Source organism: Mustela erminea, chromosome 11, assembly GCF_009829155.1.
Source record: "Mustela erminea isolate mMusErm1 chromosome 11, mMusErm1.Pri, whole genome shotgun sequence".
Taxonomy (NCBI): domain Eukaryota; kingdom Metazoa; phylum Chordata; class Mammalia; order Carnivora; family Mustelidae; genus Mustela; species Mustela erminea.
In genome coordinates this window covers 54,501,336-54,645,514 of record NC_045624.1, presented here as the reverse complement: position 1 = coordinate 54,645,514, position 144,179 = coordinate 54,501,336, and the positions used below count along the sequence as shown (strand labels likewise).

The 144,179-nt window shown below is 37.3% G+C and overlaps 2 protein-coding genes across 7 annotated transcripts; both read right to left on the bottom strand.

Moving 5' to 3' along the window:
- Positions 1–36,122: 36,122 nt before the first annotated feature.
- On the bottom strand, positions 36,123–129,265 carry MACC1 (MET transcriptional regulator MACC1). Of its 6 annotated transcripts, XM_032304032.1 has the most exons (6): positions 81,041–81,727; positions 63,654–63,776; positions 60,141–62,182; positions 56,263–56,451; positions 43,209–43,430; positions 36,123–37,286 (listed from the first exon to the last, which is right to left on the bottom strand). In XM_032304032.1, the coding sequence occupies exons 1-5, from the start codon at positions 81,060–81,062 to the stop codon at positions 43,218–43,220; spliced, it is 2,589 nt and encodes an 862-aa protein (XP_032159923.1). In that variant the 5' UTR covers positions 81,063–81,727; the 3' UTR covers positions 36,123–37,286; positions 43,209–43,217. The 6 variants fall into 6 exon arrangements, with proteins under 6 accessions (XP_032159923.1, XP_032159925.1, XP_032159927.1 ...); XM_032304034.1 differs by lacking the exons at positions 36,123–37,286; positions 81,041–81,727 and adding an exon at positions 129,063–129,265 and having other exon boundaries at positions 43,150–43,430; XM_032304036.1 differs by lacking the exons at positions 36,123–37,286; positions 81,041–81,727 and adding an exon at positions 128,951–129,053 and having other exon boundaries at positions 43,150–43,430.
- LOC116568568 (heterogeneous nuclear ribonucleoprotein A1-like) lies at positions 84,891–85,940 on the bottom strand. The gene has a single exon (XM_032304041.1). It carries the CDS (start codon positions 85,864–85,866, stop codon positions 84,904–84,906), a length of 963 nt encoding a protein of 320 aa, XP_032159932.1. The 5' UTR covers positions 85,867–85,940; the 3' UTR covers positions 84,891–84,903.
- Positions 129,266–144,179: the final 14,914 nt, after the last annotated feature.

Here is a 144,179-nt window from a genome sequence, read left to right as displayed (position 1 = left end):
TGACCTGAGCCAAAGCCAGATACTTAAAGACTGAGCCACCCCAGCGCCCCTTAAATGTACATTTTAAATGTATTTTATAAGTATTTGTCAAATAAATCTGCATCCATACCTAGTTTCTTATCATCTCATTTCATCTACTGCATGAATGAATACTTTGTATTGTTCAGACATTTTGGCTGTACAGATGGCTCTTAATTCATAATGGAAAAGGGGGAAAAAAAAGATTTGTCAGTTTTCTTTTCAACTTATCTTTTTATATATCTTTTGGATATATAACATTCCCAAATGGTTCAGACCAAAAAAAAAGAAAAAAAAAGTTACTTTTTGTTCTTTTTCCCTGTCAGCTGCTCATTTTATTTTTAATGTTTGAGCCAAAGTCATCTCAGTCTTACTCAATGGAATGTAAGTAACTCTCTTGCCTTCACTATTTGAGTCAATCCAAAATTGCTTCTTGAGGTAAAGTTTATGTTTGTCATAACCCCAGAGCTTAACTTTATTTGGAAGGGTGGTGATCTTTCTTCTATATGAAAACTGAAAGCTCATTATTTCACAAGGCACCTCATTTGAATTTTGAGCCACTCTTATTTTAGAAGTTTGCCTTTATGAAGCCCAAATCCAGGAAACAAACCATTAGTCTTGGTTTGTTGCCTGAAGTTGAACAGAATCCTCCTAATGCCCTTTTCCATACAAATATTTAATCCTTTAGGGGATCTAAGTGATATGCTTGCTTTGTTAACAATGTCATTATTGTTGTTACTTAGTTTTGCTTTGATAATGAAAATGTCCAGGCAAAACAGTGTTTCCTTGAAAGACAGAAGTACTGTTTCTCTTTTGGTTTTCCATTGAATTATCTTTTTTGACTCAAATTTCCCATTTGAGAAAAGAGAACACCTACTTCCTCCCAATTCTAGTCTTCACAAATAAATAGAAACAAGATTACATTTTTAGAAAGTTAATTTAGTTCATTAATTTTCTAGTGATAGAACTAGTTCACATACTAGCATACTGGAAGTAACTGATCAGTCAGGAAGGAAAGGTCTGTGATTCTATAGGATTGTCGAGCCTTCTGTCAAAATGAAGGAAAAAATCACTTTTCCTTAAATATCTAATTTCAATTTCACTTCCTCTGTAAAGCTTTCCCCTCCCACAGCTTCCTTCAACCTTTGGTCATTATCTGTTTCCCTTTAATGTTTTGCTTGTGTGAGAGTCATAGCCCAGACTTCTGTTTTGGTGCAACGTGTGCAAATCTGTCTCCTAGTTAGTTGGTGGGCTACTGGAGAACAAGAAAAGCAACCACCATTATATCCCTAGTGCCAGAAATATTGTGAGAGATCCATAGATATTAACTGACTTGAATTAGAAGGTGAATTAACTTCAATTCTCTAAGTCAAGCTGCAGAGATTCTATTGATTGGTTCCAAGGTCACAGATGTTGGTGCTTTAGAATGAAGCTGATTCAGCTTTCCTGGTCTCATCAAAACAGTCTGATTTGATACATACCATTCACGCATTTCATGAAACCATGTTCCTAAGAAAATCTATTAAGCTTTCGTTGTCATAATATGCCTAAAATTTGTATTTTAGTCAACTACATATTGGATAAGGGAGCATTTTTTATCAAAATAGCTCTCAGATGCACCCATAGATGGCCACGTATTTTCTCTAGAAGTCATTGTTTAGCAAAATCCTAGATATACCTAACCACCATGAACTTTTTAGATCATAAGTTATATTTTTAATTGCCTAGGTATTTTCTCGGGATTTTTCCTTGCTAGGTAAAGAAACCACTATAAGCTTACTGAAATACAGCAACTAATACTATTATACTAGAATAGTTTAATAATAAATCAAAAGGAAATCTCCCATCCTGGGTTGAAAATGAGCAGCCTAATAAAAAAATTCAGGCAAAGGACAAAATTAGATATTCTGTAGCAGATTACGACACTAATATTGCAAAATCTAAGACTAAGACATTACCACAAGATACTGGACCATTGATCAAACCTACATGGCTACATGGTGTTTAAATGGATTTAATGAGACTCAGCTAAATTCTTGAAGTCCTCTAAAGAAACACATAAGCAAGAAAATATTGAGGCACAAACCTGTAAATCCTGGGTGGTTTAACTATGCCTCCTCATCCCTCTCGGGAGTTGATTAGCAGAAGCCTACTCTCCCTGCCCTCCTAAACAGAAGTGATTATGCCTACCCTGAAATAATATCTGCTGAATAAAGTAAAGAAAGCAATCAACCTAGGAATAGATGTCAGTGGTGTTAAGCCAGTTCTGTCATACTTCCCCTTACCTTCCTTATGAATTTAGGGATAATACCACAATACCAGTTCTTCTGAGGGACACTCAATATATAAGAAATACGTACGTACTAAATATGTACTAAATTGTGAAGTGTATGAAGCAGGACACTTTGAAATTCGATGTCCAACTAAGTGGACTTCTACGTCTTCTGAGCTTTAGTTTTCTAATGAATGAAAGGAAAGGATGCAATTTAATGATTTCATCTAGCTCCTTAAAGAAGAAGCAGATTGAAATCAACTTCATATATTTAGCTCCTTCTACACTTTATTTATTAGAATTTGTCCATAAGAGGAAACAAAAGCACACAGCTACCTTTGAGGAAAGCTAAATAACCATCATCTTCATCACCACTACCATAATGATTATTGCTTTGTTATTGTTATTATTATCATGTGTTCATGACAGCACAGCAGAGTATTTCTCAGAGTTCCATTCTCAGTTTCTTAGGGCAGGCAATTTGGTATACTTGGGGTTAGAGCCCTGGACCCATACAAAAGAAAAAAACTCACCTCTAATGACCAGATTCTTATGTTACTGTAAATGAAGACCTATTTGTATATTTATCTTTACTATACTTCTTAAGCAAGTCACCTATTCTTCCTGACATCTCTTTCATCACTTGAAAGACAATGGTTACTATGTATGTAATGTAATAATGATAGCAATGTTAAAAATATTAATAATTTGGTGACTGACATTTCATAATATTTTTACTCAACTCAATTTTCTACATATCTTTTGCATTCTTTCTCAATTAGAATGTGTTACATAAGGAAGGACATTCTAGGGATCCCTGGGTGGCTCAGTCAGTTAAGTGTCTGCATTTGGCTCAGGTCATGATCTCAAGGTCCTGGGATCAAGCCCCATATTGGGCTCCCTGCTCAGTGGGGAGTCTGCTTCTCCCTCTCCCCTAACTTGTGCTCTCTCACTCTCTCTCTCAAATAAATAAATAAAATCTTAAAAAAAAAAAAAAAAAAAAGGAAGGACATTCTAGATCTGTCTCCAGGCTTTGCTGCTATATACGAGATGATAAAAATATATACACTGGAACTCTGGAACTCTCTGAAAAAGCAATACAGAATATTAGTGATTCTTTTCTCTGTGTCCCTCGTAGGAAGTAGTTGATCTATTGCTGTCACATTTGAGTCATAGTTCAAGTCCGGAATGTTGTTTCTTTTTTTTTTTTTAAATTTTAGATATGAAAATGAGTCATTATAAACAAGAGTTAAACACAACCCACTTCCACTATCCTGGCTGTTGAATCAAATGCTGCCAGCTAATGTAAAAATATATCATTAATATGATTTCCTTAGTCATTTAGAACAACATTTTCTCAATGACAGAGCAATTTTTCTAACACACAAATTGGACTATGTCGTTGCCTTCCCTAAAACACTTCACTATCATTTCACATCTCATTGTTGAAGTTAAACTTCCTTAGCGTGAAATATAAGAGCTACTGTTGTTAACTGTTTGCAGTTTTCAAAACACACCATATCTCTAGCTCCCATTCTTGCCTCTGTTCATGTTCCTTGGACTGCCTAGAGACTCCACCTGTACCTCTTCATTTCCCTAACTCAATATGAGGTCACTTATCTGGAAATGTTAACCCTCTAGAATATTGACTAGAATCGGAGATAAAATTAAACAGGTCCCCAAATAAGCTAAAATCAATGTTACAAACACCTAAAAGAGACCTAACTTAGAGCCTGTTAACTCTAACTTCCTATAAGAACTATTATCTGGTTTCTGTGTTTACAACAGATTAGAAAGAGCAACTTTGAAAAAATAAGTGGGCGACCAAGAGAAGCCCTGGTTATCAGCAAGAGTTGTAATATGAAAAACTGGACAACAGCAAAGGAAGAGACCAGAAAAAATTTAAAATTTTTATAGAGTTTTATGGAATGCAATACAGAGTAACTTATATCATTTAGAAATAAATTACTTTTAGTGTATATTTAGTATACATTGATAGGAAATTTTGTAAGACATTTTAGAAAGACTGTGATCAAATGTTTAAAAACCATGAGAGGGATGTACATAAAGAATAGGACTTTTTTATCTGAATGGATTAAACTTATATGAAATACTGCATAATCTAGATAAGTACAGTATTATTTTATTTGGAAATCTTGACATACAAGAATAATGTTGTTCTATACTAGTGGAAGTTTCCAAATTGCCAATAACCATATATTTCTTTCTTAACTATACTGAATTTTGACAATAACTTTTCAAAGGAAAAAAAAATTATATGTCACTCATTGGTTTTTACCCTCAGTGATACCAATTCATGGTATCTGCATTTAAAAGAGATCTTGGCAGGGCTGCTGGAGTGGGCTGGCTCAGTTAGCACAGCATGTGACTCTTGATCTCAGGGTCATGAGTTTGAGCCTCACATTGGGCATAAAGATTACTCTATTTTTTAAAAAGATTTATTTATTTATTTATTTATTTGAGAGAGAAAATGGGGGTGGGGTGGAGCAGAACGAGAGGAGAGAGAGAATCCCAAGGGGACACCATAAGATGCATGGAGCCTGAGGTAAAGTTCAATCCACAACCCTGAGATCATGACCTGAGCTGAAATCAGGAATGAGATGTTCCACCAACTGAGGCACCCAGAAGCCCCTAGAGTTACTTTTAAGACAGAAAGTTAAAAAATAAATAAAAAAAAGATATCTTCAGAAGAGGTCTCCATATATAATAGCAGTTTCAGTTTGTCTAAGGTATACATTTTAAACTCTTAGCAGAGACGTTTCATGGTATAAACACCTATAAAGCTATAGAGGCAAGAAAAACAGTATATATGGACTTCCCAGGTATCCTGTTAGATATTGGAGCCCGTATGTTTGTAAGAGTGAATGATAATTAACTTGGTTGAAAGAAATGGTAGCTCAGAAGAACATTCTATGCCCCTGCACAGTTCCCACACAAAATTTGGGAGAAGAAACATTTGTTTTCATTAATGCATATTTCTGTTTAAAAAATCCACAGGGGGTCTTATATTCTGTCACAAGAAAAGGAAAAAATGTTTTCAATGACAAAGGGTCACTTTCTCTCTTAGCATTAACTAGATATTTCCTTCTGGGATGAATGATATCACTACTCAATTATTTCCTTCTGAGCTATAACTAGAAAAACCCTTTCATTTCACTGCCTATTACCAAGTAGGGGTGAAAAGTGAGTCTCCACTAAATATTTCTGATTCACACTCTCCTTTTTCATTTCTCCATTGTGATCTGCCCACACATAACACATTTCTGTTATTTAAGGTTCTTCTTATATTTCTTTTTTTAGCATTCCCCCAATACCATTTTATCTTTTTACATACCAGATGAAATATATGCACTGAAAAAGAGTGAAAATATATATTCTCTGTAGCAACCTATTTCTCCTCCTAAAACACTAAAATTTAAAAAAAAATAATTAAGAATGAAAATAGCAGGGACTGAAGCCAGATGGCGGAGGAGTAGCAGACTGAAATGACATCAGGTCCCAGGAGTTCAGCTAGATAGTTATCAAACCATTCCAAACACCTACAAACTCAACAGGAGATGGAAGAGAAAACAGCAGCAATTCTAGGAACAGAAAATCGATCACATTCTGAAAGGTAGGACATGTGGAGAAGTGAATCCGAAACCACAGGAAGATAGACCGTGAGGGGAAGGGCCAGTTCCCGGCAAGCAGTGCAGCAGTGGAGCACAAAATGAACTTTTAGAAGTCTGCTCCACTGAGGGACTTTGCTCAGAGGCTAAGCAGGGTGGAGCCCTTGCAGGGACAGTGTGGTCGCAGGTCCTACAGGGTCACAGAAAGATTGGGTATGTCTGAGTGTAGCTGAGCTTCCAGGTATCAGAGTAGGGAAGCCAACTACAGAGACAGAGTCGAGGAGTGAGCTTTCAGATGGGGGGTTACCTTAAACCATGATCCAAGGCACAGTAGGACCACTGCTCTTTGAGCAGGGACTCCACAAGTGGCAGATCTGGAGAGACCCCCTCCTTCCTCCTTCAGGAGAAGTGGCACAGGAACAAGTGGCAGGAATCTGCTGGGTTTGGAGACTCCAAATGGGGCTGTGCACCAGAGACAGAAATGCTCGGTCATAGGTTGGATGAGCATGGATTGTGGCCAGAGACCAGGGAGACAGGAGGGACCGACTGTTTTTCTCTGAGGGCACACTGAAAAGTGGGGCCCCAAGCTCCCGGTATCTCTGGGCTAGAGATTGGGAGGCCGCCATTTTTATTCTCGTCCTCCAAAGCTCTATGGAAAGCACTCAGTGAACCCAAGCAGATTACTTAGCCTGGCCTGGCAAGGGTGGTGCAATTCTGCCTCAGGCAGACATTTAAGAATCACTGCAATAGGCCCCTCCCCCAGAAGATCAGCAAGAACATCCAGCCAAGACCAAGCTCACCAATCAAGGAGAACAGCGGAACTCTAGAGCTAGGGGAAAGCAACACATAGAATTCATGGTGTTTTCCCCCACAATCCTCTAGTCTTGCAAAGTTAATTTTTTTTTTTTTTAAGATTTTGTTTATTTATTTGACAGACAGAGATCACAAGTAGGCAGAGAGGCTGGCAGAGAGAGGAGGAAGCAGACTCCCCACGGAGCAGAGAGCCCGATGCGGGGCTCGATCCCAGGACCCTGGGATCATGACCTGAGCTGAAGGCAGAGGCTTTAACCCACTGAGCCACCCAGGCGCCCCTATGAACAGACATTTCTGCAAAGAAGACATCCAGACAGCCAACAGACACATGAAAAAGTGCTCAACATCACTCAGCATCAGGGAAATATAAATCAAAACCACAATGAGACACCACCTCATACCAGTCAGAATGGCTAAAACTAACAAGTCAGGAAATGACAGATGTTGGTGAGGATGTGGAGAAAAGGGAAACCTTCTACACTCCTTGTGGGAATGCAAGCTGGTGCAGCCACTCTGGAAAAAAGCATGGAGGCTTCCTCAAAAAGTTGAAAATAGAGCTATCCTATGGCCCAGCAATCATACTACTGGGTGTTTACTCCAAAGATACAAATGTGATCTGAAGGGGCACGTGCACCCAGATATTTATAGCAGCAATGTCCACAATAGCCAAACTATGGAAAGAACTTAGATGTTCATCAACAGATGAATAGATAAATAAGATAAATAAGATGTGGTATACTATGGAATACTATGCAGCCATCAAAAGAAATGAAATCTTACCATTTGCAATGACGTGAATGGAACTAGAGGGTATTATGCTGAGCAAAATAAGTCAATCAGAGAAAGACAATCATTATATGATCTCTCTGATATGAGAAATTGGAGAGGCAGGGGTGAAGGGTTTGGGAAGTAGGGAAGGAAAGAATGAAACAAGATGGGATCAGGAGGGAGACATTCCATAAGAGACTATATCTCACAAAACAAACTGAGGGTTGCTGGGGGATGGGGAAGTAGGTGTAGGGTTGTTGGGTTGTGGTCATTGGGGAGGGTATGTGATATGGTGAATGCTGTGAAATGTGTATGTCTGACAATTCACAGACCTGTACCCCTGGGGCAAATTATACATTATATGTTAGTAAAAATAATTAATAAAAAAAAGAATGAAAGTAGCAAACATATGTAGTATGTGCCTGGGCAATTTATAATCAATTCAGAAAATAATATTCTTATAATAGGTCCTTAATCAATAGCCTAATATCATCTGTGCATTTTCCAATATCCCTATGACCTTCTCCATTGGAAGATAATTGGGAGCCTCACTGCATATAAGAAACACTGAAGTAACTAGCTGAGACAAGGCTGTTCCAAATGGACCCCGAATCTGGGTGGGAAGTCTTCCTTTTCAAAACTATCTTATTCACAAAATCCAAATGGAATACGGGAGCAATAGCATCCTTGGATAAATTGCAGCCTTTTATGAGAACACTCTCCAAATGTGGTTCTGCTGGAATCCAAAGACTCAATTTTTATTCCAGGGCTGATCACTTAGCTTATAAGCTATGTGACCCCGAGTTATTTACATCTTTGAGTTTCAGCATCATCACTGGTAAAACATATATGATAATAGTACCTATAACTCCCATGTAGGTACCATGCACATGTTAAAGTATTTATTAGCAATGCCTGTCATGTAGTCAATGCTTGATAAACTTTAGTTATTCTCTATCATTCAGGTGAACAGTTACATAGAAAAGAGTCACCGGTAAAATTAAAGATCATTGTGGAATCCATTTTCATTACCTTTAGGTGATAACATTAGAGAGTACACAATTATATCCTTATTCTCCTTAGCCACATATGGTTTCATCATGGTCATTTCAGGAAAAGGTCTGGTTATTCTGTGTTTTTGTAAGCCAAAAGGATAACGCAAGAAAACACTTGGATTCCAGAAAGCCATCACTAGTGGAAGGCTTTCAGAAGCTTGGGGCCATTCTCAGAAGAGCTGCTTTCTAGCCATTACTGTTCTGAGACGAAAGCCACACTAAGCACACAGAGAGGACCATAATGCAAAACCAGAAGTCATTTATCAGTTCTGTGTAGCTTCCATTCTGTCAGAAATAGTACTGCTTGCCTGTTCTTCATTGTGAAAGGCAGCACAAAAGAGGAGATGGAAGAGTGTCAAAGATTTGGTTAGTTTTGTAGACTAGGGAGCCATCTAAGGTGAATAAAAGGATTAGTATGGGACAAAAGGAACACAAAGACTCAGTTTGGATTCTAAATCAGATTTCTGAGATCACCTGACTCAGCTCAATGAAAAGCCTCTTCCTTCAAAATCCTTTTACACCCACTAACAGTAGAAAAACAAGTAACCATAAACCAAAGTGAAACAAAAACTTTGATGGACATGTTCAAAGGGATTAGCAAAGTAAAGTTGTGATCCTCACCGAAACAAAACCTTAATAAATGTGGACATCGGAGTGTGGACAGGGGAAACCAACACTATACCATAAATGTCTTGGGCATTGAAAAAGAGCAATGTGCCACTCTATTCTGCTCAGAATAGTCTTCTCTCTCTTGCCTAAAGTCTTGGGTTTTCACATGAATTATTTGAAATGTGAATTTCTTCTTTACATTTTCGAAAGAATAAAAGTAAAATATTAAATATCACAATTTTGAAAGGAGTCAAGATGGCGGAGAAGTAGCAGGCTGAGACTGCTTCAGCTAGCCGGAGATCAGCTAGATAGCTCATCTAAAGATTGCAAACACCTGAAAATCCATCAGCAGATCGAAGAGAAGAAGAACAGCAATTCTGGAAACAGAAAAACAACCACTTTCTGAAAGGTAGGACCGGCGGAGAAGTGAATCCAAAGCGACGGGAAGATAGACCCCGGGGGGAGGGGCCGGCTCCCGGCAAGCGGCGGAGCAACGGTGCACAAAATCAGGACTTTTAAAAGTCTGTTCCGCTGAGGGACATCGCTCCAGAGGCTAAACCGGGGCGAAGCCCACGCGGGTTCAGCGTGGCCTCAGGTCCCGCAGGGTCACAGAAGGATCGGGGTGTCTGAGTGTCGCAGACCTTGCGGGTATTGGAACGGGAAAGCCGGCTACAGAGACAGAGCCGACAGTAAGCTCACAGCTCGGTGTTACCTTGAACGGGTCGCAGGCTCGGAGAGCTCGGAGCACGGCCGGAGGTCAGGCAGACGGGAGTAACTGGGCGCTGTTCTCTGAGGGCGCACTGAGGAGTGCGGCCCTGGGCTCTCGGCTCCTCCGGGCCGGAGACCAGGAGGCCGCCATTTGTATTCCCGTCCTCCGGAACTCTATGGAAAGCGCTCAGGGAACAAAAGCTCCTGAAAGCAAACCCGAGCGGATTACTCACCCCGGCCCCGGGTAAGGGCGGTGTAATTCCGCCTGGGGCAAAGACACTTGAGAATCACTACAACAGGCCCCTCCCCCAGAAGATCAACAAGAAATCCAGCCAAGACCAAGTTCACCTACCAAGGAGTGCGGTTTCAATACCAAGGAGAGCAGCAGAATTCCAGAGGAGGAGAAAGCCAAGCACGGAACTCAAGGCTTTTTCCCTGTGATTTTTTTTTAGTCTTGCAGTTAATTTAATTTTTTTCTTTTTCATTTTTTGTTTTTTTTTTTCCTCGCCTTCGGGTAAAAATTTTTTTTTTTAACTGTTACCTTTTTCTTTTTTAACGATTTTTTACTAGTTTATCTAATATATATATTTTTTCTTTTTTACATTTTTCTTAGGTGTTTTCCTTTTTTTTTTAATTTTTTTCTTTTCTTTTTTTTTTTTTTATTTTTTCTTTTTTTTTCTTTCTTCCTTTTTGAACCTCTTTTTATCCCCTTTCTCCCCCCTCACGATTTGGGATCTCTTCTAATTTGGTTAAAGCATTTTTTCCTGGGGTTGTTGCCACCTTTTTAGTATTTTACTTGCCCCTTCATATACTCTTATCTGGACAAAATGACAAGACGGAAAAATTCAACACAAAAAAAAGAACAAGAGGCAGTACCGAAGGCTAGGGACCTAATCAATACAGACATTGGTAATATGTCAGATCTAGAGTTCAGAATGACAATTCTCAAGGTTCTAGCCGGGCTCGAAAAAGGCATGGAAGATATTAGAGAAACCCTCTCGAGAGATATAAAAGCCCTTTCTGGAGAAATAAAAGAACTAAAATCTAACCAAGTTGAAATCAAAAAAGCTATTAATGAAGTGCAATCAAAAATGGAGGCTCTCACTGCTAGGATAAATGAGGCAGAAGAAAGAATTAGTGATATAGAAGACCAAATGACAGAGAATAAAGAAGCTGAGCAAAAGAGGGACAAACAGCTACTGGACCACGAGGGGAGAATTCGAGAGATAAGTGACACCATAAGACGAAACAACATTAGAATAATTGGGATTCCAGAAGAAGAAGAAAGAGAGAGGGGAGCAGAAGGTATACTGGAGAGAATTATTGGGGAGAATTTCCCCAATATGGCAAAGGGAACGAGCATCAAAATTCAGGAGGTTCAGAGAATGCCCCTCAAAATCAATAAGAATAGGCCCACACCCCGTCACCTAATAGTAAAATTTACAAGTCTCAGTGACAAAGAGAAAATCCTGAAAGCAGCCCGGGAAAAGAAGTCTGTAACATACAATGGTAAAAATAGTAGATTGGCAGCTGACTTATCCACAGAGACCTGGCAGGCCAGAAAGAGCTGGCATGATATTTTCAGAGCACTAAACGAGAAAAACATGCAGCCAAGAATACTATATCCAGCTAGGCTATCATTGAAAATAGAAGGAGAGATTAAAAGCTTCCAGGACAAACAAAAACTGAAAGAATTTGCAAATACCAAACCAGCTCTACAGGAAATCTTGAAAGGGGTCCTCTAAGCAAAGAGAGAGCCTACAAGTGGTAGATCAGAAAGGAACAGAGACCATATACAGTAACAGTCACCTTACAGGCAATACAATGGCACTAAATTCATATCTCTCAATAGTTACCCTGAATGTTAATGGGCTAAATGCCCCTGTCAAAAGACACAGGGTATCAGAATGGATAAAAAAACAAAACCCATCTATATGTTGCCTCCAAGAAACTCATTTTAAGCCCGAAGACACCTCCAGATTTAAAGTGAGGGGGTGGAAAAGAATTTACCATGCTAATGGACATCAGAAGAAAGCAGGAGTGGCAATCCTTATATCAGATCAATTAGATTTTAAGCCAAAGACTAAAATAAGAGATGAGGAAGGACACTATATCATACTCAAAGGGTCTGTCCAACAAGAAGATTTAACAATTTTAAATATCTATGCCCCTACGTGGGAGCAGCCAACTATATAAACCAATTAATAACAAAATCAAAGAAACACATCAACAATAATACAATAATAGTAGGGGACTTTAACACTCCCCTCACTGAAATGGACAGATCATCCAAGCAAAAGATCAGCAAGGAAATAAAGGCCTTAAACGACACACTGGACCAGATGGACATCACAGATATATTCAGAATATTTCATCCCAAAGCAACATAATACACATTCTTCTCTAGTGCACATGGAACATTCTCCAGAATAGATCACATCCTCGGTCCTAAATCAGGACTCAACCGGTATCAAAAGATTGGGATCATTCCCTGCATATTTTCAGACCACAATGCTCTAAAGCTAGAACTCAACCACAAAAGGAAGTTTGGAAAGAACCCAAATACATGGAGACTAAACAGCATCCTTCTAAAGAATGAATGGGTCAACCGGGAAATTAAAGAAGAATTGAAAAAAATCATGGAAACAAATGATAATGAAAATACAACGGTTCAAAAACTGTGGGACACAACAAAGGCAGTCCTGAGAGGAAAATATATAGCGGTACAAGCCTTTCTCAAGAAACAAGAAAAGTCTCAGGTACACAACCTAACCCTACACCTAAAGGAGCTGGAGAAAGAACAAGAAAGAAACCCTAAGCCCAGCAGGAGAAGAGAAATCATAAAGATCAGAGCAGAAATCAATGAAATAGAAACCAAAAAAACAATAGAACAAATCAACGAAACTAGGAGCTGGTTCTTTGAAAGAATTAATAAAATTGATAAACCCCTGGCCCGACTTATCAAAAAGAAAAGAGAAAGGACCCAAATAAATAAAATCATGAATGAAAGAGGAGAGATCACAACTAACACCAAAGAAATACAAACTATTATAAGAACATACTATGAGCAACTCTACGCCAATAAATTTGACAATCTGGAAGAAATGGATGCATTCCTAGAAACATATAAACTACCACAACTGAACCAGGAAGAAATAGAAAGCCTGAACAGACCCATAACCAGTAAGGAGATTGAAACAGTCATTAAAAATCTCCAAACAAACAAAAGCCCAGGGCCAGACGGCTTCCCGGGGGAATTCTACCAAACATTTAAAGAAGAACTAATTCCTATGCTCCTGAAACTGTTCCAAAAAATAGAAATGGAAGGAAAACTTCCAAACTCATTTTATGAGGCCAGCATCACCTTGATCCCCAAACCAGACAAGGATCCCATCAAAAAAGAGAGCTATAGACCAATATCCTTGATGAACACAGATGCGAAAATACTCAACAAAATACTAGCCAATAGGATTCAACAGTACATTAAAAGGATTATTCACCACGACCAAGTGGGATTTATTCCAGGGCTGCAAGGTTGGTTCAACATCCGCAAATCAGTCAATGTGATACAACACATCAATAAAAGAAAGAACAAGAACCATATGATACTCTCCATAGATGCTGAAAAAGCATTTGACAAAGTACAGCATCCCTTCCTGATCAAAACTCTTCAAAGTGTAGGGATAGAGGGCACATACCTCAATATCATCAAAGCCATCTATGAAAAACCCACCGCAAATATCATTCTCAATGGAGAAAAACTGAAAGCTTTTCCGCTAAGGACAGGAACACGGCAGGGATGTCCATTATCACCACTGCTATTCAACATAGTACTAGAGGTCCTAGCCTCAGCAATCAGACAACAAAAGGAAATTAAAGGCATCCAAATCGGCAAAGAAGAAGTCAAATTATCACTCTTCGCAGATGATATGATACTATATGTGGAAAACCCAAAAGACTCCACTCCAAAACTGCTAGAACTTATACAGGAATTCAGTAAAGTGTCAGGATATAAAATCAATGCACAGAAATCAGTTGCATTTCTCTACACCAACAGCAAGACAGAAGAAAGAGAAATTAAGGAGTCAATCCCATTTACAATTGCACCCAAAACCATAAGATACCTAGGAATAAACCTAACCAAAGAGACACAGAATCTATGCTCAGAAAACTATAAAGTACTCATGAAAGAAATTGAGGAAGACACAAAGAAATGGAAAAATGTTCCATGCTCCTGGATTGGAAGAATAAATATTGTGAAAATGTCTATGCTACCTAAAGCAATCTACACATTTAATGCAATTCCTATCAAAGTACCATCCATCTTTTTCAAAGAAATGGAACAAATAATGCTAAAATTTATATGGAACCAGAAAAGACCTCGAATAGCCAAAGGGATATTGAAAAAGAAAGCCAACGTTGGTGGCATCACAATTCCGGACTTCAAGCTCTATTACAAAGCTGTCGTCATCAAGACAGCATGGTACTGGCACAAAAACAGACACATAGATCAATGGAACAGAATAGAGAGCCCAGAAATAGACCCTCAACTCTATGGTCAACTAATCTTCGACAAAGCAGGAAAGAATGTCCAATGGAAAAATGACAGCCTCTTCAATAAATGGTGCTGGGAAAATTGGACAGCCACATGCAGAAAAATGAAATTGGACCATTTCCTTACACCACACACAAAAATAGACTCAAAATGGATGAAGGACCTCAATGTGCGAAAGGAATCCATCAAAATCCTTGAGGAGAACACAGGCAGCAACCTCTTTGACCTCTGCCGCAGCAACATCTTCCTAGGAACAACGCAAAAGGCAAGGGAAGCAAGGGCAAAAATGAACTATTGGGATTTCATCAAGATCAAAAGCTTTTGCACAGCAAAGGAAACAGTTAACAAAATCAAAAGACAACTGACAGAATGGGAGAAGATATTTGCAAACGACATATCAGATAAAGGACTAGTGTCCAGAATCTATAAAGAACTTAGCAAACTCAACACCCAAAGAACAAATAATCCAATCAAGAAATGGGCAGAGGACATGAACAGACATTTCTGCAAAGAAGACATCCAGATGGCCAACAGACACATGAAAAAGTGCTCCATATCACTCGGCATCAGGGAAATACAAATCAAAACCACAATGAGATATCACCTCACACCAGTCAGAATGGCTAAAATAAACAAGTCAGGAAATGACAGATGCTGGCGAGGATGCGGAGAAAGGGGAACCCTCCTACACTGTTGGTGGGAATGCAAGTTGGTGCAGCCACTCTGGAAAACAGCATGGAGGTTCCTCAAAATGTTGAAAATAGAACTGCCCTATGACCCAGCAATTGCACTATTGGGTATTTACCCTAAGGATACAAACGTAGTGATCCAAAGGGGCACATGCACCCGAATGTTTATAGCAGCAATGTCCACAATAGCCAAACTATGGAAAGAACCTAGATGTCCATCAACAGATGAATGGATCAAGAAGATGTGGTATATATACACAATGGAATACTATGCAGCCATCAAAAGAAATGAAATCTTGCCATTTGCGACAACATGGATGGAACTAGAGCGTATCATGATTAGCGAAATAAGTCAAGCAGAGAAAGACAACTATCATATGATCTCCCTGATATGAGGAAGTGGTGATGCAACATGGGGGCTTAAGTGGGTAGGAGAAGAATCAATGAAACAAGATGGGATTGGGAGGGAGACAAACCATAAGTGACTTTTAATCTCACAAAACAAACTGAGGGTTGCTGGGGGGAGGGGGTTTGGGAGAAGGGGGTGGGATTATGGACATTGGGAAGGGTATGTGCTTTGGTGAGTGCTGTGAAGTGTGTAAACCTGGTGATTCACAGACCTGTACCCCTGGGGATAGAGTATTATGCCTCCATCAGAAAGGATGAATACCCAACTTTTGTAGCAACATGGATGGGACTGGAAGAGATTATGCTGAGTGAAATAAGTCAAGCAGAGAGAGTCAATTATCATATGGTTTCACTTATTTGTGGAGCATAACAAATAGCATGGAGGACATGGGGACTTAGAGTGGAGAAGGGAGTTGGGGGAAATTGGAAGGGGAGGTGAACCATGAGAGACTATGGACTCTGAAAAACAATCTGAGGGTTTTGAAGGGACGGGGGGTGGGAGGTTGGGGTACCAGGTGGTGGGTATTATAGAGGGCACGGATTGCATGGAGCACGGGGTGTGGTGCAAAAATAATGAATACTGTTATGCTGGAAATAAAAAAAAAAATCACAATTTTGAAATGTGGTTTTTTACTTCAGGAAAGAACAAGGTTATAGGAACTAATATGCATATTTTTAATTCTATGTATCACACACATATTTAACACTTTTTGGTTGGTTACTTTTCTAAGTATTTGCATGAATTATCTTGTCAATCTTCCCAATAATCCAATAAGGTAGAGCTATTTTTTTCCTATTTTACTAATAAGGAAATAGTCTTAGAGGAGTTAAATAATTTGCTAAAAGAAGCTCAGTAGCTTGTAGGAGGGAAAGTCCACCCAGATCCACCTGCCTGCGAATCCTGTGTGACTACAGCTCACCACACTCCTAGAGAGACTCAGGATAAACTGCCAGAGCCTGATTTCTACAAGGACTTAATAGCTAGCTTTCCAAGGGTGGCTGCCTTCCTACTAGGTGGTAAGGTATTGACCATTCTAGACCACAATGGTGGGCAGTAAGTCTCTGTTCAAGGCTTACTTCTTCCTTTTGTGAGGGTTAAATTCTCCTCCTGGTTCAAACTAACAAGCATAAGACCAAATACATTGCTATGTTGAGCAGGCGATCAGTAATGTGAATGCACAAGGATTCCTGGCAGAAAGGATTAAAAAGTACATAGTTTATTTGCAAAGAGTGTTTATTTGAGACTTGGAACAAATGAAATTCTTTCTTTTAAGTGAGGAAATGTAGATTCTGGCACATAAACTTCTTTGCTAAAGAAAGAAGTTATTAATCCATGCCCCAAGTTGTAAATAATTAAGTCAGATTCTTTCAGAACCCAGAGCCCCCCCTGTTAATGATGAAACCAATCAGGACTTTGTTACTCCATTGTAATTAGCATTGACTATGGCTAGGAAGAGACTAAGACAACAAAAGACCCTGAGATTTAGCTAGGTTCCCATGTTAGTTACCGAATCATTTTTCACCTCACCTCCAACACCGTTGTGTCTTATCCCCAATCTCACTGCCTAGCTCTTCACCATGTAAAGACTTATATGAATTTGTAATGATCTCAGGTAATTTACTTGTTATATCTCAACAACACTGTTAAGTCTTCAAGGTCCAGGACCAAAGCATATATGTCTTCTCAATCCTGGGATATAATGCAATAGTGTGAAAGTACTCTACATGTGATAAACCAAAACAAAATACTTGGTATCCTACGTTTTCACAAGCCTAGCATGGTTCCAAGCATACAGAATTACAGCATTTTATCACAGCAATAAAAACAGCTAAGCCCTTTTATATTTGTGAGGCACTTCAAATATGAAATGGTTATAAAAAATAGCAACTATAATCCAATTCTAAGACCTATGTATTCAGTTCTCACAAACACCCTGTAAGGAAGGGATGATAGTCCGCTCCAATCTCATTCCAGAACCTACTTCTTTAACACTCTGCTACTTTGCCACATACTAAGAGTACCCGGAGCTAGGAAGAATTTCAAGTCTTCAATTTAAAGATGGAGAGGTAAAGACACAGAGAGGGTAACCAGCTTCCATATGGTTAACTACTAGTAAATGGCAAAATAGAGCCAGAACCTAGTCTGCTAGTCATTAACTCAGAGATCTTCACTACAACATGCCTTCCTCTATGGGAGGCAATCCATATATATAATTTGTGTGCAATTTTAATGTTTTAGAGGAGAACTGAGTAATCTCAAAGCTTGTTGGTTCCTCACGTACTCAGTTATCTTTGCATATGAGTTATCTTTTATAAAACAGGAATACATAACTAATTGTTTTAAAGGTAGCATTCTTGCCACTTAACATTGGATGAAAGCCTATCTCTCAGCTAAGCAGAGAGGTCAGTGAAGAGAGTTGAATGATTTGAGATTCAGCTTGGTGAGGAATTTCAAGTAAGATTCTGCTTGATGAGGCATTACGCTAATTTTTTTTTTTCTAGCAGAAAAATAGGGGTTTAGGCTTTTTTTGTTAATTTGTTTTAATTTTTTTTTTAGATCTATTTTTGCTTACCAGGTATTTAAAATATAAGAAAAAGTACAGAATGTCTGTTCTGTTTGTTCATGTTCATGCAAGCAACTACATCCAAAAATAACTAGATTAAACACATCTTGGTATTTTACTGTTATGTGGTTCAAAGCCCACTTAGAAAAAAAAATGTAATAGAAACAGCCAATGCCCCATTACTCATCTGTTTCTTCTTCTCTCTAAATGTGACTGATCTGAAATTGCCATGCATTTCCCCTATGCATGTCTTTAACACATTTACTACATAGTAAGAATATACTCGTAGATAATAGAATAATTTTGCATATTCAGAAATGTATATGAAGGGCTACATATTGTATAAATTCTTTTTAACTCTACTTTCTTCACTCATCATGTTTTTGTTTTAGCTTTTAGTTAGAAAGTGTTGTCTTTAGGTACATAAATTATATCTTTGGGTGTGAAGGCATATGACAAGTGTGAGCATAAGATATGATTATGAAGGAAAACATATATTTAAATAGCAGATTCCCATAAGGCAAAGGCTATTGTGTATCTTAAATTATGTATGCATAATTCCAATGCAGGTGGTGTACTTCTTAAAGAAAATGAGAAACTAACATAATAAAATAGGAATGGAGACATAACAGTGTCAAGTATTATGCATAGGGAACCAAGCTGTAAAACACAAGAGAATCTAAAACAAAGGAGACCCACCAAAGAAGGGTGGAGAATTCCAAATGGTCTGGGATCCTAGTCCTACTCAGCACTTACTTGGGCTTCTTATCCTGTCATTGCCTCTCCACTACTCCTGTCCCCACATGCCTCCATCTCCTGTGCTTACAATGACTCTTTATCCTCTCTCTGTCCAGTTTTGTGTTATAGTCCTGGCAAGAAATACCAGTGGACCCTCCTTCTCTTCCTTTCCTTTGAAACTTTACCACCCACTAAAATCTTCTAAAAGCCCCCCACATGCCCTAGGAGCACCCTTGCAAATGTCTTCCCTTTGACAAATTATTTTACACTTCTCACTTACTGCATTATTCATGCATTTAGTTTGAGTAAACTCCTCAAGGCATTTTATTCCTTTTTGACACAAATTTCTCATTTCCCATACTGTTGTTGTGTGACTAAAGTATAAGCAATTGTAAGTAATTTTAATAACTCAATGGTTTCTTGAGTGATATTTCTCCAGGACACTACTGTCAACCATATAAAATGTATGCACTGGTTTTATAACAGGTAAAAAGATTAATAAGAAACCCTGAAAGTCAGACCAATAAGAGTGCTGGTCTCTCACCCAAATACTAGATAAATGCCAGAAGTACCACCACAGGGGCCAAGCTACCTACAAAGGAAGGATGTGCTCATCACTGTTGTTTACAATAACTTATCTGATGTGACAACAGTAAGAGGTTAAAGACTGAGATTTAAAGTCACAGACTGTTCTTCCCCCTAATTTGGCACTATGTTCAATATGTATCATTATAGCTTACAGAGGCAAAAAGCTAGATAGAGGCTTGCCTTTCAATGCAAATCAAGGAGGAATGCCAAATCAAGGATGTAAACACAGAATGCACTGAGAAAAAGAAGCAGTATGAGGACAGTGCTCCCTAGAGGGGCCTGCTTACCCTGATAAGGTCCACCTGGCTGTCAACATTTTAATGAAATAAATAAATTCAACCTAGGTATCTGTAAAAATATCTAGAAAGATTTACAATTCCAAACTGCATTAAGATCACAAAAGATTAGGCGAGACTACAATGATCTGTAATTGGGACTGGCGATTCTGTTTTGCTATTGTAACCCTAGCCTCAGATCTCTGACAGAAGATGTGGAGTATAGTGTGGCCCATAAGAAAACTTCTCTTCATCCCATACATACACTGGCATCTAAAGAATGTTCTCTCAGTCTACATGAAGTCTAGATAGTGTCCAAGACTTAGACATGTCTTCTCTAGTCTGTTTATATTTGCCTCTTGCGTGCCATACATGGCAATGTTATGGGTTAAATTATGACCTCCCCAAAATTCATATGTTGAAGTCCCAAGGCCCCATACCTCAGAATGTAGCTATATTTGGAGATAAGATTTTAAAAGAAATAATTAAGTTAAAATAGGCTGTTAGAGTAGGGCCCAAATTCAATATGACTATGTCCTTATAAGAAGAGGAAGGGACAACAGGGCTATCAGAGAGATGACTATGTGAAGAGGCAGCAAGAAGGAGGCCAGCTAAATCCAAGAAGAAAGACCTCGGGAGAAACCCTGACGCCAACCCTGCTGACACCTCAATCTTGGGACTCGTGATTTCCAGGACTGTAAGAAAATAAATTCCTGTTGCTTAAGACACACAGTCTGTGCTATTTTGTTATGGCAACCCCAGCTAACAAATATAATGGCAAAGAACATAAGTCTTGGAAACTCTGAATGTACCAAATGGCCTACTCCACAATCAAAAGAAAGCATCACTTGGGGTCTTGAGTTCTTTTTTTTTTTTTTTTTTTTTTGGGGGGGGGTCTTGAGTTCTTAAACGCCCTCATGGTCAGACCCAAATCTTTGTGTTTTATCCTACACCAAGAACTGTCTCTTCTTTTGTCTGGCTTTGTGCATGGCTTGTTAGTCATCCTTTATGTCATGGATTCTTTTTATTGATAGAAACATAGCAGCTTTAGATCCTGAGCATTGAGAAGAAACAAATTCTACATGGCCTGGTTTCAGGCACACTATCTAAAAGATAATCAGAACTCTTCCATGAAGAGTAACCTCTTGTCATCAGAAGTATGTATCTTGTACAGAATACATCTATCAACTTCTTCACTGTGATTTTCACTGATAAAACAACCTCCCTTTTATTAAACATTGATACAAAATGCATTCTAAGCATTTTCTTAAATTGGTTTTAGGCAGGTTTAGAAAATTCATCCTACCACACTCACAGTACTGTACAGCTAAATTTGGCATAAAAAATAAAACCTTGTGACTGCTTATGTCTGGTTTCTGAAATTACTTTGCAGCTTGCAGTTCCTTCTTATCAAGGTACCAGTGATGACCAGTAACCGAGGTAAGTTTCTGTTTTCATTCTGCCTGAATTCCTTTTCATCTAGTTTCTGTTTTCCATGTTGTTCTTTTCCCTTTGGGGATTGATCCCTTCTCACTGTTTTGATCCTTACTTCTGAATCTCTATTTATGTAGTTCCCCCAAATGTACACAAGAGCAACATTTAAAAATAAATGTCTACAAGCATTTTCATATTTTAAAACCTGGGCTACCTATATATTTATCGCCTTGGAACTGACACCCACATTTTTTCAGCTCAGCAATACCACCCACCAACCCACACACCTGTGGCTTTATCTCCATCATGTTTGGAGGACTGAAGGATTACTGTAACCCCCTCATGGGAAGAGCCATTTCCAAATGATGTCTGAGCTGAAAGTTGATCTCATAGTGCTGCCATATACACAGGCGTGATATGTACAATATTTACAACCATGTCAGGCATAGATACAGACTGATAACTAATGTCATGCAGCAATAATAAGGGATCTTTAAAATGATCATAAGAAAGGCTCAAAGGAACATTAAAATTCATGAAATATATTCTTGTAGGCCCTGGCTTTGTTAGGTGCATAACACCATAACACTTGCTAGTCACTTGAGAACCACAGGATCAAGTTATAATTGTAGGCACCCGTTCCCCATTGGGCTGGTACTCTTTTCAGTATCTCTGACACTGTTGGCAGCATTTCCCAGCAAGAAACCCAAGTCTTTTTCCTGCCTATTAAATAGATGCATCTTAATCTACTGAGGGTTTGTCACCTAGGTCCTCATCCATTCATTCACTCACTCCACAAAAACTGAGCTCCATATATAAACTAAGTACTAAATTTATTTTTAACATTTAATGAATAAGTGAAATATGAATAGGTGTATGAGTGAACACATGACTTTAGCCACCTTGCTCACTAACTTTCTTTGTAGCAACAGTATAAAATCTCAAAATAAAAAGCCTTAACACAGAAAACATGATGGGAAGGAAACCTCCTCTCATTCACAGACTAAGAGAACCAGTAAGTGACATTTGTATCCAAGAGGCCATTGGTAGACTGTGTTCACAGACTCAGAAGCTGTCATTACATGAAAGGAAGACGAGGTAACGAAAACAAAATGTAAACTAATAATGATGGCAATATGTAAGGCTATTTGACTTGTATCATAAATATGTACATAGCCTTCTATTTTCAAATTAATGCTGACTAGAGATATATTGGTTTTCCACAACTTTCTATAATCCCAAAGAGGCTGATGTTCCATTTTACATATAAAGAAAGTGATTACTTTGTAGCTTGCATTATTTCTCAGGTCTTCAGTTGCAGATTAGTGGCTTAGCTCAGTGAATTCTGCTATATTGGGGCCTGGATCTGGAGCCACAATTCCTTAATCTAACACAAGAAGAGTTAGGTCATAAGCCTCAGAACGCCCATTTCCTTATCTGCAGAGAACAGTCAGAATTAACATGACTGCATTAGAGGAGCAGTTGTTCGTGCATTCTGGAATTTCTCTTAGAACAGGAACTTCTTCTTCTTCTTCTTTTTCTTCCTCTTCTTTTTTAAGATTTTATTTTTTTATGTGACAGACAGAGATCACAAGTAGACAGAGAGGCAGGCAGAAGAGAAGGGGAGAAGCAGGCTCCCTGCTGAGCAGAGAGCCTGATGCAGGGCTCGATTCCAGGGCCTTGAAATCATGACCTGAGCCAAAGGGCAGAGGTTTAACCCACTGAGCCACCAGGTGCTCCTGAACATGAACTTCTTGAAGACAGAAATTAAGGTCATATTCACATTTTCTTGACACATGACAGGTGTTAAATAATGTTCTAAACAAATGACTAGATAGTTAGTATACTCTGGACAGACCTCCCCAAGAATGGTTTACTACTGGGCAAATATTTGAAGAAGAGCATGGCCAAACCACAGTAAAAATGACAAGTGCAGGGAAGAATCTGGAACTTCTTTATTTAAAATGAGGTAGCCTAATGGGCACATAAGCCTAATGAGGAAATATGTTAAAGTTGAGGACATATTCGTTATCTCAAATGTCTGAGAGAAATAAATAAATGATGCTGATGGAAGACTTTCCCCACTGACTCTAAAATCCATGAGAGCAGGAAATATGTCTCATTTATCATTTCATCCCCTGCACTCAATCAGTATTTATTAAATGATGAATGAATGAATGAATTCAGTTATGAGGTTCAAAAGGTAGCTTTGTGTTTAAGCATACACGAACTTTATTCATAAAAGGAGAAATGATCAAAAGTAGAATGACCTGCCTTTGAGTTGTGAGTTTTTCAGTATTCAGGCTGTTGAAACAGAATCAGGATGATCATACAGTGGGTTTCTTTTAATGGTAAGATCTTCCGATCTATCAATGCATTTCTAATTAGTTATCATATATCCCCTGGATCAATTGATTCTGATAATTATACCCAAAATGAATGTTATAGTCACTCAAATTGCTTCACTAGTATTTTTATCCAACCATTTTAGAAGTCATGATATTAATCCAGGAACATGATATGATTATGTAGATTGTATGTAGATGTAGATTATGTAGATATATAACTTCAGATAATCCTTTCAACAGATAGGTTTTATAGTCTACAATTTCATTTGGTAGAGTGTTTTAGAGATGTATCAAGCCCCTGTTCCAGGGATTCTTTCCAGTTACTTTATCCAATACCCAGAGAGTATTTATTATTAAAATGTTTACTCTTTTTCCTAAACAGAGGAACAACTCTCAAACTCACATCTTCACAGTTAAATTATAACTAGGCTTCTCTCAAAGTCTACTTCCTGTACAAAGTACTTTGTCACAGAATTATTTCTACTTAAGCACTGTTTAGTCAGGATTGCAGCTTTTCTAAGACTTTTTTAAACAATGGAATGTTTTGGAAAAATGATCTTCTTTATTAATGTAAGAGCTCTGCCCGTAACTTGAGTTAATTCTGTTGAGTCAGGACTTACTGATACATTCCTGAATTTACCCAGAGCTTTAAACGTTGTGTTCCAAGTGTCCTTTGCCCCTAAGGAATCAAGGAGTGCATTAATGTAGTTGTCACTGTAATATTTAATAAGGAACTTTGGGTAATATTTTAGAAATTTTCCATTTGAAGGTGTTTTTTACTCCTAAATAATACAGACACTATCAATATACAAATAGGGCTGGGAAGGCAGAAGAGCTTGTCAATTGCACTTACCCTGCATTCCCAGGATGTAGAAAAATGGAATTTAAGAAGTAGGTAGTCCAGACATTAGAAAAGTCTTCAAATTCATTGTTTTTACTATGTATAACGGTTGAAATTAACTGTCAACTGAGCTTTGAATCTAGCTAAATGTAAATATACAAAATAACAACTTATGGTTAACACAAGCATGTCTATTGTTTACCACAAAAACCACAGGAGAAGCAACAGGACTGAACTGCAGTACTAATGACAACAGATATCTCTACTTTCTGTGTTCCCTATGTTCTATAAGTCATTTAAGATAATAAGGATTCATTCAAGGACCTTCTACATGTGAATTCAACCAATGATCAATTATTTTTTTCTGCCATGTTTATAATTATTTGTTTACATGCTTAGCTCTGCCACTAGATAGAAGATGATGTAATAATGGATAGACTTTATGTCTCATGCATGCTGTGTGTAGTGCTTTAGATATGGCAGACAAACAATGAATACTGTTCTCTCAGAAGCAGTTACTTCATGTATTAAGAATAATAAAAAAAGAATAGGCCTACTTCCATTCATTTTGCCAGTGAGAAGAGGGAAAGAGAAGAGGGAAAGTGAGGAGGAAGAAGAAGAAAAAGAAAAAAAAAATAGAGGAGACTGGCATTGACTAGAATCCCATAATTAAAGTAATCAACTGTCATTTAAATTTATTTGGATCATTGTTCATGCATATGATGCCAGACTTGGCACAAATCGGTGATTCTTTTCTTTTTTTTTAAAGATTTTATTCATTTATTTATCACCAGAGAGAGAGAGTTCACAAGTAGGCAGAGAGGCAGGCAGAGAGAGAGGGGAAGCAGGCTCCCTGCTGAAAAGAAAGCCCAATGTGGGGCTCAATCCCAGAACCCTGAGATCATGACCTGAGCCGAAGCCAGAGGCTTAACACTCTGAGCCACCCAGGTGCCCCCAAATCGGTGATTCTTAAATGCTAATTGACAGGTTGGTTGATAACTACATCCATGCTTCCAGGTTAAGTTGCTGCCATGTTCTAGGTCGCCCTGGGAAAGATTTCCAAAGATTCTGCAAAAATTGCATTTAGACTTTTTTTTTTCATTTACTTATTTTCAGCATAACAGTATCATCATTTTTTCACATTTAAAAGCTTTTCACATCTTCTCCATGTTTTTTTTTTAAAGATTTAATTTATTTATTTGACACAAAGAGAGACATCACAAGTAGGCAGAGCAGCAGGCAGAGAGAGAGGGGGAAGCAGGCTCCCTGCTGAGCAGAGAGCCCGATGCAGGGCTTGATCCCAGAACCCTGAGATCATGACCTGAGCCGAAGGCAGAGGCTTAACCCACTGAGCCACCCAGGCGCCCCCTTCTCCATGTTTTAAATGTAATGTACAGATGAACACACCTAACACTGGTCTTCTTAAATCAGAATAACCACTTTAGCAAATACTCTTTCCATAAAGCTGCCAATAAAGTCACAAATGGTTTGACATATTCTTCTGACTGAATTAAGTTAATAATTTAGTGTTTTATAGTCAGTAAAACTGGCAACAGAGCAATAAACTTACAGATAAACATACTCACAAGGATTCTTCACATCAGCGTGGCATGAGGTTTATCAGGCCTGGTCCTCAGGCAAAATTTTTAATTAACAAGATTTGCTCTCAATATCTTTCCCTTTTACCTTTCAACCTTGTATTTACTTCAAATTTTGCCTTTTTCACAAAACAGCCTGTCTCCAAGTGAGGGACACCTTCTTGCTACTTCACATGACTCCCTTCACCTATAAAAATAGCCCAAGTTCCTTCATTAACATGGGTTTAACTACTCTAATTACTTGAATTATAGTACAAAATGCCAGACAATGATTTGAAAATGTTATCCTTCCCAGCTGCCACTTTTATTTTTCACCAGTGACTTCCAATGTTTTGCACCTGGGGTGACCAACTGTCTCAGTTTGTCTGGGCCTTTCCTGGTTTCAACAACGAAAATCCCAACTCTCAGGAAACCTCTCTGTCCTTGACAAACTGAGAAGGTTGTTTACTCTAACTGCACTGGAAGGACTTTAAAAAAACAATAATTGGGGAACACTTTTTTTAACCCTTCTCTCTCCAACTGCATTTCCCAGTTGGAGATTTTTCTACTTCCTCTCAAGTCCCTGTTCAGAATGATCTTTTTGGCCCCCTCAGGAGCCCAGCGTATCCTGTCTTTTTTCCCCACCCACCACACTCTTCAAGAAAAATTTCCCAGATTTGCTCAGTGTGCTTTCTGGGTGATCTAAGCCTTCTATTATTTCTGTTTGCGCAATAAGAAACATTTGCCTTCCCAGGCATCTCCGTGTTCACATAAAAAAATAAACAAATAAATAAAGGAGTCCAGATTTATATTACAGTCCCCACCCATGACACTCAGTCTGTTCTTAGACTGTCTTCATGTTCCCCACCTGCCAAAAGAAAATACTTTATCTGCAGCACTCAGAACCTTTAGTAACAACAAAGAAAACTCAAGGGAAATTCTCTTCAAGTATGTATTATCCAGACCAATATTTTTCATTAGTTCCAATAAGCAGAGTTAGACACCATATCTTGCCTGTGGTAAAAGGACAATGCAGTGAAAGTGTTCCACCTTTCTAGTGTTTGTTTGTTTGTTTGTTGTTTTGTTTTGTTTTTGTCAAGAGTCTACCATCTCTTTACAATTCTGTTCATTCTGTGACTCTAAAGTATCAAGCAGTTCTCAAACATCTATGACTTGTCTGTGATAGAAAAACAAGGAAGCATAATTTTTAAAATGCTCTTTACAGGATTGTTAAAATTCATTTGAGAAGGTTCTGGGGGAAGATGGCATAGTAGGAGGACCCTAGGCTCACCCTGTCTCACAGACACAACAAGATAACACTCACATCAGTGTAAATAACCTAGAAAATGATCCAAAGACATGCAGAATAAATTTCACAACTAAATGTAGAGAAGAGGCCACATGGAAGAGGGCAGGAAGGGCAGAGACATGGTGGGGAACTAAACTTTTGGGGCTGTCCATAGGAGGAAGGAATAGTAGGGGCAACAAGGGAGAGAAACAGACATCTACACCAGAGACCCCCTCTGGGGAGGACAAACCCCCATAACATTTGGCTTTAAAACCAGAGAGGCTGAATTTTATGAGTTCTTATAACTAGTGAAACCTAAAACTTGGAATTTTAAAAAATCAGTAGGCTCAGCTTGGAGAGTGGGAGGGTGAGAGAAAACAGTCCCCACCCTTAAAAAGAAAGCACAACAAACAATCTGTGGAGATACAGCATAGAAGCAGCAGGTTGAAAGGCACCTGGGATATATGGGAAGGAGAGTTATTTATTAATTTCAGAGCTTGCCCAGAGGGACAGAAATCTCTGGGGAACTCCCCCAGGAACAAAGGAACCAACAGGCACCATTTCCCCTCCCTACTATACTCCCACTAGCATAAACTCATGACCATATGCTGGACTTGTTACCTAACCTGCTAGCACTGCCACCACATGCCGCTTTACCATGCTGTGCTTCCACTAATCTACCCCTCTGGACAGTCTGTCTCAGTCTCAGTGTTTCAAGACCCCTCACACAGAGGACTTGGGGCACACAAATCTCCCCTGTTGTGATACAGTGGATTTCTCCTCTACAATATGCTCTTGACCAGAGCCAGATATCACAGGTCTGTCAGTGTGCAATCATCCCCATACAGTGGGCAGCACCACTCGAAAGAGATTCCTCCACAGAGGAATAAAGAGGTAAAGATAACCACAGGCACAAGTCAGATGGAGTTCCCAGGAGTGAGCTGGAGGTAGACAACTGGTCTGACTGCAGCCCAACCCACCAACAAAAGCTTCTCAGGGTGCAATACAGGGAAAAAACCTTGCAGTTTGGTACTACTGCATCTCTGGCAAATTCCCGGTGTGGCTCAATTTAAGCTCAAGGACTCTCCAGACTAGCCGACTAACACTATGGGGACCAAACACAGCCCATGATAAGACAAAAAGAGCCATGGCAGATGACTGGACTGAAGGAAAAAGTGGCTCAGCCATAACAGCAGAATGCATACAACACACATAGGAGACACTCTCCAAACACCAGGTTCTGGTGAATGGGGACACTGCATGGCAGAGCATAAAGCACTTCTTTTTCATAAGGCCATTACTTTCAAGAGCAGGAGACATAGCTGTCTTTCCTAACACAAAGAAACAGACATAGAGAAATAGACAAATGAGGAAACAGAGGAATATGCCCCAAATGAAAGAAGAGGACAAAATCACAGCAAAAGACCTGAGCAAAATGGAGATAAATAATAAGTTTGATAGAGAATTTAAGGCAATGATCATAAAGATACTCACTGGACTTGAGAAAAGAATGAGGACATTAATGAGACACTTTATAATGAAATAAGAAAGAACCAATCAGAGATGAAGAACACAATAAATGAAAATAAAAATACACAAGATGGAATATAAAGAAGACTAGACACAGTAGAAAAACAAAGCAGTGAGCTGGAGGACTAAGTAATGGAAAGTAATCAAGCTGAGCATGTGAGAAAAAAAAAATAAGGCAAAATAAGAATGCACCTGGGGAACTCGGCAAACCAAGTATAATAACATTCACCAATAAAGGAATCCCCGAAGGAGAAGAAAAATAAAAGGGGCAGAAATTTTATTTCAAGAAATAACAGCTGAAAACTTCTCAAATCTGGGGAAGGACAGAGAAATCCAGGTCCAGGAGTCACAGAGAGCCCCCAATAATATCAACAAAGGAAGTACACACCAAGACTCATAGTACTTAAGATGATAAAAAAAAAACAGTGATAAAGAGAATTTTTTTTAAAAAGATTTTATTTATTTATTTGTCAGGGATAGAGGGAGACAGAGCGATTGAGCACAGGCAGACAGAGAGGCAGGCAGAGGCAGAGGGAGAAGCAGGATTCCTGCCAAGCAAGGAGCCTGATGTGGGACTTGATCCCAGAATGCTAGGATCATGACCTGAGCCGAAGGCAGCTGCTTAACCAACTGAGCCACCCAAGCGTCCCAATAAAGAGAATTTTTTAAGTAGTTACATAAAAAGGAGACCCCACAAGGCTTTCTGTTGATTTCTGTTAAGAAACTTAACAGGCCAGAAGACAGTGGCATGATATATTCGAAGTGCTGAAAGGATAGTATTTGTAAGCAAGAATACTCTATCCAGCAAGGCTTTCATTCAGTAGAGAAAAAGAGGTAAAATCTTCCAAATCTTCCAAAGAAACAAGTTAAAGGAATTCATGACCACTAAACCAGCCCTACAAGAAATGTTAAAGGGAACTCTGTTAGTAGAAAGGAGAGACCATAAGCAATATTGAGGAAAGTGGGAAGCCCAAAAGCAGTAAAAATAAGTATATATGTAAAAATCAGGCAAGGGACTCATAAAATAAATGGATGAGAAGTATGACACCATATACCTAAAATGTGGGGAGGAAAGGAGTAAAGAATGGATTCAAACATGTGACCACTATCAATTTAATATAGATTGCTACATGCAGAAGATGTTATACACAAACTGAATGGTGCCCACAAATCGAAAACCAGTAATAGATACGCAAAAAATAAAGAGAAAGAATCCAAGTAGATCACTAAAGAAAGCTAACTAGTCACAAGAGAAGAAAGGAATGGAGAAAAACTACAAAAACAACCTATAACGAGTAACAAAATGGCAAAAAATACAGTTACTTTACATGTAAATGTACTAAATGCCGCAATTAAAAGACTTAGGGTAAAAGAATGGATAACAAACAAACAAACAAACAAACACAAGACCTACATATATACTGACTAAAAGAGAGGCTCATTCCAAAACTAAGAACATGTGCAAATTGAAAGTGAAGGGAAGGAGAAGCAATTTATCATGCAAAGGGATGTGAAAAGAAATCTGTAGTAACAATACTTATATTGGACAAAATAGACTTTAAGCAAAGATGGTAGCAAGAGACAAAGAAGAACACCTATCATCATGAAGGGGTTAATCCAACATGAAGATCTAACAATTATAAAAATATACACACTCAACATGGGAGCATCCAAATACTTAAATGAGTTAACAACAAATATAGAGGAAATTGTTGATTAACAACTGATAAAAAACTGTTGATAAAAGACTGTTGATTAACAGTAGTAAAATAACAGCAGGGGACTTTAATACCCCACTTACCTCAATGGACAGATCATCCAAACAGAAAAACAACAAGGATATAATGGTTTTGTATGACACATTGGAGCAGATGGATTTAACAGATATATTCAGAATGTTCAATCGAAAACACATATTCTTCTTAAGTGCACATGTAACATTCTCTAGAATAGATCATATATTAGTCCACAAAACAAGTTTCAACAAACTCAAAAAGATCAAAGTCATTCCATGCATCTTTTCAGACCACAATGCTACAAAGCTACAGATCAACCACAAGAAAAAAATCTGGAAGGAGCACAAATACATGGAGATTAAATAACATGCTCCTAAGCCATGAATGTTTAAAACAAATAATCAATGAGGAAATTAAAAAATACATGGAAACAAATGAAAATGAAAACACAATAATCCAAAATTTTGGGGATCACCAAAAGCTGTTCTAAGAGGGAAGTTTATAGCAATACAGGCCCTTGAGTCTCATTTGAGACTTTCCTTGAGAAGCAAGAAAAGTCTCAAACGAACAACTTAATTGTACACGTAAAGGAGCTAGAAAAAGAAGAACAGACAAAATCTAAAACCAGTATTAAAAAGGAAATAATAAAGATTACAGCACAAATAAGTGAAACAGAAATTAAAAAAACAATAGATCAGTGAAAGAAGGAGCTGCTTCTTTGAAAAGATCAACAAAACTGATAGCCACACTTACTAAAAAAAGAGAGAGAGAGAGAGAAAGAGAGAGGACTCAAACAAAATCAGAATTAATACCACAGAAATACAATGGATTATAAGAGAATATTATGAAAAATTATATGCCAACAAATTGGACAACCTAGAAGTTACTGGACAACCTATGAAAACCTAGATGTTACTAGAAACATAACCTCCCAAAAGTTAATCAGGAAGAAACAGAAAATCAAACAGACTGGTTACCAGCAATGAAATTAATCATTAATCAAAAAACTCCCATCAAGCAAAAGTCCAGGATCACATGGCTTCAAGGCCAATTCTACCAAATATTTAAAGAAGTAATGTCAATAAGTGAATGAATGAATGAATGAATACATTGATTGATTGATTAATCAATACCTATTCTTCTCAAACTATTCCAAAAAATAGAAGGAAGAAAACATCCAAATTCATTCCATGAGACCAGCATAACCCTGATACCAAAACAAAATAAAGATACTACAAGAGAGCCACAATATCTCTGATGAACACAGATGCAAAAATCCTTAACATAATATTAGCACTCTGAATCCAACAATATATTAAAAAAAATTATTAACCATGATCAAGTGGGATTTATTCCTGGGATGCAGGGTGGTTCAATATTTGCAAATCAGTCAATGCGATATATCCCATCAATAAGGGAAAAAACATACAATCATTTTAATAGATTCAGAAAAAGCATTTGACAAAGTATAATAACCATTCATGAAAACACCCTCAACAAAGCAGGTTTAGAGGGAACATACCTCAACATAATAAGGTCTCATATGAAAAACCCATGTGAACACTATGCTCAATGGGGAAAAGCTGAGAACGTTTCCCTTAGGGACAAGAACAACATGTCTACTCTCACCACTTTTATTCAATATAGTACTAGAAGTGCTAGTCATGGAAATCAAAGAAGAAAAAGAAATAAAAGGCATCCAACTTGGTAAGGAAGAAGTAAAACCCACTATTTGCCAATGACATGATACTATATAGAAAACCATGAAGATTCCACCAAAAAACTATTAGAACTGATAGATGAATTCAGTAAAGTCACAGGATATAAAATCAATGTACAGAAATCCATTGCCTTTCTATACACTAATAATGAGGCAACAGAAAGAGAAATTAAGAAAACAATCCCATTTACAATTTCACCAAAAATAATAAAATGCCTAGGAATAAATTTAACCAAAGAAGTGAAAGACCTGTACTCTGAAAAGTATAAAACACTGATGAAGAAAATGAAGATGACACGAACAAATGGAAAGGTAATCCATGCTCATAGAGTGTTTCAAAATGTCCACATTATCCAAAGTAATTTAGAGATTAATGCAATCCCTATCAAAATACCAAGCATTTTTCAAAGAACTAGAACAAATCATCCTAAAACTTGTATGGAACAGTAAAAGACCCGAAATGGACAAAACAATCTTGAAAAAGAAAACCAAAACTGGACGTATCCAATTCCAGACTTCAAGTTATATTACAAAGCTGTAGCAATCATAACAGTATAAACATAAGATCAACAAAAGAGGTAAGAATATGCAATGGGGAAACAGAGCATCTTCAATAAATGGTGTTATTTTCCAGGAAAACTGGACAGCTATATGCAAAAGAATGAAACTGGACCACTTTCTCACACCAAAACAAAAACAAAAACAAAAAACTCAAAACGGATTAAAGATCTGAATATGAGACCTGAATATAAGCAAAAATCAACTTTTGGGACTACATCAAAATAAAAACTTCTGCACAGTGAAGGAAACAATCAATAAAGCTAAAAGGCAACCTACTGACTGCAAATGACATCTCTGATAAAGAAGTAGTATTCAAAATATGTAAAGAACTTATACAACTGGATACCCAAAAAACAAATAATATAATTAAAAAATGGGCAGAAGACATAAACAGATATTTCTCCAAAGAAGACAACCAGACGGCCAACTGACATGAAAAAGCACTCAACATCCCTCATCATCAGGGAAATGCAAATCCAAACTACAATGAAATAGTACATCACACCTGTCAGAATGGCTAAAATCAAAAACACAAGAAACAACAAATGCTGGTGAGGAATTGGAGAAAAAGGAATTCTCTTGCACTGTTGCTGGGAATGCAAACTGGTGCAGTCAGTTTAGTAAACAGTATGGAGGTTCTGAAAAAATTAAAAATAGACCTACCATACATTCTAGTAATTGTACTCTTAGATATTTACTCGAAGAATAAAAAACCAATAAATCAAAAGGAAATATGTACCCCTAGGTTTATAGCAGCATTATTTACAATAAAGCCAAGTTATGGAACCAGCCCAAGTGTCCAACAATGGACGGATGGATAAAGAAGATGTGATATATATATCCCATGTGATAAATACCCCAACATTATTCAGCCATTGAAAAGAATGAAATCCTGGTATTTGCAACAACACAGATGGAACTGGAAAGTATAGTGTTAAGCAAAATAAGTCAATCAAAGAAAGACAAATACCATATAATTTCACTCATATGTGGAATTTAAGAAACCAAACAAATGGAACAAAGTAAAAAAAGAGACAGACCAAGAAAGAGACTCTTAACTCTAGAGAACAAATTGATGGTTACCAGAGGGGAGGTAGGTGGGAGGATGGGTGAAATAGGTGAAGGGCATTAAGATTATCCTATGTATACTTAATCATGTACATTTAATCATGATGTTTACTGAGTAATGTATACAACAGTCAAATCACTATATCATACACTATAACATACACTAATATTACACTGTATGTTACCTATATTGGAATTAAAATAAAAAATAAATTTAAAAACTATTTAAAGAAAAAATGCATTTGAACAAAATAGTTGATTTTAGCAAATAAAAAACAAAATGTTTTTTTATTTTAGCAAATAAAAAACAAAAACTGACCAAATCCTTTTTGTTATGAGCTAACTGCGCCCCCTAATTCATATGTTGAAGTCTTAACCCTCAGTATCTAGCCATGTGACTGTATTTGGTGATAAGGTCTTTCATAGGTAATTAAATTAAAATCAGGTCACCAAGGTGGGCCTTGATCTAATATGATTTGCATTCTTAAGAGATTGGGACACAGACAAATGCACCCGGGTAAAACCCTATGAAGACATAAGGAGAAGATGACCATCTCTAAGCTAGGACAGAAGCCTGGAACAGATCCTTCCATCATGGTCCTAGAAGAAACCAAAGCTGCCAAAACTTTGATCTGACCTCCAGAATTGAGAGAAAATAAGTTTCTGTTGTTTAAGCCACCCAGTCAGTGGTACTTTGTCATGGCAGTGCTAGGAAATTAATACAGTTTTCTAGTAGATAAACACAGAATATGCCATGTGATCAAAATAGAGCTCTCATTAAGGATACACTTAGAACCTTTCTGGAGGCAGGAACCCAGAGCGGGTGGATTAATTACTTGCAGCGTATTTGCAGCTCTCACATGGAAACTTGGATTCATCCTTAAGCACGCAGTAATCTTCTCGGCAATGAAAATGGAAAGAAATACAAAGGTTCTCTAGGAGTGTTCAAGGGAGGTTTTAGGTTTTTTTTCTTCCAGACTATCAGTGAAACCTCGTAAAAATGGCTTTAGAAATGTAACGTCAAGTCCTCTCTCCTAGTCTTCTCACAAACAACCTTGACTGCTAATCTCTTATTTTGCCACAACCCACAGTATTCCTCTCCACCCTGAAAAACAGAAAAATACATTCCCTCCTGAAGAGAATTTCTCCACACAGAGCAAACTGAATATAACTGAACACGTTTTAAACAGAAACTATATACCAAGAAAATGTTTATGGGCTCCTAAAGATGAATTAGGGTGAACTGTATGATCATGTGAATGATCTTTTTAAAAGCTGGTATGTCTGTAGAACAAACCAACAAACACACCACCTTTGTCAGCATACTTCTTTCATTTGGCCCTATTTTTCACCGATGTCTTGGAATCACCTAATTCACCTTGTTCATATTGCTGTTCCACCTTCCCCTTGGGCAGCATCTAGAAGTTACTAATGATTCAAAAGAGGAGATAAAAATCTCCATTGAAAAGTCAGATGGCTGAGAAAGAGAGAAATACCACTGACCTTGGGCTTGCTTTCATAACTGCCTTCAGAGAATATTCAAAAGATTTTGCCATGCTGTTTTTCACTGGCAGGCGATGCCACTCTATCCTAACTTTACGGTCCTATCAATTAGTCATTCTGGGAACTCCTCTATCTCTCTATCTAGCTTCTTTCTGGCAGCAGGTGAAGTGATTTTATTAGGTGACGGGTTCTACTTTAAGAGTGAAGAATTAGGGGCGCCTGGGTGGCTCAGTTTGTTGGACGACTGCCTTCGGCTCAGGTCATGATCCTGGAGTCCCGGGATCGAGTCCCACATCGGGCTCCCAGCTCCATGGGGAGTCTGCTTCTCCCTCTGACCTTCTCCTCGCTCATGTTCTCTCTCACTGTCTCTTTCTCAAATAAATAAATGAAATCTTAAAAAAAAAAAAAAAAGAGTGAAGAATTAGAAGTAAGAGAAGATTTGCCCCTGGATCTCCTGGGTCCGGTGACCCTGTAGTCTCCATGGGGTTTTAGACGGCTCTGTCAGGTCATCAGCAATTTAGAAAGTGGTATGCGGAGGATGGATATTGTAGGTGAAATTCCATTTACCTAGCCTCTGATTTAGTGCAGAAGTGTAGAGAAGCAGGCCCATTACTCAGCCTCATAAGAAGGACTCGGACGACTAGCCTCTGGAATTACACCTCAGGGAGAAAGTTATCCTGTTTTGTGGAATAGCACAGAGGTTAATCTCTCCTCACCTTTTTGGTGGAAAACTGCTGGTGGCCTCCCCAACATTCATCTCCTTCCGTTTCCCAAAACATTTCGTATATGTGCTGCCGAAGCGAGCACTCCCAAAACATTTCGATTTCACCTAGTGATCAGTGACTCCCAAACCTGGCGCTCTGGTTGCGTTGTCAAAAGAGGAGCCTGCGACCAGTTCTGGACAATCAGAGGACCATTGATTATAGCTCTCCATGATTTTTGAGAGATGAGAACCATCTAAATTGGTCCAATCAGAGGGGCCATTCTTGGAAGGTGAGCGGGAGATACTCTTTTGTCCTTATTGCTCAGTGCTTGCTCAGAAAAGCAGAGCCATCATCAATGATGGGCCCTGAGGGTTTATTGTGATTATCTGATCTTCCACATTTGTGAGAGCTGGTCACAGTCTTGTTTGGCTCCTTTCTTCTGTCCTGGTGCTGAGCCTGAAATCATAGGTCAGGCCGGAAGAAAAAGACGGACACGGACCAGGGAACAGCAGACACAACTAGATCCTTTTGTCGGTCACTGGCACCTATGCTTCTTTCTCACTGACTCCAAATCTGCAGCCTCACTGCTGAGTGTAACCCACATAAGTGGTTCTCTCGCTGTCGACTGGCATGCACCCCTGGCCAGGATTTGCCGATGGGAAAGAAAGACAACTGAGGGAAACCAGAGCTGCAGGCCAGGCAGCTACCCACCGACCTGCACCCCTCCAACTTATGGAGTCAGGGTCTGCTGGGGGCCCTGAACCAAATCCTCCTGCAAGAGTCACCGTGTGCTCTACTGTGACCTAGATAGTTCCCAGATTTCACTTCAGGCCAACCTTAACTGGAAATATTCAGTGAGAACTCTGGGAAACACAGTTTGGTTTAGCCAAGCTGACAAAGCTGAAACAGCCTGAATCTGGAACACGGGAAATGTTTGGCTGGAGGTTCTGCAGCCAACTTGAACCCTGAGAGGACAGCCCGGAGCGGCTAGCCTGCTTTCGTGGAGCCCACGAATGAAATCGATGTAATCAAAGGCAGAGAGGTGGGAGAAAGAAGCAATTTGATCCCATCCTTCAAGCCCCAAATCCAGTAATGCTTGAAACTACCCTATTGTTTTCAGATGTGGGGGACAATAAATTCTTTGTGCTTAAGCCAGTTTGAAACGGGTTTTCTGACACCAGTTCCTGATAGCCTGCAAAAAGCTACAGTCTTAACATAGGGCTGCTGTGTTTGCTTTAGCTGAACTTTCTTAGTTGTTTTGAAGAGCAGTCTGAAGCAGTGTGAAATCTATCTTGGAGAAAACCAAGCATCAGTTAATTTGTAAGTTATTATTGATCAGATAAGGAGAAAGAACTGAGATACTTTCCATTTAAACACACACACACACCACAAAGAGAGGAAGACAGTTTCCATTGTCCCTGAATAGACTCCTTTTCTTAGACTATAATTGAACTCTTCTAAATCTCCCCTTCACTTTCCTTCTTTTCCTCTGTGATGTAAGGTGCCTGGGTAAGCACTGAGTACCTGTTTCCTGGGAGTAAAAAAAGTGTATTTTCCTCCCACAAAATGAATTTTTCTAAGGAGTTTCTTGGCTAATTCTATTATGCCATTTAACCTAATATGTGTAAGATCAACCTTACACCAAATTTGTCAATTCTGAGGTCTGTTTAAAAGACTGAGCTTGGCAGAACCAGTATAAATAAAACTTTGATTTGATTTTTGACTAAGCTTTGATTTTTAAGTATTAAAAACACTTAAATGGGGGCGCCTGGGTGGCTCAGTGGGTTAAGCCGCTGCCTTCAGCTCAGGTCATGATCTCAGGGTCCTGGGATCAAGTCCCGCATCAGGCTCTCTGCTCAGCAGGGAGCCTGCTTCCTCCTCTCTCTCTCTGCCTGCCTCTCTGCCTGCTTGTGATCTCTCTCTGTCAAATAAATAAAAAAAAATTTAAAAACAAATACTTAAATGGATATGCTAAAGGTCCCAGTACACTCCATGGTTCGAATGTAGACTTAAATATGAGGAACATTTAAAAATCTGCTTCCAGGCACAAAAGGACAGTCTCAAATATTTCTACAAACAGAAAAAAAAAAAAAAGTCATAGATCCTCATAGTTACTCAAAGAAGAACAATTTAAAATGGAAATGATGGCAGAGGATGAGCTATAATACATAATGTTTAAGTGAATTGGCCAGCTCATCACCCTTCTCAGAGTCTCCTTCCATTTAAGTGTGGAACTACTCATTGGAAAGAGAACATCTGGCTACCTTATTTAACAAGTGCCTATAATCATACTCTAATTCTGCAAAGAAAGTGAGACATATAAATGGTTCATGGTTCCCAGAACCTTGGGATCATGACCTGAGCTGAAGGCAGAGGCTTTAACCCACTGAGCCACCCAGGCACCCTGCAAAATCATCTTAACACTGTTTCATAGTTACACTGAAATTAATAATTTCAATTATTAATTACTAATCTTAAATTATTAACCTATTTTACCTCAAATATTATGTTTCAAACAAGATGCAGAGTACTCAATTATTTCAATTAGCTTTCCAACCAAAATTATCATTTTGAAATAATAAGGTTTGCATTAACTCACTGTGAAAAGTTCACTGAATATAAATAAGTGGAGCTACTATATAACGTGATTTTTGAGTTTTTTTTTTTTAATTTAAAAATGATTTCTCTGATGGAATGACACAAAAATTTGTTTATCTAAAAGCAAGTTTTTCTGGCTTAACAAAGATTCTTTCATTTCTAGAGAAAGGAAGGAAACTGTAGTTCAGTGGTTCTCAAAGTGGGGTCCCTGGATCAGCAGCATCTGCATCACATGGGAACTTAGCAGAAATGCAGCTTATTGGGTACCACCACAGACCTGCTAAATCAGGAATTTGGGGGTGGGGCCCAACAATCTGTGTACCAGCCAGCCCTCTAGGGGATTTTGCTGCTGCTGAAATTGGAGATTTCCTGCAGGAGAGATTGCCTGGTCTAAGGCCTTGCAGGGAGATTGGAGCGTGTCTGGCAGTGTGCTTTGGGTCACTGCTCGTAAAGGTGCTGCTGCCCTTCTAAGCAACCCTCCTACTCCATTGTCTAGTTGATTTGAAGAGTTGGATAGTTTGCAGCTGTTCAAAACCATACACATTGCAAAGCATTTTCACTAGGGTCTGTGAGTAATCCTGTGAAGTATTGTAAAGTGCTTAGAATGTTCGTGTGTATGTGCTATGTGTGCTTTGCCTCACACAGAGGGGACAGTATTTTGATGTAGATGATTAGTATTATTAATCTTAGTTCACATTCTCTTCCTGCATAGTCAAACAAATAAAAAAGACCATGAAATATCCTACTCATTAAATACTCATTGACATTTAAACCCATGGGGAACTTTTGAGGTTACCTAGTTCAAGCCCTTTGTTTTATGGGTGGGAAAACCAAAGCCCAGGGAGGCTGGGCGACAGGTCAAAGGTCTCTTAGGACGTAACAGGCAAAGATTTAAGCCACAGCTCTCCACTCTAGACTCCTATTTTGCAGAAGAAGCCATTCTTGTTGTATTCACTACTACAACAGCAGCGCTTGCTCTGGGATTCTCTGCTTTGATGTTACAAATTATTATCCAGTACTGATTCCCCATCCTCACTCCCTCATATATGAACTGACAACTATTATTCAGAATTGCAAAGCTGTTATATTTAAAACCTTCTAGATTACATAAGCCTAGATATACATAAAGAGAAAGTCAATGTAAAAAATATATGCAGAAGCCACAAATCTGTACATTTAGTGAAATCTTGATGCTGAATATGAGATAAACACCAGATGCTACCTTTGTCCAAATTCAGGTTTCCTGTGTGCATATAATCACTTTTTATTTTGTGTTGTAGACAATAAATATGCATGCAAGAAACCAACATTCAACAATCATCTTATTCTGAAGAATGCCTTTGCGTTACCTGTACCTAGCATTATGCTAATATATGATCTTTGGAACTTCACTAACTAGGGTATACAGCAGTACATGGGAAACAACTTCATACGGAAGAGGGGAAAATTATGTGGGAGAATGAGAAGAGAAACATATCTATTTTAATTAGAAAAACCTCTAGTCACATACTTTTTCAATATTCTTTTTCTTTATATTGTCTCAAACATTCCTTAGACATTAAGAAAAATTACAGAAAATATAATTGACAGCAGCATCGTATGAAAATTCAAGTTCTGAACCTTCTATTTATAGCATAGTATGATTTGAATGTACTCTATGGTATTTCCTTTTTCCTTCCTATTGTATGTTCATGTCACATATTCAAACCTGTTCATTGGCAGTGACATTTCTTAGACCAATGCCATCCATTCATGTAGCAAATGCTGCTCCTTCCAGAAGTTGAGTCATCCTCAAGGTCAAAACTTCATATGGTATTTCCTACATTACAGGACATGAAAGTGTGCTGTAACCATTACTGGTACGAACTGTTAATCATCTGCTCTCACCTGCACTTCCTTAATTGGCCTTCACAGTAAGGCTTTAACAGAGGAAGTGGAGAATCTGTGGCTTCCATAGAAAAACTGTGACACTACAAGCTAAGCACTGAACTAAAATCTCGTCCTAATGCATCATTAGAGAAAAAGCCTGAGGTACTGAAAGAACTATCTATGATATTTCCAATTCCAAAATGCTTAAAGAAGTTTTAGATTAATGGCTTTTGATGTTTTTAATGATGTCAAGGATGGGATTTAAGTGCCTTATTAATTCCCTTGATTTGCTGCCAAATATTAAAGGCAATTCGTGATTACTGAGTTAATCTTTCCTGAGTATGAAATCCATTATACGAAGAAAAATATAAAATTCAGAAAAGTAGAAATGATTTACAAAAATATTAGAATATATTTATAAGGACAGAATGTTTGGACATGGGTTTAAAATTTTTCGGGAAGGATTTGTTGCAAGACTGTAAGATATCTTTGTATACATTAATATTTAAGCCATTGCTTCATCCTAGAGTTGGACCTCATGTTTTTCATTTTTTAAACTCTTTTTAAACTTCCCAGCCACAGTCACAATCCATGATGCGCTGTAAACCTGAAGTGATTTGTTTAATCTTACTCCCCTAATCAGCTAACAGGGTCTCTGTCTTCTCAGATCTTGGAGCCTGGAAAAACCCAGTTATTCATTCCGTACTATCGCTTCCCGAAATTCTCTGGTTTGCTGACATGTTAATAAGATTCCAAGAATGTTCTAAAGAAAGCAAAATCACCACTAAAAATGATTGTGTCCTGAACTTACACACTGTTGTTTTTTCCCCCTTCTCTCTGCATTTATTTTCAACTAAAATAAATTCTGTCCTTGAATGTGTGCATAACTCCCTGGGCAGGCTATGTTCTCTTATTATCAAATATAAATATTGAAAACCTTAAAGATTGTTCTTAAACCTAATTCAAATTACCTTTGCCAGCATAACAAATACCCCAGGGTAGGTGTATTAAAAGCTCTAAAAAGATTCTGCTTTTACTTTTTAGCCAAATGGACATGTTTTATTCAGGATCCCCAAACAAAATTCTTATTCAGTTCATCATATTACCATTGAGGGTGTGTCTTTCCTTCCTTCATTCTTTCTCCCTTTTAGGCCTGTTCTACTGGCTCCCTGAATCTCCTAAGCCCCAACTTCTGCCTGAGGACCTACCTCTTCTACCCTCCCAGACCAGAAGCAGTGCCTGATCCTCCTTAGGGCTCATCATTTCTTTCCAAGGGCAAACATGCCTGATCCTTCGGATTCCTGTGATGGCCCTCCATATATCTGTCAGCCTGTCCCTTGCAGTTTTTATTACAGATCCAATTTTACCTTTAACTGTATGTTTTAAATCTTTGTCTCTCTCTGTCACTTAGCAGTACCTTAGTCAGGGATCATGTTGTTTCTTCTACTGTAAACCCCAAGCATCTATGTGCCTGCCTCAAAGTAGGTACACACATTCTATCTCTTGATTAAGTGACAATAAATAAATGACTGTCCAAAACACAACACTGACAGATGGCCAAAGGATTTAACATATGAGTAAGCACAAAACATCTTTTTGTGAACTCTACCAGCAGTTAGCATTTGTACTGGCCTAAATTACTGGGTAGTCTCTGTTTTCCAAAAGCTTTATGAAATGCTCTGGTAAACACACACACACACACACACACACACAGACATACACACACACACACACACACACACACACACACACGTTTACATGAGCATTCACCTACAGAGATATCAGTGTTTTCGGTGGTTAAGACTGCTACACTCAACAGTGATAAATCGGTTTCCTAAAAACTAATTATTACTGATAAAAGTCCCTGAGATTTAAAGAACTACTCCACACTATGATCCTGAAAAAATGTCCAAGTTTGGCAGGATTAGCTCTGTCCCAAAATGCTGGAAAAAGATGGTGAAAACTACAGTTCGTGGATACAGACAATAGATTTCTGAGGATAAATCATATTTCCTTCTGGCAGTCTTTCAAAAGATGGTGGAAAAATATGGCAGGCTTCCCTTAAAATGAAGTAGCTACCCTTTCCCTATAAGTTTTAATATGCACTTTTAATTTTTACTATTTTGCTATGTACTATGTTTTTTAGAAAGATAAATAAAACCAGGTTTTGCAGACAGAAAACTTACTTCACATTGCCAAATAGCCCTGAGTGTCCTCTCTAGTCCTTAGTCTCTTCAGATAAAAAATGGGAAGAATGTTAGCACACTCCACTGAGATATAAAAGATATCAAATATAGAAAGCTTATAGCCCTGTGCCTGTCCACAGAGTATGTGTTTGCTTCTCGTCTCTCTTGACCTGCCTACTGGTAAAATTCCAGTGTTTACCCTGGGAGCCTCTAGTTTATCTGGGTATCTGTGTAATTATGCTAACAGTCATTTGTTTTAACTTAAATAAATGAAAAATAACTTTGAAAGTGACAGAGGGCTTTATTTTCCTCGCAACAATGGAACAGCTTAATGTTTGCATTTGAAACATATATAAAAATACATATTTGATTATAAAACCTATCTTTGAATTTTGTGTTAGGCTGTGCTTTCACCAGGGAAAAGATACTTTTTCAAACTTGAAAAATATAAGTAATACTTTTTTGAGATTCTTTTCACACACACACACACACACACACACACACACACACACACTCATTTTCCCCCTACCATTCTCCCTTCCTCCCCAGAACATACCCTTCATTTTTATACTTCGTCAGAAGTTGAGAATGCAGTTGCTCTCAAAAACTCTAAGGAATGTATTAGTATTAAAGCTCCAGTTAAGTCTCGCCACTGTTTGGTCACAGGATTTTTCATTCTGTCCAAAGCTGATTGAAGATCTTGTAACACGTCTCTGTAGCTGCTTCCATAGTGAGCACCCCAAGTATAGAGAAAATCATAGGCAGGTTTCCACATCATCTACAAAGAAAAAAAAAATTAGACTGGAGTAGGGTGGAACTAAAGCAGAGAAGAAGATAGATGCTTTTTAAAAAAGAAGTTTTAAAAGCCTCTTAAGACATTTTAAAAAATGGAATACCAATTATGTGTGGATTTACTTAATGTCATGAAAAATGTTTTAGTAAGTATCACTTCCCTCATATATCCCTGTGTTTCTAAACCTGGAGGTTTTTAAAATAATGACTATAAGTAAGGCCCATTTTTTTCCCTTGATCCATCATCTAAACATTGTATATTACCTTAATCTGAATATAAAATTCCTTGCACAATTTTTTGATAACATTGAGATGTTACCGAGATAAATTTCTCACTCTCTGAGAGCCTTTTAAGGTAAAAGTAATGACTCTTTTATTGTAATAGTATCTGCGGTGAGCTTTATGACAACACATATGAGAGAAGGAACTATATGGTGTATTTAATTCTTTAAGTAAGTCATTTTACTTGAGCAAGTCTATAAACAAGGAAAAATGTACCTTCGTGATCAAGTCAAAAGGAAAGCAAAAATACAGTTCTCTAATTAAAAAGAAAATAATTTAATGAATCACTTTATGACCAAAAGAAAGATCAATATTGAATACTTATTTATGCTTTCCCTGAGCACCTACCCATGCCAATGACATCATTGTTTCCATAGAAATAAATGTACGTCAAAGTGGAACTTCATGTTCAAGCATGTATGTAATGGTAACCAAGGCAACCAGGCTCAGGGAGAATAAAGACAAAGGCTGAACAAACAAGACAAATTGTAGAACACACACACACACACACACACAGAAACACAACCAGCTTAAAATAAATTTTCTCTAAGAAAATGAAAAAATGAACCATGCACTTATAATTGGAATATTTGAATATAAGATTTATTTGGGTTCACTAAACTCATTCATTTGTGATTTTATCACTTGCAAAATGCAGGAACACAGACTATGAGCTCAATATTATGTAGAGCTGCCCTCTTAAAATAGAGCCTCCATTAACAGTAATATCACATGAAGTAGGGCCTTGGGATATAATTTTTTACCCTGCTTTGATAGCCTCATATACTCTACAATTGAAATTAAAAGAATGAAAGACCTAAAAAAGGAGTTTTGTTGTATTTCAATTCAATCTACATAAGAGGCTAGGCATTGAACCCAAAAGACAGTTTGATGTTATTCGTCCAAATTGGCATTCCTGAGAAACCACAAATAGTCATAGCTTCACCTCTCTTAATGAAGCTTGACTCTGCAAGGTACCAAATGGAAAATGATTACCAAATTTATATCATGTTCAGGTGGTCACAGCGCATCATTCCAAATGGTCTCAGATTTTTTATGTAAGATTTACCCTCTCCAATCAGGCTTATAAAGAACTGTATCTTCCATCACTGATAGACTGTGAATGAGGTGTTCTTTCATCTATTTTTCTGAACACTCACTTTGAAACCAAACCTTCCAATTACTGGTTACCACGAATAGCTCAGCAATAGAAAATGAGTTGAGGCATATAACAGAGCCTTTTTTTTTTTTTTTTTTTTGGCAGATTCAATCTTGTCTGTCACTGCTCAGAGGCAAAGATGCACTAAACAAGCAGATTAATTTGTAGTCAATATATACTAACCCTCTACAAAAGCTTTGAAACCTGTATTCTATGTTGCATTCATTTAAAATTCCTTGATGCCCAACTAGTTGCACATTATTTTTCAAGTTGTCGGATGTTGCTTAAAATAATGATGTTTATAGCCAAAGTCTTCTAAGATTTTATGCTAACTCCTTTAGTAAGTGAATGATTAAAAAAAAAAGATGCATTTGAAGATATTTTATAATAAATAGCAACTGGGAACATTTTGGTACCAAGATGATGGCACATATCACAAAAAAACAAAAAAAAAAACAACAAAAAAAACGAGATGTCTCTTAAAGAATCACAGTGGGTAATTTTCACGTTGTGCACTCTTCTGTGTACAGAGTCAGAGTAACTTCATAGAGGCAGCCAAAATGGCTACACTGCCTTTCCCGGCAGAAAAACTCTGCAAACTCTGCATCACACATCTTGCTGCAGCATGGCGGATTGCTATGTATAGAAAAGCCCTGAGGCATATTCAATCATGCATCAGTCCCTGGGTGTTATCTGAAGCAAGAAAGGTACCCAGGTGATGCAGGAATTGGAAACTACATATTCAGAAGAAGTCCAATGATACAGTTATCTACTCACTTATGCAGAGAGCCATATAATGTTCTCACATTTGGCAATTTTGACGATAGAACATTTCAGTCAGCTCTTTCAATTCAGAGAAATTTGGAGTGCTTTCTAAGCCTGGACCCTAATTAAGACATCTGAAAGTGTAAAAGGACTTCCCAGGACTACTCTGAATTAGTCAGAAAAGCAAGGAGGTATATTGCTTTAACTCACTGGGGAGTCTCTGGAGTCTAATCCATAAGCTACATAGAAATGGGTACAACAGCTCTGGGCTGAAAACACTAGGGCAATGGTGAATTTCATGATTTATACTACAATGAGTATATATTGCATTCCATTTTTGTTTCTCTTTGCAGCAAACTAAACCTGAATATCCCTTTAGTGTAAATCTGATCTGCTACATAAAACATCATTCATGGCTCTCAATAGAGATAACAGAGAAAGACTAATGTAGCACAAACACAATGAATATATTCAAGATGCATTGTTGTTCATTAATTAATTATATCACTTATTAAATCAAGAAATTTTGAGCAGCTACCACTATAAAGAATTTTGTTACAGAAAGGAATAAAATGATGAGTATGGCATGGCTGGATTTTAGAAGCTCTTAGCACAGAAGGGAGAGAGATATTTGTGCAAACTCTGGCCCAATGTATGATTAGACAGGATTTGGTCACTACTAACAGTTAAGAAAAACTCAAAAAATTACTTTCATATTTTCATTTAGTGTAATAAAAAAATGATAGTTCCATTGATTGAGAAGCTTTATGGTATAATAGAAAGAAAGACAGGTTTTGGTGTCAGAGTTCTGGGTTGACCTCTGAGTTACATTCCCTGTTGGATGGGTCAATTTGAGTAAATTAATCCAAGTATCTGAGCTTTGTATTTTGCACTCTATAAAATATAGATAATAATTTCCAGGTTTATGTCCAAAGCACCTCCTGAAATGTCTGGAGTATAGTTTGCATTTAACACTTTTTAATAGGATATGAATGGGTAATTTGGGGATAAGAGAAAGATTAGGAATCTAGCTTTAGCCTTACTGCATATGAGGTGAAGGAGGAAGTATCTCTAGCTTCAGTAAGACATTAGAATAGAGATACGACCTCCAGGGAGCAGCCAAGAGTTAAAGTGATGATGAAATCATGAATGGAGAAAAATGCCAGGGAAGAAAATGAAGGGATGGAAAATTTAACCCTCAATTAAGTCTACAGTTAGGGATCACGAATAAGAAATAGAAGCAATAAAAAGATGGAGAGAACCTGGTGTCAGAGTAATAGACAGTGAAGTAGGGTACTTTATGGTGCAAAAGTCAAGGACCGATAGCATCCCAGAAAAGACATTCAGCTCACAGCAGCTTCTTAGAGCCTGTTGTTCCCATAATCTCCCAACTGCAAGTTCAGTGACACCACATGGAGAGGTCACAATCATCAGTGTTAGGAGTTTTTACACCATGCCTTACAAAGCATGACAAAAATCCAGCTTCCATCAATGCAATAAATAATCAGCTGTCCTTTTGTGGCATAGCTTTGTGATATTTGACTCAAGTCCTTAAATATTTACACTTTTATTCCTTCGGCACTTCTTTCTATGCCATTCTATGTTCCTTATTCAGCAAGTGAACACGTACTATCGAAGGCAAAGACAAAAGGGAAAATTTGCGTACATTAATTTAACTACAGACTTCATGAAACTGTGTCCAAAAATACACATTAAAAGCCACAAAGTATTTTCAGCTTTGTATCATTAAAGAGAAAATAAAGTTACTTTTTTCTGGAAATGTTTGAATGAATAAAATAAGTAGAATAAACAATTTTCTTTCCAGGATGACCTAAGTCCTCCAAAAGCTGGAAGTGACTGTGGACTGCTTAGCTCTCTTCCAGGTTTATGTTATCTTCTATCTCTTCAGCTGTTTGAAATAGCTCTTCTGCTGAAATAGTTCTCCCGCTTGTGTTCAGTGTTATGATTTAAGGGATGATATGCCGAATCTCTGCACTAATGCTTAAACAAATCAAAAGTTGAACATGCTCCTGAGAGTTTGTTTTTGCTGAATTTTTCTTAACCACAAAACAAATTCTCACAGCTTTCTCATCACTGTTACAGTTACTGGACACACAGGCCTCACTCTGACTCCCTCACTCTTAGATTTTTTTGAAGGTTAACTTCCTTATGTTATGGGTTCATCTTTGACTAGGAAACATGAGGCTGAGAAAAGCTTGGAGCTATTAATTTCTCAGAGGTGTGTTTTTTTTTTTTAAAGATTTTATTTATTTGACAGACAGAGCTCACAAGTAGACAGAGAGGCAGGCAGAGAGAGAGGAGGAAGCAGGCTCCCTTCGAAGCAGAGAGCCCGATGTGGGGCTCGATCCCAGGACCCTGGGATCATGACCTGAGCCGAAGGCAGAGGCTTAACCCACTGAGCCACCCAGGCGCCCCTCAGAGGTGTGTTTTGATCTCCCTCTGTAAGCAGCAGCAGCAGCAGTAAGCGTTTAACCTAGTGAAGGTTAGTAGTTTCCAAAGTCCTGGCGTTTGTGTAAAAGAATTATATCTTTGGTTTATCTTCCAGGTATTAAAGGACAAAGAAAAGAGTAAAAGAACAATAAAAGAAGTAGTGAGATGTTAAAAGAAATGAAACAGGAATAAAGATTTAAAGAATAGTTTTCCAAATTTAGAGAGCTTGGTCCCAGAAGCCAAAAAGACTCATTAGATAATGCTCTAGATAATGAAATGCAACATGAATAAAAGCAATTCAGATCTGAGCACAGCATTCTATGTCTTTTTTTAGCTTGTAAAACATGAATAGCATAAAGAATGCAATTGGTTAACTACATTTGGATAATTACATTTTGCCACATTAAAAGATTCATAACCCACCTACTTTCCTCATAAAACTCTAGGAGCAATGTCTCATTTTAAGTATAATTAGCTGAAGAAGTATTAAGGCAAATTTGCCTTATTAACGATTATTGCATGTGTTCTATATTCAGTACATCATCTTTAATATTCAAGTGGGCATTCTATCACCTGTAATTCATAACTACCTAAATATTGTTGAAGATGAGGCTACAATTATCTTCAGAAAGAAAGGAGGCTAACATATTATGGGGGGGTCCCTATTTCTTCAGAAAGGAGATGGTGCTTGGTTAAAACTTGATATAAGATTCTCTTAGAAAATTCTCTTTGCATACATCCAGCTCCACTTTGTCTAGGAATAACCACCTGAATCATCAGGAATTAAACATAAGCCACAGGAAGATGGAGGACACACTCCTTGCCAGTGCATCTACTCAGAACAGTCTAACATCTCAGGAGAACCTACTGGACAAGCCATTCTCACTATGTCACTAACTTACTAACCAGGAACATAAGTCAGGTCACCTAGCTATAAATTCAGGGGCATTTCATTAAAGTATAGCCACGGATTTATTTCAATGTTAAGCAGATTTACATCTTATTATACTCAATGTTAAAAGCTGATTTCCATGTTAGCTGGACTCTGGTCATCCAAAATTCCTTGCTGTTTGTGATCCCTCAAAATAAAGTTTAATAAAAAAAGAATCTAAAAAAAATTTAAATCTAAATCAAATATTGATGTCTCTAAATTCATTTTAAGATATCTTTATAATATTTAACTAATATTTATTAATATGATTATTATTTCTACTTGATTTTCAGTGTGTAATAAGACATATAAGGTAGAATTAAACCAAAGATCATGCAAATATGGTAACAAATTCCACTACAATGTGATTTTTTTCTTTATTTCATTTTCAAAAAATGGAGTATCTTTTGAAATTAAAGATGGCAGCAACAAGCATTATAGTATTGTACAAAATAGACTATGATAATCAAAATATTATGTCACTGTGCCAAATACCTAGCACAAACAATGCAGAATTAAGCAATTATTCTACACATTTTACCACTGGCAGATGAATTTCCACAAAACACTTTCCCATTTTTTAAGAAATTATAAATGTATCTCTTTCTGTAAAAATCCATCAAACCACACATTCAGGTACCAAGGCTAGAAGAGGACAATACCACATCCCTGTAAGCAGAATCTAGGACTTGCTGTGTGAGCCAGAAAATCACAAGAATTCAAGGACATGCCTTTCATCTTTTGCAAGAGATATTTTCCAAGGAAAATTAAATGTTGTTAAACTGGTTAAAAAAAAAAAAAAGCTGACCAGCCAAGATTATTTTTTGTCATTTGTTCCCATGCATTATCATTCTGCCAGTTTCTCAGAAGAGAAACCTTGAAATCATTGCTGACTTTTACCTTACCTATAATATTCTTTTTTTTCTTAAGATTTTATTTATTTATTTGACAGAGAGGGATCACAAGTAGGTGAGAGTCAGGCAGAGAGAGAGAGGAGGAAGCAGGCTCCCTGCCAAACAGAGAGCCCAATGCAGGACTCTATCCCAGGACCCTGAGATCACGACCTGAGGCGAAGGCAGAGGCTTAACCCGCTGAGCCACCCAGGCACCCTTCCCTTACCTATATTCTTTCTACAGTTACTCTCAGCCATATTACTAAAAACTTACTATACTTTATTTCCTTTTCTAAAATCACTCAGAATCACACAGTTGTCAAATTCACCTCTTAGTCAAAATAATTTGCCCTTATTGCAAAGGGCAAATCATTGTTCCAAATATTTCACATATATTGTTTCATTTATTCCTCCAAATATCTGATGAGCAAGATAGTATTTTTTACCTCATTTAGCAATTAAAAAAGAAAAAACTTCTAGAAATGTCCAGTAACTTGCTGAAGTTCTTAGGGTTAATAGATGATACAGTTGGACAAGGAATCCAGACCAGGAGTCTTAACCACTTGCTCTGGCAGTCATTAAAGACTCTATTGACTTCAAATATATGTCGCTCTGACCAATATTTCCACCCATATCTTCCAATATTTACTAAAATGTACCTTCCTCCAGTCTGCATATTCTCCTCAGTAGTCTCTAGAAGTCATTGGTATCCAGAAGCACTGAAATCCCCTTCCAATCCTTTCCCATTATTCAAATGCTACCCATCCTTCAGGACAAGGATGTGTCTGCTGACAGCTTTTTCCCACTTTGATCTTCTTTTATTTAGTTAATTCTGAAAGGAGTTATCATCTATTGTGCAGGGTGGATACGACTGTGTGTAAAACATATCTGGGTCTGGATCCCAGTTCTATACTTAATAACCATGTAATTCTGGATAATTTACATAAATGCATTCACTATCAGCATATTGTGAAAAGTCAAAAGTTAGAATGGCTTCTTTACAAAGTCTATTAAAATAAATGAAATAAAGAAAATGTTCATAATGATTAGCCGACACACAGTAAACATGCAATAAACTGCAACAACTATTACCATTTTCATTTTCATTTATTTCAGCATCAAATCATATGCCTCTTTAAAATAAAACACCTCAAATATTGAGGTGACTGGGTGACTCAGTCATTTAAGCAACTGACCCTTGATTTTGGATAAGGTCATGATCTCAGAGTCGTAGGATTGAGCCCCACATCTGGCTCTGTGCTGGGCATGGAACCTGTTTAAGATTCTCTCTCCCTCTTCCTCTGCCCCTGACTCCCCCCTCCCTCTCTTAAAAAAATAAATAATAAATAAAAGTTTATCTCAATTCCCAGGCCAAATAAAATTTGGCTTAGAGAGAAAAAAAGTCACATATTTCATTCTGTCTATGATTTTTGTAGCTCCTAATGCTCCAGTATTAAGAACTGATAGTCCTAGTAAATGTGTTAAGTGTACAGATGAATTAAATACTGAGAGTAAGGATTCAGAGGAAATATACTAAATAAGTAGGAAGAATTCCATATAGAATTTTTATTCATCTATAAAAATAAATAAAATTAGCGGTTTGAGGAATAACTACTTTGTCATTTTAATCTAGACCTACAATAAAGTGCTTGGAGCACTATAGCTGCCAGGCAAAAATGAGGAGGGACAAAGTTATAGCTAGAAGATAAAACAGAAAATCAGATCCTCACTGACTGAGTGTTGACTACAAAAAGACTTATAAATACACAGTGCCAGTCATAACTCTATAGGTGAGTAGTTTCTGGTATGAGAATAAATTACAATTAGCAATGCTGACTTCCTCGGGCGTCCATAGTTAGGGTGGCCCATTCTGGCAGGTCAGAAATAAAAAATCAGCCTTGACATGCTTATTTGTGTCAGTGGCTGAGGTGGAGCCCAGTGGGGTAGAAGGTAATTTGATTAGAAGAAGTGATGTTTTAGTGTCCTTGGTAAATAATTGCTCTTATTGAATGAGATGGAAAGAGCATATCCTTTATTGTTAGGCAGGTGCCGATGGAAGACAGTTGCTAGGAAATGTGTCATATATACTATTAATCCTCAGAAGGATAGATAAAGAGTATGCAATTTAGGCCAGAGAATATCTTAGCTCTGACATCCCCAGCATTTCCTCTTGTAAAATCCAATTTTCTTTAAATAGGCTATTTTTCTGGTATTTTGTTGATTTTGTTTTTTGAGTTAAAGCTCTAAATACCTTCAGAAAAACTCCAATGAATTTTCATTAACTTTCACAGGAGAACCTTGGCAATGATTAAACACCTCTATATAGCATAAATGTATTTTCTTCTCAAAAGAAATACTCTGACAAACATATTGCCCTCAGAATCAGATTCCAAGTTTTGCTTTTATGTAGAAAATGAAATTTCACTGGAAAAGTTGAGTAACATTTTTTATAACTAAGAGAGATAGTTAGTTTAAAAGTGACACTCTCAGAAGTCTCCAGAGAGAAGGTTCTCTTTTTTCACTATTTTTAAAAAAGATTTTATTTATTTGACAGGGAGAGAGAGAGAGAAAGCAGAAGCAGGCAGGGTAGCAGACGGGGAGAGGGAGAAGCAGGCCTCCTGCGGAGCACAGAGCCTAGGTGGGACTCAAATCGTAGGTCCCTGGGATCATGACCTGAGCTGAAGGCAGACACTCAAGCAACTAAACCACCCAGGCGCCCCCAGAGAGAAGCTTTTCTTTTTCACCTCATAAAAGAATGAGAAATGGGCAAAAGTACTCAAGGAAAATCTGACATACTACGAATAATCTCTATTCTTTAATTAGATTGAAGTTTAATGAAAATGTAAAGGCAAATTTTGGTAGTATCATATGACGGCTTGAAAAAAGAAAAAGAAAAAGTGAAATGAGTCCTTTAACCCCCACAGTCCTGACTACATCTGGCCCTGCCACTCAGCCACCATGGTGGATTTGGTGTGGGTGGGCAGAGTATAGTTAAAGTACAAGGGCCCCAAAGCCAAAGTCTATGCTCCAAACCTGGTTCTAAGAGTTCCTAGCTCTATATGTTTAAACAAGTTACTTAGCCTCTCTGCATCTTAGATAGTATTAGTATCTGCCCCAAAAGTTTTTGTTGAAAGGATTAAATAAGGATTAATTTTTGTGATGCTCTTGGAGCAGTGTCTGGCCCACAGTAAGTGCCAGATAACTGTCTTTGAGATAGAATAAAAATAGAAGAAAAGGAAAAGGCAGAAATTGAAGAAGAAGTAAAGTGAGTGAAAGAGCCCAATTGTAGACATTGGCACACATAGAGAGGAATTGCTGGGAAGTGTGCCCTCTGAGGAAGTGAGATAAAGGAAAGGGAAGCCGCATGGGAACGAGCCACCAGGCCTCATATCTCCCTGCCCCGATGCTGGTTCCCTCCCTCTGCACACTCTACCCAGAACTAATATCAGCATGTTTTGAAATCATTTCTTGACTTGTAAACTGATCATATTTAAAAATAAGCTCCTTCCTGAGAGAAAAATAATTGTACAGCTGCAAAAAATTAGCATACATTACCCTTTGGTTTAAGTGGCCTAACAGGTAAAGACTCCTATAAGTTGGGATATACCATGCATAATTTTCTAAGCATTTACTAACACAGATCAGAGTGATGATTGTTAGCCTTGCCACAGTTAGTTGAATGATAACCTCTAGAAAGACATCTAGGAACTTCCCTTCCTGCTTCTGAGTATTTTATCAAACTCAGACATAGACTTAGTCATTTACGATTTGGACTGTGCAAAAGTGAATAATGGAAAAGTAGGCTGTTTGTTGGCTTCCGTCAAGATTTGGGGGAAGACAAAATATAAACAATCACAGTTAGAGAGAAGTTAGATGTTTAAGAAACCTGAGAGAGTAAGTAACTCTCTGGTAAATAATTCTCAAGAAAACCTTTTTTTAAAACAAAGCCTTACTAAGAAAAAAAGTCTGGCTTTCAACTAGGCAACTTTTTAAAAATGAATCTTTTTTTTTTTTTTTTTAAGATTTTATGTATTTATTTGACAGAGAGAAATCACAAGTAGATGGAGAGGCAGGCAGAGAGAGAGAGGGAAGCAGGCTCCCTGCTGAGCAGAGAGCCCGATGCAGGACTCAATCCCAGGACCCTGAGATCATGACCTGAGCCGAAGGCAGCGGTTTAACCCACTGAGCCACCCAGGCGCCCCTAAAAATGAATCATTTTTAAAGTAGTTTTAGGTTCACAGAAAAATTGAGAGGAAAGTATAGAGATTTTCCAAGTATATCCCACTCATACACATGCATAGCTTACCCCATTATCAGCAGCCTCCACCTGAGGGGTACATTTGTTACAGTTGATGAATCTACAGTGATACATTATAATTGCCTAAAGTCCACAGTTCACCCTGGGTTCACTTGTGGTGGTGTATAAGCTGTGGGTTTAGACAAATGTATAATGACATATATCCATCACTATGATATTATATTGAGTATTTTCACTTAGTATAATTTCTGTGCTCTGCCTATTCATTTCTCCCTCTTGACACCTGGGAACCACTTATGATCTCTTTGCTGTCTCCATCCATAGTTTTGTCTTTTCCAGAATGTCATATATTTGGTATCATACAGTGTAAAGGGTTTTTTTCAGATTGGCTTCTTTCACTTAGTAATATGCATTTAAAGTCCTTCCATGTCTTTTTACAATTTGGTAGTTCATTTCTTTTTAGTACTGAATAATATTCCATTGTTTAGATGCACCAGTATCTTACACTTAATCCTAGCCAAAAGACCGAGAAGCGATAGGTGCGCCAGTCTATTTACCCATATACCTACAGACTTGTGTGGACAAAAGTTTTCAACTCGTTTGGATAACTACCAAGGGCTGTGACTGAGTGATGGTACAGTAAGGGGCTATGTTTTGTTTGTGAGAAACAGCCAAAGGGTCTTCCAAAGTGGCCATTACCATTTTGCATTCCACCAGCAATGAATGAGGGTTCCTATTGTTCCACATTCTCGACAGCATTCAGTGTCATCAGTGTTCTGGATTTTGGCCATTCTGTTAGGTGGTGATATCTCAATTAGACAGCTTTTTAATCAATTTCACTTAAATATCAGAATAGTATATCCCTCATAATGTTGTCTTTTTTTTTTCCTCTTTATTAAAGGTTTGTTGTCTTTTAGCTCATACACTAAAAACTCATTTGGAGGTTGTAATGTCCTTTTCAGTGTACAAAGATAAATGTAGTCTGTAAAGGGGATGTAATCTATAAGGGGGAAATAGGTCTTGGATGCTCTTGGCTAAAGTGTCTCTTTATGGGAGTCCTTGCTGGAGAGCCAGGCTCCAGGAACTCTGAAGCTTCTACTGCAGCTGCTGGGATTCAATTGACTTGATTTGGCTTCATGGAAAGGTTGTCTTGTTCTGCTTATCCAGCTGGCATAGTTGTTTTGTTTCAAAATAAGAAAATTTTCTCAAGAAATTAAAACCCAGCTCTATGCCCAAATAGGAAATGGGGAACATGGCTTCTGCCTCCTACCAAGTCATCATCTAATCCAAGACCACCTTTCCTTAACTGAAATATCCTGGAAATGTTTTCACTCATGTGAGAAAGATAAAGAACATTTTATATGTGATCATCACTGGAATACTTCCATTTAAGTCCATTAAAATGGACTCACTTTCTTTATGATAAATAGAGAAAATATTTACCTAATTAGGTCGACCAATATACATTTGTTTTAATATTAATAAAAATAGTTGCATGGAGAATATTTACTTTGCAGAAAGTGTTGTTCTTCTGTATTTGATGTCTATAGGTCTTGCTGTATACAAAATTGTGAAAGAGGTAAGGAAGCTCTTAGATGTTTCTAGTTCTCATTACCAGTAACCCCACATCATCCACTTCCTTAATGCTTGTCACTAAACATTATTTATTACAAATGACTAATTCTGTGACTAAGGCTGATAAATGCTTATTGTTCTGAACAATGCCTTTGTTCTGATTTGGCCCCATTTCCTCCCATCAAAGTTTATCTGTTCCTGCCTCAAGTTCTTATAGCCCTGCTTACTGACTGACTAGCTATCCAATTTGGTCCAATTATTTGAGCAAAGACCATGTTAACATGCAATAGAAGAAACATCAATGTATTTTAAAGGTTCTTGATGCCTTTGAAGAGTGATGGGTGTATATTTCAGATAATGTTAATGGTTATGGGGGCAGTGACTTCAGTTAGTGGATCCTCTAGACATTCCCTCATTTAATCCATGTATATGGTGTAGACTTGATTACATTTGATTTACTTGATCTGTAATTTTTATTATTTGATTAGACGAAGAGAAATCTTACCTCAGCAACAACATCTCCAGCTTTTCCTCGGTGAGGAATTTCATATGCTTCCATCTGTTGCTTTGTGAGTTGTACTAACTTTTCAGCTAGTTCCCTCCAGCTTTTTCCAAGCTTGACAGCTGAAGTCAGAATAGCAGCCTCTTGGATGAGATGTGCTACTAACCCTTGGCAATCCATCTTCAACAGAGCCTGCAGCAACAATTACATATCATAGTTAAAATCAACTAATTTGGGCTTTCTCCTATAAGTAAAAATTTTCATTATATTTTCTAGAAACTGGCATCATCTTTCTCACCACATGTATATTTGAGGTTTCTAAAATTCAAAAAACTGATTTACTTTTAAGCAAATCCAATCAGCAAAGTACAGAGGATATGACTAGACCAAAATTAGGGGAGATTTAAGCCCAAATCAGTGACTAATTATAGGGCCTTGGGTAAACCACTCAACTAATATGTTTCTTAATATCCTAATTGGAAAAGGAAGAAGTTTAACTAGACACTTACAAAGATACCCTGAGGTTCTAGCAGTCTATAATTTATCAACCCAGGGATGATTATTCACTCTGCAAAAAAATAATTTCTTTCCTTACCAGAGAATTGGCTACAGGATTTCTCTAAAGAATAAGCACACTGGTGCTGGTAAATATTACTCTACTTTCCATCAAAATGTGATTTAAAACTCCCCAGAATGATGCCTCTTGCACAAAAATGAGATACTCCTACAACTTTGAACAAAGCTGTAGATATTTATGGCTTCAGAAAATTAACTATCTCCCTTCAGCACCAGTTTAACTGTGTTAAATAGAACCACAACGTATTAAAGATAAAACACTTGGTCCTCAACGATGCAAAATGGAAACCCACCAGAGAATCTTCCCTTCCCTCCTTAGTAAGGCATCTGAGCTTTGTCAATCACCATGCATATTTCAAACAAATCTATGAGTTTTCCTTTGCCATGAATATATTTTTAAAACATGGAATTAGACCTATTTATATCTCTTCCCTGTTAAAACAAGCAAAGAAACATGTGTGGTAGCGCCTTGTCATTTAACAGCACTAAAAAGCTTTATCCATCACTATGAAACAATATGTAAAAATGAGTGACCAAGTAAGGCAACTAGTAAAGTCCATAGAATATTCATGGCTCTGGAAGCATTAGAAAGACCACCATGGTTTTTATACATTGACCGTATTGGTCCATAAATTTATGGTGAGGAGTTATGATCTCAGGAGAAAAGCAGCACTGAGCCAGGAGGCCCTGGAAGGTGCTTTAAGTAAATCGTGGAATGGTTTTAGCAATGCTTATTCTAGTTTCTTGTTTTAAGGAAAGGAAATCTGTACTTGGAGTTACACAATCTGAATTTAAAATCCAATACCACAAAGTATAGGGCTTTAGATAAGTCACAAAATATCACTGTTTAATGATTTTTAAAATGGATACAGTGGTAATACCACCTTCTCTAGATGCCTACAATCTCTAGGAAAATTGAATCAGATATCCAAGTGCCTTTAGGAAATGTCAAGTGTCAAATATATGAGGACAACCAGTCTCAATGTCTAGATATGTCTGAGGGTTTTTTGAACCCACAGTCTTTATTAGCTCCCTTCCGGCTCTCCAACTTAATACATAACTCAAGAAAAACACATACTTATTATGCAGATAAAGTTTCAAGAGATGGCCTCTATACCCCATGCTCCATCATCTTCTGGTCAGATAACCAGGCCCAAACTCCATCCATAGAAACCCTGAAACCTTCACTGAGCTGTGGTATGAGTTTTCAGGAACTGCTCCCTTGAGTGAGTTCTCCATCAGCACTGTTCAGTTAGTTACCAAAGCCACTCACTTAATTAGTATATACCAATATAAAGCAGATATGATTAGGCTAAAATTTCCAAGCCATTTGACCAAAATAACCTTTTTTTTTTTTTTTTTGTCACTAAGAGAACAAAGAAAGCAAGTTTCAAATCAAGCCTTCATGAGTCCATGCTGAACATGAGCTAATGCAGAGATAATGAGAGGTAATGAGCTGCTGTAAAAGGCACATGCAGCTTCAAGCAGGTAGATCAGCCAATGACTCTGAATTCCTCGGTGGAGAACCCAGAACACTGTCATAAAACACCGGATACTGGGGCTTGGAAAATTTAACCCTGTCAGTATCACTGTAGAATCATAAAAATGATAAAGAAAAGAAAATGTGTTTTATATATATATATATATATATATATATATATATATATATATATATAATTTCTTGTTAAATTATTGTTAGTGTCTCAAAGGAAATTCTTCTCCAGAAATCTCTCTCCTCCACATGAACCTGGATGAGAGCTGTCCTCCTCTCTGTGAACCCGCCTGGGTAATCCTACCCATCTCTCACAGGGTACTGGCCTTGCACAGTTACAGCAGTATTAACTACACACCAATACATCTAAGTCACACAAGCTTCTACACCATACCACACACACACACACTCATAACTGTTTTAGGAAAGTGGAGTAGTTTTAAGGGTGGCTTTGGAACCAAAAAGGTCTCAAACCTTGTCTCTGATGCTAACCAACTGTGGGATCTTGGGCAAGTTTCCCAGCCTTCCAAGAGTCTGTTGGTAAGATGAAGCTCCTACACTTACTCCAAAGAGTTGTTGGCTAAGTGAGAGATGTGTATGGAGAGTTCAACACAGGGTCAAACACATACAGAATGCTACAGCATTCTTAGCTATCATTATTATTATTTATACATTTATATTGTAACCACTTTTAGGAATATACTTTTGGTTTTTCTCTTTACTTTTATAAAATACTGTATTTCCACTTTAAAGGTAAACCAGGTCTTTAACTTCTTTATAACTCTCCACTGAGCCTTACACTGAGGTAAATGCTATCGTGGGGGGAAAAAAAAAGATCCTGAAATTTCTATTAAAACATTAAGATTAAGAAGAAAGTTAGCAATATCACTTTTTGGGTTGTGATGCATCACACACATGAGAAGAATATTAAGCTGATAAAGTGCAGACATTGATAATATGGGTTTTTAAATTTTGCCAATATGTTTTAAAAACAAAACACTGCAAATTAAAAAAAAAACAACTAAATAGTGGACCTATAAGAATGGACAAGTTAATTAATCTTGTTTAAATTGGCTTTTTTTTTTTAAAAAAAGAGACTTATTTATTTATTTTTAGGGAGAGATCTAGAGAGAGGGGGGAGGAGCAGAGTGAGAGGGAAAGAGAGAATCTCAAGCAGATTCCACTCAGAGCACAGAACCCAACAGGGGGCTCAATCCTAGGACCCTAAGATCATGACCTGATCTGAAATCAAGAGTCAGAAACTTAACCAACTGAGCCACTCAGTCACCCTGGAAAAGTACGAGCAGGGGCCACAAGCAGAGGCAGAGAGACAAGCAGACTACAGGTTCAATCTCACAGGGGCTCAATCTCAAAACCCCGAGGTCATGACCTGAGCCAAAACCAAGAGTCTGATTCTTAACCAAGGTGAGTAACCCAGGGACCCTGACTATTTGCCTTTATTTATTTTCGTGTTATTGGAGCTGCTCTGATATTTTAAGAGCTATTCAATTACTTGAGAGAGGAAGAGAAGAGATCCCTTAACTGCTGTATTCTAGCACAAACAGAACTTTAATATTCCTTTGAAAGATGATCCTCGGGAGCCTAGTTTCTGGGAAAAATCACACTTGAATTTTAAAACTAAGAAATCAATTATATGATCTTGTAAGAAAATATCTATATTTACTATAAAGTAACTTTAGTTTATTTGAAACTGCTGAGAATTTTTTAACTTCTCTCATATGTTTCTATAAATATTCCCAAGTTAATAAAATTCCCTACAGTAAACAAATTACTGTGAACAAGCAATACTCACCACAATAAGTTCATAAAGAAACTTCCTGGTATTTTTATCTGCATGGCAATCTTCCTTTAACTTCTTTACAATATAGGAAACTTTTTCTGATTCTTTGTCAGCTTGTGTTTGGTCAAAGCCTTCTAGTGCCAGATGTGAGTAACCCAAGACTTCAGCTAAAACTTTCCAATCATAAACTTTTTCTGACACCAAAGTCAATACAACAGAGTAGATGTAAGTCAGTTTTTTAAAGGGTAGGGTAATTTGTTCGAGAAGATTTCTGGTTGTGAAAACATTATTGGACATAGATATTACTTGTTCTTTTTCAATCACCTTGACATTTTTGCAGTGTACAAGCCCAACCTTACCTCTCAGGACTCCCACATACCATTCTTTCACTTTGGACTGCCCAATGGCTTTTACCTTACCCTCTCCAATAAGAGCTACTGTGTCCCCTTTGAAATACTCAAGTAAGTAGTCAATCTTTTTTTGTCTTAGCACTGTCTTCACAGTTATCCCATAGTTGGTAAAGTTCATTTTTTTATCTTGAAATGTGGGGTATTTCACACACACTGCTGGCAATAATGGAGCAGACTTGATTTTCTTCTCTTCCTGCAAATCGCCTAACTGATTTGAGAGCCTTTTAAGGTTGGGAGCTGGGTCAGGTGTAGTGACAAAGAACTGTGTAACTGCTCTACCATTGGGAGGCTCCACCTGAACACGGAAAACAAATATGTGCATTTCTCTGGAGTCAGCTAAGGAAAATAAAAACTGCTGATGAACTACTTCGCCTGCTAGCAACTGCTTTTGTTTAATTTCTTTCCTTTCTCTTTCTGCCTTTACTTCAAAATCAGGATCACATGAAAAAACAGAAATACTTAAATCTTGTGGCTTGTCAAGTAAGAACGAATGCTTCCCCCAGAGCTGAAACACAACTGGAGATGTGGTTTTTGCACCCTTCTTCATATCAGAGATTGTAAGCTTTCCTGGCATGTAACAATGTCCACAAACTGTGAAAATAACAGTGAAGCTGGGATGAATATATCTGGGCCCATAAATTCCAATGGAGGTGGTTTTGTGGATACAATCCCAAATGGTGGCAGCTGGTGATTGAATTGCTTTAATTTGTGCAGCAACCACGAGGTATGTCACCTGGCTCAAGTCTATTAGCTTGACTTGGATGATGTCTTTATAAATATAGCAGTTGTTTAACACTTTGAAAGGGCCTTCTTTACCAGGGCTGTGTAAACACACCATTTCTGTCATGACTTGGCTGAAAGGATCCTTTCTCACTTCAGCCCCTATTTTCATCTCCAGCAAAACGGCTTCCATTGTATTTAGGTTGCCTAATGTGATTTCCAACAGTGGGCTTACAGTGCAGGAAAGATTATGGTTAAGCATTTGTGGAGGTTCAAGAAATGCCCTTAGAGACACCTCTTGGAATTCTCCCACGGCTACATGGCCTTGGGGCACATGAACAGTGATACCTGATTCAGGTAATTGTACTGACCCTCCTTGGTGGCTTACTTTGCAAACTATCACCGTCTCTGCTACTTGTGTTTGGGCCCATCCCGGACTCTGATTAATTATATTCAAATCCAGGCAGGAACGGGCCAGCTGGCGTCGACTTAACCAAGCCATTTTATAAGCCTCTCTATCATTCTGAAGCCATTCTAAGTCTTGTTCTAGTATCTGGCCAGAGTTATGTATATTCTGATGGGCATGTGCTGTGTCATCTAAAATGTCCAAAAGTTCTGAAACACTTTTAGATCTTGCAGATGTCCGTGAGGAAGACTGCCTGAGTAACTGATGCACATCTAGTTCATCACCAGAGGAATCAAAAGAATTTCCAGTTTCTGTTTCTCTAAAAAAAAGAAAAGGATCTTCCTTCAGGATGGAAATATTCTCTCTCTTCTGGTTTTTTCTTAGCTGAGTTATGTCATCCAAAAACGGGTTAGAAGCAGACAGTTCATTCCAGAAGGGATTTGTAACCTCGGAAGCCTTATTGCCCTGACATGTGAAAGGATCCGGCCAATGGAGAAGAAATCCTGGGTCTGTAGATTCTTGTTATTTAGACAAAAACAAAACAAAACAAAAGTGAGGTGGCATCCTGAGATACAATCAACTAATTATTATTATAGCTTAAAAATTCAACGCTTTTTATTTTGCTTTTTGATCTCCAATCTAATAGCTCCTACAAAATTAATGTTAAATTTGCTCAAATTTTCAAGTTATGAGGAAAGAGAAAATGTTCTGCCAGTATATTTTGACTATGTTTAATGTTACCTTTTCTTAAGACACTGTGATTTACAAATAAATGTTCAAAAATTTAGATAATAATCATTTGAACACATTTCCTTGAAAATTACCCAGACTACATACGTGTATGCCTTATTGTTTTATGTTTCATTTTCACAGAAGAAAACCTCTGAACAAACAAAATAATTCAGTCAACTATCCAAATTTTTCTAAACACCGAATAGTCAGTCTCATTATATCTAGAATATTCATTTAATGTTTTTCTTTTATAATAGTCCCCATGTAAAAAAATCAAGTGCATCTGTTAATAGCCAAAGTAATTAAAAAACAATATGCCAAATTAGACAATAATGTATTTCTTAGATTATTTCCTGTAGCTTTGCTCTGATAAATTTTAATAACGTTGATATTTTTTCATGAAAAACATTTCATGAAAATGAACATTGAAAAATAGATCACCGTTAGATTTATTATTTGAAGGAATTCATTGAGCTTTTCCAAGTTTAAAATGACAAAGAATAGGCTTACCGCTATGAAGTGAAAACATGTCATTACTTTGGAAAGTGAATATTTTTAAGAATTGGCAACACATGAAAATATTTACATATGAACCATAAGGAATTTCTATATATTTCACAAGTATTAGTCATTTTTAAATGTTTAGAAATTCATACGTGGTCATTTCTCAATAAATATTGGTAATGATTCTGTGACCTTGGTGAAACTGGTACAGCTTTCATGAAAACAAAAGCCCAACTGGCCAGCCAAAATTGAAAAGTGAATCCAAGTAAACTGACAGACTTTTTTGTTTAGTACACAGAGAGCTATATCTTAATTGAAATGGGTTTTAAGCATCGCACATTAATAATTAGAATGTGCATTTGAAAAATAAAAGTTGTATTTCTCTTATTTTCATGTTTCTTTCAATCTGGTTTCATCTAACTCTCTTCAAACTTACCTTTCCTCTGAGGATCAGTTCAATTCTTTCACTCTTCATGAAAATTTCTTAGCCCAGTTCAACCTCTAGAGATCTCATTTACCCCCAAATTTATTATATTTACTGCATATATCACTTAATGAATTTTTGCCTTCTCAGAAGATTTATATAATCTGATGACTGTGCTATTTCATTTTGCTCATTTTTTAATGATAGTGTAAGTATTTGCATGATAATTTTATAATTCTTTTAATCTTCTGTAGCTCTTTTCAGAGTTAAGCTTCCAATAGTTATCAATGCTGGATAAAAAAAAAATTACAAGTTATAGATTCTCGTACCTGTAACATGGAAATTTCTTGAGGATTTTTGAGCTTCCATGTCAAACAAACTTCCTTCAGACTTACTTCGTGAGATTCCTCCTAAGCAAAACTGGGATCTTTTATTGGTTATCATTTTTCCACCTGCAAAATAAATAAATAAATAAATAAATAAATAATGTTTATAAGCATACATATACAGGTTGGCAGAGAAACTAAACTTAAAGTATTCACACATACTTAAATAGAAAACTGCAGTGTGCCTGGGTGGGCTCAGTTGGTTAAGTATCTCCCTTAGGCTCAGATCACGATCCCAAGAGTCCGGGGATCAAGTCCTGCACCTTGGGCTCTCTGCTCAGCAGGGAATCTGCTTCTCTCTCTCCCTCTACTCCTCCCCATGCTCATACTCTCTCTCTTACCTGTTCTGTCTCCCAAATAAATAAATGAAATCTTTAAAAAGAATAGAAAACTGCATTTAATAATACTCTACATAGATCCTCTACTTCTGGTGGGATGCTGGACTAAATATCTTAAAATATGTATCAGCACTTCACTGAAAAATGCTTAGACTCTGGATTAATACCAACAAGCAAAACTAGAATGTATTACTGATCCTATAAAAAAAATTGGTGAAAATTCCAAGGATAACAAAAAAGAAGAGTAAGCTACAACTTCAATAAATAGGAAATTCCTCTTTGGTGATTGGAAGGCAAACATTCACAAAACTAGAAATTCTTCCTTAAGTTCTTCTATACATTCAGGGCAGTTGTAAGAGAAAACAAAACATTTTATGTATATGTATGTGTTTGTAACTTCTTAAGCTACTTTAAAATTTATATTAGAGGGGCGCCTGGGTGGCTCAGTGGGTTAAGCCGCTGCCTTCGGCTCAGGTCATGATCTCGGGGTCCTGGGATCAAGTCCCACATCGGGCTCTCTGCTTAGCAGGGAGCCTGCTTCCTCCTCTCTCTCTCTGCCTACCTCTCTGCCTACTTGTAATCTCTCTCTGTCAAATAAATAAATAAAATCTTTAAAAAAATAAAATAAAATAAAATTTATATAGAAAAGCAAAGGGCTAATAATCAAGACAATCCCAAAAAAGAATAAGAAGAAAGTGAAGTGTGCCACCAGCATTTAGTTTAAATATGCGCTAAATAGGACAATGTGAAATGAGAACAGAAACTAAGGACACACAATGCCCCTACAAACAGACACCCTCACATGAAAACTTGATGAATGACAGAATTCGTCACATAGAGCAGTGAAATGATGATTCAGTAAATGGAGGATATACAGCTTAAAAAGTTACATTAATTATACACAAATCAATTTTAAGAGATTTAAAGACTGAAAAGCAAAACTTAAAAATAGAGTCCAAAGAATTATCTTTACACTTTCTGGGAAGTAGAGAATTTCTTAAGCAAAGCACAAGCACAAAATGCAAACCATATTTTAAAAGAATGAGAAATCCTACAGATAAGTCAAATGACATCATTTACAAAAATTAACAACATAAGCCAAAATGTGGGAGAAGATAAGGATTGGATTCTAAAAGACTCCTATGAATCAGGGGCACCTGGGTGGCTCTGTCAGTTGAGCTCTTGATCTCAGCTCAGGTCTTGATTTGGGGCCCTGAGATCAGGCCCTGCATTGGACTCCATTCAGGATGTGGAGCCTACTTAATAATAATAATGATATAAAGAAATTTAAAAGACTCATAATCAACAACCAAAATAAAAACAAAATTATAGAAAATTTTGGAAAAGATCTGAACAAATATTTCTTTTTTTTTTTTTAAGACTTTTTATTTATTGGGGCGCCTGGGTGGCTCAGTGGTTTTGGCTGCTGCCTTCGGCTCGGGTCATGATCTCAGGGTCCTGGGATGGAGCCCCGCATCGGGCTCTCTGCTCCGCAGGAAGCCTGCTTCCCTCTTTCTCTCTCTCTCTGCCTGCCTCTCTGCCTACTTGTGATCTCTGTCTGTCAAATAAATAAATAAAATCTTAAAAAAAAAAAAAGAATTTTTTATTTATTTATCTGAGAGAGAGCATGAGAGAGGAGAAGGTCAGAGGGAGAAGCAGACTCTTCAAGTTGCTGAGAGCCCGATGCGGGACTTGATCCTGGAAGTCCGGGATCATGACCTGAGCTGAAGGCAGTCGCTCAGCCAACTGAGCCACCTAGGCGTCCTGGACAAGTATTTCTTTAAAAAATAAACACAAATGACCCAAAGTATATTAAAATATGCTCAATTTATTGGAAATCAGGGGAATTCTAAATAAGACTGCATGAGGTACAATTACACCTATCAAATTTGCCAAAATTTTAAAAATCTGCAACACTAGCTTTGGCAAAGATGTGGAGAAAGGGAGAAGTCCTATATTCTCCTAGTGGAAGCATCACTAGGCATAATCACTTAAAAATCAATCTGGCATCCTCTAGGAAAGGTGCTTATACCACAGTACCCAGCAATTCCAATCTCAGCTATCTGTGCGACTAAAGCCTTGTATATGTATGTCAGAAGAGATACGCATGAATGTTCATTATGTTACACTAACAAAAAACTGGATTACCCAAATTATCCTTTGCCACATGAATGGATAAATAAATACGGTGTTTTAATTCACTAAAGCACCATGCAACTATGAAAACGGATGAACTACAATTAAAAGCATCAGGATATACTAACTGGGAGCATCCCATTGCTGAGACTCAGCCTTCTCTACATGTATGTTTTCTCTTTGTCCCATGAAAACCCTGAAAAATAGAAATTTTCTGTAAGATTTTACAGAGTACAAGAAACAAATCTCAGCAACGGGGCGTAACAAACCTACCAGGTCAAACAGCTGGTGAGTTACTGACCCAGACATAATTCCTCATGAACATTATGGCTACTCCATACAGCCCATGACTCAGGATGCCATACACCCCCTCTCAGACTCAAGGTTCCCAACACTACACTCTGAAACTATGCCACCTTCTAGTTCAAACTGCCAGGCATGCGAAACTTTGACTTCTTGCTCTCCTTTAGGTGTTAACCACACCTCTTTCACCTTTGACTCTAATTCTCATACTCTTCTTTCAAGTCTTTTACTTTTTTTTATTTAAGATTTTATTTATTTATTTGACAGAGAGAGATCACAAGTAGGCAGAGAGGTAGGCAGAGCGGGAGGAGGAAGCAGGCCCCCTGCTGAGCAGAGAGCTGATGTGGGGCTCCATCCCAGGATCCTGAGATCATGATCTGAGCCGAAGGCAGAGGCTTAACCCACTGAGCCACCCAGGCACCCCTGAAGTCTTTGACATTTTATTTCAAAAACATTTATTCCATTTTTTAAAGAAATCAAAAGACTTTTCTGGTATCAAGTAGTAAAGAACAAAATTAAATGAGGAGAGAAGAAAGAGAAGAGGAAAGGAGGGAGGAAGGAAAGGAAAGAAGGGAAAAACGTTTTTCAAATATAACGGATAAACAAAGGCAAAACTTATCTCACAATGTGGCATACTTAAAAAATCAAATGGTGTATAACAATTTTTTCCTCTGATAGGTGAAACTACATGGGAAGGTTGGGTGAAAAGCCAAATTGTGCAATATGCAATTTATACTGAAACCTCAGGTTTCCTGGAATATCTTCAAAATTCTGTGGTTGGTTTTACCAAATATAATGTCCAAAACTAAAGTCCTTGGCACACCACAGGTAGCCAAAGCTTTAGGTTAGAAAACTAAGTACATATCATTGAGCAAAATTAAGCAAATCAAATTAAAATGAGTAGGAAAAAAAGGTTTAAATGAAAAAAATATTTTTCAAAACGATAAAAGTATGTTTTTTTTCATGGAAAATCAATTAAGACAGAAAGCTCCCTAAACTCCTTAATTTCTTGGGGGAGAAAAGAGCAGAAAGGAACAATATATATCTAGGATTCCTTAGATGCTAACAAACCCTGATGTAAAAAAAAAATAGTTACAACCCAGTGAAATGCAGTTAGAAGTCCTCAGCAACATAAGAATCAGGATGACTTATACAGCTGGGGTCCTGGAGGGTCATAACATTTCAGGAACAAACAGGAGGTTATCAGCTATAATTCTTTGTGGAGTAGCCCTCTTCTCCAGTCACCCAAGCACATCTTCATTGTCCTTTATGCCAGTGGTTCTAAAACTCAGTGGTACCATAATCACCTGCAGGATTTGTTCTAAGATGCTTTGCTGGACCCACCCTGTAACTCTGATCCAGAAGGTCTGGGGTTGCACCCAAGATTCTGCATTTCTAACGAAATGGCCAAGTGATGTGATGTTGTGGTTTTGAGTGGGGGGAGAGGGGCACATCTTGAGAACCACATTCGGAAAACCACCATGCTAACTTCTTTCCCTGGTGCGTGTGTGTGCGCGCGCTTGCGCACGCACACACACACACACACACACACACACACACAATCTCACAGGACTTCATCCTAAATATGACTTTTTGTCTTTGAATACAGGGAAGAGTCAAAAAGCCTTTGACTGAAAGGACTATGATGGTGACCTATGGAGGGCAGTTTTTGTTTACACAGGTGCAAATAGCACTCTCCAGATTTATCATTTCCCTGTGTTTTCTTACAATTAAGTGTCATACTCACTGGCAATTGCTCTCCCAAAGGGAATTTTTAAAATTTTGTCTAAAGAGGCATGAGTCATTCTTGGCTAGAAGAAATAAGTGGGAAAAGAGCAGTCTACTACTCACTTAATTGGGGACACATTCTTGTCAAACATGTCTCTTACAATACACATATTCTGATTCTACATGACCCATTATTTTTTTTTCTTAAAAAAAATAAACAAAGTTTTGCTCTTCATTTATTTTACTGTTTAAAGTAGGCCTTAAGCTATTAGGAATACTTACCAGCTGTACAACTTAGCAAAAGATCCCAGAAAATTTGGGGGTAGAGCAGGAGAGGAGTGTTTGCAAAAGCTTAGCCAGGGACGCAATAACTGCTAAAATAATTATTTCTTTAAAATGTGTTCCTTTTGGCGATTCACAGACCTGTACCCCTGGGGATAAAAATATACGTTTATAAAAAATAAAAAATTTAAAAATCTAAAAAAAAAAAAAAATGTGTTCCTTTGTTGGGTTAAATAGGTAAGTGCCTGAGTAGAGCCCTGCCTGGAGCCCTGCAGTGAGTCCCTGAGCTCAGGGTCTGGCTCTGCACTCAGCTCAGAGTCTGTTTGTCCTTCTCCCACCCCTCTGTTCCTCCCTGTGTGCTCTCTCTCTCAAATAAATTTTTAAAATCGTTAAATAAATAAATAGTCTGAGAGGCTCATAAAAGAATACTGTAGTCAGCTGATGACATGCACCTGCTATGATTTTACTTGATGTTGCCATGGTGTGTGTAGTGTTACTGGATGTTATGCTACTGGATCCAGAGAACCTCTGGATGGACGAGTGGAATTTTCTGATTGGTAGTGTACATACCCCATAAACCAATAATTAAATAGTTTATCATCTCTGGTCATCAGCTCAAAGATTAAAAAAAAAAAAAACAAACTGTTAGGGTGATTTTTCCCCAAGGAAAGTGGTTTTACAAGATTCTTCAGGGTGGGCAGCAGGGTCCCTTCGACTTTAAGGTATTGGTAATACGCAATAATTTCTATGATGCCTCCAGTCTTGGTAACTCAAAATATTCCATCTTGTTAATATTACCACATCAAGATGTTTATCACTTTCTTTATATCTTATTACCCTTCCACCATTGGCAGAACTGAAGTCCAGGAGAATTATGATAATTGTTCAGGCCAACATCATATTAATGAGCACAAATCAGGAACGAAGAAACAGTTGATCAGAAATTGTTTTATGTTCAGCTTAATGAGGGAGTCAAGGGACCTTCACAGAAACCTCAGTCTGAAAGGGAAAAAGTAAAGGACTCTAAACAGATACGCAAAAGGAGTATTTCAGTCTTGTAAACGAATAACAAAAATTTGCTGTCATAATGATATTCATTTTAAGGACAGAGTTTGTGTGTGTGTGTGTGTGTGTGTGTGCATGCCTGTGCACACACACAAACACCCCTTTCCTTAATTTAAAAAGAATTTGAAAATGTTTACAAATACTCAACCAACACAATATGTTTAAACAACAAGCAAGTGTATATTATTCTTCAGTAAGAAAGTTAAAAACAACAACAACAAGTAAGTGATTCGGGTGATACTTACAGAAAGAGTTAGTAGGAAACCCAAAATAAATAATTTTATTAACATCATGCTTTAAGTTCCATATATTGCTAGGAAAAAACCACAAATCTGGCTCTCCCTTTCTCAAAGAGATCACAGCAAGGAAAACATTGTTAGTTACATGCCTCACAGTGTGATGGTGAAATATAAATAAATCACTTAGCAGAAGCACCAGCATCATCAGGACTGCTGGGAACAACACCCTTACCCTGCCATTTACCCTAAGTTCAACACCAGGTCCTTTTCATGGAACTCTTTCTTAATGTGTACTGATGGCATCTTGCCCAAGGGCAATCATGTCAGACTGGATGGAAATCAGCGGGTCCAGCTAATCAGCCATCTGTCTCCTGATCCAATCCAAATACAAGAATACATGTTAGGTTACAAAAAACCAGGATAGGTCATCTGGTCTGGGAAAACCCACCATACTTAGTTTCTTTCAACTGACTTTGTTTCTACTTCTTAGAGTATATGGAGTTAGATGTTCTAGCTGTGATGAGGATTAGAGAATATCACTTCCTCTTGAAGATCCAATCAGCTAAGTTAAAGATGAGAATCACACTCCGGTGAGACAAGTAGCTCAAATGCAGGTCTAAACAGATGATTCTACATTTGTAAATGGTGTCTGTGACATGGCCTGAAATGTTCCTCTGAGCACAGTTGCATTATTGCTCCCCCTCAAAAGCATATGAGTACTTTTGATGGCTGCATAGTATTCCATTGTGTATATATACCACATCTTCTTGATCCATTCATCTGTTGATGGACGGGACTGGAAGAGATTATGCTGAGTGAAATAAGTCAAGCAGAGAGAGTCAATTATCATATGGTTTCACTTATTTGTGGAGCATAACAAATAGCATGGAGGACATGGGGACTTAGAGTGGAGAAGGGAGTTTGGGGAAATTGGAAGGGGAGGTGAACCATGAGAGACTATGGACTCTGAAAAACAATCTGAGGGTTTTGAAGGGACGGGGGGTGGGAGGTTGGGGTACCAGGTGGTGGGTATTATAGAGGGCACGGATTGCATGGAGCACAGGGTGTGGTGCAAAAATAATGAATACTGTTATGCTGGAAATTAAAAAAAAAAAAAAAAAGCATATGAGTACTAATCCTCTAAGTCATGGATCAAGGCTTTAGTACTTTCATTGTGGAAAACATTTAAAAAAATTTGTTACCAAATGTCCACTGTTGCCATATAATATTCACAGTGATGTGAATCTCAAGTTTAACTTTAAGTGATGCATGCTCCTAGAAAACCTTCAAAGATAAATTAGCTGTATAATCTGTCCCTAGTAACTGAACAAGTTTGATTGTTTTATGAGTTCTTGGATACAATTTGGCTATGTAACAGTGACCTTAACCCTTTATTTTTCTTGCACCCTTCAGTGCAAGAGAAGCTTCCTGGCTAATTTTTTTCAAAAGATACAGAGATCAACTACTGATTCAAAAGAGGTGGAGCCAGAGTCAGATTTACAGTGTGGCTAATGAAGCTGAACCTGTAGGGCCCTCGAACCTGCACAGCCCTCTCCAAGGCCCTGAGCTTAATTCTTTGTTTTCTTGTAAGCTTCATATCATGCATAACTCCACCACTTTATAGAATATTTGACATCATGAGATTGGTTTTTCACCTATCAGCAGTATTTGTTTGTTTCTTAGATGTAAATGCATATTTGGAAAAGTCCAGAGAATACAAGCTTTGGAATTAGAATTCTCTTGTTGCAGACCCTGGGTATAAATTTGAGAGAGTTAATAAACATTTCTGTGATTTTATTTATCATCTGTAAAGAAGAAGAAGGAATAGGAGGAGGAGGAGGAGGAGAAGAGGAAGAGGAAGGAGGGGGAGGAGGAGGAAACGGAGGAGGAGGAGGGAGAGGCGGAGGAGGGGAAGGGAAAGAGGGAAAGGAAGAAGGAGAAGGAGGAAGAGAGGGGGAAGGGGAGGCGGAGAGGGGGAAGAGGAGAAGGGGAGGAGGAAGAATAGCAAGTATTACTATGTATTACTTTTATTATTATATACTGAGCCCACAATCTACACAGTACTGCTTTAATAGTCAAATGGAATACTGTATGAAAAGTGGCACAACCAGCTAACTCCTTTTCTTTTCCTTTTCTTTTCTTTTCCTCTGATTTCTCCCTCCTGTTATTCCTGAACAATAGAAAAAATTTCTTCAGCTGGACCCACTCGAGATGCTTGAGTTCCTCTCCTTCAGATGGCTTGAGGCTCTGACCTCACTCCCTAAGTGAAAAAAATGACTACTGACCAGTCATATCTTGGGACTCAATCTCCTTTTCATCACTCCCTGTAGAACATTTTTTTTTTTAAAGATTTTATTTATTTGAGAGAGAGACAGTGAGAGAGAGCATGAGCGAGGAGAAGGTCAGAGAGTGAAGCAGACTCCCCATGGAGCTGGGAGCCTGATGTGGGACTCGATCCCGGGACTCCAGGATCATGACCTGAGCCGAAGGCAGTCGCCCAACCAACTGAGCCACCCAGGCATCCCCCTGTAGAACATTTTAACAGCTATTTGCATTACTCCTACCTTTTGACAACAGAGGCACTAAGGTACAGTAGAAAGAATACAGGCTTTGACCTGAGACAGATGGGTTTGAAACAAAGCTTAAAAATGAATATAGTGGGGGGCGTCTGGGTGGCTCAGTGGGTGAAAGCCTCTGCCTTTGGCTCAGGTCATGGCCCCGGTGTCCTGGGATCGAGCCCCCACATCGGGCTCTCTGCTCAGCAGGGAGCTTGCTTCCCCCTCTCTCTCTGCCTGCCTGTCTACTTGTGATCTCTGTCTGGCAAATAAATAAATAAAATATTTTAAAAAATGAATACAGTGGTCTGAGCATCACTTTTTCTCATTAATAGGGTGTAAATATATCTACTTTAAGTAGTTGTAGCAATGGTATATGAATTACATTTCAATAAAACTGTTTTTTTTTTTAAAAAACTTTTGTGCAGATTAAATACTATAAATCTCCAATTAATACCAATCACTGTTGAAAATGATAGTTTTTGTTTGTTTTATTTTCTCATATCTGTGTCAGTTCTGTTGGTTTTAATAAGGGTAAAAGTGGTTACTGACAAAGATACTTAAGGAATACTGGAAAAGAGAAAGAAGGAAAGGCACTGTGGAAGTTTCATTGCCATTTTAGCTTAACTGAATATTCAACCTGATAATGCTCTTTTCACCTCTTTAAAGAGCATAACTGAAAAAATACTGAATTTTTCGCAACCAAAGTTTGTCAATCCCTTTTCAAAATTAATTTCTCAAAATTAATGTTTTACAGCCAATAGCTGCTCCGTTAGTGGGTAGAACCAATTATAAGATTTCCAATATTCTTTGCCAAGAGAAAAACACCCTCTGACAAATATTTTGTATACACCCACAGTCTTTCTTGGTTTGAACTTAGAACACTGGCATGAATCATCATACGTATCATCCGACAAGTCTACCTTCTTGACAGAAAGAAAATATCAATGTTCCGTGGCTGTTAAATGAGAACAGAGGGTTCATGATAATTGCTGTGAGGAGCACATGGATGAAGTTTGGTAGAACCGGCAAGATTTTTAAAAAAGAACACTCATTATGCCACATCAGCCTATGCATAAAGCAAGAGTTTCCCCTAAGTTCTCCACAATTTATCATGTCTAATTTTTAATGTTTCAGGGACTCAGCATGTTTTTATGTGTCAATTTTGTAAGCTGAGAATAGGGTGTAAAGTATGGAATGTTTATCAAAGTACAAACTTGAAAAATACTAACATGTGTACCTATGTGAATATATATATTCAGATAGATAGATGGATGGATGAATGGGTAGATAGATAGGTGGATAGTTTCAGTGATATATATGAAAACTATATACAATTTATATATACATATATATAATACATATATGTAATTCAGTCAAACGAAATATTTTTGTTACTAATAATGCTTCGATATTCTCTGAATGCTGGGAAACTAGAGGATTATTTCCTTTCTGGGAGACAGTTAAATCTTCAAAATTTCACTTATTTGCAGATAGTATCAAGTAGTGATAGAGTATACAAGAACTCTGAAGAAAGAAGTTAAAAGAAACCCAAATTTTCTTATGTAAGATTGGGAACCAACAGAAATGATCAATTTTAATATTTTAAACTCTGTTTTATTATTCCATTTTCAAGTATTATACTAATGGAAACAGCAGATGAAACACAAAGGAAATCATCCAGAATGGAGTGAATGGAATTATCCATCACTGTCCTTTTTCTTCATTAAATCAGCCTGAAAAATGGAACCTATTCACTTAGCAGTCCGAATGGACTGCAAACCTTTCCAAGAACAAGTCCTCTCTCTTCCTCCCCAACGCCTCCTTCTTTAAATGCAAGGGTAATACTCAGGCTTAAGAGTTGTGTTTCTCTCTGCTGAGACCTTTACTGCTTTGTAGGAGTAGTGGGCTCCTCAGATACAGATGGGTAAAATGGCAGGAGGCTCAGAGTTGTGCCCACAGCACCACTTGGTGCCAGGTCAGGGTCCTCCTAGATGGCTGTTCTGGAGCTTTGTCCTGGTTGGCATCCTGCCCATTTGCCCTAACCAGGTTAGTGTAAAATGGTGGTTCTCAATGGTTCCTCTGCATCAAAGTCAACTTCAGAGCTTTAAAAGAAATATGTAGATGCCCAAAATCTACCCCAAGATCCTGATATGGAGCCCAGGTATCATTATTTTTAGAAAAAGCTCTCAAGAGATTCTGATATACAATGAAGATTGAGAGCCACTAAGTCATAAATTGTGAGGTGATAAAAATGTATTTGTTTCATTTTTTTTGTTAGGCAAACATGTCACTGGACATAATAAAATATATGGCAGTCTAAGATGCCCACCCCTACAAGGCAACCTTCCAGGGGCAAAAACACATATTAAGACATGTACTAGACATGGGGTATCAGGATGATAAAGGAAAACTGTAGGACTCTCTCTTCCCTGTGAGTGGCATGGCCTTTTGCCTAGGAACTGTATCTAAGACTACTTCTACTCTAGATTAGGGACAAAGCCTCTCTCCTTCACACTGCTTTGCTGGGGTTCAGGTTTCCCTATCTTTTCTTAGAATTGTAAGATCTAGATGGAGGTACTTCAGGATACTAAGAAAACATAAACGCTGGCTTTTAGCCTAAGTCTTAGTTCTACCTGTAGCTCAGGAAGACAAAGTTGGCTTGTGCTCCAGGTGGCATTTTCCAGTGCTCACTGGCTCTCTCTCTCTCACCCACATGTATATCCCCCCAAATATCCCTCTGGTTAACATTTTCCCAGTAAAATCTCTTAGTTATTAATACATAATACATTTACAGAAATATGAATCTCTCATTACAATATTTTGGCCAACTCTCTTTCTAGGGAAAAAATGTTTATTTCCCCTAAACTCAAAGGAACATTTTTAACCAAACAATTTCAAGAAAGCATAAAGTTTCATTTCAGATGAAACCAACAGAACACTGGAACCATAGTAGCCATTTCAAAATCAAGACGGTATAAAGGACATGTGAATTTTGCAGCTACTGGCACTAAGCAATATTGGGTTTTTAATTTTTTTTTGTTTTTATATGACTACCTTAACTGTGTGGTATTTAACACACACATGTATTTTACAATTTTTTGTTACATTTTTAGGAAAAGGGTTGAGGGTTTAGAGTGATATATAATGCATTATCACTTTCTTCATTTAAAAAGTTAGAAATATAGAACCAGAATGTCTGAAATCAAAGAACAAATTATTAACTTCAGGAAGAAAATTCCCGAGTCCCTTTGTGTCTATTAGATGACATTTTAAACTATATTGTTCAAGTATACTCTATACTTATAATTATTTTACAGTTGTGTGATTTATACATTTCTGCTTGAAGATGTGATTAAATTTCCAACCATAATTTTGAAGGTGTTAAATTTTCTTGTCATTCAGTTTTTGCTTGATAAGTTTCAAGGCTTTGTTGTTAAACTCATATAAGTATGCAAAGGCTATGTTTTCTTAATGACTTTTCTCTTTATTTTCCTCTAGTGTTTCTACTTATCCCTGTAAATGCTTTCTGACCTAAATTCATTTAATGTGATATTAATATTGCCATGCCAGCTCTCTTTTCATTATTGTATTTTATAATTTTAAGACATTTTTTTACATGGTTTAATATCTCTAAAAATCAAGATGCATATGCAATTGATACTAGATTTTAATTGGCTTTGTTTTTTTCACTATGGTATTACATAAAATAAGAGTGTGTATTAAAATGGATGGTATCATAAATTCAAAGAAATACAGTAATTACCTGGAATATCTTTTACAACCTCCTTATTTCGACCCCTCTGGCTGATTATTAGGTATGCCACTATAAGCAGCAAATAGCTGGATTTTTTAAAAATGTGTGTTTTTTATTAACCTCTGTCTTTAAGTAGTTGAATGCTATCCTTTTATAGTCACTTAAAAACTCTCGACTTTTACTCATTTTTACTATCTTATATTGTGTTTTACTTATTTGCTTCTATTTTTCTCTTCCTTCTCTTGGATTTACAATATTCCCTTCTTTTTCCTATTCCACATTTCTACACACATATCAATTTTCTCTTCAACTTCCCAGTAAGATATAAAGGATAAATAGTATGGTCCTCTCTAAAAAGTAGAGAAACAGAATCTGAATCACCAAGACATTGATATTTGTACAGAAGCTTACAATTTGTTGTTATAATAAATGAACTAATAAGAGACAAATGTTTTTAAAATTCTATCAATATCCTAGCCACTTATCTCTTGTAAACTTTCATAAGACTATGTTAAAACATTTATTTCTCCAGCATATATCATTTGGTATTTGAACAATAACCAAAATAACCATTTCAATTAAATCCACACAGAGAAACATAAACTAAAATGAAAATGACATGCAATCATGGAAATGAGGCAAGAAATAAGGAAGAGTCTTAAAACTGATTCATATGTCCAAGCTAAAAATGACATGGCACTTATACGGAAGGGAATAGAAACGTTCTTTTCAACAGATTTTAACCATAAATAAAAATGAGAGAGAAAATTAATACTGCTGAATTACCAAAGGAAGAGGATGAGAACAGAGGACAAAGTGAGAAAAATTCACTTTTTCTAAAAAATATTTTATTTATTTATTTGACAGAGAGAAACACAGCGAGAGAGGGAACATAAGCAGGGGGAGAGAGAGAGGGAGAAGCAGGCTTCCTGCTGAGCAGGGAGCCCGATGTGGGGCTCTATCCCAGGACCATGGGATCATGACCCGAGCCAAAGGGAGACACTTAACCAACTGAGCCACCCAGGCGCCCCAGAAAAACTCACATTTAATGTTTTTAAATCATTGCAAATAAAATACGGTAATAGAAAATAAAGACACTGAAAATAAGGCAAATCTGACAGAAATAGGAAAAAGACTATCTAATGGAGATTAACTTAAATTTGCAGTAACTACGGACAGCTAGCACTCACTGGGTATCCTCTGTGCGGGGAGTATTCGAAGTGCTTTGCATCTGTTGTGTCTTCTAACCCTCACAGCAGGGCTAGGGGCATATTATTGTCTCCTTTTGGCAGATGGGGAAACTCAGATACATAGAGATGAATTCACTTATCCAACATCACACTGTAGAAAGTAAAGGGGACAGGAGCCAAAGCCTGAGAATCTGCTTCAGGGTCCACGCTCCCAATGACTACATGCAGAGTCCTTCTGTGGGCAATGTCCCTGAAGACCGGAATGCAGAAGGCCTGGAGTAGGGAGCTTCTGAGTCAACAACTACAAGAATTACTACCCTGTGGCCAGTGTTCCTACTGCATCCACACTGGGGTCCCAGTGCAGGAAAGCCTTGCCTATGGGCCCCTCGCTTGTTTTCCTTCCTTACTTCCTCAATTACCTCTCCTTGTCGTGTAAAAGCATCTTTGATCCTTATAAGCTCAAAGGAACTTGCTAACTGGAAAGTTAATTTTCACTTTTGCAATATAAGGAAAATGAAGCATTTACCAAGGGCATTCTAAATGATTCTGGAAACACTCACCAGAAAAAAAAGTACTAGCCCCAAAACATAAAATATTTCTTCACATTTATAAAAGTTTAAATAAATTATTATTTTAATCAGCAATGTGTGGATTTATGGCTGTGGTCGGAATGGAACACCATAAAAATGTAGAACCACATAGAAAAGTGGGTAAAATAATAAAATAAATATAGGAGCCAGAAATACTGAAAATATAAGATCAGTCTGTTATACTTAAATCCAGTGGGAGAGTTATTAAAATACGATGTGGAAACTTTCAGAAGATTCACATAAAACAAAAATATCTAAGGACTGATTTGAAGAATCTGGATTATTTTGCTTGAAGAAAGGAAATGAATTTATAAATATTCCTAAGGGAATCTAAATAATAATATATTAATTATACATAATGATACCCATCACTACACAATTTCAGTGACAAAGTAAATTAATATAAATATATATATTAATATATAATATAAATATTATATTAATATAAATATCTTATAGACAAAATTGAATAAATTATGAAACACTGCGTCACTGGAATATTATGCAGTTGTTAAAGAAAATCTTGATAAGTCTGTAAGAGCACAAAATATGTTTCTGAGATTATAGTAAGATGGAAAAGCTTAAAACGTGGCCCAAAATCAAATGCATAGAACTATCATAATCATATTTTATAAAATCAGAGGAAGGGAAACAAGACTGGAACAACACACCCAAAAGTACTACCAGGACACGTGTGTAAGTGGTAAGAATCTCAATACTGATTTTTGTTTTCCTTTTGTCTATTTTTCTAATGTTTAATGAGATATGATCTCTTATTGTGAAAATATCTTTACCTGAAGTGGGTCATGGTAATTAAATTAAATTTTTTTAAAAGATTTTATTTATCTATTTGACAGACAGAGATCACAAGTAGGCAGAGAGGCAGGCAGAGAGAGAAGAAGGGAAGCCGGCTCCCCGCTGAGCAGGAAGCCCGATGCGGGGCTCAATCCTAGGACCCTGAGATCATGACCTGAGCCGAAAGCAGAGGCTTTAACCCACTGAGCCACCCAGGAGCCCCTCATAGTTTGTTTCTAAAGAGGGACACATTTAGGGTAAAACAGGATAAAGTAGAAACCACAAGAACAGTTTCTTAACTGTGTTAAGAAACACAGTTTCTTAAAACTGTGATAAATTCTAATTTAAATTAGTATTTCATGGCAATCCCTTGATTCCAATAATCCTTTCACCTTACAGGACCAGCAACCTATTGATCTTACTGCCTTCTCACTGCCTCCCCTCCAGCTGCTTCCCTCACAAACCAGTCTTTGTATTTCAAAGTGACTTAATAATAAAATGAGGACATCTAAGACATAGAATAACTGTAAATAGGCAGTACTTCAAAGGTAGAAAGATAATTATTCAGTTAATAATTATCTTTCCTATAGGACCAGGCTTAAAACGGTATAAAAACAAAGCTGGGATAGCCAAGAGGAGCACCACTTGGCAGGTGCTACAACAACAACAACAAAAAAACACTTTACATGTTTATTCAAATGTATGTATAACATACTTTTTTTTTTTTTAAAGATCTCTATTTATTTGACAGCCAGAGATCACAAGTAGGCAGAGAGGCAGGCAGAGAGAGAGGAAGGGAAGCAGGCTCCTCATTGAGAAAGCCTGATGCAGGGCTCAATCCCAGGACCCCAGGGATCATGACCTGAGCTGAAGGCAGAGGCTTTAACCCACTGAACCACCCAGGCGCCCCTACAACAGACTATTTTTGCTGAATACCAAAGATAACTACAATTATGCCAAATTAAATTTTTAATTTTAAACAGTTTTCTTCTTACCTTCTCTATTCAAAACATTTCAATCCTACCATTTTAATTATTATTTAGCATTTGTATAATATTTGAAGCCACAAATTAATTAATAAACTAACAAATCACTAATATATTATTACTGGAGCCTGACAATAAATAAAAAAATTTTTGCTTAATTCAAATTTTGCAGAACTAACAAAGAAGATGAGATTCAAGGCATTAATAAACATTACTCTGTCGATTCTTTTGTTCAAAAAGGAATTAGCAGTGCCTTTTTCCACTCCCACAGAATGCACAGACTAAATTCTAAAGCATGAAAATCCTGGAGCAGTTCATTTCTTCAAATGGCAACAAAGCCAAAATCTGTAATTTTTTGCTAAACTACAAAAAAAGGGGTGGAAATAAAATAAAAAAGGAGTTTTTTATTGCAAGCTTTTTTTCTAATAACCCACTTTTTCATTTTTGAGAGCCTGTCTGTGAACTAGTAATGATGGACTGATCAACGGACATCTTCCTGTGATTTCTGCTGTGAAAAATTCAATTTGACACTGACAAGAAAAACCAGTATTGCTCCCAATAGTGTTTGCTTTCTGTTTTGTGAAAAAACAGTCTTCCCTTCAAAACACAATGGGACCTGGGACACAAAGCCTATAAACAAGGGAGGCTATTAAAAACTCAGAAAACAAAGCTCCAGGATTTCACGAATGACTTGCTCACCTCTCTGTCTTGCCAGCTGCACTAATCTAAACATTCTTCCTTGGACATTTTATCCATGTCTACAAAAGACTAGCAGTAACACAGCACATACAGGGTCCTGTAAGGCAAATAGAAGCCAGATAAGCTCCTTCATTCTTCATCCGGAGTTAAGGAAGCTGGTACAAGGTGTATTACACAGTGGTCTGAAAACACAGCTGGGGCCTGGATAACGGTGTGGGCACTGCTGTGGACGTACCACTCACCTGAGCCAAGGCTTCCAACAGTCTATGCTTGCGGGGGCTGGGATAGCCAAGAGGAGCACCACTTGGCAGGTGCTATGATATCTGAGATGGCATTGGTCATTCAACCAAGGAAAAAATTCTGTATAATGGGTAACTAGAATGGCCAGAAGATGCTGGAGTGCATAGTTTTGTGCTGCTGAGGTTAGAGACCCAAAAGCTCGTCAGAAACACCGTGACTCTGTATTAACCTTAGTGATCTGCGTGACTAATAGAATGCAGAAGGAACTGGTATTGCTGGGATTGCCAAGTCTAGATTATAACACACCTCGCATCCTCTGCCCAGGTCTCTTTGAAAACTTACTCTGGAAAAAAAGAAGAAAGAACAAAAGAAAGAAAGAAGGGAAGGAAAGAAGGAAGGAAGGAAGGAAGGAAGGAGGAAAACTTACTCTGGGTGAAACTAGCTGCCATGTGAGGAATCCAGCTGCCCCGAGGCCACCTTGCTGGAGATATACATGTGCATACTCTTGTCGACAGTTCCAGCTGGGCCCCAACTCCTAGTCAGCCCCTACAAGGTGCCAAGCATGAATGTGAAGCCACCTTGAACCCTCCAGACCAGCTCATCTGCAAGCCAAGAACTATAGTTCATACCATGATGAGCAGAAAACCACTCAGCTGATCCCTACACCTAAATCTTTCAGCTATCAAATTGTAAAATATAATAAAATGCTTATTTTGAGCCACTAAGTTTTGGGATAATTTGTTATGTAGCAAGAGATAGTGGGTTGTGGTCTTTAAAATAAGGAGAGAAATGCACACTAAAGCAAATCATCCATATTAAAGGTATCCAAGTTATGCTAGCTAATGTAATTAAATCACAAAATGCATTATTCAGGAATGAGGTGTTCTTATAGCTTAATGTTGGATTTAAAAATTAATACAATATTTCAAGGAAAATATTTGACAATATGGAGTTGATACAAGTTGAGCTTATGGTCCCTTACTGTGGTGAGTCCTTTCAAGGCACTGGGAGGGCCTCTAAAAATTTATATTTATAATTTGTATTCTTTTTCTCAAAGGGTCCCCTTCCCATGTTGTATAAATTTCAGGCCCCACAAAACAGAGTCTGTCCCTGGGGAGTGCACATTAATAATCCTAAAACTTTTTTAGCCCTTCTCAGTAACTTACATTTTCCCCAAGAAAATAATTCAAGAAAGAGGGGGACAGCTAAGTTTATATTATTCTTTACCAGAGCATTATATATATTAGAAAAATAAACTGAAAATAACCCAAATGCTCTATAACAAATGAATAATTGAATAAATTACAAACTATCAACTTAGGGCACAATGTCATCTTTTTAAAAAGTACTCACAAAATCTCTAATAACATGAGAAATTGTCTATAGTATGGCTAAGTGAAAAAGCTAATTTGGAAAGTTTATATAAACTATGATCTCAAGTATAAAAATGTATATATTACATTAAAACTGATTAAAACTGAAAAGATTAAAACTGAAAAGAAATTTAGAGAAGTGAGAATGGTTACGTTGATATGATGGTCATGAGATGCAACTCTGCCTTTAATTCTTTTTATTCACATTTGTTTTTTTAAGTCACATCCCATTATGGTCACTGTAAGTGATGCAAACTCTCTCAGAAATCAGCGTCTGAGGTTTTGTAAAAGGGATCCTGTAAAAGCTGTGAGTTTAGCCACAGCTAAATGCTGTAATGCCCAAAACTCAGGAAAGCAGACCGACCAGGCTGTGGAAGGCCACTTCTCTTATGTTTGCAAAATGTGATGTGGGAAAACAAATTTGTCATTAGGAAGGTAAACTCAGACTCTTGGGGAAGTTTGTCTTCTTTCTCTTCCTCTTTCGCCTCATGAATGGCAAAGTAAAACTGTTTGGAGCCAAAAATCGAAAAGCCAACACTGTCGCCATCTCCGTTATCTGCCATCTTTACACAAAGAGAAATGAACCCACACACGCACGCACATACAAACACATGCACGAAGCTTCATTTAGACATATTGAAACAAAATATTAGCTATTGTAATGATTGTTTTGGATATTGTGACATGGTGGCCAGAAATCTCAAGGTCTGGAGGCTAGTTCTGGGTTTATGGCCAGCCAGGTATGTGACTCAGTGACATCTTGCTGGCTGAGAGCCTCATGCGTCCATCTGTAAAATGGAGGGATCATCAAGACCTGATCGCCAAGATCCAGTCTGTTGTCACCACCACCCAACTCTGTTCATAAATGAAATAGGGTAGATTTAAAAAGCAGGGAATTTGTGAAGCTATACTGGTGAGTGGGTTTTATCTCTTTGTTATACCGTACTTCAAAATACTAAAATTTCAAATGACAAAATTTTGGCCACTAGAAAAGAACTGAAAGGAAAGCCAGATTCTGACACAGTTCACTGGTGACAGAGGCAGGGGACCCAGCTTTCCTTCTCCTCCAAAACAATGTAACCAAGTAATGACCCACCCCGTCCTTTCCTTTTGATTTTCATTAGAGTAACATAGGGAGAGATATTTTAAACTGACTCCATGGCAGAGGTAAAAAGGGCCTCTTAAGTAGGTCTCTCTCTTTTCACTGTGCCTCACTTGGGTGCTGGCCGAAAGCCAACTCAGCCCTCGGGGCTCTTGTCGCAGAGGTTCAGTAGGCAACTAGGAAGGCAAGAACATGCCAGGCACTTCACTTCCACCCAAAATATCATTTTGCTGCATTCAAGAGCAAGAAGGAAAGCCTCCCTTTCAGGTATGTCCCCACGATGTGAATTTAAACTCGCCTACCACATCTTTCCATTAAAAGCCACTCTAGTACTAAAAAGGGACATGCAAACCATTTACCACACATAGTTCTTCTACTCTTAACTCTAAATCAGTTTGAATCACAAGACAGCATTAAAGTAAAGTGTATTACTCCAGCCTCTTATCAAAATGGCTTTTACAGAGTGATGGCTCAGCACTACTTCCTTGGTTTTAACTCATGGCGCAGATGAGATGTGACACACATGAAATTTCTACATATTTTTGTAAAACTGTAATTAGGGAATTTGCCCACTGTATTATCATATAAGCCCTGTATGGATAATTATTCTCAGAGCTTAGGGAAAGGAAAAATTTCTTCCTCCTAATCTTAAAGTTTTCTTTTATTAAAAGGCTAGTGTCACCTCATGCTTTGGGTTTTACTTTGGCTACCAAGGAAGCTTAGGCTAGGTTTTTGTGCATTTGCAGTAATATCCCTGTATTTCCACTTTCAGTTTGTTTGTTTAATATATTATCTCCTCCCCCAGCCCGAACCAACTATATCCTGTCATTATTATTATGTGAGGTTTAGCTTCTCTTGTTAATGGTTTTCAATTTTATTGTATGTATATTTTTATGATTGGATACTTCAGGTCATATCGGGGAAAGGTAATATATAAATATATAACAGCATGTGTTGTTATATGTATACATACATCTGTTGTATGCAATATATATTATCATTGGTTGTCACAGAAAACATATCTTTAGAACTGTAACGACCTTAGCAATAATTTAATTGAATGGTTTCTAACGTCATTCTCTCATGTATGGAGAACCTATTTCAGGAAATATGTCCAGAACTTAAAGAAATACAGTTGTAAAATAAATAAACAACAACAAAAAAATTTCATCTGATTGAAAGTTAGGGGGATAAAGAGCTCACTACCTTCACCTTACAACCACCCTGTCCACTGCAATGAGGGGCTCTGGAGTCACTCCACAGAACTCATATTTTCCATGATACATATTCAAATACTACTGATCAACTTCAGTTGTCTTCTTCTATAAATACGGAAACTAAGACACTGAAGTTATGAGTTACCTAAAAACACTTACCTAGTTGGTGATTAGGTCAATATCAGATCGCAGGTACCCTGATTTCCAGATGTTTATTTTTTTCAGAACAGAAAGCTAACTCCCAATATTTTTTTTTTAAAAGACACATTTATTCAGCGTCATGATCAGACTATTACATTTAGCAATCAACAGCATGGGTGCAAAAAAAAAAAAAATCTACATTAAAACCCTTTGTTGGAATGCTTTACACTTTCCACAGAACAGAAACTAAAATAACCTGTTATACAATTAGTCACAAATACAGTCCTCGAGTTTTTTTGCCCATACACATGAGTATTGTCTAAAACATGTCTTCTTTGTAGCACCTAGGCCCTGCCACCACTGTGCTTGGCTGAGTTCACAAATCTGTTGTAACCTGTAGCTTCCCTGTCACTTCTCTGGCTCTCCTCTCCTGCTAAGCTTTGTTTCCTGGCAGTAATTAAAACCTTCTGCCACTGCCATAGCTGCTGCTGCTGCTGGAACCACCATAGCCACCTTGGTTTCGTGGTTTGGCGAAGTATTGGCCTCCACCACCATAAGGGCCAGAGCTTCTGCCTCCAAAATTGCCTCCTTTCATGAGTCCAAAATTTGAGGATTGATTGTTGTAATTGCTAAAATCACTATAGCTTCCGCCACCTCCAAAGTTGCTTCCATCATTACCAAATCCGTTATAGCCATCCCCACTGCCACCATATCCACCACCACCTCGACTGCCACCAAAGCCACCTCGACCACTGAAGTTTCCTCCGCGACCAAAGTTGTCATTCCCACCAAAACCACCTCCACGACCACCACCAAAGTTTCCAGAACCACTTCGACCTCTTTGGCTGGATGAAGCACTAGCCATCTCTTGCTTAGAGAGCGCTTTCCTTACTTCACAGTTGTGGCCATTCACAGTATGGTATTTTTGAATGACAATCTTGTCTACAGAATCATGGTCATCAAATGTTACAAAAGCAAAACCCCTCTTTTTGCCACTGCCTCGGTCAGTCATGATCTCAATCACTTCGATTTTCCCATACTGTTCGAAATAATCTCTTAGATGATGTTCTTCAGTGTCTTCTTTAATGCCACCAACAAAAATCTTTTTCACAGTTAAGTGGGCACCAGGTCTTTGAGAATCTTCTCTTGAGACAGCCCTCTTTGGTTCCACAACTCTTCCATCCACCTTGTGTGGCCTTGCATTCATGGCTGCATCCACCTCCTCCACAGTGGCATAGGTGACAAACCCAAAGCCTCTGGAGCGCTTGGTGTTCGGATCTCTCATTACCACACAGTCCGTAAGTGTTCCCCATTGCTCAAAATGGCTCCTCAGACTCTCATCGGTTGTTTCAAAGCTCAGACCTCCGATGAAGAGCTTCCGCAGCTGTTCAGGCTCTTTGGGAGACTCTGACTTAGACATGACGGCGGTGGGAGGGGAGACTTTAACGATGCTTACTCGGCGGCGTCCACAGGCAGAAAGCCCCAATATTGTTTTAACATTAAAATTGTGGTGCTTGAAAAGAGTCCTGTAATTTGGGATTTGGTTACAAAGTAAAGAGAGTCTGAGATCATCTTAAACTCAATGAGGCAGCAAACACTATGTTCTTTCTTCCTCCTCCCAGGCCTATCCAGCAGGAGCTGCTCTCTCTTCTTCTCAGATTTGCTTTCAGCTGGTTCTGCCATTTGCCTAGTCCCTATGCAAACCCATTAGAGCTAAAGTTTTTGGCCCTCTGAGTAAAGAATCATGTGGTCCTGCCTTTTTTGTATATTAAATAAGCATAGCTACTAGAAAGATTCTGTGGAATCTTAGCGACAACTTGTTTTCCTTTCTTGGGCATTTTTAAAGTTGGCCTGACTTTGATATTTTAAGATTATACATATCACATTCTTTTTTCCATTTAGAAAAGCCTGCACATGCTCCTGTGTAGGTGCCATCAATAAACTGGAGAATAAATTAACTTGAAAGCATGGTTTATTTTACAAATGTCTCCAGATGAAAACCAAGAGAGTAGAATGTAACTGCATTATGCACAATGGCTTCAGACAAAGGTCTGGATAGACCGTGGAAAGTTTAAAAAGCCATATTTGAGCTGCAGAATTCAAAATCATGATTCTTTACAGTCAATTTCAGATGAAGCAGAAAACTTTCAAATTTTGATCATCTAATAGTAGACTTAACATCATGCCTTTTAGAAGAAACGTCTTTACCGTTTTTCATTTTTAGTCCTTAAAATATACAAGCTTATTTTTTCACTAGAATATATACACAATTTCATTTATGGAAAGATTTATTTAATAAAAACCATTTGCGGGCACATGGATGGCTCATCGGTTAAGTGTCTGCCTTCTGCTCTGGTCATGATCTCAGGGTCCACCACGCTGGGCTCCCTGCTCAGGGGGTGGGTCTGCTTCTCCCTCTCCTCTGCCCACCCTCTCTTGCTTGTGATTTCTCTCTCTCTCTCAAATAAATAAATGAAATCTTAAAGCACACACACACGCACACACACACACAACCATTTCAACATAAACCATTTCAAGGACGATAAGAACAAAACACCACTCTCTAGTGGTGAAACCTTGAAACAGCAAAGTCCTGAGGGCAGACCATCTTTCTGTGGGTCTGACAGGCACTGCCTCATCCAGGTAGAGGGTCTGAAGTTTGGTTATTAGCAAAGAAACCTCAAAAAGATTACAACATCTGGAGGGTCCTGAGGCATCAGATACCTGGGGCCTGGAAGAGTATGGTGGGAAGAGAAGCAAATCACTGACAAAAAGATATTGATCAAACAATGTCTGATCTCCTTTTGTGAGGACTGGGAAAAACCTGGCAGTAATTAAACTAGTGCCTAAGTAAAGTCCCAGGAACTTTTCTGAATCAGAATTTGCCATTGAATCCAAATGCAGCATGGGAGATCAAGAGGGATAAAGAGCCAAGAGAATCATGCTATTTCAGGAGGTAAACAATGAACAAAGCAAGACTGCCAAAGACTTGAGTTTAATGGATGTTGGTCTCCTAGTGGGCATGAGAGGATGAAAGGGGATCAATTGGCCAAAGTAAACACTGAAGGCTTACCCAGACGAGTAAACATTTTGTCCAGGCTCCACCCTTTGATTATTCAATCATGTCTTGATAAGCTCCTGAAGTCTGCCCCTGGTCTTAGCCTCCATCCTGGAGTTCTCCATTCAAATTTCAGCCTCATTTTTAGTCTTCAGTTTTTCTCTAATGAAGCAAGATTTTTATGAGCCCTACCAATTTGTAAGTCAGATCACATGTATATTATCCAATTAATCAGCAGAATCAATCCGATATACTTCAAGCAGTCCTGATACAGAACAAATCTTTCAAATGAGAAGCAGAATAGACTAAAAAGTAATAACTGGCATGGCAACAAATAGTTCATGAAAAAGAGAGATCTACAGATGACTCTTAGTAAATCCTTTGCCCATAAAAGTATGATGGTGAGATTATGCAGAACAAGTCTTTTCTAAATGATTAAACATTACAAACTACTTTTAAAAATGCAAAGCCCTCCATAAATACTAGATCCTATATGATTTATTATTCTGTTGGCAATAAAAAAAAAGAAGGATGATAATAATAGTAATTTGAATTTATGGAAGGCCTGTCATCTCACTTGTCCTTTTGAATGCCAGCTTATTAATCCTCAAAGCTATCTTAGGAGAAAAGTAGCCAATGTTATTAGCTCTTTTTGCAGATAAGAAATCGAGACACAGACAGATTATGTGGCTTATAAAGGCTTGGACAAGGAAGCTGAGGGTAGAAGGAAAATTCCTTAGCTACAAAGGTGGGAATGTGGTCCATAGATAAAGAGTTGGCAGGTTTGACCTCCTCCTGTCCAGACATACCAGAAAGTAGGCACCATCCCAAACAAAGCTATCTGAGGCGAAAGGAGATTACACAGAGAAGGGACCTGAGAGTGTGTGGTGGAGTGCTGGAGGCAGCAGTTCAACGCAGGAGAAACTGGTGCACTACACAGGTGGAGGGTTTGGCTTGCCTTGCTCAGCACAGGGACAAGCTGACATCGTCTTGGCCTGAAGCCATTCTCCTGCTCTAACACAACCCTCCCCTTCCACATCTTCCATCAACTCTAGGGAGATCATCACATAACCATCAGGAAGCAATCACTTCAAAGCCATGCCCTGAAATAAGGATTAGAATAAGGGAATAAATCCCATCGCTCAAATTAAATAGGAAGCACACAGGGACGACAGAGTGCTTATTAACATGAGAATCAAACACCAAAAATGAATGAAGAGGAAATCGCAGAGGTGAGTCAAGAATACATAAAGTGTCATCACAAATAATACTGCAGAATCTACTTTCAATCCTACCTCCTTCTTTTAGTTAAAAAAGAAAAAAAGACTATTTTTATTTAAAAATCAATAATTATTGTTATTTGAAAATAAGGTTTTTTTAAAAGTGAAGCTATAATGTATTATTTGTTTCGAGGGTACGGGTCTGTGAATCACCGGTCTTACACAATTCACAGCATTCACCACAGGACACACCCTCCACGATGTTCATCCCTAAGCCATCCCACCCCTCTCACCCTCCCCATAAACTTTAAAATAAATAAAACTAAATGTTCTGTAAAACAAATCAATAAGAAAGTTGTGAATTATACATCTCTTCATAAAGGAAAAAGGCCTTATGAGCAGGATTTTAAAGCAGTTGTGATTTAGCCACATCCTGTATAATTATTAGCAACATAGGGACTAAAGGAAAATATGTGGCTATCCCATCTGCCATACACACACACACATGCATATACACGTATATACCTGTTTAAAAGATTACCAGAAATGGACAGCTACAGAGAAGCATAAAAATACCTCTCTACTAACAAACAGTACTAAGTTATATTTCAAAATAATAACAAAAACTGAAGAAAAACACCATGACATTCAAGAAGAAAAGAAGTTACTGAGAGACCTCTGTTATCAACATTCTCAACCAACTTACTGATCATAACAACCAATCCTGGAAAAGAAAATAAATTGTCAAATCATAACAGGCAAGAATACACAGGCTAATCACAGGGACTTTGAACTTAAACTGCCAAACCCAACTCAAGACAAGAGAGGATCAAGCAATGTAATTAGACAAGAGAGCCAAAGCACCACATGCTGCCATTAGTATCTAATTTCCTCTTTGTTTTGGCCAGGAGAAATATTCCCCTTTATATCCAGTTAGGCTTCTAAAGACATCTCTTGACATAATAGCCTAGAAACATGGGTGTTTCCTATATTTGAAGTTAATAAAAACCAGGCAATATTTTCATGCCTATCCCTTGTTTTCAGGTAAAGTAGATATTCCATGAGAACACCCAAATGTCTTATACTGGCCAGCATCCATTCTGATAGGTCAGTGTCTAAGCCATATCCACTGTTGAATATTTTTAATACCACTCTGCACCCAGGAAAGTGTTAACCTAAGCCTATCCAACCTAACTGTGCATTTCTCCTTTTTAAACTTTCAAAGATGACTGGGTCTTATTTAGTAGAATGGATTTCTACTTTTATGTTTCTTTATTTAAAAATAGATCTTCTAAAGAGATAGAAGTGATTCTATATCATCAGAATTGATGACTTAAATGTAGAGATGACCTTGATGGGTGCTGGTCCAACCCAGCAGAAAGCACACAGCATGTAGGTATTACAAAAGACAGGGATGAAAGTAACAGCTGGGATCATAAGGACAGGAGACACCCCTCAGCCTATCTGCCCCAGTGTATCATGTAGTGTTTATGAAATGGGTTCTGAAGATTGCGCTATCTGGGTTTCAATGGCAGCTACACTGGAGTGTGTACAATGAAGGGTGAAGAGGGCTTCAGGTAAAAGAAATTTGATACCAGGGATAGAGAAGCAAGTGTGAGTGTGGCTCATTCAGGAAGCAAGTAGTTGAGGAAGACTGGCCCATAGCAATGTAGCAGGGATTAAGGTGAGAGGACAGAGGAAGTGGCAAAGGAAAGGATGCAGAGGCCAGCAGAGCTGGGCCTGAATGACCTTACAAGGCATGCTGAGGAACTTGAACTTTAGCCTGAAGGAAAGAAGACACAGAGGAGTTTAAATCAAGGGAATGACAAGATCTGATTTATGATTTACATTATAGAAGTATGGAAAGCACAAGGTAGAGCAGAACCAGACACAAGGAAAAATGGCAGCATCCTCAACAAGGAGAGGGGTCGTGGGAGTGTACAGAAGTAGACAGCTCAACTCATTCTCTATCGTTCACTCCTGAGTTTCCAGGGACTAGAGTTCTGCGCTCAAGACCTCCTTAGTTTCCATTTTTGAGCTTCAGCCTCCAAAGATGCACATGGAAGTAACTCCCTTAGTCCATGCACCAGCTGGAATTTTCTGGTCTCTTAGAAAGGAAGGGTGTGTGTGTTCATACTCACTGCTAATGATCATTTCCTACCATTGCTCCTATACTCCTCACTACCAGTAAAACAGTCATTTGCAATAAACCATTACATGTTTAGTGTGAAGCAGTTTTATTATAAATTTCATTGATCATTCATAAAAATAATACAGAGAGCAAGTCTCAAAACAATCTAGACATATCCAAGTCAGTGAGGAGCTTTTTAGAGACCCCTACTGAAGTGAAGGAATAACATAGGTAAGAGCAGACATTTAGGACTTGTTATTGTTACTAATACCCTTCCCACTCATTAAAATTATCTTTTAGTTGCACCTACCTCTGTAAATAAATGTTATGGATTGTAAAATGGCAGTTATCAGAAAGGAGAAACAAGACTGTGTTGTTTCCCTCCAATAGTAATGACATAGAGAAGGGCAAAGTCTCCTTCCCTTAGGGATTTCTAGATCTTAGAATATTCCCCATTGTATTGTGAAAGTGGAGTAAAGCTGATTTTATATTTTCTGCTTGTTTTGAGGGTCAAAAAATGTGATTTAGAGAAAAGAACACAGGACCTGGAATCAAAGAAATTGATCAAGTTCCTAAACGTCTCTGATCTTCATTTTTTATCTATTAAGTAGGAATAGTAATTATGACTTTGACGCTTTGTTTTTTAAGAATTAAATGTTTAAATGTCTATTATAAGGACCAAATAGCCTATGGTTTTCGGAATGTTCCAAATCTGCCCTTCTGTAACTACTAAACACTTGAAATATGTCAGCATAACTGAGGAACTGAATTGTTAATTTTAATTAATTTAAAATTTAAAAGACACATGTAGCTATGATTGCCATCTTGGAAGGTGCAACGTGGAATATGGTTTTAGTTTCAATTATTTCCACTGCAAATTAATTAACTCTACTCCACTCTAGAAATCCATAACTTCGTATACTGGACTTATTTAAGACTGGTTCCTTATATGTAGGCAAAGATAGGTATGTGATCATTTTAAAAACACTTGTGAGATGAAATCAGAACGCAACTGCATTTCTGTCTACCACTTTCCTTTTAAAAATGTATTCACGGGGTTGGGGGGGCAGTTTTTTCCAATACCACTAATAAAAATTCCCCAGTTGGCCTCGTGTATCTTCTGGTCACTCTTAGACCGAAAGAAAATTCTGCGGTTACTTTAAGTTGTAAAACACAGCTTTGTTTCATAAATTAGAATGTCTCATCCAGTATTTCCATCAATACACTGGACTCCCAGCTTAAGACAGATCCCCCTGCCCTGCAGCTTTACAGCCTTTGGGGGAGGGAGTGTTGTGTGCCCCTTTTCCTGCCACACCTCCTCCATCACCTGACTTACAAGATCCTGGTACTGAAGCCTCCAAAACTGGGGAATGGGGAAGGAAAGGGAGAGAGAAAACAGAACTTTTTTACTCTACTGGTATGATGGAAAGCTGCTTTTGTCTCTGCTAATGTTTATTGCTGGTACTGTGTGTGTGTGTGTGTGTGTGTGTGTGTGTGTGTGTGTGTGTGTGTGTATACACGCAACCATGCACAAGTGAGCTCTGGGGGATCCTGCGAAGCTTATGACTGCACCCCTCGTGAAATGAGCCACGCATCTAACTCTTTTGTCAGCTACTCCTTCAGCTTTTTTTTTTTTAAGCAGAAAGACACGTCAAGCTTTCCAGGAGTTTGCAATAAAGCCACTTCCTCAAAGCTTGAGATAAAAAGTACCATTCCTCACTTCTGCCCCCTCTGCATTGGGTTAGCTCTCCAGATCATTCCCACAAAATCCTGTGTTCTTTCTCCCTATAGTTTTTTTTATAACCTAGAAGTGAGAAAGGAGCTCACGAACTGTAAAAATATCCCCAATTGGGATTTTAGTCAGATACCTCTTTTTGTATCTCCAATCAATTATTTTAGAATCTTAGCCAAAATTTTCAGTTTAATATTCTATTACTTTGCAAAAATGACCACTGTAGCTGTGTTAATAGTTAGAGACTTCAAAGCACATAACAACTTTCAATAGGAGACTAGTTCGTAAGTTTTGACATATCTATAATGTAAAAAAAAAAAAAGTGTGGTATCTTCGTATGTGATGATGTGAATAAATCATCAAAATATTAAGTAAAACAAAAAGTAAGGACTCCAAATATTCCATATGTTTAGAATATTGATAATTGAAAGAATTCAGAGGAAACTGCAAACTGCTGTGCTTCTGAGGTCAGAATTTGCAGATGAGGAATCTGAAACCTGGCGTTTTAACTTACTTTTCATTCTCTAAGCTTGTATATTATTTTTTCTTGTGAGTAAGAATAACTTTATGTTTTTAAAATATCTTTGCAAATATATTTGGACAGATATTAAAGCCTCTCTTGATTGTTCAGTTTTTAAAAATACTATTTTCAAGTATCTCTACCTGGCACAGTCTCTAACACCTTTTTATCAGCCCTAGCTTCCCAACACAGATTTGTCTAAATGCTAGTCTGAATGAAATGCGCTACCTAAATAACTGGCCAGCTCATTTATAGCATCAACCTTTGGAAACTTGACTGAAACACCAAAGATAGGATAAATGAGTCTATATTATTGAGTAAATATGTGAGCTGTAACAAACATGCTTTCTTTTCCCAGGAGAATACAGAAAAACAGACTGGATTATAGGTATTACATTAAACTACATTCATTAAGTTTGTAAGCTACATGTAAATACAGAGGGATTTACTTAACATCTGGATTATTTGAATCTTTATATTCAAAGACAATTTTTTACTGAATTTTCAGTATATCGAAATAATCCAAAAAAGAGAATCATCCACTGAGAGGTCTCTGTTGGAGACATGCTACTTTTCAATCACACAAGGTTACGGCCTGCTTCTATAGCTTAGTCTGAGGGTCTAGAATTAAATTTAGCTATAGATATGAAAGAGAAACTTTTAGTAAGTAAAAAGAAAATTTGGTATATGAACTGATATGTGAATTAATACACCTTATTTCTTTCGAATGACAAAAAGTAAGAAGAGAAACCCATATAAAATTTTGCCTTTGTTAAGGCAAAATTTTCATGAAGTTAAACTGGTTAGTTTCTAGTAATGTCATTTTGGTCATAATATATTTCTTGTAACTTCAGTCAGGAAGACAAATCGAATGCCATGTTATAGAATTAAACAAAAGTAAGTATTTAATTCCATGCAAAAGGAAAGAAGAAATTAAGACAGAAAAAAAGAAAAACAACAACAACCACCTAGAAGACAACAACCTAGAAGACAACTTCAGTCAGGAAGACAAATCGAAAGCCATGTTATAGAATTAAACAAAAGTAAGTATTTAACTCCACGCAAAAGGAAAGAAGAAATTAAGACAGAAAAAAAGAACAACAACAACAACGTAGAAGACAGTGTAAGTCACAGTATTACAAAAGATATAAATATTCCAAAAACGTTTTTCCAAGACAAAGCAAATGTAGCAAGCAGCCTGGATCCCAAAGGTCTTCCATGGTCCTCTTCCTGATTGTACTGCCTGCCACTGATTTGGTCATGACCACGGCTTCCTAAAACTCCCTTTCCTCTACTTTCTTTCATTAATATCCTAGTGGTTTTCCTGCTATTGCTTTGATCATTCCTTCCATGTTTTCTTCAGTGACTCCAACTATGTTACCTGTTTATTTAAATATTGTCCCTGATTTTCTTGTTTTTTTCACTCTCAGAGATCTCTTTGAGCTATTTCAGCCTTCCCCATGATTCTATGTCCCATTTTTATAGGAAAAACTCACTGATCTTTGTCTCTAACCTAGATCTCTGCCCTGAGCTGCAGAACCTTAACAGCCCCTTCAGACTGTCTCAGTGTGAATGCTGCCATACCCTTGTACATCTCCATATGTCCCTCAAATCAACATATCCATAATAGAACTCAGCTCTCTTTCCTTATTTTCACCAATAAAATTCCTGTTTCCCGCCCCCCCCCCGAACTCTGTTGATGGTTTTGCAATCTTCTCAGTTATATCAGATAAAATCTTGGAGCCTCTTGAACTCCATCCTCTCTCACATATATCATGTCCATCTACTCGGTAAACCTTCTTGCCACATCTCTTTCTATCTAATGCCATGGCAACTGCCCTGAGCTAGTCTTTATTACATCCTTTATGGAGACTTAATCCCCTCTCCATTGCACTAGCCTTCCATTTCTTTTTCTCTTCTTTTCCTATGCTATTCTGCCCACTGCATGAAAGTCATGTCACTGAAACACAGGTCTAGTAATAGCATTCTTGGTGTCTGACCTGGCCACTCTGTTGAAACTGCTCTGGGCAACACTACCACAGAAATGTAAAGGCCACCTTTCATTCTTGTTAGGCTTTGCTTTGACATGTGACACTGTTAACTTCTCCCTTGTTGGAAGTTTTCCTTTGTCTTCACTCACTCTACTCATCATTGGGTTTCCTCCTATTTTTTTGGCCTGTCCTTCTCAGTCTCCACTATGGCTGTTTCTTCCTTTAATTAAGCCTTCATGTTTTATGTCAGAGGACACCACTATGAGCCCCCTACTCTTCTCATTCTGCAGTCTTCAATACCTCTGGGAGATCCCACCCACAACATGGAGTGAACATTCAACACTTTTGAAACCAGAAAAAGCAAATAAATGCTATTCTGTAAAAGACTGTACCCATAGATGAAGGTATAAAGGTGTGGTATACACACACAGAGGAACATTACTTGGCCACAAAAATGTGAATTTGCTATGCGTGACAACATGATGGACCTAAGAGGGCATTATGCTAAGTGAAATAAGTCAGAAAGACAAATACCACATAATTTCACTTATATGTGGAATCTAAAAAACAAAATAAATAAACCAACAAACAAAAACAGGATTAGACCTATAAATACAGAGAATATCTGATGGTTACCAGAGGAGAGAGGAGTGGAGGACTGGCAAAATGGATGAAGGGGAGGGGAGATACAAGCTTCCAGTTATGGAATGAGTAAGTCATAGGAATGAAAGGTACATACTAGTCTGTGGTAATATAATACGGTTGCATGGTGACAGACAGTGGCCACACTTGTGAGCATACCACAAATGACAACATCGTATAACCAAAACTAATGTAACATTGTGTGTCCACTGTACTTAAATTGAAAAAAAAGAAAAAAAAAAAAAAAGACTAAACTCGGTTGTTAAATTTCTTCAAGCAATTTTCTTTATCCCAAAACCACCTTGGACTATCTCCCATTGTGGCCCTCCTAGTCCTCACTACACTTTTCCAGGCTGGGTTAGGCATCTCTATCCTGTATAAAACCCTGTTTTAGTTCTCACACTGTATTATCAATTTTATATACTTATTTGTCACTTCCTTTGTAATATGAGCTCTGCCATCTCTACATCTCCAGCACAAGCAAAGCACAGGCAGAATAAATGTTTACTGAATAAATTAATGAATAATGCAACTCACCTCACAGTGACTCATACTGATTTCTCACTGCCTTCAGAAAAAAGTACACATTTCTAGGACCAACATTTGAAAATCGTTTGTAATTAGACACAACCTGTCTTTCCAGTCTTGTTCTCTTTGTTTTTTTTGCCCCCAGTACCCCAAATACTAAATCTCAAAGCACATCTGTCTATAGGAAGGGATAGTGCTTTTCCTGTTCAGTTCTGTATCCCAGAACTTAGCTCAGTGCCTCACAAAGTACAGTTGTTCAGAAATTATTTGTTGAATTAATTAGATAAATTAACTTCACCAAATATATCTCCTATTTTCTACTTCCTCATACTTTATAAAAAGCCACTCCCTTCCTTTTCATGCCTCTTTACTTCTTTTCTCTCATCTCCAAGGCTCAGTAAAGTTTGATAACCTATAAGGGTCATTTTCCAATTTACCTAGGCAAAATTAAATTAAATTAAATATTCTCTTGATATAATTTAAATATTAACTAGATTTTAACTTTTTGCAAGTTAAGGATTATGATACCTTAATGTCTCTCTTTCCAGTCTGTTCCCACCTATCCTTTCTCACCTGTCCTAACTGGAATAGACTGAGTGTATATTAAATCCACCAAGCCTACTTACCAACTGTTGATGCAGTATTTCTGTGAGTTGGTTTCTTCATCTCTAAAATTGGTATAATACATTATCTGTCCCCCAAATTAGTTAAATAAGACAATGTAATTAAAGTGCTTAGGACAGCCATGGTAAGCATTCAGTGACATTAATAGTTGTTAATATTATCATCATCATTATTATTAGTCTCTCACATAGGTTGAAAAATAAGAAAGTTGATTTGAAATCAAATTTTGCACTATATTTTAGAGACTGGAATGTTCCAAAAATATCTTAGATGCTCAGATGCCACAGTGTCTGGTTTTCAGTTACATCTGGAAAGACTATTTATTTAGAACATTTGAGATAAATAAGTGTGTTGAGAATGGAGAGAAACAGTTCCTCTCATTCATTTTGGCCGGGAATAAAATGTGATATAAACATTTTGAAAAGCAATTTATTATCAGTATCTCATAAAACTGAAGATGCATATGCCTATGGCTCAGCAAATCTATTCCCTGAAACAGTCACTACAGTAATTCTTATATTACTACCCAAGTGCATATGTAAAAAATACTTATTTTAGTGTTACTTATGATAGCAAAATACCACATAGCTATGAAAATGAATAAGTTGTGCTACAAAATCAACATGGATTCATCTCCAAAGTGCAATGCTGAGAAAAAAGAGCAAGTTGCAGATAAATAATATATATGCTAACGTTTATATAAAAATTTTTTAGACATTCAAAACAATGTTATATACTGTTTGTGGATATATTCACATAGTGGCAGGAAGAATAAAAACACACAAATAAAAACAGAAAAATAAATGCATACAATGGAGAGATAATGTACAAAGACAGGACAGTAGCAACCTCTGAGGTGGGAAAGTAGAGAACAGGATAAGGGAAAGTGCTGTATATATTTTTTTTAATTTCTAATATCTTATTGTTTAAGCTGAGAATCTTTGCGATATCTGCCTATCCTTAAATATCTATCTACTATGTATTTTATATTAGGGAAACATCCAAATTAAGTGCCCTTCTCAGTAAAAGGAGAGACACAGAAAACTCCACTTTAAAATACATAGAAGTCAAACCTGGTAACTATTCTCCTGGCCAAAGATGAAGATATTCTCATGAAAGACCCAATAAAGGAGTCTCATCTCTGAGCAAGATGATGACTATAATAATTAAGAGATAATTCTCCAGAGAAAATAAAATCTTAGGAGGAAATAGTCAACCTCCTCTCTGTTGTTCATCATGCTCAGATTATTAAGTCCTATGCCCAAAGCACTCTGCCTGCATTCATGTGCCCTCTGCTCCAAACCACTTACAAGCCATTCCTTAGATGATCTTCCTAGAGCACGACTTTCACCATGTCCCTGAGTCAGGACACCACATAGAAGCTGAAGTCCAGATCTTTTTAAAGCTTCCACAATCAACCTTATTCCAGCACCGTTATCCAAAGATATTCATAGAATACCAAATGTCCTTCCTTCCAAGCTATACATAAATATAACTGATTCCATTTCACTTCCTAATTTTTGTATTTGACAGTGCCTCTATTTCAATGTTTCCCAAACTTCATGCATTCTGGCACCTTTTCATGATTTTTCCATTACCAAGTATGATCTGAACTATTTTTTACTTAATATTCTCTGTAAATCCACTCTGATTTTAGCTCAGATAAGTATTATAAAAATAAAGATAAATAAAAAATAAGTATAAATACAAATTTATTTAAAATAAAGATAAGGATAAATAAAAATTTATGTATTTAAAAATAAAAACACATTTCTAGCAGTATCATAAATGGATTAAAAAAACAGTGTCTATTGGAATAAATAGACAATACATACAAAAATAAATGTTATTCTAAAAGTTAAGTTACAATTAAATACCTTTTGCCTGCTAAAATCATTGACCCTGTTACTTACTCTATAATTCTTACAAAGGAGAATTAAAAACAAGGGTTGGAAGCGAGTGTTAGTTGAAGTCATATCAACAACAGTAATTAAACTCGGTCCTTGAAAACTGGAAAGAAATTTGAAAAACATGCTAACTTCCCTCACAGCATTACTCAATGTTATTGATTGTCCATTCTATCTACTTCCTAAAATCATTTCATCCATGTGAAGCTTGGGGAATACTGCTTTAGATGAGATAGGCTCTTCATTTTTTCCTGCCTTCCAGGTCTGGCTAAAGCTCCACACTTCCCGGGGTGTCCTCTTAATATTCATTAGGTCATGGCCTTCCCTTTCTCGGCTATTCTGAGTCTTTTCACTCCATTCTGCTTTTGATGGGCTCAGATAAAAGTTTGGAAGCTTATATCTTCTAATCTCTAATGATGACAGTTCAAGCAAAGATTTCTGGCATTCCTTTTATCCCCTGATATTAAGCATCATATATTCTAAGAAGTGGGAATTAATGAAGGGTGATGCCACGAATGGTAGTCATGATTAGTGGATTAGCACTTCCTCCCTTTAATTATTTATGAATATATTTCTCTTAGAGTAGATCAGGATCCCCTCAAGGACTAAGTCTCAATTACTTTAACTCCAGGGTCCTGCCCAGGGGGAGAACATTGCAGGATTGCTAGAAGTAGTTGTTAAATAAATAAACGACACCTCCTAGACAAAGTAGGCCAGAGACAGCATTCAATAGCAAAAACAGTGGTCTCTTTTGGCAAGTATTTATCAAGTACTTCTGCGGCTTTCCCTCTGCTGTATTTTCATTCTGATGTTACCTGGATTTCCTGACGTAGCTTCCGAGAGGATTTAAATTCATGTGGTATATTACATGTAAAACCTTGCACACTTGTCACAAACACGTGTTGCTATGACCTTCGGTTATCACTAAATACCCTAGGGGATAGTCTTAATAGCTAGGAATGCATTGGTCTTTCAAGAAAGGATTTTCCAGAAGTTCAACAATGACAAACTTCCAGGATTCAAATCAAGAGAATTCCAAGTTGCCTTTTGTCCTCCAAATAAGCTAATACATTTTAAGATAACGTGGCATTTAACAGATCTTGTCTTGACAGTCTGTTATTTCTAAGACAAAAGACACATAAAAATAATCTGTTTATAAATAAGCTACAATGAAGGTGAGAAAACCTGAATAAATAATGCAATTGAGATATAATTAATAATTATGACTTCTTAATTCCTAGATTCTATACAGTACCCATAAAATTATATTGAATATCACTATTATGAATTAGAGATAATCACATAACTAAGTTAAGGAGAGTATTATTAAAAGATGACCATTAAGGTGGAGACAACTTCAAGAATATACCAGAAATTCATCATCATCACTATTTATTATTGGAATGTAAAAAACAGATACTAACATAGGTGATCCAATATCAATCTTCTGAAAATGGACTTAGACATTTTTCAAGAGTGAGGGACATATTAATAAATTGGAGGTACCAGAATTTTCACCACATGCTCTTTGATCTATTTTTTTAAATTGTAGTGAAACACATAACATAAAACTTATCAACTTGACCATTTGTAAGTGTATGGTTTAGTGTTAAGTATATTTACATTGTGTGCAACCAATCATCAGAACATTTTCAAACTGCAAAACCAAAACTCTGCACCCATTAAACATTTCCTATTTCCCCTTCCCCAACCCCTGGCAACCACTATTCTGCTTTCTGTTTCTATAAATTTGACTGCTCTTAATACCTCATATAAGTGGAATCACCTTATCACATTAAAAAGTTTATTTAATCTGTTTTTGAAGATTAGTTGAAAATTAGGAAAAAGTCAAACTTATCCTACTTCAGTTATTATCTAATCAACTACTTAGTATGATGCAAATTTCATCTATTAACCCAATGAGGTAGATTTCATACCAATTCCACAAATGAGGAAACTGAGGCTTGACCAGGTGAAATATCTACCAAAGGCCACACATCTGATAAGTAGTGGAGCCTTCAAATTCAACTTTATCTGACTTCAGTGTCTGTAGTCTTCAACTCACTTGGTTGTCTTTTAAAACAGTTAAAAGTTTTCAGAGGATTTCTACCATCTATGTATATGAAGCAAGCCAGAAACAGGTGTGTGTGTGTGTGTGTGTGTGTGTGTGTGTGTTTCTAATTTGACTTTGAATGTTGCATATCTTCTTCCTCTTTTTATGAATTATTTTATTCTAGATTATTTCTCGAGTTATCATTCTAGCCTCTCAAAGTTTATTCTTATACCATGTCCTACAAAATCACTGAATATCAGTTACCTTCCTTTTTTTCTTTCCAAGCAGGACTTAGGCTGGAAGAAGCATTTAGTTTGTTCAATTCTTCTGGAAATTACATGGTTTCCTAGTGTGTACTACGTAACAGTAGTGAAAAGATATTAATTTTTTAAGAACAACACTTACAGTTGTGGAAATGAACCCCAGCTTCTTCAGTTCAGGAACATCATTTTTGTGAATGGAAGTCACTCTACCAAAACCCAGGACTCTCTTCAAATGTGTCTCCCTCTGTGTGTAGTGGCTGAACTGCTGCTTATCGAGACACCTGGGACTATAAGTCCTCCCACTGTGACTCCAAGGTTGCCCAACCAGAAACCCTAAAAGGCAAAAGAACTACAATACCCACAATTCAGACTCCTCACCTGAAACCAGGAGAAGAGGGTGGATGGTTACAGTTTCACTCTAGGGAAAAAGGTTATATAAATAAAAAGCAGAACAGTAAAGCAAAGCATTAAAACAGTCAGGTCAGGTGGGAATATGTAAGAATAATTTGTAAATATAGACCTATTTCTATAAAAGGAAACAAAAGTGGTTTGATGTTTGCCAAGGAATGAGACAGCTCCCTAGGTATAGGCAAGGACTCAAAACTCCTCACGCAAACAAATCCTCCTGCAGAGGTGGAACCTGCCCCGCCAGATTCTCTTTGAGTGAGTCAGAGCTGAGGATGCCTCACTGCCTGGTGGAGCCTGTGAATGAGGGCGTCCCTGGTGTTCTCCTACATATGCACTGTGATCTTCACTCAGAGGTGTGACAGACACAGTGGAGATCTTTGACCTTTCATCTGACAAAAATGCCCTGGATTTTTTTTTTTAATGTGCTTTCAAAAATGTGAGCAAAATGGAATCCCTTTTTGATATTTCCTTCCATTTTCTGATTTTGTGTTTTCCTTCTGTATATTCTAGCATTATTTCTGATGGCTTGAAATTCAAGGACAAGAAAATTGAAGGGAAAAAAAAGAAAAATGGATTTTTAAAACTTAGGTAAAATGAAAGGTGCAATGATTGTTTCACTTCTTTGCAACTCTGGGAAAAGAGAATGTTAAAAAAAAAAAAAGAAAGAAAGAAAGAAAGAAAGAAAGCCAGCCAAGGAATGTGTTTCCTCCATTTGCTCACATAGCAACTTTTTCGAGCCTTTCATTTCCTCTTAGACACAACCCAGAAAATGGATATAGACAAGCCCTGGCTTGCCCTGAGCCCCAAAACATAATGGAAAGATCCACCTAAAATATGAAGATGGTAGGGTACCTGGGTGGTTCAGTCTGTTAAGAGTCCAACCTTTTGTTGTTGTTGTTATTGTTTAGATCATCACCTCAGGGTCATGAGATGGAAGACCATGACTGGTGTGGAGCCTGTGTGAGATTCTCTCTCTCCCTTTCTCTCTCTGCCCCTACCCCTCTCCCTCTCTTAAAAAAAATAAATAAATAAGGAGATAGTGTATAAGTGACAAAGGAGAAATTTCTTTCCCTTTTCTGCACTTTCTCTCTACTCTTTCTAAATGCTGCCTCCCTAAGGAACCCTGGGGTTTCATGTGCCCATGCTGCTTAATCCACCCAGAGTTCTGTTGAAGTACCCCCTTGGGTGGTCCCACAATCCAAAGCGTGCTATTTTATCTGCCTTTGTCACAAGTCCTTCAATCTTCTGACTAGAACCTAAGTTGTCTTTTGCTATTTATATTCCTTCAAGAACAAATGGCTCTCCATTTCCCCAGACCCTACAGACCTTTTGTTCTCCATGCTGTTTCTTCTCCCTAAAATATTCTTTGCCTACATTTAAATGTTCAAATCTTTCCTTTCTTTCAAAGCTCATTGAAAAAACACTCTTCTTCAAGTAGCTCCCTCCAGTCATTTATTTTCTCCCTCCTTATGAATTGCATAATATTTTTTCTAGTCTTCTCCTAACAGTTTTTATACCTTGTTTCCTTGAGTGTGTGTGTGTGTGTGAAGGTAACACCTTCCAGTAAGAAGGCAACACCTTATTTTATTCCTACTTCACTAACTCAGATAAATAACCAATGAATGAAATAATGAGATATCAACTCTAAACTGGATGTTAATACCAAAGCCATTTCTTCAAGATTTATTTGAGAGAGAGAGAAAGAGAGTTCACACTCACAAATGGGGTGGGGGAGACAAAGGGAAAGACTCTCAAGCAGACTCCCTGCTGAGTGTGGAGACCATTGTGGGCTCAATCTCACCACCCTGAGACCAGAACCTGAGCCAAAATCAAGAGTCAGATGCTTAAGTGACTGAGCCACCCAGATGCCCCAATACCAGTATCATTTCTATTTGTCCCAGAAAACAAACATTTACTTTAAAAGAACTCTCAAATTCATGTAAAGAGTACTGTTATCAGAGTCCCCCTGTGGTCTAGTCTGGTGTGGCTTCCATAATCTTTATTTACAAAAAGGTAAGGTATTAAATCCATCAGTTTAACTCCTGACAGTGCCTGAAATGAAGGCTCTCATGGATCAGCACTAATTGTTTCATGGCTATGCTTCATGTGGTGTACCTGGCTTTCTTAACAGCTTCCAAATACTGGCCCTCAGCCCCATGACTGCATCCTGGACAGTCAGCCCTGCCTTCTTCTATGATTTTGATCACTCCAGCATCTCTGGCTCATTTCCCCTATAATCTAATCTCCCGGCTCTCAACGTATATCTCTGAACTTTGGACTACTTAAATAATTCCTTACCATTAATCTCTTTCACCCAAGGGAGGTAAGTCTCTTGCCACTTGTTAGTTCCTTAAACTTCTCCTACTATGGGATTTTCTTGGTCCCCACACACTACCCTGTCTTCTAGCTGTCAGCCACTGTGGAGGAAGTGAACCTTCTAGATCTTGCTGACACACAATGATATTTCTCTGAGCCATCAGACACAAAGGCAGGCTGCTGAAGGTGACTGTTATCTGGAATGGAAAGTCTTCCTAACTCTTCTCTATCATGTCATAAAGGCTGTCAGCCCCTTAGCCTACCTATGGGACCATAATCTAAATGATCTAAAGTTGGGCACAGAGTTGATGGTCAGCATATACCTCTGTGTCATTTCCTTAAAAATCTCTTTTCTGACCTCTTTGCCCCTACTTTTCCCCTTACATGTTTCTAATTTATGGAGATGTCTCACTGGGTTGACTTTTTTTCACACCAATCCAAGATGTGTTCATTTACCCGTGAAACCATGATCACTTGCAGCCATAGTATTTATTGTACCTAAAAAATAAGTAGAATATGGACAAACGTTATTTCCTGACAGACGGAAATAGGGTATGGAAAGCCAACCCTAGTGATCCCAGGGAAGCAAGCCAAAGATGGAGTGGAACTCAGAGGGATGCTTCAGTAGAAACATATTGGTAGTTGTTGAAGAGTCAAATATACCGGAAACAGAGGCTCCATGTTCAGTCACACAATTTACACTACTTATTGCCCAGTTGGGATTGCTAACCAGGTACTAACTATACCTGCATCCCTAAGTGTTGGGATGTGAAGGTGCCAAGAGGGCCAGTGGACAGGATGCCAGGGGTTAGGCAAAGAGGCTACACTGTTCCTTTGTGACTATAGAAAAATGGTAAAAATCATCCATTGATGTTTGCCATGCTTGTACAATGTTCCCAAAAGGTCCATTGGTCAAGCACCAGAATCAAACCAGACAACTCCACAGCAGGTGACAAGACCAGACCCAGATAGCATCACATGGACTTCAGGCCCCCTTCTTTTTGCCACACCATAATGCTATGTCTCTCCTCCTACCATACCCTCAGATACAATCATGGAGAGAAACCAGAGAAAAAGGACGAGAAGAAACTAAAAATAAAATAGGAGCCACCCAAAGAATTATTTAAGCTAAAGACTGTGATGTACTAAACTGTGAATATTTTATTTTTTAATTTTTAAAAAAAATTTTAATCTTTTATTAACATATAATATATTATTTGTTTCAGGGTACAGGTCTGTGATTCAACAGTCTGACACAATTCCTATCACTCACCATAGTATATAGTGTCCTAGTGTCCATCACCCAGCCACCTCATTTAAAACCTGCCTCACTACATCCATACTCTAATAGTGACAACTGACATGGAAGCTGAAACGGCAATGACTCATTGACCCAGCCAGCCTGGTAGATAAGAGCAGAGCACTCAGAATACCTAATCAGACACAGCCATCTGGGAGCTGGAATTAGGAACTGGCGACACAAAGAAGTAGGGATAGGGGAGAATCCACTCTCGTGAACAGAGGCAGTGGTGTCAACAATGTCCCACACTGAATGTGGCTGTAATGGTCATGGAAAGTAGGGTCTAGGACTCTTTTTTTTTTTTTTTAAAGATTTTATTTATTTATTTGACAGAGAGATCACAAGTCGGCAGAGAGTCAGGCAGAGAGAGAGAGAAGCAGGCTCCCGCTGAGCAAAGAGCCCGATGCGGGGCTCGATCCCAGGACACTGAGATCATGACCTGAGCCGAAGGCAGCAGCTTAATCCACTGAGCTACCCAGGCGCCCCGGGTCTAGGACTCTTGATGTTGATCATGCAAACTGTGGTTTCTTGGGCTAGCAAAAACAATGAATTTATCCAATGGCATTGTTTTGGCTGCTGCTCTGGCTTTCCAGCAACCCCCTAGAAATTATGGGAGGGAGTTTGGTGTGTTGCTTTTCAATTTATATCAAACTCATTTGCTATTGCTTGGAGGTCAAAACTCCAACTGATACATATACCTAACACAGTTCTTACTTCAATGACACAGAGAGTACCTCTGCCTACCCTGTTATTGTTAGACTCCATCAGATCAAGGACTGGATCTTATTTCATCTCTAAATACCAAAAACTCCACAGCGGCTGTTGACCTAAATTAAACTGACCAGTAAAATAAGGAAGCCTTGCTTACAGTTCCTTCTAACTTTAAAATTCTTTAACTACATGGAAGCTGTCAGTTGTTTATTAATGCAGAGGTAATTTTTTTCTCCAGCTGTTTAGAATTTAGGCTTTATTCCCTCTCTACATCTAGTAAAAGAGCATAGCTAGTGATTTCTTGCCTCCAGAGGGGAAAATCAAACACACAAAAAAAGGGTGTTACTTAATAATCAAAAGGGGATTTTCTTGGTATCCTTCAATGACCTATGTTAAATGTCACTCATGTTTGGTCTCTGTAGGACAAATATACCAGAAAAAGTAATAGGAAACAGCCATATTCCCCACATGCTCAGATATTTCCCAGTATGAGGTTATCTTGGAGAGAAAGGCCACATTTGAAGCTTAGAAGAAAGTTCCCCCAGGAGTTTTTTCTCTGTTGTCTTTCATTATTATTGACTCTCAGACCCCTGGGCTGCCTGTGACATCCGTTTTCTGGGCCACTTTGTCTCTGAGTCATGATCATACTGTGACTTTCCAAAAACAGTTAATAACTGTGCCATTTACCAGTTAATTTCAGTGAATACCTCAAATCATAGTAAAATGTTACGGCCAAAGTTAATTTAGGTCAGACTGATCTTATTTCCCAAGATTAAGAAAGGGAGCCAAATTGTTCTTACAATTTCATATTTTCCTTCATTACATCTTTCTGACTCTTTATTCAACCATAAGATGAATCATCCATAAATTGACCCCCACCAAGCTGTAAAAGTTGAGAAGTTGAGAAGTTCATCACTGTTTTCTTTCGCTCACTGCTTTCAGGATAACACACAAGAAAACATGTGCCAACTGTTCGCATGATCATAAGATGTTTCCGTGCTGCCCTTTTGCTACTAATCAACAACAGAGGACCCTCTGTGCAGCTTTTGCTGGAACGTCTATGGGTTACTTGCCTCCTAACTATAACCTAAAGAGTTGTGCATTTGTTGATTCATCTATATTTTTATTGGTGCAATTGCCACTTTTATACCAACATCACTCTTTGTTAACATCTTCAACTGTTTTTTATATCAACATCCCTGGAACTTACATATTTTCCAGAAAGTTTCCAAAGTATATACATGTACATTTGTCACTAAATCCAAAGAATGTGTAGAACTTTGATAAAATAGCGATTTTGTGCATTCATTTAATAGTTATATGTGTGCGTAAACCTCACAATCTAGAACCCAAGACAAAATAATCCTAATTCATCTGCTAATATGGTTTGTATAATATGTTTCACTATATATATTTCTTGAACTTTTTTAAGTTTTGCACAAAGAAGACACAAAACATTTTAAATGTTAATATCCATCCATATACTGCTATGTGCTGCAGACACCGTCATTGGGATTTTTCAAGAACAGTTTAATTTTTCTGTCAGCTTGAAGCTCTGCAATAATGTAGCGGTATAGTTCATACCCGGGGAATACGGCCTCTTCTTCTGCATGTTCCTAATAAGTATTAAACCACAGTGGGTTAAGAGATTGGATTCTATAGAAACACAGGATTATCTACAAGGTACAAAAATCCAGGGCACCTGGGTGGCTCAGTGGGTTAAAGACTCTGCCTTCAGCTCAGGTCATGATCCCAGGGTCCTGGGATCGAGCCCCGCACTGGGCTCTCCGCTCAGCGGGGAGCCTGCTTCCTCCTCTCTCTTTGCCTGCTTCTCTGCCTACTTGTGATCTCTGTCTGCCAAATAAGTAAGTGAAATCTTAAAAAAAAAAAAGAAAAGAAAAAAATCCTGTGTTCTGGTTGACATACCAAAGGAGGAATGTTTTAAGTCACTTACCCATTATCCTGTAAGGATTCCCATCCATCTGGGATGTCAGAGCCTATTTGAGGTTGGCTGCTTATATTTCCACAAATGATATTGCTAACAATATCATTCTGAGTATATTTGTTTTTGATTGCCACCATAACAAATCATCACAAATTTAGTGGTTTAAACCACACAAATTTATTATCTTATAGTTGTGAAAGTCAGGAGGCTGACATGAATCTCACTAGACTAAAACCAAGATATGAGCAAGAATACATTCTTTCCTAGTACCTCTGGAGGAGAACCCATTTCCTTGACTTTTTCAACTTTCAGACACCATCCACACTTCTTAGCCGAGATCCACTTCCTCCATCTTGAAAGCCTGCAACAGCAGGTTGAATCTTCTCAAGTGACATCTTTCTAATCCTGTCATCACCTCTCTCTCTTTCTCTGTCTCTCCTTCTCTGTGCCTCTGTCCATCTCTCTGCCTTTTTCTGTCACCATCTGACTCTGTCTCTGTTTCTCTGTCTTTCTCACTCCTTCTCAGAAGCTGGGAAAGCATCTCTGCACAGGACTCATTGATTATACTGAGATCACCCGGGAAGACCAGGATATTGGATATCTGCCTCATTCCCCCACCCCTACCACCATCTCAAAGTAAAGACCTTAATCATATCTGCTCAGTCATTCTTGCATATCAGGTAACATATTCACTGTTCTTGGGGATTAGGAAGTAGACACCTGGAGGGGCCATTACTCAGGCTATAATACCAGGTTACCACCTCAGGGAATTCTCTATATAGTATTCTAAGTTTAGAACTGGGTCCTATATAGACATCCACTGAAGTTGAGAGAAAATATGTTTATTTGCACATAGAACCAATTTTAAGAGAAGATATATAATTGAAGAGGCATAAAGAAAGGCCCTGGGTCCTCCAATCATCACCTGCTTCTGGGATGGCATCTGTTATTTAATTCTGAGAGATTCATGATTCAGTTCTAAAAGTGATTTGCTCTCAAGAGCAATTAAGTTAAATTAATTAAATAAGACCATATTTAAAAGGGGGTCGAAAAGGAAAATCCATTGAGCAGGGCACTTGGGTGGCTCAGTCAGTTAAGGGTCTCCCTTTGACTCAGGTCATGATCACAGGGTTCTGGGATCGACCCCTATGTCAGGCTCTCTGTTCACCGGGAAGCATGCTTCTCCCTCTCCCTGTCGCTTCTCCTGCTTGTACTCTCTCTCTGTCAAATAAATAAATAAAATATTTTTTAAAAAAGAAAAGAAAGAAAGAAAACCCAATGAGGGAAACCACCATTTCTTCATTCTAATTTGTGTAACATATTCTGAAGTAGTAATAGTCAGTTGTCTTAGATTGATTCAGCTTTTGTCTTTCCAGACTTCCTGGGGCTACAAAAGATGGTTCAACATTATTTCCAAGTCTGTATGTAGGCATAGCAAATAGAGTTAGGACCCAAACTGCTGTGCCACAGTTTTTGCCATTCCATTAGAAAGCCAATAATCCTGACACTGTAACAACAGCAATAAACATGTGAGTGCTTACTATATGCTAAAAAAAAAAAAAAGGGGGGTGTGTGTGTGCCTGAGTGGCTCAGTCAGTTAAACATCTGCCTTCACCTCAGGTCATGATCCCAGTATCCTAGGAGGGAGCCTCATGTAAGGTCCTTGCTCAGTGGGGAGTCTGCTTCTCTCTCTCCCTGCTCTTGCAGTCTTGCTCTCTTTCTCTTCCTCTCAAATAAATAAATAAAACCTTCAAAAAACAAAGACAATATTAAAATGAAAATATACCTTAGAGGGATTCCCACTGCAAGGATTCATCAATCAACATTTTAGCAGGGGTTGGTTTATGAAATGGGTAGAGTATGGGAAGCATAAAGGCAGCATTAAATGGAAAAGTAGGAGTTTGCCTGTATCAGAGATACCATACAAACTGCATCTCCCGTCTACACCGTCTACATGTAAGAGGAGTGTCTTTCCCTTCTCATAAAAGAATCCAGCCACGAAGTTCTTCATGCCTTTTAACACATGATTCTACTGCCCTGAGTATAGATGACTGATCATAGATGATTGGTTTGAAAATTGATGTCCAAAACAAAGTTGTCCATACGCAAGCTAGATCTCAGTTTGAAAAACTGTATGTTTGAGTTGTTTGTGGGCTATGAATCAATTCTCCAACATTTTAGAATGAAATAGAGTACATGGAAGTGAAACAGAACAGAATTGACAAAATAAATAGCCTGGGGTGAATAGAAGAAAATAAACTAGTAAAGAATAGATCTGAGTGCATTAAACTAATAAAAGGGGTCAGTATTGTTTCATAATGTGTCCATTTCTGTGTGTGCATGTGTCTGTGTGTATGTTTGACTATTGGGTGAAATATATAATGTTTTTCTTCCTGCAGGCAAATTTGAAAACTATAGAGCTTAACAGAAGTCTTATGAAGTACTCTGGCATAAAAGCTATGCCCAATTTATATATATATAAAATAGCAACAAACTAACCAATTAAATCATCTCTCTCATGGAATGCAAATGAAAAACTACAAAATTGAGTTGCAGGCTTTGGAGTGTTGCAAAACCAAGATAAGCACCTTGACAGGATGGAAAATAAAAACCACAAAATAGTCAAAAGCTTGAGTAATATCCAGAGACTGTGGGAGTAGAGAGCAGTAGGATGGAGGGCTGGTGATTGACAGTGACATGAGAAACAGAAAGAAACAAAGTAAAAGAAAAGTTAGTCAGAGGAATGGCAGAATCACAGAGACTGGAAGCATGAGAAACCCATTTATAAATGGCAAGGTGAGCTGAGCTGTTTGTCATTCCTACATTCAACAAATACTTACTGAGTGTCTACCGTGTGCCAGGGACTGTTCTAAGAGCTGGGGATATTGCAGTGAAGAAAACAGGTACAAATCTATACCTTCATAGAATCTATATTTGGGGCGCCTGGGGGGCTCAGTGGGTTAAGCCTCTGCCTTTGGCTCAGGTCATGATCCCAGGGTCCTGGGATCGGGCCCTGCATCGGGCTCTCTGCTCAGCAGGGAGCCTGCTTCCCCATCTCTCTCTGCTTGCTTCTCTGCCTACTTGTGATATATCTCTCTCTCTGTGTCAAATAAATAAATAAAATATAAAAAAAAAAAAGAATCTATATTCTAGTGGATGTTCACTAAGAGTTATACCCTGAAGTATGGTTGGATTCTACCTGATCATACAAATGTCACCATGACTTCCTGTGCCCCTTCACTGTTCCCTATCCTTTCAACAAAATCTCATTGTTGTATTTCTTGCAACGTGAAAGAGTCTAATTAATGAAAGAGCCAAATTAAAAGTTGATTATACCCATTTATTTATTTATTTTATTTATAAGTATTTATATTTTTTCCTCCAATAAATGATTCTCTTCATAAGGAACCAAGAATCACTTGTTAAACTTTGCCTAATTCTGTTTGTAGTTCTCCAGCCATATCCCTCCTGCCTTTTTAAGAAACATTCAGTGTCAATTACCTCTTATTTTCCTTTGTAATTTTCTTTCATATTCTACCTCTTTCTTTCATCAGGATCCTTTCCTTACTCACACATCTGTTAAGTCTCCCCCATTTCACAAAAACAGCAAACATTTACACCATTTTGAGCAGCTGTGATAATCTTTGCTCCTCATCATTGATAAGCTGTAGGCAGAATCCCCCTCTATGTTCTTGCTATCAGTTTTCTAACTTCTTCTCAGTCCTCCCTTTTGTCTGAATCCTGCTCCCATCAAAGCTCTCTTTATGGCCATTTTTTTTTTCTAAATCAATGGACTTTTTTTTCAATCTTTATCTTTCTTGATCTTTCAGATTTTCACACTTATATTAGTCACAATGGTCTAGATCATACCACACTGAAAAACAACCCCAAAACCTCAGGTTCCCTGTAACAGATGTCTACTTCTTGCTCAGGTAAGCTTCATGTTTATTGTTCAGGTAAACTTCATGAAACCAGGGCCTGTGTCTGTGTTTCTTCACCATTATTTTCCCAGCTAGCATGATGTCTGGGATTCAGTAGATGTTTGCTAACCATAGTATGAATGTATGACTGAATGATAAATTTTATTCTCCTTTTGTAAACTAGATTTTAGTGGAAATAAGACTTATATCTTTCATTAAGATTGCTCCCAAAATGGAGAGGAAATGAGGTTCTTCTCACCAGGGAAATTTTTAAAGAAAAATTTTTTTGATTAGATAAGGTTTTTGCAAAAAATGTACTTGTATATGAGATTATTAGTGATAACCTCACTAATGAAAGAGGCACAGTTGCTCATCCTTTCCAAATTATATGTCATGGACATTCCCCTAAGATGATACTTAGGGTAGAGTCTAGACACATATCCAGATGGCCTCTGCTGAAAAAGAATAATTAACCGGAACACAGTTACAGTGATTTCCCCCTTTCCATTTGAAAAGAAATTTATGAATTTCCAAAGGCAGAGTTTAAAGTCATGGATGCCATATTAAATAAATACAGGCCTGCATATTTCACTGTAGTTCTGGGCAATGGAATTAACCAGCCCCACACACAAGTGATTAAAGCGATGTGTCACCCTAAATTCCAAGGCAATAATTTTTGGTGTCATCCTAGGGACTGATGCTGCCAGTAAGAAGGAAATAATTTATCCCAATTTAGACATATATTAACTCTTTAAAATTCCTAAAGCTCCTGTAGAGGAATTTTAAATGCTGTTTAACAAATAATGTTTCTTTCCACTTAAAGGGTAAAATTTGCATTTGTGAAATTACATAATCAATTCTTTAATAATGGATTAAGCAACAGAAATCTTACTTTTTTTTTAAGATTCAAATCTATGTTTAAGACCCTGTGTCATCTATAAGGCATTTTAAAATGAACATGAGTAAAATAATTTCAATATATGTAAGAAAGACAAAATATCAAATGTGTTTGAGACTAAAATAAGGGGATATTATTCACATTAATTACTCTGTATAATTAAATTATTCTGAATTTCCCTTAGCACTTTACAGCATGAACATCTTGGAGACCTAATCAATGAATTTTAGTGTTATTATAAAAATGCTATTTGCATATATTATCTGTACCTATAAAATATTTATATTTATATATGAATTTATAGTTATTAAATTTATAAAATGAATTGCTCCAATTCCATTCACCTTTGCAGAAGAATAATAGTTTGCTAATTCTCTAAGAAACGTCCTATTGAACATGATTTAAATGATGTCCAACTCACTCATAGGTATGATAAAAGATGCAGGGGTAGAATCTAAAAAGAGATCCTTAACATTGACAGATTACTTAGAGTTTTTCAGGACTAAGACTACCTTTCTGTTTCTGTTTTTGTTTTGTTTTGTTTTTTAATTTTTATTTTAATTTCAGTTAGTTAACTTATAGTGTTTTATTAATTTTGGATATACTTATAGTGATTCAACTATTCCATACAACACCAAAGACTACCTTTATTTTGCAAATTCATACAACATTATTTATTCATATAACTCACAACAATGTATCAGGCACTGCAACAGACTGAGACTTACAGTATCTAAGTGAATCTTCGTAATAGATGAGTCAGGCTGGACACTGGCTTTCTGTGCTCTTCATTCAGTATTTATCTGCTTTAACATGATGACAATTAATATAACTTTTCCGGAGAAGTTCCAACACTCTGGAAACCATAATACTGCATTAAAAAAATATATTTTATTTATTTATTTGACAGAGAGAGAGCACAAGTAGGCAGAGAGGCAGACAGAGAGAGGAAGGGAAGCAGGCCCCCTGCTGAGCAGAGAGCCCGATGTGGGACTCGATCCCAGGACCCTGAGATCATGACCTGAGTCGAAGGCAGCGGCTTAACGCACTGAGCCACCCAGGCGCCCCTACTGCATATTTATTTTAAGATTTTATTTTTTATTTATTTGGCAGAGAGAGAGATCACTAATAGGCAGAGAGATAGGCAGAGAGAGAGGGGGGAAGCAGACTACCCGCTGAACAGAGAGCTCGATGCAGGGCTTGATCCCAGGAACCTGAGACCATGACCTGAGCCGAAGGCAGAGGCCCAACCCACTGAGTCACGCAGGTGCCCCAATACTGCATATTTTTAAATAAATGTTTTGTCTAAGTGGCTAAAAGGAGCCATTTAATAAAAGGGAAAAAATGATTTTCAAAAAAAAGTATTTGGAGATCAAAAACACTTTAGGGAAATGCTTTAGGATTCCAAAGAAGAAACTAAACAGAGAAAAGTCCCTTTCATATTCACTGGTGGGTAGATGAAAGCAAAAGTTCTGGAAAATGAAAGAGCTCTGGGACTTATTTGGATACATTTGCTTGTATTTCCAAAAGGTAAACCACATAATATAAAAGAATATTTCTGGCCAATTTAACAGTCTTAGGAGGACAGTTTGTGGTGTCACCACAAAATTTCCTTTATATATTCATGCTGCTGATATTGATTTGCCTATTGTTCTCTCTTTGGGCCAAGTTTTCCAACATCACTGAGATTGTGAGAGTATCAGAGAAATATTAGATTTGAAAGTTGTTTCCAAAAAATCTTTCTACATATATTCTCTTTGGGGAGGTGAACATGAAGGAATTGACCGATCACTGACTGCATAAACGGAGTCATGCTAGTTTTTAATAATTAAGAACTGTAGAGAATATGGCTATTGTCTCACACAAAAGTTAGAAACATCTGCTAATTCTATCATGGGATTTTTTTTCAGGAAAATGAAAATGCAGGCTTTTCCTGACTGACAAATGACCCATCAGGTGATAGAGTAATCCTTCACTATAATCATCCTCCGTCTTTCCTTTCCCAACTGACCAGGACTTTTAACATCAACTGAGAAAGAAAACTTACCTCATGTAAATCCAGAGAAACTATCAAATCATTAGTATCTAGTGGTTTTCATTAACGTAGCAGTTTCATGCCCCTAAACATTAAGACTTTTGTGGGATGATCCAAGAAACTAACCACTATTCGAACATTTTTGATTTGAGAAGCTACATTCCCATTCCAAAAAACTGACTCAGGTACATTTGATAGGGATTTTTAAAGTATACATGGTTAAAACCTAGAATGATATGAATAATAAAAATAAAGTTTGAGAGTGGTTTGGTGTGAGGAACTAGAGAGAATTTCCAACCACTCTTCAAATGTTTGTGGAATTGTGCAATTTTGCTATTGTAGATAAAACAATGACAATCCAAAAACCTGGATTCATGTCCTTACTCTTCCACTTACTAACCTATTTGACCTTGATCCAAAACACTTACCTGAGCCTCACTTTTCTCAGTAGGAAATGGTTGTGATTTCCCTCCCCCTATCTCAGGGCTGTGAGGCACCATAGAGCAGTTATGGGACATTGACTTCTGGTGATACAAATGTAGGTTTGGATTTTATCTCCACCACTTATGATGTTAGTGAATTTCTCTGAGTCTCAGTTTCTTGCCTTTTAGAATTTAGGGGAGGATTCAAAATAAATATACCTAATGAGTTCTGGGCCAATGAATAACTGAAATGATTATAAGAGATGTGGAAGGTGCCTGAAACATTAAGAGTATTATCTAATATAAAGTACCATATTGTTAAACATATGAATATGTACACCTATTATGTAATTTAAATCATAACTTGAAATCAAAATGTATACTGAACTTGATGCTTAATATCTTTCTGACTAGAATTATTGAATGCAGGCCATGGGAAGTGGAAGGTTTTAGTCTCCCTTGATTATGACTTTATTCCTAGTACCTACAACATGTCTGCCACAGAACAGCCACTCAGTAACACACTAATGAAATGCCAGGCATTTCATCTTAATAACAATCCTGTGATCCAAGTACTATTATTAGCCACAATTTACAGATAAGGAAACAGCGACATTGATCAATCTCACAGACAGTAAAGACCAGGGATGGGATTTGACAACTGTCTGGCCCTAGAGTCCATACCATTAAATGTTACAGGTACTTCAGTAGAGATAAATATTTTCAATAAGTGAGTGAACCCCCATCTTCTTATACAATGGTTTGTTAGCAACTAAGCCAAAATAACAGTAAGGATATAATGTTAGTTAAATCCATTTTGTGAGGAAGGATGGTCATTCCCTTCTGTCTGCATACAAAGTGACCATGAAAACCTCCTTGGAGCAAAAAAAGGGAAAATGGGTCTATTTTCTGAGCATGCCTGAGGCTATCTTACACAGGGCAGTGAGGGACAAAGCGGTTGTTTGCCCAGTAACTCTTAGTGGGCTTTGAATAAAATGATATGGTGCAGCATTTTCTCCTTCAGTTAAATCCCACAGAATACACTGACACTCCTGGTAAACTGTGGGGGTAAACTGGGCTCAATGGAGAGCTCTGCCTGTAGGGGCTCTCCCTTGCAAGGACTAGACCCCAAAGAAGCTGCTGGTCTACTCCCAAATCTAGGAAGTAAGAGTCATGCTTCCTAGGTCATATTCTGATTTCTCCATTAGGTGATTCACTCATCTTTGTATTTTTCATTTTCTCTACTCAGAAGTAAGCAATTTCTAGCCTGGGTAGTTTTTGCTCTTAAAGTGAGTTCATGTCATAGAAGAGCTGTGGAACAGTTGTGTGACCTTACAGATTACACACCTCAACCTTAATTTCTTAGTAATATTTGTATTTTTTACTTTATATATGGGGGAGAGTGCAAAATGACAGAATGGTCAAAGGCAGAGTGCTGGCACAGCATTTGCCTGGTTCCTGTCCTGTGTTCTATGATTCTCCTGTGCCCTCCTCTTGAAAGTGATGACACTAATACTTCTATCAGTAGAATTTTGCAAGGGTTAGCAGAGCTTAATATGTGTACAGTTTCTACAATAGTGTGCTGGCATGTGATGGCAATGTCTTAATAAATGTTCATTGTTATTGAATTACTATGGTTTGTAACTGAATTACTATAGTGCTCAGGGATGGCCTAATCACCTTTCTCCTCACAGGACAACTGCTAGGATGCCCCGACAAAAGCCTCTACCCTGCCTGCAGAGGAGGTAAATGTGAAGTTATGAAGCTCACTCAGTAGTGAATCAGCCAGGGAATCTGATTGCTCTCCCATTTTAGTACAGTTTTCTAGGGGAAACATGTTAAATCTCAAAAACATTGTCTGGAAGAAGCCATTTGGTGTTCCTGAAGCCTGATTATAGCATTGCTTGATTTACAAAATGTACTTCTCTTAGCAGTCTTAATGAATTCCAAATTTCCATTCCCTAATTTATATACGAAAAATTATACAAAGCCGCAGTCTGAATCCTATTCTTGCCCTTTTCACCAGTAAAAATGTTTCAGTGTATGCAAGAAACACAGAAGTGTTGTGGCTGGATTCAGAAAGATACTTCATGTACAAAATATACATACTTGTTTATAGGACAAAAAAAAAAAAAAAAGTAAAGGAGTCCAGGAGTTTAAAAAAAAATTAGAACAAAGGGGCACGGGGATTTGAATAGATTTTTTTAAAAAATTAGAACAAAGGGGCATGGGGATTTGAATAGATTTTTTTTTTTAAATTAGAACAAAGGGGCATGGGGATTTGAATAGATGAGACAGTCTGAAAAGAAAGTTTCTTCCATCTACTCCAACAAACTCATTGAGTGAGTAATATATGCAAGACTCCAGAAAAACAAGGTGATAAAACATGTTTTCTGCCTTTAAGAAAATTCCAATACCATGATAGAATTATTAAAGTAGGAATTCACGCAAGGAGAGGGAAGCACAGAGGTGGGAACACCTCCATCTGCTTGGCAAGACAATGGTGGTAGAAACACTCTTAACAAAGGAGGTAACAAGTGGATTGAACTAAAAAGATGAGTAGTAACTGTCTGGGAAGAATGAAGGGCAAGGCCTTCCAAGCAGATGGACCAGTGCACACAAAGCCACCCAAGACTTGAAATAGACTGGCATGTTTGAGAAATCGCAAGTTTGAGGTCTTTTGGGGCCTTTTCACTCTCTCTGAGTCATGAGAAGATTTACTCAGCAGCACTTCTGGTACACGTGTTCTAGCCCTTCAGATCTCCGCTTAAATGTCACATCTCTAGGAAACTTTCCCAGACAAACCACATAGCATAATTTAACGCCTTATAATTTTCTAGCTAATAACTATTCTCATTCTGTTAACAAAGTATACTAATATTTTTTTAATTTCCCTTATTAGTTTATTGTTTATTTACAGACAACTTGGCCCTAATTGTTCCTTGAAAGCACATACCCTATCTTATTTACCACGGTGTCTTGCCTACCAGAAAGGAGACACTCAGTAAATATTCGGTAAATTAATGAAGTGGGTTGCACATGTAAGCAAGGGGAAAAGGTTGAAGAGGTTGAAGGGATTAGTAAGCCAGCATAAGGATTGCATATATTCATTAGGTGTAGAGGAACCACTGGTGATAAATAAATAGGAAACAATATATAATTAGTTTCCTCTTAGAAGATCACTCCTATGATTGTGCAGAAGGTACATTTGAGGAGAATGAGACTAGTTTGAAATCTACTGAGGTAACAATACATGACATCTACAGTGTGGAAGATGAAGATGTAACTGATTAAAAACAATTTTTAATTGGAAGGATCTAAAGGTGAGGCCCAGACCTGAGGGGGAGGGAAGAGTCTAGGTTGACACTCAGGTTTATGACATGTACACAACACAGATACCTCATAATTGAGTTTTCTAAGTTCTAAAGGAGTCAATAATGCTAAATGAGGGAGAGCATACAAAGAAAATGAAAACAGAGGGAAAGTTGTGGCAATGTAGAAGTCATTGGTAGCATTCCAGAGCAGAGACGTGCAGAAAGGTCTCAAGCTACCAACAGTAAATGAATATTGGTGGCTGTCAATAGCTGTTTCTTTCTTCACCTCTGGTCCCACCTTGCCTGCATGACAGGATTCTGACAGACTTGTGTGAACACACAGTCCATAGGAGCAAGCTCTGTCCACACTCTTCATAGAAAACTTCCCCTGGTCATTGCTCAGACTAAGAGTACATACACTAACAGCACAGGATATTTTAGGAAATAGCTCAAGAAGTGCAGGAGCACCTTTCTTTCTGGAAAAAGCTGTCAAGCAGACTTGGGAGTCAAATGGACAGTGAATTCCAGTCCTGGGTTCCCAGATAAGAGGATGTCGTGGGCTCTACCTGATTCATCCCCATAGCCTTAGAGATTCCTTGACTGGTGGTAAGAAGCACAGCTGGAGGAGGACCAAAGCATGATGGTCTAGGTTAGACAGCAGGTTGGAAGGATGGAAGGAGCTCCAGAACTTACATCCTGTCATCTTGAAGCCTCAGAGAAATAAACTAAGAAATCCCCCTGTCCTGAAGTCCTGAGCTAGTCTCTTATTCCTCATTCACTCTAAGTGATCACAAGCCCATCCCACTGTAGGTACCAATCATCCCGGCCAGGAGAAACATAGTTGACCATTTGACTTAACCTGGATGCACCCTATACCCTGGTATGAACCCCATGGTAGAAGCTAGGTGGGATAAGGTGAAAGGATGCTGACGGGCAATGACTTTTATGTGTGCTCTACATCTGGACATGAATACAGGGTGCTGTGGGGAGGAAAGCAAAAAGGAATAGGAATATATGAAGCAGCACACAGAAGTCTGTCCACGAAAGACAGGAAAAATGTAATTAGTGCAAAGAGGAGGGGCAAAGACTGATGATAGCTTTGCCGATAGGGTAAATCTGTGCCTGTTTAAATGCAGAGGAGAGCTTCAAACTGTAATGTACATATAATGTACATATAATGCTTATATATAATGTACATATATGTACACATAATGTAATGTACATAAAATGCAGATTTTGATTCAGCAGGTCTAGTGTGGGGTTTGAAATTGCATTTCAAGCCAGCTCTCATGTGATGTAGCTGGTTCATGGACCTCACCTTGAGAACCAAGGATGTAGAGAATTAGGCATCAGGAAAATGAAATTGAAGGATCTATAGAGAAAGAAGAGATGAGAATGAGATTCCGGGGAGTTGCTTCTCTTTCGTCCCCTATAATAAGCGATTTCACCAGCACAGAGGCACAAGGCAGTATCATGGAATAATTTGGGGACATTCCAGTGTCCTTTGAAGAACTGAAAAATATGGGACACCTGGGTGGCTCAGTCAGTCAAGCATCTGACTTTTGATTTCAGCTCAGGTCATGATCTCAGGGCCCTGGATTGAGTCCTGTGTCAGGCTCCGTGCTCAGCGGGGAATCTGCCTGAGATTCTCTCTCTCCCTTCCCTTCTGCTGCTCCCCCGACAAAAATAAATAAATAAATTTTTGCCAGGGGGAAGGGGAAGAATTGTAGAATATTCTGACCAGAGGCTCATCTAGTATGAGCATGAAGAAGTAATGTTGAGCCTCTGAACGTCCTGTCCTTCCTATGCTCATGCTCAATGAAAATATGGTTTCGCGTGTGTGTGTCTTCCCAAGGATGTGTGTGGGCGTGTGTGACCGCATGTGTGTATGTATGTGTTGGATTCTTTTGACAACCTAGCAGTTAACCACAGACTTTCAGTCACATTGTTAGTGCTTCCCTTTTGACTTCATGTTTAATCAGTCATATAAATAATGAAACTGAGTGAATTAGGGCTTCACAAAGTCTTCTTTCGACAATTCAGAGATCTGAAAACCATATAAATTTGCCAAGTAATGAGGTGTCAGTATCTTAGGGTGACAATACTAAAAAAGTACCTCGTTAAAATAAGGAAGTAATCATTAGTGAAAACTTATTTCTGCAATTTTTGAGCTGAAACAAAAATTATGTCACTTTTTTCCACATCTATTGACCTCAGCAATGACTTTTCTGAAACATTAAGTAGGGTATTGTCATGACAGATATTTTCAATAAAGCCTTTTAATTGAAGTTTCAAAAAAAATTTTTTAATAACAAATCTACCATCCCAGTGTCTCAATTAACTGTTGGGAAATAACCCATTTATGCAAGTAAGGAATGTGTATCTTAAGAATTTTACCTTGATATATTACTCTATGAAGAGTCATTAATTCTCTGGAAATAAAATTTTTCCCTTAGCATCTTGAGGACCAGCTAAAATTTGAAAAGAATTTTTTCCTCCTCATGGCCCTTTAGTCGATTTAATGCTCCTGTCACTGTCTTGGGCATAGGAAAGTAAAACAGAAATCATAGGAATAAGTCTCTGAAAACCTGGTTTTCTCAGCCCTGCAAATAACTATCTTTTTTCTCAATCTATATTAAGTCATTAAATTCCCCTCCTCCTATTTCTCTTACTTCCCATGTTAAGTCTTTCATTTCCTTTGTCTGGACTTCTTTTTGACTGGCTTTTTCCATGATTGCCTCTACCTCATCTTTCCATTTCATCTTATATGTCACTTTTTCAGGGAGAAGTTTTCTTAATCTACCCTCCATAAAGTATAACATTCTAATATTTTCTCTCACAGCATATGTACATATTTGTTTACTTGATTATTTTGTCTCCCCTTTAGAATGTCTCATACACAAGCTCAGGTAAATATTTTCCTTTGTTTTTGGTTATAGACCAGAACCAAGAAGTATACTGCATATGATTTACTTTTATATCTATTAATGATTATTAGAAGGAGAGAAGGAACATTCCATAAGCTCTCTTAAAGTAGGAATTTGTTCTTTCACTTCTTTCTATATACCATAACTGTGTAGCTGCATGCTTGACATAGAGTAGGTATGCAATAAATATTGGTTGAATGAATAAATACATGATCAAGAAAGTGTCTGCAAATGTGAATAATTTCACTCTCAGTTGCCACAAGAGACAGAACAAGAAGCAGAGACCAGAAAGTCATGTTATATAGCCTGTGTGGCAGGTATCCACCAACCACAAGTACCCTTTTGATTTTGGTTGATATTTGTGAGGCTTTTCCCTGGTCTTTCCAAACACACCCGACAGACGCTTTACCAAGAGTACTTGTCTAAAATACTGCAGGGAAAAAAAAATTATCTAATTTTCTCTAAGGTTTCTGTTTGTATCAACCTCTGTGTTCAAAAACCCTGTTGTGCTCATGGGGATCACCCTCCGGAAAAGTAGACAGATACCTAGAAAAACCATAGTCTTTCACCACACTTGAGTACTTTTTTACTGATCATGACCAGTGAGCACCTTCAGAGATTTTTGTGCTTCATGGCATGCAGTTCATTTTTTTTTAAAGATTTTATTTATTTATTTATTTGACAGATAGAGACCACAAGTAGGCAGAGAGGCAGGCAGAGAGAGAGAAAGGAGGAAGCAGGCTCCCTGCTGAACAGAGAGCCTGATGCAGGGCTCAATGTGGGGCTCGATGCAGGGCTTGATCCCAGGACCCTGGGATCATGACCTGAGCCGAAGGCAGAGGCTTTAACCCACTGAGCCACCCAGGTGCCCCAGTTCATTTTTTTCCCAATTTTCACTTAGAACCTGACTCACAAGTTCATTTGTCAGAATAAAAGATTCACACAGATGGCTTTTGTTTAAGAGTTAAGATTTAAGTCCAATTATTAGGGTCCATCTTGACTCTCCTGATTATACGTATGACTTTGAAAAAGGTGTTTAACCTTTTTAGGACTACTACCCACAACATGGACATAACAATGTTTAACTCATAGGGTTTTTGTTTTCACTCAAAAAAAAAAAAATTCATGGAAAGTTCTTTGCATAGTTATTAGTGATTAGTATATCCGAGTGCTAATGTTAAGAACACGATAGTTTAATATTAGTTGGATGTTAGCTATTATCATTATCAACTTGATATTTATTCTTTAGTTGTAGAAGGAAACTCTCAGATTTGAAAAAAGTAAAGGAGATTAAAAAAAGAAAACATTTGCCACTTACTTTATGGCCAATCAAAAGCTATGAATACCTTCATTACTCTTTCCTGATAACACAGGATGAGAGGGAGCAAAAGGCCTTTCTTCTCCACAATATACTAGAATTCCCCAGGAATGGGAAAAGTTTCTTCACAGTTGTACTAAAGCGACCCCAGTGATTTTTTTCTGGGTTTTTTTGAGTCATTCTGTTATATTTTATTCTATATATTTTGGCCTTTCAAATTCTGCCTCAAAGCTAGGTGTATTTACACTGTTAGATCACAATGCCAATGAAATAAACTGGAGTAAACGAGAATGGCAACACTCACAATGAAAAGAGATGAGTTTGTATTAAAAATAGCATTTTAACAATTCATCAGAAAAGCTATTGTCATGCCCATCTAACCCACTCACTCTGTGTGAATGTATGAGTATGCGAGTTTATGAGTATGTAGTTCATGAGTATGTGAATATACCAAATTAAGTACAATAGCCAAAACTGATAAAAGCATACTTTTTGTTAATACATTCCCCAAAATGTCTCAATTCCATCTTTACCTGAAAAAGTAATATAGTCAAACAATGCATTCATAAAGTTACTATCCAAAATACTCTATCTCTACACTGCCTTGAATATCTATTACTACATTACAGATTTGTTAGTTTACTTATTGTCCATCTCCCTTACTTGAATTTAAGCAAGGAATTTGTCCATCTAAGTCATAACTGTATCTCTAGCATGTAATAGTTGCTCAATAAATACCTGTGGAATTGAATGAATATCCCTTAAAATCTGTGAAATGTCAAGAAGTTATATATCTATATCTATATATAAAATATATATAGATATAAATAAAATTTATTAATTTATAATGCATTATTTGTTTCAGAGGTACAAGTCTGTGATTCATCAGTCTTACACAATTCACAGCACTCACCATTGCACATATCATCCCCAATGTCCATCAGTGAAATCTATTTAAAAGCATAGCTTTTATGAAAAAATCATTGGTTGAATTCAGTATAAGCAACAGTGTCATGCGGCATAAATATCAGTCTGGACATCTAGATTTTAGACTTTGTTCTGCCACTAAATGTGAGAATGTAGAGAGAAAGTATGGCTTTCATATATGTCAGATCACACAGATGACAAGAAAAGCCTTTTCTGTGCTGTATTTGATTCAGTTCACTAAAGATTATATCTTGCTGTCTATTAACAAACTTTGTTTTGGAGGATAGAGTTATGGGGGGATGGGAATGAGAAGAATAGTAGTAGGGAAATATCCAATATCTTTAAAAATTTTTACACCCAGGAAGTTAGTAGTGATTAGCAGAGAGGACAGGATAAGCACTGACATAATTTTGTTATTCTGGTCCTAATTATAAAAATATGAGTTTCCTCTTTTGATTCTCTGTTTTGCAAAATAAAACTGGTAAGAATTCAAAGCAGTATCTATTTAAAATTGTAGAAAATAGTAAAGTTGTTTATTATAAGTTATTTCAAATATTCAGTTATTAATTTATAATTTGAAGTATTGTTAATTTAGGTTTTATTGAAGTTTATGGAAACATAAAGGTAAACATAGTAAAATACAGACCTACTTCCTCCTCTTCATTATTCCATTGGTTCAGATTGCAATTTGTTTTAATAATGGGCTCCCTTCACTTGAAAAGTACAAGTTGCAGTTTTCTTATTTTTGTGTGTGTGGCTAAGAAAAATTTGTAGCCATCTTACTTCCATGATAGATATATGACATTATAGTAACTTTGTGAATAAGGGCTAATGAAGTATACTTAGTTATTTTCTGAATAACTGAAATCTTTAATATGATCTGAAGAAAAATAATGGAAATCAGGGTAATAGATAATTCTTTGAATTTTTAAAGCTTTAAAATTTTTATTATTGTTATTATTATTTTAAGCAGGTTCCACATCCTGCATGGAGCCCAACATGGGCCTCAGACTATGACCATGGGATCAAGACCTGAGCCAAGACCAAGAGTCACCCAACTGACTGAGCCATCCAGGCACCCAGGTCTTTTAAATTTTTTACACAGTATTCCACTGTTAAAATGACAATTGCAATGTATTTTAAAGCTTTGAAATAAAATTGTGGGGCGCCTGGGTGGCCCAGTGGGTTAAAGTCTCTGCCTTCGGCTCAGGTCATGATCCCAGGGTCCTGGGATTGAGCCCCGCATCGGGCTCTCTGCTCAGCCAGGAGCCTGCTTCCTCCTCTCTCTCTCTGTCTGCCTCTCTGCCTGCTTGAGATCTCTGTCTGTCAAATAAATAAATAAATAAATAATCTTGAAATAAAATTGTAATATGAAATTCTCAATTCAATGAAAAAGTATTAAACTTCATATTGGTTCCAACCCTGAATATATTCTGTTCTAGAACTAACTTAACAGCAATCTTATATTTGAACAGCAAATCTCTTTGCATTATATACAAAAGCTGGACTAGAGAGTACTATAAAAGCACCAAAGAATGGGAGATTTCTGAAAACCTTAAGAACCACAAAACACATAATAATTTAAAAGAACAGACAATTGGGGCACTTGGGTGACTCAGTCAGTTAACATCCAACTCTTGGTTTCAGCTCAGGTCATGAACTCAGGGCTATGAGATTGAGTCCTGTGATGGACTCCATGCTCAGCATAGAGTCTGCTTAAGTTTCTTTCTCCTTTTCCCTCTGTCCCTCCCCCACTGCATTCTCTCTCTCTCTCTGTCTCTCAAATAAAGAAATCTTAAAGAAAATTTGTGATTTCCAGTTAGTAGACTTTTTAGGTCCTATATGTTGCATCATAAAAACAATTCTAATAAACTTCAAAGCCTTAGGAAAAAAACTAGAAATGAGCTATGTATAGCAAAAAGTGAGTCATAGTTACAAATACAGAATGCGCCACTGAGATAAACAGTAACAAGAAGGTCAGGCCAGAAGTGTTCTCACTTAAAAATGGCTTATTTTATCCCGTTTTCTTGGGTAATATTATTTATTACTGGCCTTGAACATTTGTGTCTGAGGCAATACTGCACAGAGGAGTGTGGATGGACAGTGGAGCTCTGATTTCTAAATCAGACTGTTAATTTCTAGTGAAGAATCTGGGAAATTACTCCACTCCCACTGAGATCCATCTTCTACTTGATTCAAGGTTTGTTGAAAGGATTAAAGGAAAAACATCTGACATCGTCCTAGTACATAAGTGACATTTGATAAGTATTAGTTTCCCTTTTCCTTTCCTAAAAATGCAAACCAGTCCATGAAAAGCCAAGTGTTTTCTATGTGTATTGAATAAAAATTTGAACATTCTAAGCAAGAGTCATCTGACTTTGGCAGCCCGCCATGAGTTATCTTCAATCAGAGGGTCTGGATTTTTTTTTTTTTAATAACCAACTCAGGACTTTTTATAAAAATAATAATAATCCTTAATTTCCAGTTTAATGACTTATAGTCATGTATACCAAACCACTCCCTGCCCCACCTCCCCTGCCAAAATGGATAAAAACACTTTGTTCTATAATAGCAATGTAATGGGACATCGTAATACAATGTAACAGGTGGCTACCCTTGTGGTGAACATAGCATAATATATGAATCTAAATCACTAAGTTATATACCTGAAACTAATGTAACATTGTGTATCAACTATACTCAGATAAGAAAAACTACTTTGTTCAAATATATAAGTAATAGGTATGAAATACTGAAGAAATTCTCATAGTTGGCTTACTATGAGGAAGACATCATAGAAGTTTTAGACAGAAAATGAATTCTGGCTATAGTTTTGCATCATGTAAGTATACACTTCTGAAGTCATAATAACTTTAATGTGGCAGACACATTAAAAGTAAAGGCAGATGCCTGGGTGGCTCAGTTGGTTAAGCAGCTGCCTTCGGCTCAGGTCATGATCCCAGCGTCCTGGGATCGAGTCCCACATAGGGCTCCTTGGGAGCCTGCTTCTCCCTCTGCCTCTGCCTGCCATTCTGTCTGCCTGTGCTTGCTCTCTCCCCCTCTCTCTCTCTGATAAATAAATAAAAATCTTTAAAAAAAAAAAAAAGTAAAGGCAGAATTGTGAAGTCGATCCTTTCTTAAATTTCACCATGTGTTCTAAGAATTAGTGTATTAAAATTTTTTAATTTTTGTTTCGATTAGTTTAGAACTTACTTTCTCTTCTAAGTTTCCCCAATGTGTTGTTTGAAAGTTATCACCACAGACAGCAAATCTCAACATAGTAAAATGCTTCTCTCCCTCCGTTTTTCTTCACTTCTCTGTACCTACTACACTACAGGTTCTTGATAGTGCTTATTGTATAAATTAACAAATGAATGGATGATTTAAAATTCCAAAATTTTAAATGAAAATTTAAAAACTCTTAGTTGGTACATACTGATATCATAACTAAAGGAACCATAGTAGGACACTGCAGAACTGTGTCCTACTGTGCAAAAGTGGGGTAAGTACATTTGTGCTTCTGAGGAAAAGGATTAGATGTTGTAAGTAATATATCCAGAAAAAGGAAAATTACCTAAAATCACTATAAGGGGTAACAGATATTGAATTTGATCCAAATATTCTGCTACAGACTGAGAATACAAAGATGAGTACAGAATTCACTTTCAAGGAATTCATAACATGGAAGAAATTTGATTCATAAACAACCTAAAATAAATGTATATATAAAGCAGAAGTATAACTAAACTATATATATTTTATTTATATTATGTATGTTTATATATATGTTATCTATACCTCTATACCTTTCTCTATATATATTACATATATTTATATATTTTTATCTATACCTTTCCATCTATCTCTATCTAGAGAGAGATACAGAGATATCTATATCTATATCTATATCTATATCTATATCTATATCTATAAATAGCCATGCTCAAAAGCAATAATAATCAATGCTGCTGGGGATATAGGGTGTAGGCAGGACAGGGGAGCACTGAGATATGCCACTGAGGACAAAGTTTGTCAAAAAGATGAGCCAGATATTATGTCATACAAGTTGAGGCAGAGTATTCAGGCATCTAGTAGAGGATATGAAACAGCAGAGGCCACAAACAAAAGTGACCAGTTTAGGGAAAGGCAGGACGATCAATATTGTGAAGAGCTGGTGAGAAAGTGTGAGGGTGGGGAAGACTGAACAGAGAGGGCCTTGAGTACTATATGGAAGAATTTGGATTCTATATCATAGGCCAGTGGTTTTCAAGTTATAGAATAGAGTCCTCTCAGGCCTGCTGGAAGTAAAAGCTTCTTAGCTTTTATCTGTTTAGGCTTCTACTTAACATTTCCTTTATTTATTAAAAAAAATTTTTTTAAACCTCTGTTACAGGCAATGAGCTTGTAGAAGGTCATCTGTTTGTTCTTGAGAGTAATGAGAACAGATTTACATTTTAAGAAATCACTGACTAGATTTTCAGTGGGGGTGGAAGGAGCCTGAGGTTAGATCCTAAGAATAATGACATCACCAAAGCAAAAATCTGGGAGCCTATACCTAGAAGGCAGCAGGCATGACATGGAGCAGGTCACTGGAGCAGAACTCAATGGTCTTTGTAACTCTTCTCCACCTCCCTGGAGTAAATGACTGAACTCCTTATTAAGAGAAGGCAGATCAGGATTAGTCCCAGGTTTTAACTTAGATGTTTGCATATATAAAGAAAAGTAGTCTTTACCAATGATAAGGAATAAAAGAGGAGGATTAGGCTTGGATGCAAAAAATGTAAGTTGAAGCTGAAGTACTGTATTCCAGATAAATGAATATGTATATTCAAAGGTGGGACATAAAATTTGGGGGAAAGAAAAAATAAGATCTAGACTAAAGATACAGCTCTGAGAGCTGGTGGCTTAGGAATGTGTCTCCGTATAGAAGTATGTCGTACATCACTCCAGGAAGAGATAAGTACATGAAAGTTCCAAAAATAAAATGTGTTTTATTTTATTTAAGGGATAGGCAGAGGAAGAGAAATCTGTGAAAGAAACTAAGTAGGAAGGGAAGAACAAACTAGGAGACTGTCAAGCAAGGTAATAGCAGTTCCAAGGAAGAGTCTGCAGAAAGATGAAGAGAAAGACTGAGGAGAATCTATTGCTTTTGGTAATGTGCATCTCCTTAGGAAATTCAGCTAAAGCAGATCCACTGATGGAATGGCGAAAGCAGAAATGGTGCTACAGTTTGAGAAAGTTAGGAAATCATTGAATGGAAAGAAGGTACTGGGGTTTCATTTAGAGGGAACTTCAGGAGCAAATATACTGACTTGCGTGTGGAGTTTGTCGGAGGCTTCAAGAAAGTCAACATGGCTGTAGGACAAAACAAGTAAGTATATAATTTCTACTTACCTATGAGACCAGTACCATCTTATAGGGAAGAGGTACTGGTTGTTAGAACCACAGGATTTTTAAAGAAGATTGAGAAGCAGTTCAGGAGTAAAAAATACATTGATAGACTTACTTCAAGCTTGGTAACTGATTTATAACTCTGTCTATTCATCCTGGATTCATTTCCTTATGTTGCCATAATTGTAGAAAATTAGATCAAACTAATGAAAATGTCTAAAATAAAAATGCCACGCCATGGCTATAGCCAGGAGAGCTGGTGCCAGGAATTGACAAATCTCTGTGCCCTTCTGTCTTGAAAGTAGAAGAAACAATGAAGTGTTTAGAAGGCAGTAAAGCAGGACAAAGAGCATGTAAACAGCTGTCTCCTAACTAGGGAAAAGATCCATGAACACCATGACTGCTCGAGTACTAACAATGTACTAACAATTTCTTCCTTTTTTGTTTTTTTTTTTTGGAAGTTCAAGGCTAACATATTTAGTTAATTTGGTGAGGAAAGCAATGACCTACTTTCTACAACTATGCTCAGTGAGAGCACAAGTGAACCTTACTTTTCAAGGACTGTCCATTTTTTCCCCAAGAAGAAAAATGCTTATATAAAACACTTAGGGTTTTTTTGGGGGGGGGGGATAAGAAATATAGTTTAAGGATTTAGGTTTCTTTAATTTTGATGAAAATTCTTTGACCTTTATTTATGAATTAACGTGTTTCTAAATAGTTCTTAGAAGTTGAATTCTTCTAATTCTGTTTTAGTTAATAAATTGTAGCCTATCCTACCCCAAGTCCAAAGTTTTATGGCTGGTTTGTTGAGAGTTGACCAATACTGGTAGAGAAGATCAGTAAGTTCCTTGAAAGAAGATGGCTATATCCTCAGGGCTTCACAGACAGATGTCCCATACATTCTTAATGAACCAAATTAAGTCATATACAAAATAATATTGACCAAAATTTCACTTATTCCAGTGGTGATGTCATCTTAATTTAAAAAAAAAAAAAAGTGCTCCCCAGCACTTGCAAATTTAAGAACTCAATAGCTATGGATCTTAAAAAATAGGTTTTGTTGGATCCATTTGATTGATTGACAGTTATTATTTATTCAAAGAGGAATGGTTTAGCCCAGATATAAAGAAATCAATGCCCGTGAGTTTTGAGCCCCATACCAGGCATAAAGCTTACTTAAAAAACAGAACAAAACAAAACACAAAAAAACAAACACAAACACAAAACCAAAAAACAAATAAACAATGCTAAGAAAGCTGAGGAGATAACACGAAAGGAGGAAATGTGTGGCTGTGAGGGACTAGAGACTCTTGGGCCTAAAAGGAGCCTGGCAGCAGCTCCATCAATCCAGGAGATCGTGCTGCATAGGCATCTGTCCCAGATCGTGTGATTTTTTTAGATCTCAGAAATACATATTTTGAGGTTAAATCTCTTTACTTAAAAACATTAACTCACTTGGCTTAAAACACAATGTGTTTGACTACCTCTGCTCTAGGTAGATAATTGGCAATTAAGGCCTTCAGACATCAAATCTATTAAAAAGAGTGAATAACTAAAATGAATAATTATGTGTTCAGCCCATGCCACCTGAATTACAAGTAAACTTTCTCAGTAACAAGGGTATAAAAAAACACTGTGTACAGCTGTAGGAATTGTTATCAAATTCTCTTTTCTCTTTTCAGCTGCAGCAGCCTATAATGTTACCATAATCTAAAAGCTGAAGATCAAAATAATTAAGAAGAAATAACACTTAGAGACATTTGCATAATTCATCATTGCAGCTGAGACTGAAAGACACATTGTCCTATAGTACGAATAGGTTATAATTTACAACACATAATGAAAATTCAGTTAAAATATACTTAAGTGAAAAGATTTAAAATGCAATTTCTTCCATTATTAGAAACATCCACAAAACAGTTCATTTCTCTTAACCTAAATGAACAAGTTGCTAACTTTTACATGTATTTTATGGAATAACATTGTTTGATTGGGAGAGGTCATTTTGTGCAATTCACCCATGGCCTATTTATTCCAAATGGCTGGGTTGTAGGTATTATTATTGTTCCATCACATGAAAAAGGCCTCAGGGCCCATTCCTCCGGCAGAACACGCTGCAGTAGAAACACCACAGGTGGTGCCAACTTTCATCACACTTCAGTGAAGGTATTCAGAATAATTTACTTGAGCTGTGGATCATTCCCTGACAGTCAGTCTGTACCATGCAATACTTTCAAGACTAGATTTTTAGTAGCTATGAATTTAGGGGAGTATGTGGGAGAGTAAGAGGTAGTATTTTTCAGCACAGTACAAAACAAATGCCCCAAAGTCATGAAAAGCTGGATTTGAATCACAGATCTGCCATTCATTAGCTGTGTAACCCTGGACTAATAACCAGAATATCTTTGAGCAGCTTTCACTTGCCAGGCACTATGCTAAGCACAGGGTATACAAGAGTGAACAGTGCTTGCCCAGAGGAGTTTAAAATGTAATAGGAGAATCAGAAAAGCGTAGGCAATTTCAACGCATAATCTTAAGGGCTAAAGTAAATGTTAGCAGGGAGTATTTTGGGAGAAGATAAAAGTATCATCTATCCCAATCTAAGCAGTAAGGTTTCCTAGAGGAAGTGATATCTGAGCTGATGTCTAGAGGAAGATTAGGAGCTGGTGAGGGAAAAGCAAGGCCTATAATATTTTAGAAGGAGGAAATGACAAAGGTCAGAAATTGAAAGAGAGGCTTGCATTTCTGAGGACCCACTCATGGTTTGCATGTTTGTACAAGTGTACATGATGGACTATCAGCTGGACAATCCTCAGTGTTTATCATAGCCAAGGGGAAAAAAAAAAAGGTTAAAGGACAAGGCAAAAATGCAAAAACAAAAAATATTAAAATTCAAAAATATTACCTTATTGCTATTAATTCATTTATTCCTCCACTTAACAAATCATTAGTTCAAATCTACTATGTTTAAGAAACTATGGGTTGCCCCAGCTTTGACCTCTGACCTCTTCTCACCTACCTCCACTCCAGTGAGGAAGGGAGGAAGAAAGAGAGATCTAGCCTGCAGAATGCTTTAGTATGGAGGTTGTGAAGGCTGCTTGTCTTATGTTTCCAGAAAAACTGGACTTCAGATATGGAAAATGTTACACCTCTGGTGTGGAGGGCGTGGGAGAGAGTACAGGTACCGTATTACCTGAAGTCATAAGCTTTAGGCAGGTGACAAGATATTGGTTTCAGAAGTGAAAACCAAATCTTTATCTTTCTTTTTTTAAGATTTTTTAAAAAATTTATCTGACTGTGGGGGGCGAGCAGCAGAGGGAGAGGGAGAAGCAGGCTCCCCACTGATCAGGGAGCCTGATGCAGGGCTAGATCCCAGAACCCCGGGATCATGGCCTGCACTGAAGACAGGCGCTTAACCAACTGAGCCACTCAGGCAACCCCAAATCTTTATCTTTAAAAAGTGGGTTTGATATTTAGAAGCAGCCCAAATAAAGGGGTTCCTTAACAAAATTAAAGTCTCTTCTATATGGTCATTAAGAAACTTTCACTTTCTGATTTCAAAGTATACCACAAAGCCGTAGTTATAAAAAGAGTATGGTACTGACATAAAAAGAGACACAAAGACCAATGGAACAGAGTTGAGAGCGTGGAAAGAAATATATGTATATACAGTCAAATAATATTTTACAAAGTAGCCAAAAATGCTCACTGGGGAAAAGATAGTCTCTTCAATAAAGAGATTGAATATGGTGGTGGGAAAAATGGATTTCCACATGTAAAAAAATATAACTACCGCTATCTTACACCCCTCACAAAAATGAATTCAAAATGGATTAATACTCTAACCTTAAAACTCCTAGAAGAAAACATAAGGAAAAAGCTTCTTGAAGTAGGACTTTACAATTATATTTTGGTTACCACCAAAAGCATAAGCAACATAGCAAAAATAAATGAGACTACATCAAACTACAATCCTTCACAGCAAAAGAAACAATCAACAAAATGAAAAGGCAACCTATGTAAAGGAAGAAACTAGTTATAAACCATATTATCTGATAAGGGGTTAATACCCAAAATAGATAATAAACTTACACACTCAATACCGGTGGGGGGTGGGGGGTGGAGAGAAACAATCTTTTTAAAAAATGGGCAAAGAATTTGAAAAGGCATTTTTCCAAACACATATAAATGGTGAACAGGTACATGAAAATATCTTCAATAATACTGATCATCAAATGCAAATCAAAACAATAATGAGATACCTCACACCTATTAGAAACTATTATCAAAAAAACACAAGAGTACACATGTTGGCGAGGATGTGGAGAAAAGGGAATTTTGTTCACTCTTGGTGGGAATGTAAATTAATATAGCCACTATAAAAACTAATCTCGATGTTCCTCAAAAAGGACTATCATGTAAACTAGCAATCCCATTTTTGGATGGAGATATATCTATATCTATGTCTATGTCTATATCTATATCTATATCTATATCTCCAAAGGAAATGAAATCACTTTCTTGAAGAGTTATCTGTACCCCTGTGTTCTTTGCAGCAGTATCCATAATAGCCAAGACATGAAAACAACCGAGTATTTGTAAGCAGGTGAATGGGTAAAGAAAATATGGCATATATATATAAAACAGAATATTATGTAACCTTTGAAAAAAAGGACCTCTTACCTTTGAGGATTACATGGTTGTCCTTGAGGGCATTATGCTGAGTGAAATAACTCAGACAAAGATAAATACTGAAAAATCTCACTTATATTTAGAGTCTAAAAAAAGTCAAGCCCATAGAAATGGTGGGTTTCTGTGGTGTGTTGTTTGTGGTGGTTCACAGTGTGGTAATTGCCAGGGGTTGCAGTTTGGGGGAAATAGAGAGATGTTGGTCAAGTATACAACTTCCAGTTGTAAGATGAGTAAATTCTGGGGGATCTAATGTATAGCATAGAGACTATAGTCAACAATACTGTATTACATACTTGAAAGTTGCTAACAGAGTAAATCTTAAATTTCTCACCATACACACACATACACAAAAGGTAATTATGTGAGGTGATAGAAGTTTTAGCTAACCTTATTGGGGTGACCACTTTATAATAGATCCATATATCAAATCACAGTGTATACTCTAAACTTACACAGTACTCTATGTCAATTATATCTCAGTAAAACTAGAGAAGAAGAAAGAAACTAAGCCATTGCTTTCATATAGTCTATTAATTTTCACACTAAATGTGGCAACACTCCTCACACTTTTTGAAATAAAAACAGTTGACTGATTTTAGCAGAGAAAATGCTCATTTCTAGATCAGCACCTAACTTCATGATGTTCATTCTGTGGAACACTAGTATTAATAAATTCCATGAGAAGAAAAAATGTCATTGCAAATAATTTGGGGAAATTCCACATACTATCCCTATTGCACACTGACTATTTATATTAACATATTTAATAACCTGAGAAGTCCTAAAGTAAACAGAGCAATTGGCAAACACATTTTAACCAAGGCTTTGATAGAAGCTAATTAGCATAGATTTAGTCAAGGGACTGGAGTTACCATTCACTAGGCATGAGCTGAGTGCCCTTGAAATCCTGGAAAATTTCCTTTACAAAGGACATAACTCCCTTACACCATTATATAAAGAGTACTTTTTCTATCAAAGGAAACGGAGATTGACCATCATGATTACTGTCTGCTATCCTTCAACCATGCATCTCAAGAACTATGACCCTTCCAGAAATAGCTTACATATTGAACAAGGAAGAAAAAACAAAGCACACTACAGTCCTTTATAAAAACAAGTTTCATTTTGCCTGGAAGTCCTATTTTCGTGTTTGTCTTTTAAGTTGCTTTAATAGAGTAGATGAAATTTGCTTATCTGTACCAAAACTCGTTAAAAATAAGTTGTGAGTTTTTTGTCACCCAATCCAAAATTTCTTTGCTAAAAAGAGTAATAGAAGAGGTCAGAATTCCTCCCCTTTCATGGTAGATTGCCTATTTGTTTTCAGGGTACCTTGGTCAACTTTTGTCGTCAATCCCTATGACCAAGTGAGCCACGCTACCTTTCAGAGTGCAGGACTTTTCAGATACTTGAAAAGAATGTCTCTGGGAAAGGGCAGAAGCAGTGCCAGTGATAGAGCTGTTAGTGCACTCAATGTGTTAGGGAATAAAACATAAATTAAACGTCCACTTTTTTTTTTTTTTTTAAAGAAGCTTCCTAAGGATTTGTTTCCTAACCTGACAATAATACAAATGATGTTAGGCAGTTTCTACCTCATTGTCTGACATAAAATACCTACAATATGATCTTGCCTAGAGAATGGAAGTATCTATAATTCTGGCAGATCTTACAACACCTTTCTACCTTTTCTGTAACAACTTTATAATAAAATTAAGAAGTATCTATAAAAAATGGATTATGTCAGACTTGTTCACTCCTGTCTCTCTTACACTTAACACAATGTCTGATACAGATGAGACTGCCATAAATGTTTGCGGAGGGAGAACAGGGAGAGAGGACAGGCTTAGAAATCAAACAAGAAGGTAGCCACTTTTAAAGAAACAAATCTTTCTTACTGACCTGAGAAATTAAAAATACGTTCTGAAAAAAGTTTTGGCCTTTATTTAGGGGAACGTGCTGCTTTCATATTAGTTGATACAAAGAACAACCCTGGACCTACATTTAAAGAAAATCTCATATAATTTTTTAAAGATTTGTTTATTTATTTTAAAGAGAGAAAGCATGAGTGGAAGGGGCAGAGGAAGAGGGAGAGAGACTCTTAAGCCGACCCCACCAATCCCACAATCCTGAGATTATGACCTGAGTGGAAACCAAGAGCTGGAAGCTCAACTGACTGAGCCACCCAGGGGCCCCTCATATAATTTTGATTATAAATAACATTCATTAGATTTGATTGATCCTTAATTCATATATTTTGATCATTCTCTACTTCATCTGCTCTTTTCAAAGGAAACCCCCTTATTTTTTTGTGTGTGTAATGCCAAACAAGCACACCTAGCTTAGGTATTCATATATCTCATTACCAGAAGCTATGGTTGAGTAAATGTGTTACTGTTTCTGCATAACAACATATCTAAGGCCCTAATAGGAACTTGAGATCAGCATACCTTCACAAAATCCTCAAAGTTGTTAACTTTGAACTCAGTCATGGTGAAGCACTAACATCATCCTTCCACACGTTGTAATAATCAGTATATTTTTAATTATATGTAGCAGAAACTCAAATCAGACAGACTTATGAGATAAATAAATGGATGGATGGATGAATGAAATGTTGGCTCATTTCACTAAAGTCCAAAAGTAAAATTTTGATTTGAAAATATAATATTAGAAATCTATGTTATTCCATTTCTTAACTTTCCTATTTTCCATGCTGATTTCGTTTGCTGGCAAGCTCTCTCCATCTGTTAACAACATGGCCCCAGCAACTTAGGCTTAGCTCCTTCCATCTTTGCAAACCCAGTATGAGAAAGAGCTCTTCTTTCCAAAGAACACCAGAAGGATTTTCATTGACCAGCCCTAGAGTGCCCAGCTCTGGAGCCTAGACTAAAAGTAGGGAGGTGGTTCCCAAAGGAAAGTCAAGATGCTATTATACCAGAAGAAAAGGACATGGATACTGGATAGGTAAACATGCAGAGCTATCTGCTATGCCCATGTCCTAAATTCTTGTGGAATTAGTCAGAGGTCAGGGTTATTGAATTATATTTGGATTGTTCACAGAAAATTCATTAAGCTTTTGTCTTCAATATTTTAAAAAATCATTTTTTGAAACTTTAAAATAGTTGGGTTATTTTAATTCATAAAAATTTACCATTAAAATGAACTGAGAAACAGGAAGTTAAGCCTTTCATACCCTTTGTGATACTTCACTATTGGTAATTTACTTAACTGATACAGCTCCATTACTCGCATATGATCAGTGACTCAAATATCAAACATTCTCATTTATGAAATAGAGATAGGAAAAAGTAAATTTGCTAAGTGTGAATGTTTATGAGCATAATCAATAAACTACAGACTAGATAGTAAATTTGAACTTGCCAAAATTACTTGATGAATATAAAGTTTCTATTTTTAAAAAGATGAACAATCTATTGGTTAAATAAACATTTCCAGTTCTGTGTGATTTTGATTTTATTCAACCTAATAAAAAGAACAGTAAACACAAAGTCAGAATATTTTGGTTTTAATAAAAACTTTACCATATTCTAATCATGTAAGTCTGGGGCAAGTAACTATTCTCAAAAAGTTGCACAATTGTTGAAAGGATATTGTATAGAAAGTAGTAATTAAACACAACACAGATTTATGAAACAAAGGGTTTTCCCCATATAATGAGCTTATAATTTTGCTCCTCACATAGAAATTTTTATCTAGCTAGTGTTTTGTTGTGATTCAGTTTTTTGTTCTGATGAGTTTATTTCTCTTTATGATTTATTAACTCTTTATAATTATATTATTTGTAACCTACTCATGACCAAACTAGACTGCCCTATGTTAATACACTGTGCTGTGGTCTGATCTTTTTGATAATGTAGAGAGAATAGAAGGCAGTTAAAGGAATGATGAGGAAAGCTGTTATTTGGGTAACTTTTTTTAGAAAATAATTACACATGGGGTTTAAATTCTTATTTAAACTATTTAATTGAATCAACCTGTATTATTTTAAATGCCAGTGGTTTTACTTCCATCATTATATGTGAAATGAACTCAATTTTCCAGACAAGATTTTAAAAAAGATGATACAAGCTATTTCCTGAACTAAACAGGAAAAATGAAAAAAAAATATGAAAAATGAATTTATGGAAATTAAAAGGTCTCCCATGCCTGTGCATATTTAACTAAAAATCATGATGGTGCCAACATATCTTGACATCTAACCATATATATCCCCAAATCAGAATAACTAAACCTCCAAATAGACAAATAGAGTATTATGCAGAAATATAGAGTCCACTTGGTCTTCTGCCTTGACATTCAGAGACAAATAAGATAAGCAACATACTCTTTTCTCATTCAAAAGTTTAGAAGATATGACGCTGCCTACACTTTTACACCACAATGTGTTAATATTTCTATGTTCACGTTTTTTAGAACACATAGCTTTATTATTATGCTTTATTCTCTTAAGAGTTTACTTTGTCATTTTCAAACAATATTATCTGTTTTTCATTATATGTGTTCATTTATTTTATGTTATTTATTATAGCTTTTTATTCATTATTTGTGATAATAAGTGTCCAATTGGAAAAAAGCATTCCCAGTGGAGGAATAATTTATAACATTATTTTACAGAGCTAAAATCCCTGGAGCTTCAAGTCTATTTTGACATCTGCTTAATTCATCTGTTTAATAACCAAGTTACGATGAAACAGTTGTGCTGTCAAAAGAAATGATCAGTGCTGTACTATTATTAGTTGCATTACCTTCTGTTTCCCACCTTCTGGACTTTCATAAAAATCTAACAAAGGATACAAATAAGCATTTGGAGTACAGGATCATAAAATAGCCTTCTGCATTATCTGACCAGTTCTTTAGCTGTACTTTTAAAATATCTAAGATCTGGATAAAATAAAAGCTCAGTCTTTTATCTCAGTATTTCTTTTTTCTTAAGCTAAGTTTGTGTAAATACTTATCTTTAGGCATGGCTGGTGAACGGAATAGTATTTTTAATATTCTATTGAATAGAATTATACATTTTATGTGAGAGATCCAATAAAACTTGGATTTCAAATCAAACTAATATTAATGGGGTCTTACTCTGTACCAGGTATTATATATATTTCAATTTTTAAAGTCTCATTTAAACTGCAAAATAAACCAATGTCATTACTATAACCACTTCACAAATAAAGGATCAATTAAAAAATCACTCAAAAGGTCCAAGAGCTTGCCCCAGGCTCCAAGCCAGTGAATATGTAAAGATACTTAAACCTTTGATTCTAATTTTAAAGCTAGGATTCTTACTATACTACATTTAATACAATAAATGATAAGAATTGTGGATATTAGATATTAATATCTGTTATATGCCCCACACTTGTCCTATCTGTCACAATCCAATGAAATTATCTCTATTTTTCAATTAAGTAAGTGGATAATCAAAAATTTAGGCAGTTACCCGTAGTCACCTGGCAGGTAAGTGGTAAAACCGGAATTCAAATTCAAACCAGGCCACTTGACTTCAACATTTAAACTCTTCCTATGACAGCACACTGACTTTCAACTGAAATTAAAACTTGCAAAAACTACAATCCAATATATATGAGATGATTAGATGATAATTCAGGAGCTAACACTTCAAGCTCACCATTAAGAATTTCTCCATTGTTTCATTTATGTGAGGTACTAGTTTAAGCGGCTTTTGATTAATATAGAGCCAATAAATATGAATGTTTTATTCAAATTTTCATTTTATTTCTATCTGAATATTTGGCATTATGCACGATATTTTGAAAATTCTGGCAGAGTGCATAGTTTTTCACACAATTAGAATAATCAAGTGTTTTAACTGATCTAGCCAGCAAAAAAAGACTAAACAGACAAACATGAGAAATCACTAAACAAAAATATATATAATTCAATTTTGTAAAGTAATCTAGTTCATAAGCAGGTAAGTACACAATTTCATAAATAAATCAATACATATTACTATACATTCATTCCTGCCCAGATATACATGATGGAACAGGAGAAAGTTCAAAGAAATATGGGAATTCCTAGGCAATAAAGATTGAACTATAAAAAAGAGCAAACTTTTAAATCAACATTATTCAGGGGTAATTTAAGCATACAGTTTATGATCATTTTAAGCTTATGGTGAGTTTTGACAAATACGTAAACTTGTGTAACCACAATGAAATGAAGATATAGAACATTTGTATCATCCAGTATTTTAATCATGCCCATATAAAGTTAATCCTATATCTCCAGTACTAGTCACTCACTAATCTGCTTTATATCAGTAAAGATTAGTTTTGCCTGTTCTAGAATTTCACAGAATGTGCACTTTTTTGTCTGTCCTCTTTTGCTAGTCATAATACTGAGTCTTATCCATTCGTTTTAAGTATCAGTAATCACTCCTTTTCAATGCTGAGTAATATTCCATTGCATGTTTCCACCAAAAGTGGTTTATCCATTTACTGCTTGATGGATATTCGAATTGTTTCTATGTTTGAATATTATAAACAAAGCTAATGTGAATGTTTGTGTACCAGCATATTTTCATTTCTCTTGGTAAATACCTAGGAATGGAATTGTAAGGTTGTTTAAGTGTATGCCATTTATACACAAAACTGTCAAACTCTTCTCCAAACAGGTTGCTCCCTTTAATACTATACCAGTGAAGTATGAGAGTTTCAGTTGCACCACATCCTTGACACATTTAGTATTGTAAATCATTTCAAGTTTAAGCCATTTCAGTGAATATGTAGTGGTTTATCATTGTGATTCTAATTTGCTTTTGGGAAACAGTTTTTGTAGAAAACTAGATTAGCAACTGAGAATCCCAGTTAAACAGGGTTAACTACAGAGTCACATATAGAACTGAATCCTGGATCTTGTACCTACTATATCCGTGACAGGAACAAGTTGTCTTAGCTTCTCCATGCCTCAATTTTTTCCTAAGTCAAAATAAAAACGGTACCTTCCTCAGATTTTGTTTTAAACTTCAAAGAAAAAATAAATGTAAAGCACTAAACATGGTGCCTGGATCATAGTATGTGTTCAATAAAACTTAATATTACTAATCTTATTCCACAGAATGTAGAGTTATGAATTTTTAAAATTTATATTAAGTTTACTTCTTTATTAACTTATTTTGTTTAAATTCAATTAGTTAACATATAGTGTATTATTAGTTTCAGATGTAGAGTTCAATAATATATCAGTTGCACGTAATACCCAGTGCTCATTACATCACATACCCTCCTTAATATCTATCCCCAGTTACCCCATTCCCCCACCCACTTCCTTTCCAGCAACCCTTAGTTTATTTACTAGAGTTAAGATTCTCTTATGCTTTTTCTCCCTCTCTAATTTTGTCTTATTTTATTTTTCCCTCTTTTCCTCTATGATCTTCTGTTTTGTTTCTTAAATTGCACATGTGAGTGAAACCATGTAATTGTCTTTTTCTGATCGAAGTATTTCACTCAGCATAATACCATCCAGTTCCATCCACATCAATGTAATTACATATTACATAATATAGGTGTGTCTACACACACACACACACACACACAACCTCTTCTTTATCCACTCATCTGTCACTGGACATCTGGGCTTTCTCCATTGTTTGGTTATTGTGGATACTGCTGCTATAAACACTGCATTGCAGGTGCTCCTTCTGATCACAATGTTTGCATCCTTTGGGTAAATACCTAGTAGTGCAATTGCTAGGCCATAGGGTAGCTCTATCTTTAACTTCTTGAGGTCCTCCATACTGTTTTCCAGGGTGGCTGCAACAGCTTGCATTCCCACCAACAGTGTAAGAGGGTCCCCTTTCTCCACATTCTTGCCAACATTTGTTGTTTCCTGAGTTATTCATTTTAGCCATTCGGACTGGTCTGAGGTGGTATCTCACTGTCGTTTGATTTGTATTTCCCTGATGTCAAGTGATATTGAGCATCTTTTATGTGTCTGTTGGCTGTTTGAATGTCTTCTTTGGAGAAATGTCTGCTCATATATTCTGCCCATTTCTTGACTGGATCATTTGTTTTGTGGGTGTTGAGTTTGATACGTTCTTTATAGATCTTGGACACTAGCCCTTTATCTGATAAGCCATTTGCAGTTAACAAAAATGCTATGCCCTTATAAGATCTACTTAACCCAACATATGAACTTGTTTTAAAGTAATTTTTTTAAATAATAAATCTATTTTCCTCAAAGACATAATATAAAGATACATTAGTCTGGAAGGTATCTCTATATCTAGTTCTTTTTTTTTTTTTTTTTAAGATTATATTTTTAAGTTGGGATTCAATCCAAACCAAGTTTGTAGACACTATTTTAACATGGCCTTAATCCTAGAAAGTGGCAATATCAAGTATTTAAAGCAACGTACCAGCACTATCTCTTCTCCATCCACAAACAATCTTTGTGGTCTCAATAACTCACTAAAATGCCAACTTCCATTTTATCCTGACATCAAGTGAACCAACATGTTTTCTCTCCCCACCCACTAGGACAAATTTCCTACCCAGCTGCTTCCACTGCCTTCACTGTAGCAATGCCTGTAACCACTCTTCTGTCCTGGCCTAGTGACACCAAGTAAGCTTCCCTTCTGCTTGTCACATTGCCAAGTCTCTCCTCAGGTCTGAAAACTCTGCCAAATCATCTAGGTTTTGTTTCTGTGTGGTCTGAGGGAGTTGGCACAGAGTAAAGCAGTGAGTTCTGTAACTTCCTGTTGGGTTTTCTTTCACAATTAGGAAAGAGGGTTAGGAGTAGCCAACAGACATTATTCTTTTTTTTAAAGATTTTATTTATTTGACAGAGTACAAGCAGGGGGAGCAGCAGAGGAAGAAGCAGGGAGCTTAGCAGGGAGCCCAATGTGGGGCTCTATCCCAGCATCCTGGGATTATGACCTGAGCTGAAGGCAGCTTCTTAACCGACTGAGCCACCCAGGTGCCCCTAGACATTACTTTTTAAGAAAATGTCTTTCTGAAAAAAAAAAAAAAAAAAAAGAGGTACCTTAAAACTCTGCAAAGTTAAAAGTTTAAACTATCACTATTCAGTCATTATGTATTCAGTGACCCTGATATGTTTACCACTTGAATACCCAGTTGTTAAAAAACTTATTGTTACAGAATTTTTAAAGCCAGTATGTTTATCTGTTAACATCACAGGACAATTAACAAATTTATAAACTTATTTTGTTTTCCTGGCCTCTCCTGTAAAATCTTATTTGAATGTCGTAACCATTGAGTTTGAAAGCATTAGGTAACACAACACGTTACCACTTACGACTACCGATAACAAACAGCTTTGAGGCTGAGCTGAAGTTACTGGGGAGAGTGACAGCAAGAAGAAAATAATATCCTGGCAGTAGAGTACAGCTGGAGTAGGCAGTGACCAACCAAGGGCTTCAGAGACGACAAATAGGCAGAAGTGTGTTAATCAGCCTTGGGAATAGATACAGGGCAGGGACCAGTCAACAACCAGAGTAATGAAAGTGTTGCAGAAATTCACCTGGAGAGTGGATCATATTGGTCCATTAAGAGGTCTGCCTTTAAACACAAGGCAAATGAACTCATGCCTCCAGACGAACACCACTTGCGATAAAACAAGAAGTCATTCACCATGTTTACAAAGTATGCCATTTTTTATCTATTTCTGAAATTTTTTTCTCTCAGACCCATCCATACTCAATCTATCTCTACAGCTGAGCAAGAAGCAAATTAGGGGTTACTGCTTCCCATAGCCTTTTGCGTACTATTAAATTTAAGTCACTGCTCACTATCCAAACCTCTCAGCTAGAGTTGGATCTAATAAGCGTTAGACTTTCCTAATACTTGGCTACTTCTCCCTGTCTTAGCATAGCTTTCTGGAGTTTATCTTGCCTGCCTGTCTTGGTCTGTTATTTTCCAGACTCTCTATTTTTCCGGACTCTCTATGTGTAACTGGACCTCAGTTTCTTAGCCTGCCTATTGAATCAAGTCCTGTGGCCATCTATATATTACAACTACTCTTGGCTTCTACTTTCCAAACTCTCAGGAGACTACAGCGGGATGGCTAGAGAAGAAGACACCATTACCATGAACATTATCAAAGAATGGCTTACGTGAATAAGCAACATGCAAATCCCTTTAAGACTCAACAGATATGAGCTCTAGGAGCTTAAGCAAATGAAGTTCACAAGGTGCTTCCACAGACTATACTGTTGACATCTGCATCTTCTCACTTTGATTCCTCCAGGCTAAAATGTAGCCTCTAGAAAGGTATTAAACTCTCTTTTAAAACTCAGGCCTCAGCTACCCTGGTACACAGGGTACCTGGGTAAAAATTAAAATGCCAAGGAGGAAATGAAAGACATCAGTTAAAGAATGTCCTAATAGCTTTTGGCTAATTTTTCGTATTTCAGGATTCTTGTTCAAAGTCAAACAAATTCTACCCTAAAACAGCTGCCCCAACGTCATGGCTCTCTTGCATGTAGGAAAAGGTATGAATTTAGCAATTATACATTCAGATATCAAAACTTTAATTTAGT

Coding starts and splice junctions, on each gene's coding strand:
- MACC1 (XM_032304032.1), bottom strand. CDS start 81,062: ATGGCAGCTAGTTTCACCCAGA. Junction 62,183..63,653: donor AAGAAATTTCCATGTTACAG/GTACGAGAATCT, acceptor CTAAATAACAAG/AATCTACAGACCCAGGATTT. Junction 43,431..56,262: donor CTGGAGATGTTGTTGCTGAG/GTAAGATTTCTC, acceptor TTTTCTTTGTAG/ATGATGTGGAAACCTGCCTA.
- LOC116568568 (XM_032304041.1), bottom strand. CDS start 85,866: ATGTCTAAGTCAGAGTCTCCCAAAGAGCCTGAACAGCTGCGGAAGCTC.